The sequence below is a fragment of the Cryptomeria japonica genome, chromosome 3 (assembly GCF_030272615.1).
Source record: "Cryptomeria japonica chromosome 3, Sugi_1.0, whole genome shotgun sequence".
NCBI classification, from domain to species: Eukaryota; Viridiplantae; Streptophyta; class Pinopsida; order Cupressales; family Cupressaceae; genus Cryptomeria; species Cryptomeria japonica.
The window spans coordinates 548,275,369-548,419,547 of NC_081407.1; the positions used below are offsets into that span (position 1 = coordinate 548,275,369).

The window sequence follows — 144,179 nt, forward strand, 5'->3', positions numbered from 1 at the left end:
TTCCTCATTCATAGCATTAATCCAATCATCATCCTTCAATGCCTCTCTTACTGTTTTAGGCTCTATAGTGGAAATCAGACAGAAGTTTTCTCTGATTTTCCTTCTTGTTTGTACACCAACATTTTTATCTCCTATAATTTGTTCTTCTGAATGATTCAATCTAACATATCATGGTATTACCGGTTCCGGTGTTGTTGTTTTTGCTTCATGTTCTTCAAATTCTTCATCGCTCTCTTCATTTACCGATTGAGCACCTATTTCTGCATTGTTCTGCTCATCATTCTTTTGTACCTTTGGTTCAATAAACACAAGTTTATCTTCATCTTTCTCAGGTTCAAATCTGCTGGTCTCATCAGATTTCTCAGAGAGTTCATCTACCTTCACATTAGCACTCTCAATGATCTTTTTTGCTCTCTTGTTATAACATTTGAAAGCCTTACTCTTTGTAGAGTAACCAACAAAAATACCTTCATCACACTTTGCATCAAACTTTCCAGTGTAATCATCATGTTTAATGAAACATCTACTCCCAAATAATTTTAAGTAACTTACAGTAGGAGTCTTGCCATGTTATAATTCATAAGGTGTTTTGTTGTTACCTCTCTTGACAAGTACCTGGTTCAAAGTGTAAACAACAGTGCTAACTGATTCTCTCCAAAACATTTTCGGTACTTCACCTTGAATCAACGTGGTTCTAGCAGCTTCAACAATTGTTCTATTCATCCTCTCTACTATCCCATTCTGTTGTGGAGTTCTAGGAGCTGACATCTGCCTCTTGACTCTCTATTCATCACAGAACTTCACAAATTCATCAGAAGTAAATTCTCCACCCTGGTCAGATCTTAAACATTTCAAATTCTTCCCAGTTCTTTCTCAACTAAAGCTTTGAATGCTCTAAATTTACTGAATGCCTCTTCCTTTTCTCTCATAAAGTTACCCACATCATCATGGAAAAATCATCAGTGAAAATCATCAAATATCTATCACCAAAATAACTCTTAGTCCTCATAGGACCACAAAGATCAGTATGAACCAAATCAAGGATATTTTCTAAAGAGAAAGACTTACTCTTGAAAGATACAGAAGTCATCTTACCCATCTGACAGCCTTTACATAACACATCATCTGGTTTAACAAGCTGGGGCAAACCTCTCACAATACTTGATTTACTAACCTTTATCAAATTGCCAAAATTAACATGACAAAATCTCTTGTGCCATAACCAGTTGTCTTCAATCTTTGCCACCAAACAACTATTCACATTAGTATTCAGATGAAAAAGAATACCTCTTGTTTTCTTTCCAGTAGCAATCAATTCTCCATTATTTCCAAGAATCCTGCATACTCCACTTTTAAATTGTAGAAAATAACCCTTATCATTTAATTGACCAACACTCAAAAGGTTGTGCTTTAATCTATCAACCCAAAAGACATCATCTGCATTGCTTTTTCCATTTAATGAAATAGTTCCTTTACCTTTAACCATGCAGGGTGAGTTGTTACCAAATCTTACTATACCTCCATCAAATTCTTCAAGGGATAAGAGCTTGTTTCTATCACCGGTCATGTGGTGTGAGCAACCATTATCTATTATCCATTCATCATTGTTATCCATGTGAGACACCAATGCCTTTTCATCAGTCGGATCTTCCTTCACAGCAACAAACAATATCTCCTCATTATCATCATCTTTTGATTCTTCATCAATTACTCCTTCATCAACTACAACATACCAATGTTTCTATCCTTTTCCTTTGAACTTTTTGAACTTCTCTTTCTTATCAGTGTTAGGACAGTTAGTGGCTATGTGTCCAATTTTATTTCAAGAGAAACACTTCAAGGGTAATTTACCTTTATACTTATCGATGCCTCTAGGAAATATTTTAGCCAATAGTGCCTCAAGTTCCATCAAATGATCTTCATTATCATCCTCACCTCTGATACCGCCATGACTAGACATGCAGTCATGATCATGACAAATATCTTTTCCTTTCCTAACAGATGTACCGGTAACAGAAGCTTTAAAAGCATATTCAAATGGTTTTGAAACACTATATATATTATCAAAGTTGTTTAACTCAAACGCGGTCAACTTTCCAATAAGAGAATCAACAGTGACTTTATCTTTAGAGATAGATCTCAGTTCTTGAATTGCAGAAACTCTAATACCATTCTATGGTAGGAGAGTTCTAAGCATTTTACTAACAACAATATCATCATCAATCTTACCTCCAACGCTCTTAATACCACCTAAAATTTCATTAATCCTTTGACCATATTGTGCAATGTTCTCACCATCAACCATTTTCATGTCATGAAATTTGCCTCTTAAACTTTCTTCTTTTTCTCTTTGAACATGTTCATCTCCTCCATAAATCAATTCTAATTTCTCCCATACCTCAAATGCAGTTTCTAATCCACGAAGATCTATATACTCAAAATCAGATAAAGTACTTACAATTGCTTCCAAGGCTTGAATGTTTTCTTTTTGTTCTTTAATCTCATCCGGTGTCACACTAATACATTTGGACTAGATTTCTGACTGAGTTTTTTGACGGAGAAGGTATATTGTGGCCAAATTCGATTTTTTTTCAAAAAATGCCCGAATTCATTGTAATTCCGATGACAATTTGCCATTTGGTTTCAATGAAGAAGGCATTAGCAATGGTAATTTTTTTTTTTTTTTAAAGTGCTCGAGTTCATCGTAATTCTGACGACAACGGCCATTACTTAAAAGTGCTCGAGTTCAGTTTTTCATAGGTTGCCTCATGCTCTAAGAAATCAGGATCTGGCTTGAAAACATCCAAACCAGCTTCTTGATCAAGTTCATCTTCTAGGAAAACTTCATGTGTTCAATGATCTTCTTGCTCTACAAGGTCCAATTCTGGATGCACAGTTGGATGACCCTTGAACTTAGCTTTGTGAATTGCAAAAAGGCCTTCAATTAAAAACTGTACTCATTTGTCAATTTCCCCCTCATGGAGAATACCTCTAAATCTTTCAAAAATCCCATAGAGACCTTTGGGTGAAAGGTCTTGAAACAAAGAACCACATTCTTTCATGAACCCAACAGCAACCTCTACACTGTCATCTATGGAGTTCTCTAGTAAAAGGGTGAGAAGTTCCAAGGCAATGATCTCATGTGCAACTTGTTGATTCACTAAATGAGCTATGAATTTGGTTGTTGCTATCAACATATGCTTATCATTGCGTTTGTATGCCCTCTTAAGCTGCAAAATAATTCTTCGCAAAAGCATATTGCCAACTTCAGGAAATTTTGTATTTATCACAGCAACCAATGCAGCAAAAACATCTGTAAATCCAGGGGATGCCATTTGGGATTTCATACAAGACCTACAAAATAGACCCCTCCCACGGATGAGATTCTCTGCAAACAACTCTGGAATGATGTTCTTGATGTTAGATGCATTTACCTTGTTTACTAACCCATTGATACTCTTCAGAAGGGCATCCCATGTCATGCGCTGGTATTCCACACTGCTCTTGTCTTCCACATCTTTCATCATTTGAGCCAGCTTAAATGGGGGAATGTAAACACCCCCACTTCTTCCAACACCCTTCTCATCTCCTCTTACAGCACCTTCACCATTCCCATTCTGAGATGGAGCAGACACAACACCAGAAGTTTTCACTTCCACTGCCTCTCTGTCCCTCTTATTTCCAAAAGCCCCTTTACCACTTAATTCGTGCTTATTTCTATACATAAACCCATCAGGAAGCATGAGTTTTTGCATATAATCTCGCCCAATTATTTTACAATTATTTTTCATCAAGATTCCCTCAAGAGCTGGTAGATCCTGCTTCCATACTTTAATTATGTTTTCTCAAAGGACAATCCTAAAAATCCATGCATTGCAAACAACTTTTTACACCTTTGTTGGTTGTGGTGGCGTCATGGAGAATTTACATCAATAAATGAAGAACATGCCAATGCTTTTAATGCAGCAGTAGAAGTCTATCTCTTATTCAATATCTCTAATGATGGTTCTTCTAGGTCCTCCTATTCAATATCTCTTGTGAAACCCCTAGACCAAGTGAGTGTTCATAGACCTTATGTAGGGTCCTCTAGCCTAGAGTTAGGAGTTCGAAGCCTACATACATTGATTTGGCCGTGTAGCCATCAATGAGTGCTCACCCAATAGGACAAGTCTTAAGACTGACAATTTTGGAAGTGTGGCATTGTTGAGAGCCAACACTTATGTGTGAACCTCGTCTTCACATATTATGATTAGTTTCCATATTGATACTTGACCCTATCCTCATAGTGTTGTCTCAATTCATATTAGTGTGTTTTTTCAAAGAAACGTGATGTGAGAAGTTTGATGCAAAGGCAAGGGTAGAACTCAGTATTTAGGACAGAAACCACATTGATTAGGCAAGTCAGATAAGGTATCTCCAATGTTTAGGATACTGAATTCACATTACACACTCATGGATTACCCCCAATTACACATCAGTCAACTTAATATCTTATACAAGGATTGCATACCACAAAGCCATTAGATATGTTTTGAGATGAAAAAGAAGAGTTAGATGGTTTTGGTTCAATGATGATAATTTCTATTTTCAAGTAATTTGATTCGGTATATTATACTGAAACGTGATTTCATAACTAACATTTCAACTTCTATATAACTAGTTCTATAGCCCAATTTTCTTGCCTGTCAAGAAAGACCATGTCTGACAATATCAACAAACAACAAAATAAGGAGACAATTGCTAGATTATGGTCTAACTTGAAAAGAAAAGGTGATGGAAAATGTTATTGTCTGTTCAAAATTTGTAAGGGGTTAAAGACTAGAAGACTTCTAATCAAAACAACGAAGAAACATTGTAGGTTGCATGGTCACATTGAAGGTGGACATGATTATCATCCATTGGTAAGTTTTTCATTATATCATTTTAACAATTTATATACATAATAAATCACGTGATGATGAGATCATGATCACAGTTCATTTATGTTTATCAATTTTATATAGGTCGAGCACCCCAGAGCACATGATATGGATCAACACAACCCTAAGAATATGGTTTTTGAAGTGGACGAACATGGAGGTGTTAATATCGAAGCTGAAGATAATGATCCCATGGAAGATGATGATCATGAGCCAGAAAACACAATTGAAGATGATGGTACAAATACATTGATCCATGACTCATTTAGTACTCGTGCAACTAATCATGATGATGAAGATGACCTTGATGTTGTTCATGATGTCCCTCTACTTGAGAAGGCATCTAAAGCCCTTTACGAAGGCTCGCAGGCAACTCTTCTCTTCATTGTATTGTTATTGGTGAACTTGAAGGTTATGAAGGTTTTATCCAACATAACAATGTCACGTATGTTAAGGTATGTCATATATGTCATAATAAACTGTGAATCATGTTGTACCATTAATATTCTTTATATTTACAAATTATATTTTTTTGTTGTAGATTGATAGGTGAGTTTTTGTTACCATCATCAAATATTCTACCTCGCTCATATCGAGAATTATCCACCGTTATGAAAGATATTGGAATGGAGTATCAAGCAATAGATGTTTGTCCCAATGATCATATTATATATCACAAACAACATGAATTTTGAACTAAATTCATGTCATATCAGTAGATATTGAACAGATCAAATAACAAAAAGGGTTCCTCGCAAGGTTCTTTGTTATATTCCCATTATTCCACGTATGCAACGATTATTCAAGTGCACTAGCTTGGCACAATTTATGGATTACCATGCACGCAATAGAAGTCGGGATGACATTATCCGAATGCCTGCGGATGGTTCAGCATTTATGGACATAGAGGAAAAGTGGCCACACTTTAAAGAAGAACCTTGTAATCTCAGGCTTTCATTGGCAGCAGACGGTGTCAATCCATTTGGAGATATGAGATCTATTTACTCACTGTGGCCTATTTTTGTTATCAACAATAACATTCCTCCCTGAATGTCAATAAAGAGGGAGCACATAATGTTGGCAATGATTGTTCCAGGTATTTTATCATTTAAATATAGTCGTCTAAATTTAATTATAAATATTGCAGTAAAATGGTCATAATAATTATGTAATATTTTTGTTCATTCGATTAGGTAAGTACCAAGTTAAAGATATGAATGTATATATCGAGCCTCTTATCGATGAGTTGTTGGAGTTATGGAATGGTGTCACTATGTATGACGTCTCTAGACCAATAGGACAAAGACAATTTCAATTCCATGCGATGCTTCTATGGACAATACACGATGCCCCGCGGCTAACACATTTTTGTGGTATGTTATAGTGTTTAAGTTGTGAATGAACATTATAATTCAAAAAATTATCATATTTAATCCAATTATACATTATCTTGTAGGTCTTCAAACAAAGGGAAAATTTGCATGTCCTGTTTGTGGTCCAAAGATGAAATCTCGTCATTCAAAAAGTTTAGGAAAGTAGGTGTTTGATGAGTATAGGCACTTTCTCCACAAAAATCATAAGTATTGAAATACTGAAAAACATCTTTTCAATGGGAAAGAAGAGAATACATCAAAGCCACGAAGAATGACACCTCACCTGTGGAAGTTGGAATATAATAGAATTAATCATCAAGGTAATGTCATTCCATCTATTGGTTTGTCATAAAACATCTTTTCTATTTTGTTTTATTTACTAATGATGTGATTGATGATCATGAAGGTCGTGAAGACATAAATGACCACCTTCCTAAGGGACTAAATAGTTATCCCCGACAATTTAGTAGGTTTCCCTACTACGAGCAGTTACAAATTGTTCATTTGTTTGATAGTATGCATATTGGAAAGAATATAACAGAGACAGTATGGAAAGTATTGGATGGAAGGCATGACAAAGAAAAAATTGTCAAAATATGTAGTGACATTCAGGATTCCAATCATGCAATGATAAATTTCATTCAATCAAATAGCCATGGAGACCAGATTAATATAAGTGAGCTTCCTTGGTTATTAACGGACCAGCAAAGCAATGCTATAAAAGAAGTCATACGAAAAATTCGATTTCCCACAGGATTTGCTGCAAACATAAACAATCTCATATCAAAGAAAAGTGAATTTGGGCCAGGGATGAAAACGCATGATTGGCATACCTTCATTAAGGTAATTCATGTTCTTGTGTTTTTAGTATGTATTTAAGTATTGTGTGTACGTGTACTTTTCTTTGTATTATGGTACAAAAAAATGAAAAGATAATTTTATAATTGTTGCAATACGTTCTACCTCTATCTCTCCCATACGACTTCAACAATAATGTCAAGCAAGTCATATATGATCTTAGAAAATACATGAGGTAAGTAGTGATGTTTGTTCAGTTCGTTGTATAGATATTATATTTGCGATTTGTTTTACTTGTTATGTAATATATTTTTTTGCGTCTTGAATACCTTGTAGGTGGTTGTCATGTAAAGAAATCCATAAAAATGACATAAAATATTGGAAGAGAAAAATTCCTCATTTAATGTGTGAAATGCAAAAGTGTCTACCTCCAGCTTTTTTCAATGCACAAGAACACTACCTCATACACCAAGTTGAGGAGACTGAATTGTGTGGACCTGTACACACTAGGTCAATGTGGATGGTTGAGAGGCACTTGAAATTTTTGAAGGATTTGGTTTGACAAAGAGCACATCCTGAGGGTTCTATGGTGGAGGGATATATGGTATACCAAGCTATGGTGTACATTTCTGAATATCTTCCTAAGTTTGCATCAAAGATCCACGTGGATCGCATTTGGGATCCCAACACCATTAACAAATTTGAAGGGGAGTACTTGACGAGGAAAGGTAGATTGAGGAAAGTGAGAGGTAATTATAAGATGTTATTGTAGTTAATTAATTCTTAATCTTCAAAATAAATTGATTGTAAGACGTCTATTTATTTTTTGTATAGTTGGTCGAGAGTGGGATGCACTACATTTGTATATGGCAAACAATCTTGATTGGATGACGGTATGGATTGAACGTTGTCAACATTCTGGATGCACGCTAACATGGGAAGGTGTGGCTTCATTGGTTAAAGAAGCACATCATAATGGAGATTCCAATGTTACACAAAGGGAAATTGATTTAGTATATGGTTTAAGAGATAAACAGGTACATATAACTTTATTAATCACCCATATGTTTATCAACTCACAATGCAATAAATTTTACATGTTTGACATATCGCAGGTCAAACACCACAATGCTATGTGTTGCAATGGTCATAAATTTCACGTAAAAAAGTTGGATAACATGAAGAAAACTTGTGATTCTGGCATCACTGCAGTCTTTGAGGTTACAAATATTTCATCGAGAAATGACATACATCCTCAACAGTCTCAAAATCAATACTATGGCATTTTGGATGATATACTTGAGTGTGACTTTAATTCCTTCAAATTAGTTTTGTTCGTCGTCAAATGGTACAGGCTACAATTGAATAAAAATGATCCTGATAGAACTGTTATTGAACATGATAATGGTTTTATAATGCTAAATACAAAGTCATTTGAACTAGTTGGGGATGAACCCTATGTTCTTCCAAGCCAATGTGAGCAAGTATTTTACTCAGAGGTTCCACATAAACCGGGTTGGTCATTTGTTGTTAGACGTGATCAAAGAGGAAGGCCGATAAAGTATAATGTGATGGAAGAAGAAGATACCGAAGAAGTAGAAGATGAAGTGGATGATGATCACGATCGATAGTTTCTCAATGATGATGAAGAAGAACAAGAAGAAGAAGAAGAAGAAGAAGAAGATGATGAAGATGATGATGATGATGATGATGGTGATGGTGATGGTGATGGTGATGGTGGTGGTGGTGGTGGTGGTGATGGTGATGGTGATGGTGATGATGATGATGACGATGATGATGATGATGTTGGCGATGATGACCTTGATGTTCATGATGATGAAGAATGAAATGTATGAGGTATGCGTTTAGTATATTATCTATTTAATATTGACTTGTCGATAGAATTTTTTTTACATAATTAATTCATTATGTTTTGAATTCTAATGCCATTACATAATTAATTCATGATGCACTTTTTAATATGGAGATGGAGATAGGGAGAGTGACTATTTATGTGACATTTTTTAAACTGTGTTTATTTATGGAAATTGGATTGTTTATTAGCTATGTGATGGATGTTGATTTAAAATACATATGTGATGGATCACATGTTTATGATGATGCATGTGACATTTTTTGAACTTTGTGTTTATTTATAGAACGTGGATTGTTTATTACCTATGTGATGGATGGTGATTTATGATACATGTGTGATGGATTACATGTTTATGATGACACATGATATGTGATGCTAATTGTGATGCTCAATTACATATATGATGACACATCATGTGATGCTTCTGATGCTTATGATACATATGTATTTATTGTTTATCAACTTACAAATGTAGTAATGCTTATGATGCTCAATTGATGGTGTTGATTTAAGGTATAGTCCCTATGTGATGTTGTCACCCTTGGTGGGAACAGGTCGTTGACTACAGACATCGTCAACCATTTAGTTGAGGATCCTACATAGTCTACATAAAGTAAAGGTAAGGAATTAAAAAATTTACAATGATTTTGATGACAACATCTTTTTATTATTTAATACTCTTTTTGTCTACAAAGTTCATGTTGTTCATGTTGGGTACTATGTAATTTTTAGCTAACATAAGATAATTGAATTACATTGTACGAGACCCTGAACCCCTTTGACGAGGATCCTGCACAATCTCGTGGATGGATAGGTATAACTAGTCAATACACCCTATAGAAACCGTTTTTTTTTTTTAAATTACTTGGAAAACAAACTTCCTCAGTTTTTCAAACCTCGACATTAGCAGCAAATCTAATACAGTTATCAACACTTGAGGCCCTGGTTGGACTTATTCCAATTTTCATCCCAAAATCAACTTTAGGGTTGACTTCTTCATCAACATTACCCTCATTTGCAAAATTTCTCTCTCATTACCAATTAACTCTCTCATTTCATGGAGTGCAGGTACCCCCAAATAGGTATTTTTCAGATCTGTCTTTGTCGAGTGAGGAAAATGCAGGAATAGAAAAATGAAAGTGACACATGTAGTAGGTCTACAATAGGGAGATCAACAAGAGGTCAAAAGATTAGAAGAAAATTCAATAAACGCATGAAATTTTTCCTTGCTCGAGGGGGGTCATGTTCTTATGATGATGAGACCAAAGGCAACATTGAGGTGCCACTGAGGTACAGACATCTACTGAAACAATGGGTGCCCAAGGAACTTCCTCCAATAAACACCGATTTTTGTGTTAACGATAGGATATATCGCATAGCACCTTTGTCGTTACATGGCTTAGGCTTATATTCCATGGACGGCATAAAGGTCTGTTACAATAGAGTTGTTGAATTGATGGAGTTTGTTGGACCTTGTTACAATTACAATAATTGGATGCAGATTGTTAAATATAAAAAAAGTATGTCTAGGTATGCACTGTCAGCAAATTATATACAACAGAAAGATAATGATCAAAGTAAACGAGTGGTTGTATACATTGATGGTCAGCCAAAAGCAATAGGGAATATTGCAGGTTTTATAAATAGTACGCAACCTGGGTCAACTAATAAACAACCCAATTGCATATTTGAGGCATGCGAGGGAAATCGTGTATTTGTATGTGCGATAAAATCAATAAGTGCAGGCGAAGAGCTTCTAATCGATTACAGTTTGAATCGTATAGATACAAAAAAAGTTAATATCATGGGGGTGGTACGTACTATATACCATTTAAATTAACCAACCTCCAATTAATGAATCCAATATACCATTTTATTATGAAGTTTTTTTGCTAAGTCTATTGGTTTAATTTCACTAACGTTTTTTATATTTTTTCTTTGTCACAGGGCGACATGGATCCATCACATATCACAAATAGGGATGTAGCTTGCGACACTTCTACCGAGCAGGTAAACCTCATTGTAATTGTACAAATTAGATAGAAGCAAACTGTTACATTATTATGTTCTTTTTTTTAGTGATTTATACTAATTTTCTAATTGTTAATGATATTCTTGACACAGACGAATGTTCGGGGAAAGGGAAAAGGAGTTGCAGTACCTGGGCACCTTTCTATGGATTTGGAATCATTAGGGTTAAGCGATGATGACCCTGAAGATTCCACACACCTTATGAAATTCTTTAAAATGCCTCTTAAAAAAATTAGAAAAGAGATTGTTGCTTTGGCAGTCGTGCATCCTACTACTGATGAGATACGAGAGAGGGTGGAATTATTGATTCGGACAGCAGAAAACTTGCAAGTAAGAAGTAATGAAAGCTTTAATTATAACAAAAGTTCAATAATGGTTTATATTTTATTCTCTTTTATGTCATTAACTAAAATATGTACGTATTGTTTTTACAGCAATTTATCTGCCCTCATGAAAGTTGTTCCCACGATCAGGGTGTTGCAGGATCTTCAGATGATGACGATTTTCTTGTATTATCGCTTGCTTGTCTTATCACTCTGAATGCCCAAAACACATCATACTTGATACTGTCAATTTTCAAAATAAAGGTTCATCCTTGTTTACAATTCTTGCACTTTTCATATATTTAATGTTTGATATATTTAATGTATTATTCTTTAGGTGTTGTCAATGTTACTGTGCAAATGTCGTTGCCGCCTCATCAAAGGTTACCCTCACCTGTATTGCCGACTGCAATGTCGGCAACACGTAGCATGCAAACATCCTCTAGTGCACATCATATTGGCCCGCCCACTATTGGTAGATCCCTCTTTTGCTCTATCTTCTGTCATGTGTTTATTTCCCTTCAAGCATTCTTTCTTGAATTCTAATGTCATTTCATAGTGGATTCATTTTTTGCAGGAGGAGATGCACATGAGGATGCGCCAAAGGCGACTACTACTGATAACATACCATCATTTCCTAGATCTTCTCGTATTGCTAGTACGAGAACGTTGCAAGCCACATTGGTGGTGAGCGACGAAGAAATGATTCCCTTAAAAATATAAAAGGTTCTAGGTACTTTAAAATTATTATTATATATACTCTAATTGTAATTTACTTTATGATCACTTGTTTTGGACTAATGATCCCATAAATTTTTTGCAGGCAATGATATTTTTTATAAACATCTTAGTGACATTGCATTGCAGATATTTGGGCCCACCATACGTAAAAGGTGGTACATCATATGTGAACTAACCCTAATCCACTATTTTGATTTCATATCATTGCTAGAATAGTTTTCCTTTGATCCATTTCTTGAAGTGTAATAAATGTAGCTTCAGTTCATTTTTTAATCTAATAGGTTTTTTTTCACTTTAAAAGGTGGAATGACCAAGAAAAAAGGTTAAAAGATGAATTGACAAACCAAATGGTTGAGTGGTTTGGAAATGACACCTTTGACAAAACCAAGCTCCTTGAAAAAGTTGGCACATATCTAAAGTATGTGAGGGACCAATACAGGACCCATTTGGAGAGGAACCTAAAGTACGAGCATCCCCCCATGATTCCAGAGAGGGAGTAGAAAGACCCGATTTTGGATGCCAAGGAGAGAATTGAAAGGAAAAAAGGAGATACACCACTAGACGCCAAAAGAAGGTATGGGATACTATTAAGAATGTAATTATGTACTAATTAATTACTCTTTTATTTATATAATCTAACATATTTCAAACTTTTTATAGACTGAGTGACACGTCAAAGGCAACCAAGGTAAGGCAAGAAAAGAACAGGCAACACAAACTTGGCTCTGGTGGTTACATGAAACTTGCTGCACGAATTGTAAGTATCTCATGTAAACAAAATATTGCATCAAAATATTAATAAATTGCAAACTTTTTTTTTTTTAATCAAACAATGCAAGCAAAATTCACGGTATCAAGCAAAAATGCAGGGCTTTGAATTCAATAGAGCGCCCACAGAAGATAAAAAGAGAATTGCCTACCAACAAGGCTATTCAACCGTGGTTGATCGGCTACGAGAATTGGGTGGGCATACACAACATTCGAGTGCATCTGTCACACAGGTAAATATGCTAAATGGAAGTTGTTTCAAATTGAAAACTTTACCAATAATCTAATTGATGTTGAGTTCCAACATAAAGTGACTATATTTGTTTTAAATAAGCAAGCAATTATAACAATGTGCATGTCATTGGAATGCAGCCTGCTAATTGTGAAACACCACCTGCACATGAAGGTCTGGATGTGCATCCCAGTAGTGGAGGTATTCATTTGCTATTCAAATTTATTTATTTAGCTATTAATACAATTAAACATCTTAATTTCTAATTAGAGTAGTAATTAATGTAGCCTTTTTTGTTAATATTTTAGAGCATGTAGTCAGTGGTGAGCAAGTGGAGCATAATCTGGGTACACAACATCAAGAACGTGATGTTCCCCACTCAGGTAAAGAGGACCATTGTTATTTCTTTAAACAAATATAATTGCAATTGGTGTTCAGCATTAATGTAACCTTTAGTATTTCAACTCCAGATGATCTAGAGGGTGTTCAGCATATTGAGGTTGAGGCTACACAAAATGATGTGGCCCCATCAGGTAAAGAGCACAACAATTATGCTCTCGAAATTAATGAAATACTTGTAACAATAATATTTATTTTTTTTGAATTTAACCCATTTCTTTGTTATTGCAGAGGACCCCCCTTCACTTCAGTGTCCTCGTCCTCAGTATAGGACTAGGCATACATCGAGATCACGAGCAGTTGGCAGAACATCTACAGAGGGGAGAAATGATGAAGAAACCGATGTTCCACTTAGTCTTTTCATAGCTTCAAAGAAAAAACAAAGAAAGAAATGATTGTAATCTAACTTATTTGATAATGACTGATTTTTATGTGTTAGTGAATGTAATTATGTGCTAATTAATGGTTATGGATGATATGTGTTAATTAATATTGATGAATGTTGTGTGTTAATTAATGTTAATTAATGTCATGTGTTAATTAACGTTATGTGATATTAATGAATGAATGCTATATTTTATTAATGGTAGAAAGAATGAATGAATGAATGTTATAAGATGTTAATGGGGAATTTAGAGTGATGTTAGGGGGGGGAGGGGCCAAATGAGCTTCCACCTTCATGTGGTTGGCCCTATTAAGTAGAGAATATTAAACTATTCTCGAAACCAAGCGAAGCTCAACAAGATAACACACTTTTCAATATTTCATTATGTTGCACAATTAATCTTATTGATTAATGTATATTGAATCTTAATTGCAGGGTCCAACAGAGCCAACACGAACAACAACACCACAAGTTGTTGGGTATAATGAACTCCCATATTGTCTTGTTTGTACAAGAACAATATGAGTTGCTTCTAGTGTTGATATCCAAGGCGGGACTACAAAAATTATGAATATGCCTCATCCTTGTAAGTTTTTTTATTACTTGTCATTTTATTTAGCATTTTGTTACTTCATGAATGAGATGTTTTCAGATGTCTATTCCATGAATACCTCTCTATTGTATGCTTCATGATCTCGCTTCTGATTCAACTCTTTATATGTCCTAAAATTGTATGAGCCTAATAGCTTATACTCTTGTTGATAGTTTGGTGGCTCTGAACAATGGCTCCTTCAAAGAAGCATGATCCTTGTAATTTTGGCCTTCCATGATGTGAAAAAGAGGTTATATTATGAATAATGGTCCAGATGATTAGAATATTTCTTATTATGTTGAGTATGAGTAAATTTGGGCTTCCTTGGCTATGGTCACTATTTTGTACTAACTATTGTCATTTAGTGTGATTTGAGAATGGACTTCAAGTAATCATGAGGGTGGAAACAATATTTAAGTGTAAGGGGGTATGCAGCCTTGACCAAGGGATAAACAAGCAAAGAGGTATGTTGAGTGCATATATACATTTTATGTTGCCATGATATAAGTAAGATATCAAACATGTAACTTAGATTGATTTTCAATTTCATTCATAAATATTAGATCTTCCTTGCAATTTCATTCTTTGTATCTCTATCAATCATGTTGCTAAATGAAAATCCTAAACCTCTCTCATTGATGCATGGACATATAGAACGTTGTTGTTTCTACACAAAGGATTGTAGGAATTGCTTTCAAAAACTATCAAAAAAAATTTAAACCTTAATAGTCCAAGAATCCCTAAATTCATTGGTGAGAGACCTTCTCAAGTGAAAAATTATAGTGAAGGTTGTGTAACATTATTTTGAGAATGTATGGCAATGCATGAAGGTTGTATAATAGTGTTGAGAGAATTGACAGATGATTAACAACAATGATTGTGACAGCCAAGTCACTTAGGACAATCGGCAAGATATGATTTGTTTCCACTTATTAGGGCCTCCAAACCCCTTAAAAAGTTTCCAAGGATCACTACAACCCTATCTCAAATGTCCACCATATAATAAGATTATTCATTTCATCATACTCCCAAAAAGCCAGTGTTCACTAGGACAGCCACACACTATCTAGGGACAGTCATAAATTTCTTGATGATTTGCCCTACCCAAGGGCCACAATAGCTTGTAAAGGGTCTGCACTAACCCTCTACACCCCTCACTACCTTCCTCCAAACACCAAGGGGGTCTATCTTGCACTTACAACTTCAAATCTGCCCTCGATGCTACACTAGGTCTGATACATGACCAATATCATACCAGCAGTCACCATTTGCACGTGCCAATGAATCTTGGAGACCTACAAAGCATGAAAACATGAAAGATAATACCAATATACATGTTCTTTTTCTTTGGAGAATATGAAGTGTTGGTAATCACAATGTACACATATTGGTTTTAGTAGTAAATCCATAGAAGTAACCTTTCAAAGTAGTGTAGTTTCATTGTAGTCTAGTATGGCAATGTGAAAATCACAACCTGTATGTTTCCTACAAAACCTCAAAAGCATAAGTTATTACGTTCAAATATTTGAAAGTTGAAAAACCAGAAAGTGAAAAATTATGTAATAATTGTGCAGTTCTATGAATTTGTATTTCAAGCTTGGGGAAGCATGTTGAAGTTACTTTCAGATACTACACATGTATTCTTTATTGTATGCCTTTACTATGATACCACAGTTGCTTCCTTACTTGAACAAAAGTTTGTTTATTCTTAAGGAAATGAATATGAACTGTATGAGAGGGCATCTATTGTTTTCTTTACTATATTTCTAAGAAATATTTTTACTAGTGTTTGTATGCTACTATTGCTTTGGAGGGGTCCTCATTGTATAGGTTCATTTGGAACTAGATTAGATTTCTTTGGTCTTTTTGTAATATTCAGATTTTGGGTGAGTATATACTATATAGACAGTGTATTAAGAGTTAGAGACCATTTCATTCTTATATGCTTTTAAACAAGTTTTATGGGGGTTGAAGAGTTAGAGAGGAAGAGGCACATTTAGGTGTTATAATTGTAATGAACCAGGGCACCTATCATTCAAATGTCCTAAATGGAGTGAAGATAAGAATGATAGGAGGGTAAACTTGACACAAGAAGACACAAAAGGAGAAGAACAAGAACCTATCTTGGCATTTCCAAAGGAAGGAGAGTTATTACTCATGGGGAAAGTACAACCATCATAGCAAGAGAGGATCTTCAGGACAAATTGTCTCATCCATGGCAAGGTATGCAATTTGATTGTTGATTCAAGGGCTTGTCATGATTTGGTTGCTTATGAAGTAGTCAAAAACTTGAATTTACAAACCCTTGCACATCCTAAGCCATATTTTGCTACATGGGTTAGTGAAGGTCAGAATATGTTGGTAAAGGATCAAGTAGTCATAAATTTCTCCATTAGTAAGTATGTTGATAGCATTTTATGTGATGTCATGGATATGAGTTGTGTTCATTTAATTTAAGTATGTTGATAGCAAGAGATCACCGTAAATTTGTCAACCTTTCCTTCATTTAAACCAAGTAAACCTTTATGTATATGTATATGCATATGCATATGCATATATGCAATGGATATGGATATGCAAATGCATATATGCATATATATATATATATATATATATATATGATCTTTTATGAATATAGAAAGCTTACTATTATATATACTAATTCAATAATCCAACAATTTTATTTTGAGAAGTAATTCATTCCTTTAAATATTATTAACAACCAAAGGGTTGTAGTTCAATCAATCAATCATAATTGGTGTAGGTGATGGTGTGTTTCTTAATTATACCATCCATAAAAGGCTTATACTATTATATATATAAAAAATCAGTAATTCAACAATTCTATTTTGAAAAGTACTCCCTTAATTTAAAAATTATTAACAATCAAATGGTTGTACTTAAATCAGTTGAGCATAATTGGTGAGGGTGATGATATGTTTCTTGATTATACCATCCACAAAATGCTCAAAATTAAATGAAAATCTTTTACTCAAATACATCATCAATGGAAAGCTGCAAAATGCCATTTTCATACATAAACAAGACATACTCAATTGGGCACAATCACTAAGAGAACGGTAAAAAATGTGTTTGAGATCATTGTCCTAATTGTGGTGTGGTTGCCAAGAGATCACCATAAATTTGTCAACCTTTCCTTCATTTAAACCAAGTAAACCTTTATGTATATGCATATGCATATGCATATGTATATGTATATGTATATTTATATGCATATGTATATAGTTTTGTGTATTCATTAAATATCATTGTCCTAATTGTGGTGTGGTCACCAAGAGATCACCATAAATTTGTCAACCTTTCCTTTTATTTAAACCAAGTAAACCTTTATGTATATGCATATGCATATGTATATGTATATGATCTTTTATGAATATAGAAAGCTTACTATTATATATACTAATGAATACACAAAACTATATACATATGCATATGTATGCATACCCATATGCATATACATAAAGGTTTACTTGGCTTAAATGAAGGAAAGGTTGACAAATTTACGATGATCTCTTGGTGACCACACCACAATTAGGACAATGATCTTTAATGAATACACAAAACTATATACATATGCATATAAATATACATATACATATACATATGCATATGTATGCATATCCATATGCATATGCATATACACAAAGTTTACTTGGTTTAAATGAAGGAAAGGTTGACAAATTTACGGTGATCTCTTGGTGACTACACCACAATTAGGACAATGATCTCAAACACACTTTTTACCGTTCTCTTGGTGATTGTGCCCAATTGTGTATGTCTTGCTTATGTATGAAAATGGCATTTTGTAGCTTTCCATCGACGATGTATTTGAGATGTCTTTCATTTAGATATGGCATGAGCTTAGTCCTAGAGTGAGACTAGGGAGTTGGACCATCTCAACCATGGTGAGCCTGATCATATTAGCTGTGTGCCTGATCATATTAGCTTGAAACCAGTGCGCCTCATATTAGCCTCAAACCTATGCCCCCTACTGGTAGGTGGTGGGGATAGAATGTCATTCGCTATACATATCAATGATTGGATAATAATTTTTTTTTTTGATAAAAATATTATCGTCGTCGGAATTACGACAACTACCAAGCTTTCCACTGACGATGAAATCGTCGGACATACAGCTTTCTCGTCGGTGAAAAGGTTCTGGAGTCGTCGCACTTCTAACTCGAACTACACAAACATCTGACGAGGATGTTGTACGTGCGACAGCACTTTGTTGTCAGACGGTCATCGATGCCTTTTAATGGACCGACGACACAAGCGTCGGACAAATAGCATCACCGTCAGTGCGAAGTTCCAAATTGTCGTTGACTTTCCAACGAAATCTAAAACAGCATTCGACAAGGATGTTGCATGTCCGACAACTTTTTTGACCGGAAGAGCGATCATGCCCACCGTCGGCAAAGTCCATGGGATTGTCGTATTTCCGATGGTGAGGGGCATCGTCGTTAAATCCAACGATGAGTTTTTGACGGCTACTTTTGTCGGCACTCCGACAAAAATTAGTCTCAATTCCGACAATCAGCCGTCGGAAATTAGCTCCGAATGTACTAGTATCAAGGGGCTGGTAGTAAGAGCAACATACTTGGTTAACACATGATTCCAATATTGAGCACCCAATCCTTTAATGTATATCTTCATCTGGTATTTCCATATCCAGTAGTTTTCCTTGGTAAACTTGGGACCCTCCTTCTTCATCATCTTTCTTCAAGATCTTTCCCTCAAGTTGTTAAGGTTTTTGCACACAGAGGACCAATGCTCTGATAACAATTGATAATCTTAGAGGATCTGATTAATACTGAGAGAGGGGATGAATCAGTATTAAGAATAATTTCAAACTTAAAACTTGAACTTATAAAACTTCTTCAAATCAAACATAAACTAGTGATAAACTCTTTACCATTACCGATAATCACTGATAACCAACTATTAAACCGACTTATCTAAACAGCTCATTAAGTGTTCATCAATATGCATAAAATGAAAGTAAACATAACAGCACATAAAAGCATTCACCATATGAACACCATGTTTTTCACGTGGAAACCCAAATAGGGAAAAACCATGGTGGGAATTGGTACCCACAAAAATTGTGCACTCTTTCGGAATGCGCCCTATTAGGAGCCTAGCCTGGTTAGAAGCTTACAATGATGCCCTATTAGGAGCAGACCTTGTTAGGAGTCACTCGGTTAAGGGATTTAGATGATGAGCCATGTTAGGAGCTTTGCCCTGTTAGGATCAACCTTGCAAGAGGATTTAACACTCTGATATAGAGCTACCCAGTTAAGGGATTTACAATGTAAGGTTTGTTAGGACCTACCTAGTTAAGGGATTTTGACTGTTGCAATTGTTAGAGAACAACAGTGAATGATCTGGGTACAACACTTAACTTCTTACTTGATCAGATCCAATTAAGCTCCAAATCTACTACTCTCTGGCAGATCTCATACTCTGGTTTGGCTTCACACTTTTCTCAAAACCACCGACACAACAAACATCAATGGTACCAACATAAATAACCTTTTCAACTTAGTCGGTTATAAAACCCTAAGACTTACAACATAGATCATCACAAATCTTTTACAGCTCATTACAGATCATCATTGATCATCATATGGATCATTACAATCAATTACAATCGTTGAATGATCATCGCATCTCGATCTGATACAAAGTCAAACCCTTAGAACACTTCGCTAAGCACTTTGCATATTCCCAAGAAATTTGCTCTACAAATGTGCCAAAACATCTTTCAAACACTTCACGTAGTTAGTACCACATCATCACCAACATTTTAACTTGATGTAGATCACCGCCAAACCAAAAGTCATTACCATTTAAGAGAATTATTTACCAATCCTTAAACCCTAGCAAAAATACAACAGAAAACATAAACATAATTTCTGATAACCAAAACATGATGCGGTTCTGATCAAACACATATTACAATGATAAAAGTTCACATTCCAAACCGCAACACTTCAATCATCACCAATCACCAGATCATATCAAAACATTCCCCGTTTACCGGTTAAGTTCCTAATTCCAGTTCACTGTCTATAATACTAGTAAGGCATTCTCGGTGGACCAGAAAGACTTAGATGACAAAATACATCATAGTAAACATCAGGTGCCATCAATGACAACACAAATAGCTGATCAAGGTCATCCGATCATGCAATCTCAATCTCTTCATCACAATGTCATCACAAACAGTCTTTTACTAATTCAGTCACCATTCTTGATCTGCAACAGTTATGCCAATCATGCCAACAACAATAGCACATAGGCGTTATAGTCGTAATCTAGCATTAGAGTCTCAACTTGGCACTGGAGTCTTCTAGAGATGTTGCAGTCCTGACAGGGTGATGTAGTCCTTACAAAACATCGATATCCAAACAAGTGAGAAAACCCAATCAAGGTTAGGGTCCCTAGGACATTCCAAACACCCCAAAATAACACAAGATGACTCTTGATAAAAATTGAACCTTGAAATGATGAAAATGTCATAAGGATAAGTTGAGAATTTTATCTCTCAATTACACAACACCCCTATCTTGCAAATATGATGTTGATGATTACGATTGGTTGTCATTGATGTATTTGATGTTCTTGGTGTTGGTAATCCGGAAGATGTGTTTCAGCATGGATTACTTGAGTTGATGGTGATCCGGAAATTTTTGTCTATAGGATATTGTGTTGATCAATTGCATTCACTACATCTTGATTCCTTTCTTATTTTTGATGTATTGGGCAATGATTTTTGGGTCTAGATTAAGTCTAGATTTTGAGGATTTGCAATGGCTATGGTATAGTGTGAGTCATGATTTGAATCCGAATTTTGTAATGGTTGTAACGTGTTGATCTTACCGTTGATGTGCATTGTGGTATGGTCTACTTCTCATTCCTTCCCACCACTAGAATGTTTAGTGTTGACCTATTTTAGACCTTTGTCTTGGTCGACTTGGAAGATTATGTTTCTCGGAAGATAGTATTTATATGAGGATGATCTGATTGTGTTAGTATGGAAAAAGTGCAACATTGTTATTGAAGATATGTAAGATTGAGAAGGAAGGATTTGAGTATTGATGTTGTGTGAAGTGTGTTGGTGTTGAGGCACCGGATTCAATCCGATTTTTGCAATATGTATTTCAGGGGTGGATTACCTTTCTTTCTTTCTTTCTTCGACAGTGAGCCTTTTTCTAAGCAGTGAGCATTCCGGCAATGAGCCACCCTTTGGAAAAATCACCTTAACCGATGTTTTATATTGAGAACTAATATTCTTTGTGGTTTTTCCCTTCTTGGGTTTTCCACGTCATATTTGGTGTTCATTATGTGATCCGTTGTATGTTTATTGTTTCATGCTATGTATGTCTTAATTAAGTTTATTGGTTACTCCAGATGTGCAAAGGGATAGAAGAAATTGATTTAAGTTATCAACTTATTCACCCCCCTCCCCCTCTCAATTGCCTAGATATTCAACACCCTATCATGTGAAGGATGAGGTAGGGAGGTGTATCAAGACCTTCCCAATGCTCCTACATGCTACGCTAAGAAAAAAGACTCAAGGGAAAGAAGATACAACACCTTATAAATTTCACAAGACTTTAAAAGAGGGTCTTAGATGGCCCAAAATGATCCAACACTCTAGGAACAAGCATGTAGAGACAAGACAAATGCATGAAAGTATCACAACAGTGCCCAAGGCTCAACCGAGACACATTACATTCATTTTAAACCCAAAGGAAACTTTCCTACATTCATTTCACCTCAAGAAAATTTTAGCATGAAAATACATCATAATGCATTTGTGTCCGACTACTATCCTGGGTCATGTAACTAAGTCTAAAAACACTACCCACTTTTTATTTCCATTTACAGTCCATCTCAAAGAGAGGTCTAATAAATCATATTTCAATTAAATCACAATGGAACTCAAATGTCAGCAAATTACACAATTTGCATTGAATGAAAACTAAGAGCATACGAATTACCATGAAGAGTATGGTCCAATGGCCAATCATGATCCTCGATCCTCCTATCCTTAATCATGGTTACTATACCACCCAACCATGTGAAACCATAAAGGTCCACTACCTCATGCTAGTAGATGTCACAAGGCCCAATCACACACATGCAAAACACATAGAGATGGGGGTAGGCACTCATGTAAGACAGAGATTACACAACATCTAATTATGAAACATAAATCGCTTCACAACACAAGAGAAAGATATAGTATTTCTCTAACATCCATTGAACTAACTTTGGGAGAGGGAATAGGTAGGGTCATCACAATGGTCTCAAATACCCACCAAGTGAAGTATCACAGTACCTCTCACAAGGGGATAAATAATCCAATGAGCCATACAAGGTCTTCCACTAACCACATAAGAGGTGAGACAGCATAATCCTCTAGAAAAGTTCAACGAAAAAGGCCAACTCATGAATTCATCACATTTTCAATTTTGTACAAGGCATGGAAAAAAATGCACAAAGAATCTTATGACAAATTTACAACATCATTCCAATGGATTTGATTCAACATTTCATGGAGTGTACCTTTGATCCACATTCCAAAACATACAATTTCATACCAAACATTCAAATTATTCACTTTTCCAAATGAATTAAAAATCAGAAATTTATCAAAACCACTATTAAAATAGCTTGAAAATTTACCCAAAATTAAATTTCTAAATTTTGAAAAACAAAAGATACCCTTTGTTTCCAAAAGTGCCCAACACCCTTTGTAACATTAAAATGGTGATTGAGAAAAATTTATCAAAAAATTTACATAATTATATAAACACACTGAAAATTTTTGAAATCAAATGTACTAGGAGATTATAACTTTCCCTTGATCCTATTCCAACCTTTTAAAATGAAAAACAATGATCAGGAAAGAAGAAAGTAGAAACTTACCTCGTTTTTAGCCAAAAAATTGAAATGAAGAGTACTTCAAACACACCTCACAAATGCATGAATCCACAGCCAAGCATGTTCCCCTACCAATTCCTATCCAAATTCTTCAAAGCCCATCGAATTTCCCCTTCATTTGCTCCCACAATCAACAAAACAAGAATTCTTCACAAAGAGGGTTTTCACACCCAATTTTCTTCTCCAAAAACAAATTATTCAAATGAAAAGCCCTTTTTTCTATGTAGCCCTTTTCCAATTTCCAAATAAGATAACATAACTTCAATTTCTATTTCATTTATATTCCAATTAGCCCTAATTTAGCCAAACCCAAATAAAAAATTGAAATATATACATAAGTGATATTCAACATTTAAGTAACGATTTAACTCTGTACAAGCACAATATGAAATAATTAAATACATATTGATTAAATCAATTATAAACAAGCATTCTCGACCCAAGGTCTTTTCAAAATTAAAATAACTTTTCATTTATCCTCATTTCACTCAAACCTTAAATTCAATTTATTTTTTAATAGTGCCTAGTAACTTTTTAACGTGACTAGTGGCATTGGCACGACACAGCCTCTGGCCCCAACTGAAACACTTTTGACCTGGTGCTATGAACCAGTAAGGTCACATATAGGAGACCTCATCCCCATTTACCAAAGTTGAGGCTCAAACCCACAAGCACATTGGATCAGCAAAGGTATAAGCCTACAATCACAATGGTCCAGCAGGGGTTTGAACCTTGGTGGCCACAACTGTTGGCAATATGGAGGAATCGGTTATGTGTTGCATTGATGTTTTGTCATTGATGTCAACACTAGTTGTTATGGTTGGTTACCGACAGATAGGTTGTGGTTACCGGTAGAAGATCTTGTGTTACCAGTAAGGGTTTAAGGTTTTACCGGCAGAGCTTTCACAGAGAAAATTTGACAGAATGCAAATGGTGTTGGTGCGGCTTCTAGATGGAATTCAGGATGCAGAAGGTGATCCTTGATCGTGCCTCAACTGATTGGAGATACCGCTTTGGTGTGGTGGACCCAGATTAGGTCTGGTGCCTATCTAGGTTATGGACAGGTATCATGTTAATGTGTTCTCTACACATTATCGGGATGTTTTATGGATTGGTTAATATTGTTTTGGTCTTAAGCCGACATGGCATATCATTTTAATATGGATGTATGTAATGATCTTATTGTAATATCTTTTTAGGTGGCTGACCTAATTGATTTAGGCCTTAGGGTTTGTATAAATTGATGTAAGATCTCATTTAGATCGTGTGTCGTGGTCGTGGAATGATATATCATATGCGAAGGAGATTTGGTCGATCATAGGTGATCAAATTGGTTTTAAGTAAGAGGTCAATGGCCTTTGGTATTGATCTTAACCGGGACTGTAATCAGGCATGGTAGATGTTATCTCTGGCAATTCATTCTTCTGGATTGTTGTCCAATTATCTTGAGGTGGTTATAACCTCTCTGTAGTCAATGAGACTCCTTTATAATGAGCAATACGCTCTAGGCAGTGTGCCTTCCTGCATGTGCAGGTCCCTATTGTATCACATACTTTCTGTAGAAGTATCATCTGACTGTGGGTAGGCTTCCCACCGTGGTTTTTCCCTTTACCGGGTTTTCCACATACAAATCATGGTGTTATGTGGTATGGTTGCATTGTGTTAATTCTTTGTTTCATTCTTAAGTTTTATTGCTTACTGGTATTTGTTTATGTTATTCCAGTATTCAATATTTATGTGCTCCGATTAAAGGTTATAAAGTGGTTTGACAAATATAATTTGTTGACAACTGATTCACCCCCTCCCCCCCTCTCAATTGTCCACCGGTTATCCTAACAACAACAACACCACCACTTAACCAACACACCATGGGAATAACCCATGGAGATTCAAAATTTAACCATCTTAATCATGCATTTACTAGACGTTCACATACGGTTATTTAAATTTAATAAACGTCATGGAAACCCGTTTCCCCATCCCTCTATCCTAGAAACTCGGGGCAACATAGCATATAACTTGAATATCCTTTCTTTGTTGTGACTATCTTAGAAGAAAGTATGGCCTCAAGTGCACTTATATGGAAACATCCAAGACTTAACTACATCTTAATAGATGATCTTTTAATGTCCATGATTGATGACATGTCCTAAAATATTGAGGTAACACTACATATGGAAGACATGTGTTCCTTTGAAATGTCAATTGTGATAGAAATTGTGCTAAGACATTGTGCCTTCTAATCAATCTCATTGGGCCATGTGGGGGATTTGATGTGGTTTGTGCAATGATAGATTTCTTCATGTGACATTCAGCATCACTGTGAGAGCTTGTATGATGGTGATAGTACCATTTATCAACCTTGTTCTTGTGCCTAAAAATCTTCTATCTGAGCTTCACTTTGGCTTTAATCTTGAATGCATTGTGTAATGCTTAACCCAAAGTTTTCAAAGTTGGAAATTGCATCTTTGTGTGAATTGAAGGTGATAACCCCATATGCACAAAGTAGTTACGGAACTCATTGGTATGGTATTCAATTGATTGATCTTTACACTCATGCAACTACTGGAATTTCGTATACTTGTCCGCATAGTGTCTAAGAGGTAGTTAACAAAGCACTAACAAAGGAATCTCATGAAAGAATCAAATCGTGATCCCTCTTATATCGTACTAAAGTGTATGCCATTAATGGGACATTGCAATGGACATCTTCAACATTGCAAAAGAAATCTCCACATTTATTAATATTAAGTGATTGACAAAGAAACATGCTTCTAATTGTTAAACCCAATTGTCCAACATTTTATCAATCATAACCTTGAATATTGGTATGTCTAGATAGACTTGTACATTGAAGGAATTTTTGGGTTGAGTGAGAACAAGCAGTTTAGTGCATTATGGCAGCAATCCAAGTTGACAGAGAGTTTGTAGAATTGCTGCAAGAGCTGCTAGGACTCTATTACCAAGTTGTCATTGATCACTCTTTGAACATTTGGAGACACTTGTATTTTTTTTTTTTTACATCGGTCATTTTGCTCCTATTGTGACATTGTGTTGTAATTCAAAAGATGAACTAAATAGACCACCTTCCTTTTATTGGTGTGGATGCATTTGTATTGGCATGTGAGAAACAAAGCTCTATACCAATGACCTATATCCCAAGTGGTGTGGGGGACAAACCTAACTTGAGAAAGATGAGTTTATAGATTATACAAAGGTAAACAAGATGATAGAAACCAAAATGCAATTGAATTATGCAAGTGGAATAAAATATGTATGATACAGTTCTAATTACGATCAGAAACTAATAGGATACAAAGGATGTACAAATAACATGGCTAGTAATGAAGATTCCCATGACCAAAACAGTGTAAACAGGTTAGACTGATTTACCTGCAACTACACAACATTCATCATCGTCCCTTAGTGTGAAGGATCACATGAATAAAAAGAATACATTATAGTCACAAAATGAAAAGTGGGAATTCTAATAGCCTGACCTAAACCATTGACCTTGCAATTGCCCTATCGGTTAATGTACCTTAACAGTTGGCATTTTGTTCCCTGGCCAAAGTTGTCCATGTGTATAGATTCAAAGTCACCAGGTGTGCACAAAGACATTCAATGAACAATGCGCAGAGTTATCAGTGATGGCATGCATCGTCACCATGTATCATCTACAAGGTGCATGTACTATAGTGGAAAGCAGAAAAGTGTCGACTATCAAGGCACATGCAATGTTTCCAGAGACTTGTGTGGGTATGCTCAAATTAATGTGTAAGCACATTATGTGGGTGCATGTGTGGGTGTGTGGGTGTGCACGTGCATGTGAGGCAGGCACATGTGTGCACATGAGGCAGAAATGTGAGTGCATGTGCAGTGAATACACACACAGCACTCGCAAGTGTGTATGTGAGCATGCATGTCATGCAATAAGTGTGTATATGCATATATATACACACATCAGTACAACCTTCTTCCTAACACTGCAGTTACACCTCTCAGCCCAATTCTCAACATAATTTTCTTTAATTTATATTCATGTTTGCCAAAACGCAATCTCTTTTAAGCAAAGTACCTGTAACTGTCAATTATAGTGTTCTAATGCCAAAAGGCAATTCCTATTTAAAAAGTAATAAACCCTTAGAAAACCATTCTGCAAATGATATTTTCCATATATCTTGGTGTTTCTTAAATAAACCATAGATGAAAGTGCTTCTCAAAAACTTCTGCTCAACCTCTTGACCAAAAGCTCCAGTTTTTTGAAAAAGAAGAATGGTTTACATATTCTTCCGTAAGCGTGTAAAGGCGTGTAACATCAGTATGTGGTCAAACCAGAAGATTTGCTGCACAAAAAATTGTGCAACAATGTGTGTTGATTTTGTTTAGGTTCAAAGGAGAAATTCAAGAGGGCAAGATACCCTCCACTGTCAAAAAAACAGATTATGCTGAATAGCATAGAATTACTCAATTCTTGTGACTTCTGGCTAATGCACCAGTACAGAAGAAACCGAGTCCCTGGTTCTTTTAACGAGAAAGGATCCTTGTATCATCTGATTACATCTGAAAAACAATAAAAGTACAATTCCAAAGTCCAACAAAAAGGAAACAAGTTGGAGATCAAGGAGATCAAAGACAAGATTACAAAATATGAACCTTCACCCATAAGATAAACTCTATTTAGAAAAGATGGCACATACTTTACGACTACAACAACAAATCCAAGGACAGGCCTACACCCATTCTTAAATATTTTTTATTTTCAACCACACCCAAGTAGGCTGCTCATTCCCCTTTCTGTCACTCTTTCTGGATTGAAAACAAAATTCTTGCGGCTGTCTCTGGTGCAGCCACAGGATTACATGGCACAACTTTAAAAACATGGCTCCCATGCTCTTTTCCAGAAACAGGCTCCCTACCTCCTAATGAAGGAAGCAAAGGAAATAGTGCTAATGTGTCTTTTTCCAGAGTCATTTTGCATTGATATGCTAACTTCTTTGTGCAATTTTCCTCTTCACAGTGTGCCTTTGATACTTTTTCAGATGGATCATTAGCAACTCCCTGTAGCTTACCTTCTTCGCCTCTCAAACAATTAGTTCCAATAAAATCATTATGTTCTGACAATTGCCCGCAATTCTCATTAACCTGGTCAGGATATATCTCTCTTACTCTATCTGGCATATTTGAAAAATTCTGAGGTGTATACAATCCACTTTGGATCCGATCATAGTGAGAGCGAGGACTATTAACGCCTGTAAAAGACTGATTTGTTAAAGTACTTTCCAATTGTTCATTTGAAAATGCTCCCGAACATGGAGTAGGAATTCCAGAAGAAGCAGGCTTTGATGTGATTAGTCCAGCCTCTTCCCCAGCTTTTCCATTTTGTGCAAAAACAGATGGAGCCACAGAAGCATGTGTCTCATGCATGGGATCAACCACTGAAAAGGGAAGACTGCAACAATTTGAAAGAAAATTTTGGGAAGCCACTGGCAATGAAAAGACAGGAGATCCCCAGTGCATGTTAGATGCTGGAAATCCATATCTTAAATCACTCTGAGCTCCTTGATTGGCTCCAACAAAAGAAGGAAAACTCAATGATCCAGGTGAACTGAAAGTTGAGCCAGTAAAGGCTGCAGGAGGAAAAGCTCCGGCAAATGGATTGTACATAAATACTCCTGGAGGTGAGGGCATAGGAACAGTCCACTGACCAAGTCCAAATCCTGGGTGAGGAAACCCCCAAGTATTCATTCCGCCAGGAAACGGTACTGAAATTGATGGAAAACATTGAGCATATATATTACCATTTTCCCCACAGTTCATAATCTTACCAGGTCCCTGGTTGTACAAGCCTTGGTAACAGACAGCTTCAGAATTTGCCAACCAACCAGCCCCAAGCTCAGTTGGATTTGCATTAACCCGCTCATTAGTTTGTGTTCCACCATTCATCTTTTTTACTCTTTCCCATTCTACAACATTGTCTGATGACATATTTGCATTGTCTGTTTTCACAGATGGAGCATCAGATGACTCATCATAATTGAGCAATATCGGAGATGTGGCCATCAATTTTTGAACCTGCTAACAAATATTTTAAATTATAAACCTGAACCATCTAAAATAAAATCGGTTAATAAATAATAATGCCAGGAAGCAGGTCAATCAGCTTGAGTTCAGTTTACCTTGATCAGCCTATGTAACTCAAATACTTGAACAGAAAAGATACGCTGCTGCCTGCAATCAATAGCTAAATGTTTACTAATGGGAAAGCTAATCTATATAAAAAGCAGAGTAAAATAAATGTGCACTCATTTTCAACAAGGTTAGATAAATATAACCTCCCTTTTAAACTAGAACATCTTACCAGGTTCATTTAAAAGCACTCCCGCATTAACTAAAAATTGGCTAGATATAAGGTTGACCTACAGTCAAGGAATTTTAGAGCTTATAAACTTTTATACGTACCTTATACTAATTCAATTCATCTCCACATTAAAAACACGTAACCAAAATCGAATTATGGGTTCATTTTGTAATAATACGTCAGGAGAGATAATGTTATTCTGTGTCATCTGTTGTTATATTACTCTTTTATGGTAATTAGGAGCATCATTTAGCCCATAAATTATATGTGCACATGTCCTCCGAGTTATGGGTTGCCTTATTATGATGTGGTGAATTTCATCTTGGGTCACTCTTTTCACTAGTGCACCTATTTTTTACCATTACACCACAACCCTATGGACTCTATGGCTTCATACTAATTTTGATCTTCAATTTTATTTTTTCTATCCATTTAGTCATAAATTCAATTATTTACTGCTGAGTTTTCTAGACATGCATCTGGATTCTAATATTCTCGTTGTTGTTTGATAACATATATAATTTTGTTGCACGACTTCATTGTCTTCCACTGTTTTGTACATTTTTTACAGTTCTTGTTTCTTCTTTTGCAAACACTTCAACTAGAACAAAGTCTACAATTCCTGACAATATAACACAGCAAAACCATTCCAATACAGTACTCTTTGAAATCACATTTTCCAAGCGTAATTTTCTATCACATTGTTTGTAACAACACCCTGGAATGATCTTTACCCATGGTAAATTCAAGAAAGTAAATGTTTCAGTATAAACAAGTATTAAATTATTGTATCCTTCTGTACTTCAAGAGGCGATTTAGAATTCTGTATTTTCCTTTACAAATTTGCATTTTTTCTTTTGTATTAGGACACATATTGAATGCAAGTAGACACATAAGCTGCTCTATGTTACTGCAAGTTCAGAATAACGTAGTTACCTGTTCCTGGAAATGCATTATGGTCAACTTTATGTGTGTAATAAATTGATAAATTAATTCTTTTACTTTGCACCTGTAAACAAATATTTCATCATTTTGTTTTCTCATCAATGATATCCTCACGAAGGGTAAATCATAACCAGATTAGCTGCTGAAGGAGCCTATATATAACAAAGGCCCCAAATTTTATATATTCCTGATACTGCAAATTAGAAAATTTGAATTCTATCTTTAACTCTGAATTCTTTAAATTAGCTTAGATTTTTTTAAACTAGGATAAATATGCTGCAATGCATATAATACACACATATGCTGCCCTAGATCACAGCAAATTGTAAGTAACATGATTACCTTCTCCCAAAAATGTATTCCAGCCAAACATGTGCATTTACTTTACCTACTCCCAAAAATACATTACAGTCAAACCTATGTATGTATCATATTAATTGAATGACTCTTCTACATTGCATAGTTAGTAGAAGTTTAATCATGATTGCCCTCCTCTACAGACTACAATATCCTTGTGAAATCATAACTCGTAACCAGAATAGTGGCTCATTCATTGAAGGTAACTCAGAACATATTCTTGATTAGATGGTCTACGAATCATGGCATAAGCTTCAATTTAGACAAATGAAAAGTCTGCCTATTTTCCATCTAAATTATCAATAATCACATTTTTTTATAAGCATTCATTCCAGTTACACGTATCAGTGTCAAACACATTTATATTTGAAGAGACAACAACTATAAATAGTACTGCATGCTCCTTCTAGACATGGGGAAAAATGCTTTAACAATATCCTAGGCGTCCCTCATGTTAAGAGACCCTTCTATGTGCAAGGCACGAAAACGGAAACAAACATTTTACAAAAATGACAAGGTATATAATTTTAATGTCCATTATCCCCTTGGATGTACAGGTATTTTAATGTATGGCAATGGTGTAAGCATGCTAAATACATAACTCATAATGATGCTAAACTATAAATACAAAAGTCAAATAATTTTTGCTCCTATAAATATTTGTCTCCTAAGCAAGTTTCGTTGAGAGAGCACTGACAAAAATTGAAAGTCAGATGCTAGCTGTTTTTGGGATAAAACACCAGCATATGCTGGGGAATGACTAGTTGATATCAAAACAAGAAAGAATTGACTGAATATAGTTCAAATATCGTCATGCAGTCAACTAGCTAAGTAAACAATATCATAACAAGCAACTTAAGCACAGGATGAGACTCCCCAATTAACAAGAACTGGTCTGCATCCAGAAAGAAGCATAGATGGATGATTAAAAATATAAATTGACAGAGACACACAAATAGAACATCGTGAATCAAATAGACTAGTAATCAGTAATAGATTGTTCACTTTAAATTGGCACCCGACATTGGACAATCAATGATCCATATGAAAGTTCAAAATATGAGATTCTATGTACTAATTGTTTAGCGCATGCCAGTCCCAATTGGCACATCTCAAGCTAGACCTGAGAAGTCAAGGGTCAGTAGCTCTACCGACAGCATATTCTGCCAGCAGCATTTCTGCTCCACCTGCTATATCAGGCTTGCAGCAACAGCCTCAGCACCCACCTCCATTGCTAGGACCAATTCAGTGTATACACACCTTCAGTGCCACCAAATGTGGCACCCATCTGCAGGCCCAGCACTATGTTGAAGGTACAAAGTTACAAACCCAGTGCCAACAGATTGAATATTATGCCAAGCCTTCCAATAACCAGCTGAAAATGAATTGTTTTCATTTTCCCTTGGATTCAATTCAATTCCTAGTCAACAGAACCAAAAAAACTCAACTTACTTTTCCCTGATCTAGTGAAAACTTGGGGAGTCTAAATTTCTAATAATTAAATTTGAATCTTTGTTACTGAGAGTATGATACTGATGAATAATGATGAACAATAAATACCCTAACTAGTACTGAGAGGGGGGGGGTGAATCAGTACAGACAAAAACTTCTCAACAACTTATCAAGTTAAAACAATGATAACCGGTTGTCTTCATCACTGAACTTAACCATGGCAATACCGGTTAAACACAGTAAGACTTCAAACATCTAAACCAGTAAAACTAAATACTTCAAATATCATTCAACACTTGATAACTACTTCACCAATATACATATGCATGTGTTGTATCAGTAGTACCATAACTATTAGCTCTGCATGCATAATCACCTAAACAAAGAATACTCAATCATCACATGAAAAATGCACAACTCATAACACAGATTTTTCACGTGGAAACCCAAATGGGAAAAACCACGGTGGGGATGAATACCCACAAGCTTGTTTTGAACTCTTTTTTAAGTCCGCTCTGTTAGGAGCCTAGTCCGGTTAAAGACTTTACAATAAGGTTTTGTTAGGAACCGATCCTGTTTAAGATCACCCGGTTAAGGGATGGCTATATACCCTGTTAAAGGTTGAAACCCTCTTAAAGGTTACCTCGCTAGAGGATTTAAAGAACTCAATGAACTTGAGTCACCTAGTTAGAGGATTTACAACAAGCCTGTTAAAGCTACCCGGTCAAGGGATTTTCCTTCTGTTGAAATGGTTAGAAGTCAACAGGTAAAGCTTTGATCTGATAACAACACTACTTGCTAAGGCAAATCCTTTTCAGCTCCTCTTCTCTGCAATCACACTCTGCAGGTTTCACACTCTGGTTTGGCAAGTATCTCAACATGCAGACACAAACACAACATTTGCCAACAACAACAATATCAAAACTCATCGACCTTATAGACAAAAATTAGGTCGGTAACATAAACCCTAAACCCTGAGTATTTTAGGTTTACAATTTCAAGAGGTCCAAATCTGATCGTCCAAACACATTACATAGAATGAAACGATCTAAACAGATCTCAAGTCACTCTACATCGTCCGATCTTCACTGCATCTGGAAAACGGTAACCCATCACGCGCTCTTCATACACCGCTCAGAAAATCGCGCATTCCCGAGGTAGGCATTCAATGCATTCGATCTCCACGTGCCAAATCCTCAAGGAAATCCTTCACGTGCACACAACTGACGTGGCATCCTGATCCTTATCCTTAACGTTCACAAAACACCATCGGTTGCACCACACAGGCCATACCGGAAACCCTAAAACTGAACAAAGACTACCAACCGGTAATTACACTTAGTGAACCCCGACACTGGTCCACTCCATCCTGGTTGACCAAAACCGCTTCCAATCTTCATACCGGTGTATCTGCTTGAGCACTTATTGACATCAATGACAACATACTTTGTCACCGCTTCATCATATGCCAATAGATACTTCATCATTAATCAATGATATTATGATAGTGATAAAATTAGTTGTCTAAGTTCTCGATTCTCGTCTCTATTGTGACGTTTTCACACATCGCCCCATTGCAAATGGGGACCCCCACTATTTTCTGCTTTCTAGGTTAGTTGTAGTGTCTTTAGCTATAAGCCTTTTGCTTTAAGGAAAAGCAGTGTCTTAGATCGCCAGGAAGTAAGTCATGACTGTCTCTTTACTTGGAATTGAGGTCAACTAACTCTCGAAGCTTAGGAGATGAACAATTCAGGATGATCATTTCATTTGATCATCAATGTCATATGCCTCCAAAATCAGAGATAAAATTGAGTCTACGTGTGGAGGATTGTCAAGGGAAGTTCAAGGATGTTTGGGATGAGGATAGTCACAGTATAGGCAATCAGGATGAGGGTATGTTGGTCAAAAAGGGCACTAAGATTGATGAAGTGTCTCTATCAATGAAATTGCATAAGTGAGGTCACAGTCAGTGACCCCCTAAAAGTCCAACCTACTTCATCCCATAGTCAGTGACCCCCTATAAGTCCGACCTCATTCAGTCAGTGTGGTGTCCAAAGTCCGATCTCTTCCTTGCTCAATCAGTGACCCCTTGAAAGTCCGATCTATGATGACAAGCCTTTTTGCTTAGCAAGATAGACATTTCTAAGGGTGAATGCTTGATGTTTGACGAGAATGAGGTAATTGAGCAAGTAAGGCTAACATCTTTTAGTCACTGTCAGTGAGGGGTGAAAACCCCGACCTCTCTCAGTCAGTGCTACCTCAAAAGTCCGAAATTCCTTGGATGACTATCAATGCATGCTAAAAACTCCGCCCAAGGTTAGATGAAAGTGTCTAAGGCAATGATTATGTCAAAGATGAAGGAAAGATGAGTTTAATGTGTTAAGTGAGATAAATTCAATGAAAAAGAGAGATCAAGATGGATCACTAAAGAAGTTTCAAGGCATGAACATAATGGAGGCTAGAAGCTTTACCAAGGGCTGAACCACTTCCTGTCAATGCCTTGTGAAAAGTCCGAACTATTACAGTCAATGCCCCCTTGGGTCTCTGACCTGCTTGACACCTTAGTCAGTGCCCTATTGAAACCCCAAACTTTCTCAGTCAATGCCCTACTAAAAGTCCGAACTTCTTGAAGTTACTTCTAAATCCATGGCTAAGACCAAAACAGTAAAAAATCAGAAATCAAGCCAAACCTATAAGCAAACGGATCAGACATGTATTAGGCCTGAAAACATTACAAAATCAGACTCAAAATCAGATGTTTCCAGGTCAGAAAATTCATTTCCAGATTTAAGAAGGGTAGTGGGAGGCTTGATTTGTGAATTGATAGTAGTACTTTCTACAATGCTTTGATCCAAATTATGTTTGTTTGCGGGTTTGATGCAAGTGGGATGAACATACAAAGGAATGTCAGAAAGTCAAGACTTTAGGGCGTGGAAGGAAGATCGCACTTACATGCAAGAGGGCGAATCAAGGCATTGATGACGAGCAAATAACAAGGGCAACACAAGGATAGGATCATCATCACAGGCTATAAGGCAAGAATGGAGATCATCGATATCAAGGAGAGAACAAGAGAGCTCTAGGCTTGGAATGAAGGATTTCCACCGCATGAAGAGGATAATATTATACTAGGAAGAAAAAATTCACACTCTTGAATTTCCTCCGAAAATCCAAGAATCAATGCTAGTACATCAAGAGATTTTCCAATGCAAGAAGAAGAAGAGGATGCAAAGGTGATCAAGACAGGAGATAGTTTCATAAGAGTTAATCAAGTTAGAAGATGATGCAATTTGGGAATACCTCCTACCTTCATGTCATTCATGATTGAGCTTGGAAATGTTGAGTATCAAGAGATATGCCTCAGTCACCTACAACTTGCAATGAGTTACGAGGAGCAAGTAGCTGAGCTAGTGCCCAGTCATTATTTGAAGACAAGGCATCCAAGTTCAATGCACCTGACTCATCCAACGAGGCAGGTAACTACCACATGTGGGCACAAAATTCAAGATACCTACCCTCATCATCTATTGGTGAATAATTCAATGAAGAACATGTGTCCCACTCAATGTAATTTTATCATTGGTCAAGCATTAAATGCTTTGGAATGGGTGTAACAAACCCTAATTAGGGTTTCTATCTTGTAATCTTGGCCATTGATTGTGAATCAATCTGAGCCATTCATTGTGAATCAATATGAGCCATTCATTGTAATGAGAGCACTATATAAGGCTCTACTTCATTTGTATAGGTTAATAGTTCAAGAATAGTTGATAGTTAGTAGAAAGTAGCTGATAGTTATAGTAGAGTAGGAGAAAAGGAGATTGTTGTCAAGACATTGTTTCAAGAAGCATGTTAATTTCATTGAAAATATGGTGAACTTCATATGTTTATTCAACAATTTGCATGTTTTCTATTTCTCATTTATTTTCATGTTGGTTAGATGGATGGAAGTTCTTATGGATGATTAATGGTGGAATTCTTATGTTCATACTACTAGTATTTCACTGATTGTGAAGTATCTTGCATAGTCAACTAAACTCATTTATCCAAGCTTAACTTTAATTGCTACTTCATTGATATGCATCTTCTTGATGGTGTCTATGCCTGTGGTAGTGATTTGAACATCACATGCTTACCTTAGGAGATCGCACTAAACTTTGTGAAGTTGTTGCTTTGCATTGGAAAACAAAGTCTAGTTGAATCCCACTAAGTCGTTCATAGTTTCCTACATTCTTAGGATTAGACTAACTTTTTCAACCCTCAATCCTTTTATCCTTTTTTTTAGTCAAGTAAAACTTCACGTTCCAGCAGCATTCAAGATTCAACGTAAGTCCCCCTTGTGATTCCAGCAATATTGCATCATACATGCTAAGTCTATCCAAGAGCATGTCAAGACCTAACATTCAGAACCTTGGAGTCACCTCTTATGATCACAAAGTTTAGCATAAGAGGAGATTTTGTTTAAGAGAGGATAGCATACTTAGTATTTTATTTTGTGTTGCATAGTGCATAAAAACACATCAACAAAATTGGTGCTAGAAGGAGGGCCCGAATGTGAATAGTTGAACACCAAATCATATGAATTCATATTTGCGAGGAGTAATCTTAAGGCCTTTTTTTTCACCCTCTTTCGCGCATCAACAAAATTGATGCTAGAAGGAGCCATGATCATGACAGATGCCTGAACAGCTAAACTCCAAATTTTATCAATTTATATTTGCAAAAGTTATCTCAAGCCTTTATACCCTCCTCCACGCTCAACAAAATTGGCGCTAGAAGGAGGGCATGATAGTGAATATATGAATGAAACAGTTGATGTCAAAGCTTATCAAGTCAATTTTGAAGCAATCACCAACAGAATTTGCAAAAGAAAGGAAGTAGTTCGTGCAGTTGAAACCAGTTGAGATTTCAAGCTAAACTTGAGATTTGCTAGATCTCTCTTATTCAAAAATCCAAAAAAAAGAAGTGAAAAACCAAAAAATTCAAGAAAGAAAAGATTCTCAATGGAGCGGCAGCGTCGCCAAGATGATCAACAGGTTGATGTTCTTCAACTTTGGTGGAATGTGCAGCTTCATCCACGCCATTTGTCCGATTTTGCATCATTTGGGCAATGTAGAATCCATGAAACAAATGAACACGATGAAATGCATTGCTTAACATTCCTATCAAGGATGGAATTGGTAGTATAGGGAAAGATCTTTTGGGTTGTCCCCAAGCCAGAGGTGGAATCATGCAATTTCAGTGTCCCAAAGAGCAATGACCCTCTTTCACGATTCATAGGGATGATTGAAAATCAGCTTGTTCTAAAAGGTGAACTGTGCTTAGAACGCATATTGCTACCATCATGGTGTAGGATTCACAATGCACCCCTCTCTGAATTCACTTGCTCATGGTGCAAAGATATTATCAAGAAAGCCAGATGCCAGTTCAGATTGCCAATCCTATCCTAGGACGAGTGTATTATGAATAGGGCTTGGAGTGCATGTCGTGCAGCTAACGAATATAGAAGAAAACAAGAACAAGACATTGCTACATCATCCAACAGTAAAGGAAGCCAATTGCGAGTCAATGACACAAGTCCACCAAAAAATCGATGTATTGTAATGGATAGCTTTCCATTGCTTGCACCTAAAGAGGAGTATGCTACAACTTCATCCCAAGAGGAAGAATCACAAGAAGATAATGCAATTGAGCTTGAAAATCAATCTGCCAATCTGGAAAACAAATTTGCATGCCTTGCACCCAAACAAGAGTACGTTGGAATGCAAGTTGAGGAAACAATTGAGAATGTTCAGGCTGGTGGGATAGTGGTTGATGATGATCAAGGCGTTAATCCTACAATCGAAGAGGAAGGTGATTCACATCAATGGCAAGACAAGAAATTCTTTGATGAATTTTCATTCATGGTACAAAAGGGGATCTTAGAGAATGAATTGCAAGAAGTTTCAAGTAGCAGCCTTGAAGGAGAAGATAATCATATGGAGATGTTGAATGGAGAACTACAAGTTATCATGAGTGAGCCCAAGTATGACGAACAATTTGAGGGGGCGCTGAAAGACATCATCACCATCACGCTATTCGAGGGGACATTGAAAGATCTAATGGAAGAAGCACAAGAAGAGTCAATGCCAACATTGTTCCAAGACGAGCGAGTTGTTGCAAGAGGCATGATTCATCATCAACTTTGACCTCTCAAAGCATTGTTGAATGAACTACAAGAAGATAGTACGAATGAGCCAAGTAATGAAGATGTCCCAGTTGAGGGCAACCATGTATCCAAGGAAGTTAAGGAAACAATTGAAGATGTTCAAGCGACCAAGATGCTAGTAGGTAACAAGCAAATAGCTAGAGTAGAGTAGGAGAAAAGGGAGATTGTTGTCAACACATTGTTGCAAGAAGCATGTAAATTTCATTGAAGATATGATGAACTTCATATGTTGATTCAGCAATTTGCATGGTCTCTACTCATTTAATTTCATGTTGTTTAGATGAATGGAAGAACTTTGTGTATGATCAATGGTAAAATTCGTATATCCATAATACTAGCATTTTGTTGATTGTAAAGTGTCATGTGTAGTCGATTGGACCTCTTATTTGAGTTTAACTTCAATTACTATTTCTTCATTGATATGCATCGTCTTGATGGTGTCTATGTAGTTGGTAGTGATTTGAACATCTCATGCTTACCTTAGAAGATCACACTGGCTTTGTGGAGATGTTGATTGCATATCAAAGCTTAGCTTAGTTGAGTTTCACCAAAGATTGTCCATCACTCTTACATTACTAGGATTAGAGTAGCTTCCTAAACCCTATCCTTTTAATCTTTTTCAAATCAAGTAATTTCCACCTTCCAGCAATAATCAAACATTCAAGATTCAACGTAAGTCCCCTTGTCATTCCAGCAATATCACATCCCACACTAAGTCTATCCAAGAGCATTTCAAGACCTGACATTCGAAACCTTGGAGTCATCCCATTTGATCACATAGTTTAGCACTTGAGAGGATTTTGTTCAAGAGAAGATAGAATAGTTAGTATTTTATTTTGTGTTGCATAGTGCATAAAAAACACATCAACAAAACTGGCGCTAGAAAGAGGGCTTGAACCTTGGATACTTGTGAAGATCATCAAGAGATTGAGAGTGTGAATGTAGTAGAAGGCATAGGTGACTTGGAGGATCATCATGATCTACTATCACTTGATGCTTCACCATTTCAAGAACAAGGAACTGAGCATTTACCACCTATTCAAGAGGAAATTGTCCTTGATGAGCATTCAGTCCTGCTACAAGAAGAAGAGTCAAAGGAAGAAATTTCAAGCATCCTTGAAGATGAACAAATGGAACTAGAAAGCGAAGAGCACTTTGGGGTAGTGCTACCATCAATGTCAACATTTGAGCAACCACTAGAGGAAATTTTTGAAATTAATCACTTAAGGAGACTCTCATTTTTGAAGATATGTTTATGGACTTTCACAAGGATGCTTGGTTTATGCAAGATATTGAACCTGTTGTCACCATGGAAGCAAAGAATGTTGAGCTATTCGAAGGGGCGCTAAGTTTATTTCAAGAAGAACCAGCAAATGAGAATTTGCATGTCAGAGATGCACGTGGAAGAATACATCACCAATGGGGACCTCCTGAGGCAACTAATGATCTCTCTTCCTACAATGCACTGGTGAAGAGCATGCAATAGCTTTTATTGGAGCACGAACAGTGTTAGGTTCTCTTTCCTTGATCTTAGTTTTGAAAGTTATTATGATTTTGATTATGAGGGTTTTGGGAAAACAACTTGCATTTGGATAGATCATGGTCCCAATGAGTTGCCTCAATAGCTTATCTTACATGAGGTGTTGATTGAATATGAAAGTTGCCTTGTGAGAGCTTGCTTCTCCGTTTTCGAGGATGAGTTTGCACGTCTCCGAACTATCACTTTTACCATGCTCCTATTGCATATTCTGAGAAATCGTGCGAATTCATGCATATATGTCGCTTCTTGGAGTCGTGTCATGTCTAGGAGTCTTGTATATAGTGTTAGAGTAGGTTTCCTTTCGCGTGCTTTAGTTTAGATGTTTTGTTGAGCCAGCTTGTTAGTTTGCCTTGAGTCATTTGGTTCAAGATTATTAAGCGGCTCAAGTAGTTTCGTTTTCTTTCTTTAGCTTAGTTTGCTTTTAGTTTCGATTTTCTTTGGTTAGTATAGTGTTGAATGTTGCTTAGTTTAGGTTTCTAAGTGGAAGCCTCCGTTTGTGAAAAGGTGTGTGTTGTTTTCGGCATACGCTAGCACAATTTGGATTTTATGTTTAGTACATTTCTTAGATATCTACTTATGAAGTGCTTTTGAATTCGAGGTTATTCCTCTCTAACTTTATCATTTGGTTAGGACTTATACTTGACTTGGAAGGAAATCACTTATCATGTCTTGCAACTGACATCTCTCGATTACTATATTTTGCACACTTATGAGTTGCTCTAAGTCATTGTGGTTTCTTAGGTGAAGTCGTGGCTAGTGAAAAATCTCAAATCTTGCTTCAGTGCCACTCTAATTCTCAAACCCAAGTGAGCTCCATTGCTTATGAGCCAAAGTGTGGAAAATATGTGAAAAGAAAGCAGTATTAAAAGAAAGAGAAAGTCAAGAAAAATAAAGAAGAAAAAAGATGGAAATGAAAAGAAATGAAATATCAAAGTATTAGGCTTTAAGAATATGCGAATCGAGGCTATGGACGCCCGGCTGGCAATGGAGCAATATTCGTGAGATTATAGCAATAACCTCATCAGGGCCATGGACGCTCGCCAACAACGAGACTCTATCTAGGATGCTTATGAAGTTTGGACAAACTAAGTAGCTAGTCACGATGGATTCTAAGAGTTACTATGTTCTTGGGAGTCGGAATGAATACATTTGCACACATGGGTAATCAAAAACTAAGTGCCTTGATCTGGTTCGAGATTCTTCTTCCTTTTTAAGTATGTTTCCTAGTCTCTTGATAGGTTGGGTTGAACTTTTCGGAGGTTCTAAGTATGGATTGGGTCTTTATCTTTGAAATGTTCAAGAACATTTATTTGAGGTGGTGCTAGATGTTGTGACGTTTCAACACATCGCCCCATTGCAAATGGGGACCCCCACTTTTTTCTACTTTCTATGTTAGTTGTAGTGTCTTTAGCTATTAGCCGTTTTCCTGAAGAACTGCGGTGTCTTAGGTCACCAGGAAGTAAGTCATGACTATCTCTTTAAGTGAAATTGAGTTCAGTTAACTCTCGAGGCTTAGGAGGTGAGCGATTTGGGATGATCATTTCATTTGATCATCAATGTCATATGCCTCCAAAATCAGAAATAAAATTGAGCCTAAGTGTGGATGACTGTCAAGGAAAGTTCAAGGATGCTTGGGATGAGGATAGTCATAGTATAGGCAATCAGGATGAGGGTGTGTTGGTGGCAAAGGGCCCTAAGATTAATGAAGTGTCTTTATCAGTGAAATTGCATAAGTGAGGTCACAGTCAGTGACCCCCTAAAAGTCCGACCAACTTCATCCCACAGTCAGTGAACCCCTAAAAGTCCGACCTCATTCAGTCAGTGGGGTGTCCAAAGTCCGATCTCTTCCTTGCTCAGTCAATGACCCCTTGAAAGACCAATCTATGATGAGAAGCCTTTTTGCTTAGCAAGATAGACATTTCTAAGGGTGAATGCTTGATGTTTGATGAGAATGAGGTAATTGAGCAAGTAAGGCTAACATCTTTTAGTCACTGTCAATGAGGGGTGAAAACCCCGACCTCTCTCAGTCAGTGCTACCTCAAAAGTCGGAAATTCCTTGGCTGATTGTCAGTGCATGCTAAAAACTCTGCCCAAGGTTAGATGAAAGTGTCTAAGGCAATGATTATGTCAAAGATGAAGGAAAGATGAGTTTAATGTGTTAAGTGAGATGAATTCAATGAAAAAGAGAGATCAAGATGGATCACTAAAGAAGTTCTAAGGCATGAACATAATGGAGGCTAGAAGCTTTACCAAGGGTTGAACCACTTCCTGTCAATGCCTTGTGAAAAGTCCAAACTATCACAGTCAATGCCCCCTTGGATCTCCAACCTACTTGACACCAAGTCTGAACTTCTTCAAGTTACTTCTAAATCCATGGCCAGGAGCAAAATAGTGAAAAATCAGACTTGTAAAATCAAGCCAAACCTATAAAAGCAACCGAATCAAACGTGTATTAGGCCTGAAAACGTTACAAAATCAGACTCAAAATCAGATGTTTCCAGGGTCAGAAAATTCATTTCCAGATTTAAGAAAGGTAGTGGGAGGCTTGATTTGTGAATTGATAGTAATACTTTCTATAATGTTTTGATCCAAAAAATGTTTGTTTCTAGGTTTGATGGAAGTGGGATGAACAGACAAAGGAATGTGAGAAAGTCAAGACTTCAAGGCGTGGAAGGCATAGATGACGAGCAAGTAACAAGGGCAAAAGGATAGGATCATCATCACAAGCTATAAGGCAAGAATAGAGATCATTGACATCAAGGAGAGAACAAGAGAACTCTAGGCTTGGAATGAAGGACTTCCACCGCATGAAGAGGATAATAGAAGATCAAGTGCTAAAGGAAGAAAATTTTCACAATCTTGAATTTCCTCTAAAAATCCAAGAATCCATGCCCCACTACATCAAGAGATTTTGTGATGCATGAAGAAGAAGAGGATGCAAAGGTGATCAACACAGGAGATAGTTTCAAAAGAGTTAATCAAAGTTAGAAGATGATGCAATTTGAGAATATCCCCTACATTCATCTCATTCATGATTGAGCTTGGAAATGTTGAGTATCAAGAGATATGCCTCAATCACCTACAACTTGTGATGAGTTACGAGGAGCAAGTAGCTGAGGTGGCGTCCAATCATAACCTATCCAATCACATCATTCAAAGACAAGGCGTCCAAGTTCAATGCACCTGACTCATCCAGCGAGGCGAGTAACTACCACATGTGGGCACAAAATTTGAGATACCTACCCTCATCATCTATTGGTGAATAAATCAATGAAGGACATGTGTCCCACTCAATGTAATTTTATCATTGGTCAAGCATTAAATGCTTTGTAATGGGTGTAACAAACCCTAATTAGGGTTTCTATCTTGTAATCTTGGCCATTGATTGTGAATCAATCTGAGCCATTCATTGTAATGAGAGCACTATATAAGGCTCTACTTCTTCATATGTAAAGGTTAATAGTTCAAGAATAGTTGATAGTAGAAAGTAGCATATAGAGTAGAGTAGGAGGAAAGGAGATTGTTGTCAAGATATTGTTGCAAGAAGCATGTTAATTTCATTGAAGATATGGTGAACTTCATATGTTGATTTAACAATTTGCATGGTCTCTACTTCTCATTTATTTTCATGTTGGTTAGATGGATGGAAGTTCTTATAGATGATTAATAGTAGAATTCTTATGTTCAAACTACTAGTATTTCGCTGATTGTGAATTATCTTACGTAGTCAACTGAAATCACTTGTCCAAGCTTAGCTTCAATTGTGACTTCTTCATTGATATGCATCATCTTGATGGTGTCTATGTCCGTGGTAGTGATTTGAACATCATATGCTTACCTTAGGAGATCACACTAAACTTTGTGAAGTTGTTGCTTTGCATGGCAAAGCAAAGTCTAGTTTAATTCCACTAAGTCATTTATAGTTTCCTACATTCTTAGGATTAGATTAACTTTCTCAACCCTCAATCCTTTTTTTTTAAGTCAAGTAAAAGTTCACGTTGCAGCAGCATTCAAGATTCAATGTAAGTCCCCTTTGTGACTCTAGCAATATCACATCATACACACTGAGTCTATCCAAGAGCACGTCAAGACCTAACGTTTGGAACCTTGGAGTCACCTCCTATGATCACGAAATTTAGCATAAGAGGAGATTTTGTTCAAGAGGATAGAATACTTCATATTTTATTTTGTATTACATAGTACATAAAAAACACATCAACGGTCTCCACTTCCAAACCCCCTCATTGTAATCAAATTTCTTATATGAGAAGAGATCCCAATAACTAGTGGGGGTTTGGGAATAGAGACTCAAACGGGTTTGAGGGGCAACGATGGCAAGCTACACAAGGTTAATATTAGATGTGAGAAAAACCCAACGATTGAGGGGGTGCAGGGTGATGGGTCCATGGGCCAGAAGTGGAGGTTCAAGGACTATACCCTTGAAAAAAAAAATTATTGACGTGTCTAGGTCTTTTTTACTAATGCAGGTAAGATTTTGCCACGGACTTGCCAAGTATCTAACAAAAACTCGGCAACTTTTTGCCAAATGCTGGCAAGTATCTTAGTGAGTAAATGGCACTATTACTCGCCAAGGGTTTAACTTAGTGAGTATGTGTTGATGTGTTTTTTATGCACATGCGAACACAGAATAAAATACCTAAAGGTACCTTATCCTCTCTTGAATAAAGTCTCCAAATGCTGAAGATGTCGCGAAAAGGATCAATCGGGATGACTTCAAGGTTCTTTGTATGTAGGATCTCTACGTGTGGATAAGCACCAGTGGTATGATGTGATTTGCTGGAATCACAAGGGGGACTTACACTTGATGACTAAACGTCTGATTTGCTTTGAATGTTGCTGGAACACAGGATTTTACTGGCTTAGACTTTGAAAAAAAAAGGAAAAAGGACGAAGGCGAGGAAAGGATCTAATTCTGATACTAAGGAATGTAAGAGCAATGAATGATTTTTGATGAAATTCTAACTAAGTCTTGTTTTGACATCTTTGGACCATCTCCACAAGGTTAGTGCGATCTTCGAAGGAAAGCTTTATGATGTTCAGATCATCACTACAGGCATAGACACCATCAGGCTGATGCATATCAATGAAGAAGCAACAATTGAAGTTAAGCTTAAGCTGAATGATTCCAGTTGACTACACAAGGCAAGTCTGCAATCAACAAACTGCTAGTAGTATGGATATACGAATTTCACCATCAATCAAACACATTTCTCCCACTCATCTAATAACATGAAATCAAATATGAGAAGTATAGAGACCATGCAAATTGTTGAATCGACCCATAAATTTCACCATTTCTTCAATGAAGTTTTACAAGTCTTTTACAACAACATCTTGGCAACAATCTTTGCCTTCTCTTTCTATTCTACTCTAATTGCTATTCTATCAACTGACTATCCACTATTAGCTAACTATTCACCTTCTAACTACTCTCTATTCACTAACTCTTTCCTATTAGCCTTTACAAAATGAAGAGTCGGGGCTTATATAGTGCCCTTCATACAATTCAATGCCTAAGATCAATTTGAGATCAATGGCCAAGATTCTACAATGAAAACCCTAATTAGGGTTTGTTACAACAAACTCAATTCTGAACAATGAAATAATTGTATTAATTGGACACATGTCTTCTCTGGAATATTCGACCAATGGATAGCTGGGGTAGGTACATCAAAGTTTGTGCCACCTTTAATGAGCCAGGTACATTGAATCTGGACATGCTGAGGTGGACCAATCTAAATGGAGGAGTGATGACTAGGATGCCACCTTGTCAGATACTTGCAACTTGGTAGATATCCAATTCGATGATGCTGAGAAGCTAGCTTCAATTAATTCATCTGAAACTATCTGCTTCCTCAACGAACCCTTGTTCTGACTTCTTTTGTCTTTGATGTGCAGGATGATGATGTACCTCGCCTTGGAATGTTGGATTGGAAGAGGTTATTCCTGATGATGCTTGACCGAAGAAGGCCGTCCTTGTCAATGCTAGACTGGAGGAGGTCACCCTTATCCTTGCTTGATCTTCTTGGAGGAGACCATCCTTGATCTAGCTTGATTTTCTTTGATGAGAGTCTACCAAGTAATAGATCTTCCGACTCCGGGGCCGCCATTTGATGCCTACACAAAAGATTAAAATTAGTCTTTGAGCATCAAACCTTAAAGAATAGAATTCAAGACCTTTCAAGGGTATAACTTAAGATATTAATTTGAAAAAGACATGATAAATCTAGAATTCTAATTTTTCAAATTAATGGCAATGAAATCAAAATAAATCTTGAATAAGAACTTCAAAATGATTCTTCATACCTTCCCCTTTGAAAGCCTAACTATAAAACCTTGGAAAATGATGAAAGAAGACCGGATTTTGCTGGACAAGGGTTGAATTATGGTCTTCCCTTTGGATGAATTACGCCTCCATTAGCCTCCAAAAGAGCTTCTCCTTCTTTAGCCTCCAACACTTAGCAAAATTTCGCCTCCACTCTGCTGGATTTCGCTCCTCAAATTGCTCCTCAATTTCGCACTTAGAAGGATGAATGAATGATTTGAAACTTGAAGCAATACTCCCCCATTATATAGAGCGCTCACCCTACTCAACCACGAGGCCGACCTAGTTTTTTAATAATAAAATCCCACCTAAAAGGAGGCCGACTTGCTTGTAAAAGCAAATAAATGCTCTTGAGCGCTCACCTTTTATTTTTTTAATTTTAAAAATTAATTTTAGTGCCTCCAAGGTAAATTTTATTATTATTTCAAGGCCTAAAAATTAATTTATTAATTTGCCAATGCCTTAATTAATGCGCATTTAATTCAACCTCCCAAATGTCTTGAATTTAGCAAATTTGGCGAAATTTGGGAATATCAAGGTTTGTTTGAGGCTTAGTGAAGTTTCTTCAAGATTTCGCCCTGGACCCTCTGGAAGGGCAAAGAGCGATTTTCAATTTTAGGCCAAAATTTCACCTTAGTTTGATCATTAAACTCCTTCAAGGCGATCTCCAAGGTTCATTCTCCTCCATCACTGGGCTAGCTCATCAAAAATTTGAAGGAAACATTGCATTTTTGGGAATTTCGCTCTGGACCCTTTGGAAGGGTCAGGAGCGAAATTCTCTCCTGAGCTCAAAATTCTCATTTTTCAAAGTTCACACCCCCTTCAAGGCATCCCAAATAGGCCTTTTCACTGTAGTCCAGGCTTAGTCTCATTCAAAACTTGGAGAAAAAGGTGGATTTAGGATTTTTCGCCCTAGACCCTCTGGAAGGGTCAGGAGCGATTTTTCCTCCTTGGGCTTACTCTTTCATCATATCAACTTCAATCCACTTTACAAAGCTAGGAAATAGTCCTCTTCATTCACCCAATCCAAGCTTGGTTCGTTTCTGCAAGGCAAAATAGGGGATTTTCAAATTTTCGCCCTAGACCCTCTGGAAGGGTCAGGAGCGATTTTTAGGTTTTAGGCTAATTTTCCAATCCTTTCATCCTCAAATCACTTCCATGGCATAAAACATCTTGCCTTACTCCCCTTCAAGTCATAAAAACCAAAATCTCATCTTGAATTGCAAGGAAAATAGGAGGATTTGGAAATTGCGCCCTCGACCCTCTAGGAAGGGTCAAGAGCGAATTTCCCTTTGGGCATCAAAATTTGCATCTTTAGCAATCCAACCCAACTTCAAGGCAATTCAAATGTCATTTTACACCCATGCCTAAGCTTGGCCTTGCTCAAATTTTGGAGGAAAAGATAGGTTTTAGGATTTTCACCCTGGACCCTCTGGAAGGGTCAGGAGCGATTTTCAAGTTTTGAGCATGTTCCTCTATCCTTTCAACTTCAATTCACCTTCAAGGCTAAAAACACACTTCTCCTTGCATGTTCAACCCAAGTTTCACTTGATTTCGCCAGGGAAAATAGGTGTTTGAAGAATTTTCGCCCTGGACCCTCTGGAAGGGTCAGGAGTGAAATTTCTCATTTGGGCTCAATTCCTTCTATTTTCACCTTGTCCCATACTTGCCTTAGCAAAACTTGATAGCAAAGAGTGATTTTGAGAAAATTCGCTCTGGACCCTTTGGAAGGGTCAGGAGCGAAATTTTCATTCTTGACCAAAAATCATCATTTTTCCAACTTGAAACTTCTTTGCAAGGTGGGTGATGTCCAAGGAAGGCTAAAAATGTGGTTAGAAGGAATTTCGCTCTGGACCCTCTAGAAGGGTCAGAAGCGAAATTGCCTTTCCTAGACAAAACTCCTTCATTCCTTCATCTCCAAACAGGCTTAGGGGCTTCCTCATGTTCATTTCACCTTTCATCACGCTTTTGATACTCCAATTCGCCCAAACTGAGCAAGAAATGTCCCCTATAGGGATTTTCGCCCTGGACCCTCTGGAAGGGTCAGTAGCGAATTTCCCTTTGTCCAAAATTCATCTTGTATGCTTCCAAGTCTTTGAATGATGTCCAATCTTCACTCCAAGAGACCCTGCATATCACAATTTAGCCAAAGTCAGTGAAAAATAAGCTCAAATAAGATTTTCACTCTGGACCCTCTGGAAGGGTCAGGAGCGAAATCTTCATTCTAGGCTAAATTGCTCAATTTTTTAGTTTCAAACCATTTCACAGGGCAAGGTTAGATCATTTTCAAGGCCAGGAATAAGGTTTCAAGCTCAAACAATATGGCAAATGAAGTTTATGATGAATTTCGCTCTGGACCCTCTGGAAGGGTCAGGAGCGAAATTCCTAAATCTTGGCCAAAATTCCTCATTTACTCATTTTTCATCCAAACAAGTGTTTTGCCCTCAAAGATGCCTGGGAACGAGTTGGTTCTAAGTTTGGGCCAAACTAGAATGTCTTATGGAGATTTTCGCTTTGGACCCTTTGAAGGGTCAAGAGCGAAATTCGCCTTGGACCCTCTGGAAGGGTCAGGAGCAAAATTTGACATTTTAGACTCTCCGTCAGGATAATTTTATGGAATATAACATTTAAGTATAAGTGATACTTTAAGTTATATTCCATATATACTTTCAAGATGTTTGAGAGTGGTTTCAGACCTCCAGGAGCTATATTGCAAAATCTAGTTTTTGGAGGATTTTCAGTTTTCCAGACAGTCAAATTTCAATATCAGGACATTCCAGACTCGGCCAAATTTCAGGATCAGGACATCAAACTTAGCCAAATTTCAGGATCAGGACATCACTCAAGCAGGACCTGCTATCCAAGTGATCCCCTTGGCGACACTCAAAATGCAAAGGCTAATAGACAAAACCCTAAAAGACCTAGAAAACAAACCCTAGAAAGCAAAAAAGCAGGGGTCCCCATTTGCAATGGGGCAATGTGTGAATACGTCACAACAGTATGCCAAACCCTTAACCATGTCATGAAATCCCCCACCACCCTACAATGTCTTTGACTACAATTGAAATTGGTGAGTAAATGGCACTATTACTCGCCAAGGGTTTGACTCAATGAGTATGCCAAACTCTTAACCATTTCATGAAATCCCCCACCACCCTGCAATGTCTATAACGACAATTAAAATCAGAGCTTCCTACTCCACTTTGATCCACTTAGGGTTTGAAAGATGAAGCATGGATCTTGTTATAAAATGGACACTTCATCTCAGCTTTCCTTTGCTCCTCAATGTAAGGAGATTAGGCCCTAAGAAAGCAAGAGCCCCCCATTTAGATCTTCAGTTGCCTAATCTTGACTAGAGTTACTAGATGGCATCCATACGCTTAGTTTGATCCATAGAACTTTCCTCAAAATAAAACGAAGGAAATTTCTCCTAAGTTGAAGATACATTTACAACCTTTTGTTCTCTTCTAGGTGAATAAAATCACACACCATATGACACATCAAAGAAGATCACACCTTCAAGGTTACCAAACTTCTATATGAGGCAAAAATTCTGTTGTTTTTGACCCTTAAAAATCATAACCATATACAAGGCATAATCCATAGTAAAATGGGAACCACTCATAAACAACTTCTTGTCACCAACAAAATCATAATTTGCATCCACAATGATCTATCTAGAACAGGTTTACTAACATCATGCTCCAACAGTGAGTCAGAGAGGCCAAACACACATCTTTTCCCAAAATAATGCCTATTTTAAAAAAAACATATCAATCCAAATTATCCTGAGGCAGGCCATCAAGCCTTACCCAAATAAGGGACTTCAGTGGTGTTAAAATTAGAACTAGAAAGCTAAACAACTCAGATATCTAAAACTAGAAAACTTAAGAGAACAAGATACACAAATATTTATCCTGAGAAAACCCTCCACCTGAGGGTGAAAAACCCAGCCACACAAAAAATCAGATTTTATTGAATGCTCAAATTTGAGTACAGAATTCTCACGCTTAACAAGCAATTATCTAACAATGATTGATAACACTTAAAACTTAGAAAACCGAAGACTTATTAAACTGCTCACAAATAAGATTGCTGAAGATGATATCAAACCAAATCTTTAATTGAGACTTAATGCAATTCCTAGAATACGATCCGCAATCATCAATAGAATACAACAGAATAGCTCAAGACGATGCAAGGTCACGGCAAGTATATATCGACCCACGAAAATCTCCAACTTTATGGCAGATGATCACCAAATACATAAATATATTGAATGCCTTCAACTTCCCACACCCACAGCACAAGGCTAACACTTGAATAGAAGAAACACGACCCAATATAACTCATAGCGGAAGTAGACGGAAGGCCAAGCGCTAAAAGATAGACGGCAGTTACAACATTGACACCAAGCGCTAAAACTGAGCTACTCAACAAATGCAATACAGGTAGGAGAGACATGATTGCCAACACACAAGAGACTCTCACAAAGCCGCTAGCCACACATACATGAGCGGTGGCAGTTATCATAAAGAACGATAACCTTTCAACATACTTTGCAATGATGAAATAAATCACAATGAACGTAGAGCTCAAAATTGTTGAGCAAAATAGACGAACTGAGCGGATGCGACAAGATGAAGAATCATCAGTGAAAAGATTTTCACAATCATCAAAGGAAATGTAGTCTCCTGAAGCTACAACATTAACACTCCCTCTTAGCAAAGGAGATATCATTTACTTATCTACAGGTCATGGAGTATCTCAACATGACAAACACAATGGCTACACTCATATGTGTAAATAGCAAAAATTAATCACAGATTCTCTCAACGTGATAGCATCATGGATTCTCTCAACATGATGTTCACCATGGCTACTCCCATGAGTGAAATAAACATGAGCTCTCATCATGGAGTCACTCAATGTGATGTTGTCATGGAGTCTCTCAACATGGCATTCACTATGGCTACTCCCATAAGTGAAAGAACAACAAGGGCTTTCACCTCAAATTTCTTCGTCATACAAAAAAATGCATTACAAGGGCTTTCACCTCAAATTTCTCCATCACAGAGAAAAATGCATTACAACATAAAATGAGAATCACCAAAGCTAAAACTCTCTCAACAAGAGCATCATTCTCCACAATGCCAAGCTTATCTCTAAAATACGAAAACTTCACTCTAGGAAGTGGCTTGGTGAGAATGTCAGTTGTTTGCTCATCTGTGCAAATGTACTTGAGCTCAATTGCTTTCCTTTGAACCATATCTCTTAAATAATGATACTTGATCTCCACATGCTTGGATCTATCATGAAAAACAGGATCAATTGAAAGCTTTACACAACTTTGGTTGTCACAAAGAATCACAGTTGGTTCCAAAGGCTGCCCAAACAGTCCTGCAAGAAGTTTTTGAAGCCACACTGCTTCTCGTGCTGCTATACAAGCTGCAACATATTTAGTTTTTGTTATACTTTGAGCCACACATGATTGCTTCCTGCTGCACCAAGAAATCATGGCTGAACTAAGCTGAAACAACAACCGGAAGTGCTCTTCTTGTCAAGCACACACCCTGCCCAATCTGAATCAAAAAAACCTTGCAAGTTCAGACCTTCACAAGAAGTATATTTCAGACCATATCCCACTGTACCACGCACATATCTCAATATATGCTTAGCTGCAACAAGGTGAATATGTCTAGGCTCACACATGAATTGACTAAGAGTGTTAACAACATAACATATATCAAGTCGTGTATTGACTAAATACATCAAAGATCCAATCAATTGCCTATACATAGTAGGATCTACTAAATCTGAACTAGCTGCATCCTCATGTAACTTTTTCAGATTTGCTTCCATAGGAGTTAACATAGATTTGCAATCTAACATACCTTCCTTTTGAGAAAACCCTCCAGCTACGAATCTAGCTTTATATTTTTCAACACTTCCATCAAAAGCATGTTTAATTTTGAACAGCCACTTAGAAGAAACAACAGATTTACTTTTAGGCCTAGGAACAATATCCCAAACGTCATTCTTGATGATAGATTGATATTCTTCCAACATTGCATCTCTCCATACTTGCTATTTTGAAGCCACTTCAAAACTTGAAGGCTCGGATTCAATAATATGACTCATTAAAGCAACATATCCTGCAAACTTATGAGGTCTCTTACTTTCTCTGAAAGTACCACGAGGGGCTGAATACTTTTCAACCTCTTGCATAGTATGCCTAGCCCACAAAGGTCTCTTCTTGACACATGGAACATTACTTGGTTCAGCAGAGATATCTACAAGATCAACAGGATCAAAAGGTTCTTCTAAATCATGAGTCTCCCTTTGAATCTCAGAAGAGGAATCAGGGGCAGCAATATCCAAATCTTGAGAAATCTCATGATCTTCTCTATCAATTTCCATAGAAGACCCTTTAGATCTTTTGCAAGGTACATCTTCTTCAACTGAAACATCCCTGCTGATTTAAATTTTCTTTTGACCCGGAATGTAGATTCTGTAAGCTTTTGAAGATTCACTGTAACCAACAAAAATTCCCTTCTTGCCTGAAGGTTCTAGCTTAGACCTCTTATCTTTAGGTACATGAATGTAAACTGGACATCCAAAAATTCTGAGATGACCAACTTTTGGTTTAAAAACTGAGAATGCTTCTTCAGGAGTCATATTGTCTAAAATTTGATGTGAACTACGATTTTAAATATACACAGTTGTCCTGCAAGCTTCTGCCCAAAGAAAGATTTGAAGACTTTGATCATGGATCATGGCTTTCGCTACCTCAAAAATAGACTTGTTCTTTCTTTCAGCAATTCCATTTTGTTAAGGATTATAAGGGACACAAAACTCCCTCTTAATTTTGGCTTCAATACAGAAATTTTGAAACAAACCAGAAGTATATTCACCCCCATTGTCAAATCTTAAAACTTTGATCCTCTTATCAAACAAATTCTCTACTAGAGCTTTGAGCTCTTTAAATCTAGATAGCACTTCATCAGATTCTTTAGATCTCAAAAAGTAAATCCATGACTTACGAGAGAAATCATCAATGAAAGTAACATAGTACCAAAAACCACTTAAAGAAGCAACAGACATAGGACCACACAAGTCAGAATGAGTCAGCTCTAGAATTAGCTCTAGAATTTGCTCTAGGATTTCTTTTGCTCTACTTTCACTAGAGTGAAAAGGACTTTTAATATTCTTACCTAGAGCACATCCTTTGCAAACACCATCATGATCTTGATTGAGCTTAGGAAGACCAATGACCATCTTCTCCATGGAGGAAAGAAATCTGAAATTTAGATGAGCAAATCTTTTATGCCACAGCTCATTAGAAGACATAGAATCATGTGCTAAGGCTTGAATAGGGTGAGCTGGAAGTTTATATAGGCTATCATGACGAGCACCAATTTCACGAGCTATCTTGATGCTAGTGTTCTTCTTCCATGCAAGAACTTTGCCTTCAACAAATGCAACTTGATATCCTTTATCTTCCAATGCTGAAATAGAAATCAGATTTCTCTTGATTCTAGGAACAAATAGCACATCACTCAGATGAAGAGGAATTCCTGAATCTAAATGAAAGGATGTGGTTCCAACTCCTTTTACAGAATAACAAGCATCATTACCAATGATAACATGCAAATGAGAATTTTTTTCAATCAGATTAGATAGATGTTCACGATATCTAGTAATATGGCGAGAAGCTCCACTGTCAATCAGCTAAGTATTACTATCAAAGGGAACATTACTTGAAAGAGCAGAAATAAATAAGAAACCCTCTGAATTTTCGCTTGATTCTCTATGAGAAGAAGCATTTTCAACATTTGTGGCAGCAACTTGATGCTTGGGCCTCGAAGGACATTCTCTAGCAAAGTGACCAAATTTGTCAAATCTGAAACACTGAACACTTGAGAGATCCTTCCTCTTCTTAGGTTCATGAGCTGAATCAGAATTCTATCTCTGTTCCTTTTAAAATTTCTTTTCCTTCCCTTTCTTTTAGAAGTATGAGCAACAAGAACATGATCTTCTTCATGGTGAGATTTTCTCTCAATACCTCTTGCCTACAATCTGCATTTCTCTTGAATACAATCAGCTCTCAATTGATCAAACTTGGGTAGTTCATTTCTTCCACTAATGCCTTGAATGAAAGATTACCAAGAGTGAGGAAGGCCATTCATGGCTAGCATAACTAGGTCTTTATCCTCAATAGAATCTCCAATAGCATTGAGTTGATCCTTCAATTCTGTAATCTTCATAAAGAAGGAAACAACAGATTCACCTCTAGCCATTTTAATATGAAGGAGTTGACGTCTCAAGGCTAGAGCTCTACTAGCACTGTTGAATTCATACAAGCTTTGGAGGCACTCGAACATCTCTTTGGCTAAACCCAACTTGGATATAACAGGTACCAGATGATCCTTCACAGAATCAATTAGTATCTTTATTGCCATGAAATTATTCTTTCTCCATTGAACTTTCTCAGAGTCATCCGACGGTTCATCTACAACAAACTTCACAAAGTTGAGAAGATCATTCTCTTCAAGCACAATACGGACTCTGAATTTCCATGAGGTATAATTAGCTGCACCATCCAACTTGTCTTCAACTTTGAGGCCATTCACCATTCCTGAAAACTTTAAATAAACTACCTAAGCTTAAGCAAAGAATATTTCAAAGCTAAGCAATTTGGTTCTAGATCTTTTCTTAAGACCCGCTCTGATACCATGTTAAAATTAGAATTAGAAAGCTAAACAACTCAGATATCTGAAACTAGAAAACTTAAGAGAACAAGATACACAAATATTTATCCTGGGAAAACCCTCCACCTGAGGGTGAAAAACCCAACCACACAAAAAATCAGATTTTATTGAATGCTCAAATTTGAGTACAAAATTCTCACGCTTAACAAGCAATCATCTAATAATGATTGATAACACTTAAAACTTAGAAAATTGAAGACTTCTTAAAACTGCTCACAAATAAGATTGTTGAAGATGATGTCAAACCAAATCTTTACACACAAATGATCATCACTGAATATAAATAATTATAACCCTTTTACTAAGACTTCATGCAATTCCCAGGATACAATCCGCAATCATTAATAGAATACAACAAAATAGCTCAGGACGATGCAAGGTCACAGTAGTATATATCGACCCACAAAATCTCCAACTCCACGGCGGATGATCACCAAATACATAAATATATCGAATGCCTTCAACTTCCCACACCCACGGCACAAGGCTAACACTTGAATAGAAGAAACACGACCCGACATAACTCGTAGCAGAGGTAGACGGAAGGCAAAGCGCTAAAAGATACACGGCAGTTACAACACTAACACCAAGTGCTAAAACTGAGCTGCTCAACGGATGCAATACAAGTAGGAGAGACACGACTGCCAGCACACAAGAGACTCTCACGAAGCCGCTAGCCATGCATACATGAGTGGTGGCAGTTATCATAAAGAACGATAACCTTTCAACATACTTTGCAGTGATGAAATAAATCACAATGAACGTAGAACTCAAAATCGTTGAGCAAAATAGACGAACTAAGAGGATGCGACAAGATGAAGAATCATCAACAAAAAGATTTTCACAATCATCACAGGAAATGTAGTCTCTTGAAGCTACAACATTAACAAGTGGAATGTTGTAAGAGTAGTAATCAATCCCTCACCCTCAGACCTCATAAACAACTCAGCTTTCTTATAAAACGATGGTCCACTTCAAAAACTTGGCTTTGATCTACTCCAAAATATATTGCCAAAACAGACACCACACCCCTCATCTAAAGTAGATCTCAACATCTCTATATTTCAATTCCTTGCCACCCAACAGTAAATGCAAACAGCATCCTCTCTAGAATGCAATCTAGAAATCAACAGATCAAAGCTCTCTTAGAAAGTTCATCTCGTTCCTTACTCTCTTTACAAAGCCAAATGGTTGGAGCCTCCTCAGAAATTTATACACAACCTTCTCTCATTTGAAAAGAACTATATGGAGCTGATTCTTATGTGATTAAGAATTTCCAGGGTCTCATTACTTAGCTAAGGATCAGACACAAGGGGAGTCCCTATGAATTGCATATATGATTAACAAAGAAGAAAAGAGGCCCTCCCTGCTAGTTCAACAACAAAAGCACAACGAAAAATAAATAAAACAGTGGCGACTCAGTTCCTAGCATAAGGCTCTCTATTCAAGTCCATATGCCCTCTATCCCATATGCTATTTATTATTATGATAAGGAAGAAATCAAAACTTATATGCAGATAAATCATAAGAGCTTTGCAAATGTCCTAGAAAAAATTCCATCCTTAAAGAGAAAAAATTATAAAATATTGATTATGATGAAGTTTATACGAGACAAAAATCAAACTGAAATTAAAAAGCTGCTAACTCAGTACATGATTGCTAGTTATTTATGTCATTGGTCAATGTAGATCATTTCCTTTCAAGAATTTTCTCCCTAAAAGCTTGAATGCAGACTGGAATATATGAATATTTATTTGCTTGTATAGGTTGCTTTGATTTCAAAATCATCAAAGTAGCAGATACAGTTCATAGTGAAACATGATACGGTATTGTTGTGACGTATTCACACATCGCCCCATTGCAAATGGGGACCCCTACTTTTTTTGCTTTCTGGGGTTTGTTTCTAGGTCTTTTAGGGTTTTGTCTATTAGCCTTTGCATGTTGAGTGTTACCAGAGGGATCACTAAGATAGCAGGCTCTGTTTTAACTAAAGGTGAGTCAATGGATGCTCCGGGTTAGGGTCATCTTTGAAAGTCTTCCTTAGGACAAAGTTTTGCTCTTGTTGCTAATTGTGTCTTGTTTGAGTTTGAGGAGGTCAATGAAACTTGGTGAGTGAATATCCTCTTTGAAGGTCTGAGTTAGGTCAAGTTGGTGAGTGATGAAGTCTGGAATGTCATCCTGATCTCCAAATGTCCTGGAATTTGGCCAAGTCTGGAATGTCACCTGATCCTGAAATTTGACTAAGTCTGGAAAATTGAAGAATCCTCCAAAAACTAGATTTTGCATTATAACTCCTGGAGGTCCGAAACCACTCTCAAACATCTTGACAGTATATATGGAATATAACTTAAAGTAAATGTTATATTCCATTTATGAATCCTAACGGAGAGACCAAAATGTCAAATTTCGCTCCTGACCCTTCCAAAGGGTCCAAAGCGAATTCCAATTTCGCTCCTGACCCTTCCAAAGGGTCCAGAGCGAATTCCTCTATAGGACATTCTACTTTGATCCAAACTTAGAACTAACTCATTCCTGGGCATTATTGAGGGCAAAACACTTATTTGGAGTGAAGAAATATGAAAATGAAGTAAAGATTTGAGCATAAGGAGGAATTCCGTTCCTGACCCTTCCAAAGGGTCCAGAGCGAAATTCATATGAGACCCTTTTTTCTTCACAAAACCTTGAAGTGAATGCTAACTTGGACTGGAGGATGATCAGGAGAGGCCAAATAAGTTATATCCAAGCCAAAGAAGGGAGGAAAAAGGTGGAAATGAGCCTAAAATGAGAATTTTGCTCTTGACCCTTCCAAAGGGTCCAGAGCGAAATTCACTTTTCCTCTATTTTGCTCTTTGATGTGGCCAAGTTTTTGAATTTTTGAGGCATGGTTGAGGAGGCTTTGATGCATATTTGCCTTTGAGAAGAGGTTTGAGGCGATGAAGTGGTAGAAATCAACCCAAAAGGAGAATTTCGTTCCTGACCCTTCCAAAGGGTCCAGAGCGAAATTCCCTATAGGTCCTGTCCTTGGCCTAGGTCTAGAGCGAAATCCTCAGTTTGACCCCCTATCTTGCCTAAAATGATGAAAACGACCTTGTCTTGAGCTAGTTTGATGGTGGATTCACTTAAATGTGGAGAAAGGAGCTTGAATTTGATCAAGTTTGAAGGAGAATTGGATGAAGGAAGTGGAAAACCAACCAAGAATGTGGATTTCGCTCTTGACCCTTCTAAAGGGTCCAGAGCGAAAATCCCCATAGACCTCATTTTCTTCCTTGTTTTGGCCAAGTTCTTAGTTTCTAAGGCATGCTGGAAGGTGGATTGACATGCTTTTGCCTTAGGGAGTGACTCAAAGTGAAAATGTGAAGGATTTTAGCCTAAAATAGAAATTTCGCTCCTAACCCTTCCAAAGGGTCCAGAGCGAAATTCTTGAAAACTCCTATTTTCATCTTGGATGAGGTCAAGACATGGATTCTTATGGCATGGATGCAAGTGGAGTGGTGTATTTTTGCCTTGCAAGGAAGATTGGAGTTGAAAAGATGAAGAGTCAAGCCTAGAGGGTGGATTTCACTCCTGACCCTTCCAGAGGGTCCAGAGCGAAATTCCCCAAAACCTCCCTTTTTTCTCAATTTTGTGCCAAGCCAAGTGTGGGTTATTAGGATTGGAGATGTCCTTAAGCATGGCTTTGAGTTGCTACTGATCACCAAATGTGAAGGATGGCCTAGAAGGAGAATTTCGCTCCTGACCCTTCCAAAGGGTCCAGAGCGAAATTCTTAAGAGCACCTATTTCCCTTTCAAAACAAGTCAAGTTCTTGGTTTTTATGGCCTGGATAGGAATAGATTGATATGTCCTTGCCCTTTTGAGGTGAATTGAAGTGGAAAAATGATGAAATAAGCTCAAGAAGGTGAATTTTGCTCTTGACCCTTACAAACAGTCCAGAGCGAAATTCCTAAAATCCACCTTTTCCTTTCATTTTTGTGTCAAGCTAAGTGTGGATCAAGGTAGATTGAGCTTGGAAGGACCCCTAGGCATGCCTTGGAATGGATTGTGGCCACCAGTGGCCAAGATTTTGAGCTAGGACAAGGATTTCGCTCCTGACCATGATTTTTAGTGAAATTCTCCTTTCTAGCCATTTTGAGGGTCAAGCAAGTGTTGCATGTATGGGAGAGAGATCCAAAGATGAGAGTCCAAGTATAGAGAGTGAAAAGGATAGACCTTGGTGACAAGCAAGTCAAGAATTTCGCTCCTAACCCTTCCAAAGGGTCCAGAGCGAAATTCTCAATTTCACCTAATTTGCTCATGATGAAGGTCAAGAGATGGATTCCCAGGTCTTGGTGGAGAGAAGACTAGTGTATGCTTGCCTTGGAAGGCATTTTGGAGTAGAGAAATGATAGAATTTGTCCTAGAATGTGAATTTCGCTCTGGACCCTTCCAATTTCGCATCAAGCCTAGTGTTGATTGAGATTAAAGGCATCCTTAGACATGCATTTGAGCAAGTTGTGGCCACAAAATGTGAAGATTTTGTCCTAAAATGCAAATTTCGCTCCTGACCCTTCCAAAGGGTCCAGAGCAAAATTCTTATAGGGCCTATCCCTGGGGAGGATCTTGAGCGAATTTCATTCTAATGCCTTTTTGTTGATGTGTAATGTCCCCACTCTAGCAGATTGACCAAGTATATGTGCGTTAGCCTAGCTCTACATGGTCCCGAGGGCTAACGAAGGGTTTAAAGGGACCCTGGAGTGTTTTGGCCTAGTCATTTCCAGTTTGGGCCAAAACAAAGTTGATTTACTTAGTTTCAGGCATACTTACTATTTTTAGTAAGTCAGCAGGACACAACGGGGGCTAGTTTTGGTGATTGGATTTGATACTCCTTAGCGAGAGATTTCCGACGAGCTATCACTCACGCTATTCGGAGTCCGATTGCTAATATATTTTAATGCCTGAAGTTTTATTAAAGTAACATTTAATTTAATTGTAAAATATTAAAGTGTTACTTTAATATTTATTTTATGGAGATATGTGTAAATCAAAGGGGCAACCAAGGGAGACATAAGTGAATATTTTAATATGTTTTATATTGAACATGTTTTATCCCACATTGCTTGAGTGAGTTGGGTCGCCCCTTGGAGAAAGAATAAAAGGGAGCTTTTGTGGCTTCATTGGGAGGGTGGAATATGAGAAGAATTTGGTGTGTGAGTTGCAGATCCGTTCTTGGCATTAGAGGACGTCTATCCTCTCTTGTGACATTCTAGACGTCATTCCCTTGGGGTTTGGCCTTTGGAATCCTTTGCTATCAGCTTCATTTACAAGCAGATTGGGTGCTTTTCTAGCTACAAGCAGCAGCAGCATTTGGTTGCATTTCCAGCTACAGGCCGCGACACTATTCACGCGGGTACTATTCACACGACACTATTCACACGGGTACTATTCATGCGGCACTATTCCCGTGGGTACTATTCACCTGGCACTATTCACGCGGCACTATTCACCTGGCACTATTCATGTTACTGTAGCAGCAGAATTAGAAACTTTGGTTGGAACATTATGTCAAAATGCTGGAGTATTTAGTGAATTGAAAATAACCTGCTATGTATTTGATTTTTGTTAATTCTGGAAATAATATTATAACAGCAGTAGTTCAATTTCCAGCTTACCTATTATTGTAAATTCTTTTTAGTTCATGTTATGTGGTTTCATACCTGTGCAAAGACTTAAAAACAAAAAAAAAACATTGAAACATTAAACGGAGGAATAAGGAGTTGGCTGCAAACTGTTTGACTAAATTCCTATCAGCAGTGGGGTTAGTTTTTGGGCATTCTAGGGTGCCCACTACAGTGGTATCAAAGCAAAAGATTCTGCCATCTTGTGGGAAACTTTCACCAAAACATATTGCAGAAATAAAATAGGTCCAGAATGTATGATTGAGCATGCGACAGGGGCATTATAATTTTCGCAATACCAGGGCCAGACAAAATAAAAATCCAGATAGTCAGAGTGAGCAGTCTAGTTCATCCGTGCAGGTGGACATAGAATCCAGTCATACAGACATAGAGGAAATATTCTTCGATCGGGACAGCAGTATGGGTGACCGAGATGAGAGGAATATCGTTCCAGATCAGGGGGAGGTAATGTTCAGACAGTTGCTGGGTACGTTAGAGCAAGGGCAGCGTATGCAGCAGGAGCAGAATAGGCGAATGGACATGATGTTGCAGCTTATGGCTAGACAGATGGGCGTTAATATTAATCCAGGTGAGGCCAACAATGGAAACAATAACAATGGGGGAAACGATAACAATAGGGGCAATGATAATAATGGAGGCCGAGGCAACAACAATGGCCCTGAGAATAACATTAATGGTAATAATGGACATGGCAACAATGGAATTGAGGCGGTTAACTTTAGACACATTGCACACCCAGCTCGAACAGCGAGCTCGAGACCTCTTCTACCCACCTTTCCACCTAGGGATCCGATTCAACCAGTGAACGAACCGCAGATTACTGAGTTACAGGGTCAGTTCAGGAGGGACTAGGAGGCCAGTGGACCCGAGTTTCAGGCAGATATTTCCCTCAGAGATTATATGGACTTGAGGATGAGACATATGCCTAGAGCAGGAGGGAGGAATCAGAATTTTGAGCTGAGGAAGAAAGTTGGAAAACTTTCCTTGCCTTATTATGATGCTTCAGGGAAGATGACTGCACGAGCTTGGGTGCAGAAGGTAGATACATACTTGCAGCTAAATCCTATGCATGAGGATGAGGCTATCAAGTATGCGGCTATGCATTTGGACGGCGTTGCGCATGAATGGTGGCATCATGGCATGGTGACTCTGGGGCATAATCAGATTACATCCTATGAGGAATTCACAGAAAGATTGATTGAGAGATTTGACACTAGGGATCCCGAGTTACATTTCAAGGAGCTAGCACAGTTAAAACAGTCAGGGTCAGTGGATGCTTACATCGCCGAGTTTCAGCGTTTGTTTGTACTTGTTACTGATATCTCTCCTAGGAGATTGGTGGTGTTATTTTGTGATGGGCTTGCTGATCCATTACGTGGTTGGGTGAAGGGACATGATCCACTCACCTTAGCAAAAGCAACTAAAAAGGCACGAGATTTAGCCCCTTCGGTATACAAAGGAAAATACCATTCAACAAATTCTTCCTACCGCAAGGACAAAGACAAAAACCATTTCAGAAAGAGTATAACAAACCCAAAGAAGGATCAAAAGGACTAGACAATGAAACCTTGAATGAACTTCGAAAGAAGAAACTGTGCTTCCAGTGTAGAGAGCCTTGGGACTTATCTCATAAATGCCCTCTCAAGGCTAAGGCAAATCAAATGGAGTATTTTTCAGCAGAGGAGTCAGAGTCAGAGGGGGAGGATCAGCACTCCGATTCAGATGAGGGTAACATGATAGAGGAGAGCAGCATTCCTAAGGATGATAGATCGTTGGCACGCTTGACAGGGGCCCAAAAGGCAATCACATTTAAGGTCAGGGGTACTATCCAGGGGCAGAAAGTGATATCTCTCATTGACACTGGGGCTACACATAACTTTATAGATACACAGTTGGTAGCCAGGAGAGGTTTACAGACAGAGGAGCATGATGGTTTTAGGGTCATGGTGGCTAATGGCCAAAAGCTATTATGTACTCAGAAGGTTTCAAATCTTCACATTAGATTTGGAGATGGCTATGAGTTGGAGGATGATTTCTACGTTGTGGACATGGGAGATTACGACGTCATCCTCGGTATGACATGGATGGCATCGCTGGTTGAGTTCACTTTCAACCTAGCGAAGTTGGAAATGAGGTTTCAACATGAGGGTAGGACTGTTGTTCTCAGGGGACTTTCAGATGGGAGTTGCAGGGTAGTCTCTTTGAAGAGAATGGAGAGACTTTTTCGACATAATGACATAGAGTGGGCAACAGAGTGCTTAGTTATGCCAACTTCACCGGAGCCTCGGGTGAAGAGTCATCCATCAGATATACAGGAGATTCTTGACAGGCATGCCAAGGTATTCAGTGATATTCGTCACGGGGTTCCTCCTGACAGGGGTGCAGAGCATGTTATTGAGCTCGAGGAGGGAGCCAAACCAGTGATGATCACTCCCTATCGTCATCCTAAGAAACATAAAGATGAGATAGAGAAGGCAATTAAGGAGTTGTTGGAAATGTGGGGCACATCAGGCCTAGCAAAAGCCCCTTTGCTTCAGCTGTAGTTTTGGTAAAGAAGAAGGATGGGACAATGCGCATGTGCATCGATTACAGGGCACTGAATAAGAAAACAATTAAAAACAGGTATCCCATTCCTAGGATTGATGAGTTGATTGATGAGTTGCATGGGGCATGCTTCTTCACCAAAATTGATTTGCGATCCGGATACCATCAGATCAGGATGAGAGCAGAGGACATTGAGAAAACAGCCTTCCGATGTCACTATGGCCACTTTGAGTTTATGGTTATGCCATTTGGACTAACCAATGCACCCGCTACATTTCAGAGTTGTATGAACCAGGTATTCAGGGAGCAGTTGAGGAGATTTGTCTTGATCTTCTTTGATGACATCTTGGTCTTTAGTAAGACCTGGGAGGAACATTCACAGCATTTGGAGGAGGTATTATCTATCCTAGAGAGAGAGTCTTTATATGCCAAGGAGTCTAAGTGTGAGTTTGGTATGACAGAATTACTATACCTTGGGCATGTTATTAGTGCAGATGGAGTTCGAGTAGACCTTGAAAAGATTAGAGCTATAGTAGATTGGCCTACTCCCACGAACCTCACACAACTTAAGGGGTTCTTTGGTTTATGCGGGTTTTACAGGAGGTTTGTTAAGGGGTTTTCACAGACTGCAGCACCTTTGACAGACCTCACTAAAAAGGGAGCCTTCGTATGGACAGAAGCAGCGCAGCGATGTTTTGACCACTTCAAACAAGTGATGTCATCTTGTCCGGTTTTAGCTCTACCAGATTTCACGAAGCCATTTGAACTTCAGTGTGATGCTTCAGGTGATGGGATAAGGGCAGTATTGATGCAGGAGAAACATCCCATTGCATTCGAGAGTAGGAAGCTCCGAGGTGTTGAGAGGAGCTATTCTATCTATGACAGGGAGATGTTGGCCATAATGCATGCATTGGCCAAATTCCGATCATACTTAGTAGGCCGACGGTTTCTGATCAAAACTGATCACAATAGCATAAAATATTTCATGAGCCAGCGTGATCTTAATGACCGACAACAGAAATGGGTTACTAAATTGCAGGCTTATGACTTTGACATAGAGTTTGTCAAAGGTAAGAAAAACGTGGTGGTTGATGCCTTATCTTGGAGACCTCACTTATGTGCTCTGGCAGAGATTTCAAGAGATTGGAGAGATCAGATTATAGCAGAGTATGTCGGAGATGCTTGGGCTTCTGGATTGATTTCAGGTACTATATAGGATGATCGCTATGAGGTGATAGATGGATTGATCAGAGTTCAGGACAGGGTTTATTTGATTCCGTCATCACATTTGAGAGAGGTGATACTAAAGGCATTTCATGATGCACCCACAGCTGGGCATCCGGGGATCTTCAAGACCTACAGGCAGATCCGAGAGAGGTTCTCATGGAGAGGGCTCAAGGATGATGTTCAGAGGTATGTCAGGGAGTGTGCGGTTTGTCAACAGAATAAGGGAGAGCACACATTTCCTGCAGGTTTATTACAGCGCTTGCCCATTCCTGATAGGAAATGGGAAAGTATTTCGATGGACTTCATCACTGGGTTACCACGAGTGCAGGGAAGGGATTGCATCTATGTGGTGGTGGACCGCTTGACGAAGTTTGCTCACTTCTTTGCTATTCCGTCCATTTACACAGCAGCACAGGTGGCAGATCTTTTCTTTAGAGAGATATTCAGGTTACATGGGTTGCCCAGATTCATTGTCAGTGATCGAGATAGTAAGTTTATGAGTGTTTTTTGGCAGGAGCTGTTTAGGTTGTGTGGTACAGATCTTACACCTAGCACTAGTTATCATCCGCAGACAGATGGGCAAACAGAGATTGTGAATAAATGGGTGGAGGGATATTTGAGGAACTATGTAACTGCACAACAAAAAGCTTGGGTCAGATGGTTGCATATGGGAGAGTATTGTTATAACACCACTTATCATATGTCCATCAGGATGACTCCTTTCATGGCACTCTATGGTTATGATGCACCTAGCTTCATGGATTTAGTTTTGGGGGACAGCAGAGTGCCCAAAGCCAAAAACTTATTGCAGGATAGTCAGGACATCCTGAAAGTGCTCAAGGAGAATATACAGCAGGCCCAGAATCAACAGAAATTGTACACTGATCAGCACCGAATAGAGCGCAGTTTCGAGGTAGGGGATATGGTTTACTTGAGGCTACAACCATATAGACAGTCATCACTCAAGAAGAGCGGAGCTGAAAAGTTGAAGCCTAGATTTTATGGTCCCTATAGGGTGATTCGCAGAGTGGGCGAAGTCGCCTATGAGCTTGAGCTTCCAGAGGGCAGTCGGGTGCACAATGTATTTCATGTGTCTAGGCTTAAGAAAGCTATTGGTCAGAGTGTAGTACCTTCTGCAGATTTACCTCCTTTGGATGAGGAGGGGAAGCTCGTGTTAGTACCTGAGGCTATTCTGGACACCAGAGAGAGGAAACTCAGAAACAGGATAGTGAAGGAGTATTTGGTCAGATGGAGAGACCTGCCGGAGGAAGATGCTACATGGGAGAATGAGCAGGTGATACAGCAGGCTGGACTGAGATTGCTTGAGGACAAGCAATTTCAAGGGGGGCGGACTGTAATGTCCCCACTCTAGCAGATTGACCAAGTATATGTGCGTTAGCCTAGCTCTACATGGTCCCGAGGGCTAACGAAGGGTTTAAAGGGACCCTGGAGTGTTTTGGCCTAGTCATTTTCAGTTTGGGCCAAAACGAAGTTGATTTACTTAGTTTCAGGCATACTTACTATTTTTAGTAAGTCAGCCGGACACAACGGGGGCTAGTTTTGGTGATTGGATTTGATACTCCTTGGCGAGAGCTTTCCGACGAGCTATCACTCACGCTATTCGGAGTCCGATTGCTAATATATTTTAATGCCTGAAGTTTTATTAAAGTAACATTTAATTTAATTGTAAAATATTAAAGTGTTACTTTAATATTTATTTTATGGAGATATGTGTAAATCAAAGGGGCAACCAAGGGAGACATAAGTGAACATTTTAATATGTTTTATATTGAACATGTTTTATCCCACATTGCTTGAGTGAGTTGGGTCGCCCCTTGGAGAAAGAATAAAAGGGAGCTTTTGTGGCTTCATTGGGAGGGTGGAATATGAGAAGAATTTGGTGTGTGAGTTGCAGATCCATTCTTGGCATTAGAGGACGTCTATCCTCTCTTGTGACATTCTAGACGTCATTCCCTTGGGGTTTGGCCTTTGGAATCCTTTGCTATCAGCTTCATTTACAGGCAGATTGGGTGTTTTTCTAGCTACAAGCAGCAGCATTATTTGGTTGCATTTCCAGCTACAGGCCGCGACACTATTCACGCGGGTACTATTCACGTGACACTATTCACGCGACACTATTCACATGGGTACTATTCACGCGGCACTATTCCCGCGGGTACTATTCACCTGGCACTATTCACGCGGCACTATTCACCTGGCACTATTCATGTTACTGTAGCAGCAGAATTAGAAACTTTGGTTGGAACATTATGTCAAAATGCTGGAGTATTTAGTGAGTTGAAAATAACCTGCTATGTATTTGATTTTTGTTAATTCTGGAAATAATATTATAACAGCAGTAGTTCAATTTCCAGCTTACCTATTATTGTAAATTCTTTTTAGTTCATGTTATGTGGTTTCATACCTGTGCAAAGACTTAAAAACAAAAAAAAAACATTGAAACATTAAACGGAGGAATAAGGAGTTGGCTGCAAACTGTTTGACTAAATTCCTATCAGCAGTGGGGTTAGTTTTTGGGCATTCTAGGGTGCCCACTACATGATGATTTAAGGTAAGAAATGCTATGATCGGGATAAATATATCATGTGTCCTTAATCATCTTTTGGTTTGTTTTGCAGATGGAGGAGGATCAGACCAAGACAAGGACGACCTGTTCTAGTCCATCATCATCAAGGACATTCCAAAGGCATAAAGGTGGACTACATGTGTTCTAGGAGTTGCCATCTACCTCCAAAACCTTCACTTCGCCACGCTAAGGAACCACAAGATGACAAAGAAAGGCTTCGCCAGCACTTCAAGGCAAGGTATGCTACCGGAGAAGGAAGACTTGACGATAAGAAAGCCTCATCAAGCACTTGGGAGTAAAAGAGGTACATCATTCATCAAATTGAGATAGAAAAGAGATCAACCAAGACACAGACGTCAGACAAGGTGGCATCCCAATCACTGCTCCTCCAATCGGATTGGTCCACCTCAGCATGTCCAGATTCAATGTACCTGACTCATTGGAGGCAGGACAAACTTCGATGTACCTACCCCTTCTTCCTATTGGTCCTCACTCCGGGAATGTAATTTTCTAATTGGCTAAGGAAGTTTGTTGTAACAAACCCTAATTAGGGTTTCTATCTTGTAACCCTAGCCATTGATTCGAAGTCAATCAGAGTCGTTGTTGGTAAAGGGTTCTCTATATAAAGCCCTGGCTCCTCATTTGTTAAGGTTAATAGTGAATAGTCGGAGAGTAGGAAATAGTTAGAGTAGAGTAGAAAGAGAAGGCAAAGATTGTTGCCAAGATATTGTTGCAAAAGACTTGTAAACTTCATTGAAGAAATGGTGAATTCTATGGGTCGATTCAACAATTTCCATGGTCTCTATACTTCTCAAATTTGATTTCATGTTATTAGGTGAATGGAAGAAATTTGTATGATCAACGGTGAAATTCGTATATCCATACCACTAGTGGTTTGTTGATTGCAGCCTTGCCTTGCATAGTCAACTAGAATCATTCAGCTTAAGCTTAACTTCAATTATCGCTTCTTCATTGATATGCATCAACCTGACGGTGTCCATGCTTGTAGCAGTGATCTAAACATCATAAAGTTTTCCTCAGAAGATCGCACTAATCTTGTGGAGATGATCCTAGGATGTCAAAGCAAGACTTAGTTAGAATTTCATCAAAGGTCGTTCATTGCTCTTACGTTCTTAGTGTTAGAAATAGATCCCGTTCCAACCCTTATCCTTTTTCCTTTTTTTCAAAATCAAGGGCCAGTGAAATTCCACGTTCCAGTAATATCCAAAGCGAATCAGAAGTTCAGGTTGTCAAAAATAAGTCCCCTTGTGATTCCAGCAAAATCACATTGTACCACAAAGAGCTTATCCGCACGTAGAGAACCTACATATCAAAACCTTGGAGTTACTCCGCCTGATCCTTCGGCGAGATCTTCAGCAGTCGAGAAACTTTGTTCAAGAGAGGATAAGGTACCTTTAGGTATTTTATTCTGTGTTTGGTCGTGTACAAAAGACACATCAACAAATGTCCTACAAAAAATTCCATCCTTAAAGAGAAAAAATTATAAAATATTGATTATGATGAAGTTTATACAAGACAAAAATCAAACTGAAATTAAAAAGCTGCTAACTCAGTACATGATTGCTAGTTATTTATGTCATTGGTCAATGTAGATCATTTACTTTCAAGAATTTTCTCCCTAAAAGCTTGAATGCAGACTGGAATATATGAATATTTATTTGCTTGTATAGGTTGCTTTGATTTTAAAATCATCAAAGTAACAGATACAGTTCATAGTGAAACATGATACGGTATCCAGGCAGATTTAAACATCATTAACAAAAGCAATTAACAAAACATGTTCCAGTGTGAAAAGATTCTAAACTAAATAGCACATATTCCATAACATGTGCCCATCATAACATTCAATGCTATTCTGTATATGTGAAAAATGAAAAACAAATTCTCTCACCTTAAAATGGCTTTGCGTGCTTTCCAAAAATGTTGTTTTCCAATATTCTCTATAACAACATCTGGGGTTATATTGGAAATAGAAACAGAATCAAGCATAGAGGAATCAGAATCATCCTCAAAACGGTTTTCTTGCATTGGTTGAGATGCCACAGATATTTCAGCAGCATTTTCATCACTAGAGCACTCAGCACCACCGGTGCTTTCACAGCTATTCCTCAATGATGAAACCTGGTCATACTCATCTCTCTCTCTCAATCCATCTGTGTTGTCTTCTCCCTTATCATTAATATCAGCAACTTGAACCGACTCTTCTCTATGAATATTATTATTGGCAAGCAATAAACCTTCCGATGTTGAATTTGAACTCAAGCCTACCCACTGGACAGAATCAACATTATCTCCTGTGCCAATCAAATGGTTTTTCCTGGTTGTGTTCTGACCTGATGTCAGAACTGGGGCAGCACTTGATGAGTTTCCCAACAGTTGATGAGAAACACTACAGTCAATATCGGAATTAAGAGAGACTGAACAATTTATTTGCTGCTCTAGATGATCTTTAATCTCAGAGCAATCTTTTGAATCAGCCTGAATGCCCTTTTTCCAATAATCTGAATCAGAACTAGTGGGTATTGTTGCCTCACATTGAAAGGTGTTTGATGAAGAAGTGGAAGGTCTATTTGCATTTGAAGTAAAGTTTTCTACCGTCTGAAACTTATCTATGATGCATGGCCCTGTTGTGCTAATGTTGCTAATCCTTGAGTTAGAGCATTGAGGTACCTTGAAGTCATCTTCATCTCTGACTTTCTTTCCTGGCAGATTCCTCTGATTCTTGCTTTTATCTGAACCATAAGATGAGCCCATTGTCATAGAACTAACGATAGTTGGAACCCTAAGAAACTGTTTATTTCCTTCTCCTGCAGCACTGTCATGTGTAACAACTGAAGCTGATTGGTCATACACTTGATAACACACATCTGAACCTGAAGCATCTGGCATTGGAGTGAAATTGACTGGGCAAAATGAATATCTTCCTTCAAAACTAGAACCCTGCATCTGTGCATAAATCCTGTCAACTTCACCGAGCAACTTTTTTACAAGTCGGAAAAGAACACACCTATCCATTATAAAGCATGCACTTTAGATCGCTGTATCTATTAAAACCTTCTTACAAGCACTCCCTTACAAATTCTCTTGATTCACTAAGACAAAACAAAACTTTCTTAGCACACAAATTTTCTGACATCTCGAGCTTAAATTTGAAGATAATTTATAAAACAAGAATAGAGTGATATGATATCAAGACATTGTTGGTGACCAGTAACTTGCATATACATTTAATACCTTCTGTGGTGAAAAATTCAAACAATATTAGCTGGAAAGTAGTTTCTGAGCTTTATAAACTTGAAAACACTGATGATAAAAAAAGGTAGTTGCAGAATACAAAAGCGATCCAGTATAAAATAAGCATGTGTGTAATAAAGAGTATGCATACAATATAGTTTTTATGGTTAAAGCCTGTGTATGAACTTAAAGTACAAAGCTGAGTTCTATACCATTTCTAAATATAATTTGCTTCAGGAATAGTCATTTCTGTTTTCTATTAATCAATGGATAATACATTTGCACTGCTTATATTTTATCTATGTAGGTTTTATTAAAAGAATACAATCAGCCAATATATAAATAATGAAAGAACTAAAGTTGAACATTAGCTATAAATAGGCATTTATGTATTTAAGTAAGCTTCGTTCAGTGAATGTCCATGTTTATGGAAACTGTCTTGGTCAGCTACCATGACCATGCTGCTTGAAGACTTTTCTTGGCCTGGGTTAGCACCAATACCTCCTCAATCTGGAATTGACATTCCAGCACTGCTACAGCTCTATTTCTTTTCCATTATCAACCAAGTCTATTGTTCATTGCAATTCAACTTTAGCACCAATACCTCCTCAATCTGGAATTGACATTCCAGCACTGCTACAGTTCTATTTCTTTTGCATTATTAACCAATTCTATTGTTCATTGCAATTCAACTTTATCCAGTCTTTAAAAAATTAAAGAAAAACAATTATTTGTAATGTTAGTAAATTCAGTTCTTTTGTTTCAACTTTCTTAAGTTCAGATAAAAAAATTTCCTTTAATGCAAACTAGGGATTCTTCTCTAAGATTTATTAACAATATAACAAATTTACGGTTGAACTAGTAATGGTAGTATCAAAGCCACCAGTTTCTTAACCTTGTAAGCAATTATCAATGGTGGCTTTTGTGTGTCAAAGCACTTTGTTGTAAGCCAAAGCTTTCATGTCATATTCTCTAAGGCATTGCCTTTAAGTTTCAAACAATGGTACACACTCCCATTTTCCAAGAAACAACAAACCTTGATTGTGTGCCTGCTATTGATTTTATTCAATCTAATGGCTGGCAAGCCCAAAACATAGTGTGCTTTGCACGAAACTTCAAAAATGAAGCACTGCAGCCGAGGAGTCTGTTGATGTGTTTTTGTGACACTATGCAACGCAGAATAAAATACCAAGTATTTTACCCTCTCTTGAAAAAAATCTTCTTGGATGCTAAATTATGTGACCAACTGAGACGACTCCAAGGTTTCTATTATTAGGTCTTGGCATGTGGGTAACTCAATGGCTTGATGTGATATTACTGGAATCACAAGGGGACTTGCGTTGAACATGAATGATGTTGGAACATGAAGACTTTCTCAACTTGGAAAACAAATAGCAAAAGGAATTAAAGGTTGAGAAATTAATCTAATTCTAAGATCAATGATAACAACGGATGATGTTTGGATGGACACATTCCTTAAACTAAGCTTTGCTTTGCCATACTAGGAACAACTTCACAAAACTAGTGCAATCTTCTAAGAATGATAAGGGTTTTCATACCATGAACATCCACTCAAATACCTAGATATGGCATAACTTGAACATATATCCACAATTGAACTTAGCACAATAACAAGGTTCAGGCTAACTTTGCATTGTAGCTTACAATCAGCAAACTACAGAAACTATGAACCAAGGAATTATCAACATCCACACACTTCTCCATCATAATCAATGAACTTCAACTAAAACTAGAGAAGTAACAAGAAACCATAAAACATGTAGACATTACAAGTAGAAATCCACCATGCTTCAATGAAGATCATGTATTAACATCAAGTCTTGGCAACAATTCCTCCTTTCCTCCTCCTACTCTACTCTACTTGCTACCTAATTGAAATCTATGAACTATTGATCCACTACTCACTATTAATCATTACAATGAGAGATTTGAGTCTTATATAGAGGTTGATTTACAATGAATGGCTCAAATTGATTCTCAAATCAATGGCCAAGATTACAAGATAAAACCCTAATTAGGGTTTTTTACAACAAACTCTACTCTCGCCAATGAAAAAATTGCAATATGATGGACACATGTCCCTCTTTGAATGTGAACCCATGAAATATGAGGCTAGGTATCTCTAAGTTTGTGTATCCATAGGGTGAGTCAGGTACATTGCTTTTGGACATCTTGACCAAAAACTACATATTTTTATGTCATTGGTTACCCTAGCAAGGGTTTGTGACTGATTTTACAGAATTTATGATTACTTGCTCAAAACAAAGTGAAAATGAATAAAACCAAAGCCAAAACTTCAAGGACTCATTGCTCTTTCAAGTCAATACGTTTCAGATGTCCACAATAAGGATTTCACAGTGAAAAATGCTTGGTATCAGACTGTTACGCCCAGAAAACAAGAAAAGTGCAGGGTAAATAGAAATTTTATTGCTTATGCCTCAATACATGATCCAACCAGCACTTGGCCATGGAAATGAAGATATTTAAAGGCTTTTCCAGCCCTCCAGCGTTCATAACCACCCTTTTAACACCAACTACCAACAAACCACTTCCTAATGCACTTTTTTTTTACAACAAATTTTGCATTGACAACATTGTCAATTTTGACAATTTTTGTGCAACTTGACTATAAACCCAAAATGAGACCTATATGACTTCAAAGCATCATGAATACATCCGATTAGGCCCAAATAGCCTTCATACATGATAAAATACCTCATTTGATGCCTTGGACACACTTCAGCCCTATAAGGACAATTTTGACACTATGAGACAAGTAGGACCACATATTGAACTTAAACATTACAAATTGATCTTCAAGGACCTTATTACATGAGAATGGTCATTCATGACCTTATTACATCTTGACATGCCTTTGAAACTTAAAATGACTCAACATGGCCAAAAAGAAGCATATGGCCATCTAAGTGCTCTTGCACCATACACCCCCCCGAGAGGAAAACGCATGTCCCATGAGTACCATCCAACGCCATGCTGTTGTTGAACTCCTTGGACACCTGCAACAAATATAAACCAGAATACAAAGACATATCAGATATTATGGGGTTAAAAACCATTGCCATCCTTGGTTCACACCTAGAGGTGTCATTTGGTGCTTGCACTTGCACTCTTTCCATTGCATTTTCAGTCCTTCCCCTCTGAACCAGACCTGTTGTACCTAGAATCTCTGTTTGTTGACTGATTCTGTCCTCCACAAATGGACACATGACTGTCCCAATCAACACTCCATCAAGCAACCCGGTTGTCTTAGTGTTTTCAAGCCTTGAAATGGCTTCAACTTCATCACACCTTACAGGTTCCTTCTTGCCAAACATCACAATCTTGGTTTTACCTTTCACCTTCTCATCTTCCTGCAAAGAAGTTAGTCTAAATGCTTTTCCATCCTTCTTGATAAGTCAGGTGTTTTCTCTACCATCATACATTGTCCTTCTATCAAATTGTCAGGGTCTTCCCAATAGCAAATGGCAACAATCCATTGGCAAAACATCACATAGGACCCTATCTTTGTACTCACCAATCTGAAACTCAACAAATGCTTGCTCATTCACCAACAATGACTGACGATCATTTACCCAAGAGACTTGATAAGGTGTTTCATGAGGTATTCTATCTAGATTCAACTTATCTACCATCTCCCTAGACACCATGTTATCTTGTGAACCTGAATCAATGACAACTGTACACACTTTACCTCTACATTTGCATGTAGTTCTGAATAAGCTCCTCCTTTGACTTATGTCTTGCTCTTTAGGTGAATGCAACAAAGTTCTTATCATCAAAGCTTCTCCAACTTCTGAGAAAACATTAACAAGACCAGGAGAGGCTACACTTTCTTCTCCATCTCCTTGTACTACCTGAGCCCCTCTTTCATTTCTTCTTTCACCACCACTTGATGTGGATCCTTTCCTTTCAGGACACTTAAATGTTGGGTGTCCAATCTCTTGGCAATTGTAGCATCTACCTGTAAAGGAACTTGAGTTCCTTCCTCCTCCAAATCTGCCTCTTGTGCCCCTAAAGCCACCTCTTGCATCAGCACTTTGCTCCTTACCCTTGCTTCTTCTTGGTCCTCATATGGCTGCTTGCTTGTAGAAAAGGATCCCCTTCCTCTTGTATTGCTGCCTCTTCCTCTATTAGACTTATCTTGCCTTCTTTTTATCTTCTCCTCCACCCTGATAGCCAATTGAAAACATTCTTCCACAGTTTTTGGGTTAGCAACAACCAATTCATCTTGTATGTTAAACCTAAGGCCACCAAGGTATCTAGCCACTTTTTGAACTTCATCTTCACTCTTCCTACCCTTATGCTTAACTTATAAAACTCATCAGTATATGTCTTCACATCTTAGATCCTTTTGCTTTAAACTTTGCAACTTCTTGAACAATTCAACTTCATAATCTCTAGGAAGAAACTTACCTTTGAGTTTGGCAATCATCCTGTCCCAAGACATTATCTTGTCTTTTCCCTTCTTTCTCCTTTCAGCTTGTTCATAGTTCCACCATAGAAGTGCATGCCCTTTCAATTTGGTCTTTGCCACCTTAACCTTCTGATCATCAGGTACATCTTCACTTTTGAAGTAGGTATCCATGGCTGCAATCCAATCTAGTAGTTCTTCCTCATTCAGATTCCCACCATACATAGATAAATCAACCCTTACCTTATATTGGTCACCTTTCACTGCCTTTAACAATCTGAGTGTCCGCTGCTCTTCAGGATCTATCTTCTCTTCCTCTTCGGATTCCTGGAACTCTTCTTGTTCCTCCTCTTCATCACTCACAACTCCCAAATCAACATTTCTTCTCTAATTGGACTCCAAGGCTTCAAGCCTTTCCAACACAGCATTGTAGGACTCTTGCAACCTGGTATTCTTCTCTCTCAAATCTTGCAACTCCCTGGCAATACCAACATTCTTGGGAGGCATCTTGTCTTCAACCTCTTACTCACTCTTCTCTCAAATTCCAATTATCTCCTTCAAGGATCTACTTCATTGCTCTGATACCACTTTGATGCAGAGCATCCAACAAACACAAACTAAGGGAGATCTTTCTCCCAACTCACCTACTGAAATAGGTGACAACTCTTTTCAAATTCTCAAGAACCCTCACAAGGCTAATAGGTGCTCAATAGGCTTCAACAACCCAAAAGTGAATCCATGCTTCCCTGTTAAATTTGGTGATCAGATTATATAGATTAAAATTCACACTAGACTGTAATGAACAATTCGAACTGCAGTAGGATTGAGGACTATTGTATAATTATTTCTTCTTAATCGATCTTACTTCTATATCAATTAATGTCCTTTGATAATAAGAACATACTGTTGGAGAATGAACTCGATCTTGCTATAGAAGAACACGAACTGTTGCTTATTGGACTACTGCAGGATAAGATATATTCGATCTGCTTAATGTATGAATGTATTCGATCTGCTTGTGACTTCTAATTAGATCCCTTAGAAGAGTGAAGGAACGGATCTATATACCCATTCAAGGGTGGCGCCAAGCAACACGACTTATATACATGTCGGTTCATCTTTAATCAACACGTCTTCTCAAGGGATTAACCAATCTTAACTAACATGTCTCCCAAGGTGGTAGTTATAATTAGTTAATATACATTTGCAACCAGTTTTCATAAAGTCGCTAAACTAAGAACATAAGAAATCGCCAAGAACATGAGATTTAAATCGGAGAACATAAATGTCTAAGGCCAATAGGCCACTAGGCATTTATGTCAGTCTGAAGGATCCGACAAACGCTACATACATCAACACTCCCTCTTAGCTAGGGAGGAATCCTTCTAGATGTCTGCAAGACACATCACCTCATCGTGATGTTGATCACAATGGCTACACCCATATGTGGAAGGGAAAGATATCACCTCTTTGTGATATCAACCATCATGGCTTATCCATAGATATCACCTCACGTGATATCCACCATCATGGCTTATATATAGATATCTCCTCACGTGATATCCACCAATATGGCTTATCCATAGATATCACCTCACGTGATATCCACCATTATGGTTTATCCATAGATATCACCTCACGTGATATCCACCATTATGGAATATCCCTAGATATCACCTCATGTGATATCCACCATTATAATTTATCCATAGATATCACCTCACGTGATATCAACCATTATGGCATATCCATATATATCACCTCACGTGATATCCACCATTATGGTTAATCCATAGATATCACCTCACATGATATCAACCATTATTGTGAGATTGTCACCTCACAATAATGGTTAGATGTACAAGTGTTCATCATTGTGAAATCATCACCTCGCAATGATATTCACCATGGGTCATCCAAAGAGTAAACACACAAGTACTAGAAAATCATCACGGACTCTCTCACGTGATGTTGTCATGGCATCACACACATGACATCCACCATGAACCATATCAGAGGGTGTAAATAAGGGCTTTCACCTTAAGTCTCTCTCAAAGAGAAATGCATTAACAAGAGTTTACACTTTAAACATCTTTTGAAGATAAGAATACATTAGCATATATATAAACAAATCAATGAAGCTGAGACTCAATCTCAACTAGGGCTTCATTCTCCACCATACCAAGCTTACCTTGAAAGTACACAAACTTTATTCTGGAGAGAGGCTTGGTGAGAATGTCTGTCGTTTTCTCATCAGTACTAATGTATCTCAACTGAATAGCATTCCTTTCCACCATGTCTCTAACATAGTGATACTTGATCTCCACATGCCATAGTGATACTGATCACTAGAGAAACCATCTTGACATGGTCCACTCCCTCTGAACCAATATGACTAAGATCCTCGGATATCAATCGAAGCACATCCTCTTACTTTCTCCCTCTATCACGGAAGCATCCCCTGCTCACATGGTCCCAATCATGGAAGATATCTTACTTCAGGAGACTCACATCATCTAGTATGATCCTCATATGGCTGGAAGTGCTAGATCCAAAGCCACCATGGATCTACTGTTATAAGATCGAGCCCTAGGCAAGAATATGACCATCCTGAGATTTAGAACAAAATCTCCTTGCAGTTCGCTCCCTCTCACTGGAAGAGCCTTCTTATCTCAATGGCTTTCACAAGTGAACTGTTGCACTTCTGCGGGTAAATATTTGTTTTATTAAAAATTTGGAAATGCAAAATCTCAGAATCTCCACTAAAGTCCTCTGCATATTCTTCCTGAATTTCAATCTCTTCATCACAAATAGAACTTCAAAACTCTATAACCTGAAAAGCAATAGGTTGTGATTCTAAAGATGTCCTATATGTAAGGGACAAGTTTCTCATAGTAAATTGAAGAAATTTTAAAAAAACACGATATCCAAATGCAGCTTGTCATAAGCTGACATCTGCTAACAATGTTTCACAAATAACATGCATAATGTAATTGCATGAATAATAACTACATATGAAATTCATGAACATTATTCAACCATAAAACTTATCTCTTTCAAATCAGAATATGAATCCATCTGAATCCTTTTGTGGAAGAGTCTCACCAACATCCGCAATGGAAGCTTGAGGCATAGTCCTGGTTGGACATTTCATTGCGTAGTGACCATATTTGTCAGAACTAAAGCATTGGAATTCTGAAATATCCTTCCTTCTTTTGAAGTGTCCTTTCTTACCTTTCTTCTTTGAGGAGTGAGAGGCAAGAACATAAATATCTTCATTTGTAGAACTTTGACCAATGCCTCTTGTGACCAATCTTGACTCTTCTTGAATGCAGTCTATCTTCAATCGATCAAACTTAGGAAGTTTTGATCTTGCGCTTATCCCTTGAATAAATGACTCCCAAGATGAAGGGAGACCACTGAGTGCCAACAAGGTTAACTATTTGCCCTCTATAGTGTGTCCAATGGTAAATCCTCATGAAGTATGAGGTGATGGATTCTTCTTTCGTCATTTTCATGTGGTGAAGTTGTTGCTTTAATGCAAGGGCTCGGCTTGTGTTGTTGATCTCATACATTTCCTCTAATGCTTTGAACAAGGCATATGTCATCTCCAACTTGGAAATAATTGGCACAATGTTATCTTTCACAGAGTCAACCAACATCTTAATTGCTTTGTGGTTCTTCCTCTTCCATTGAAGCTTCTCATCCTCTTTGGTTGGTTCTGGTATGGCTTTCTTCACGAATTCGTCTAATTCGTTTTCACCCAAGGCAAGCATAATTATGAACTTCCGAGATACAAAGTTTGATGCTCCCTCAAGTCTGTCTTCAACTCTAATTCCATTCACCATCTTGACGTTTGATAGGAGTAGTTGACCTTGAAGACAATAGCGGAAGATGACCTTGCTTCTATAAATCTGAGGTTAAATTTGGTGACCAGATTATATAAATAAAAATTCACACTAGACTATAATGAACAATTCAAACTGCAGTAGGATTGAGGACTGTTGTATAATTTTTTCTTCTTAATTGATCTTACTTCTATAGCAATTAATGTCCTTTGATAACGAGAACACGCTGCTAGAGAATGAACTCGATCTTGCTATAGAAGAACACGAACCGTTGCTTATTGGACTGTTGTAGGATAAGATATATTCGATCTGCTTGTGACTTCTAATTCGATCCCTTAGAAGAGTGAAGGAATGGGTCTATATACCCATTCAAGGGCGGCGCCAAGCAAAACGACTTCTATACAAGTCGGTTCATCTTTAATCAACACGTCTTCTCAAGGGATTAACCAATGTTAACTAACATGTCTCCCAAGGTGGTAGTTATAATTAGTTAATATACATTTGCAGCCGGTTTTCATAAAATCGCTAAACTAAGAACATAAGAAATCGCCAAGAACATGAGATTTAAATCGGAGAACATAAATGTCTAAGGCCAATAGGCCACTAGGCATTTATGTTGGTCTGAAGGATCCGACAGACGCTACATACATCAACATTCCCAACCCTTGTCCAACCATTGGAATCCATTAGATTAGGTTCAACAAACTTGTTCAAAGGTCAAATTGAGTCTCCCAACAATTAGACCTCACCAAACTCTTTAACCCCACTCACACAAACCCAACTCCTATTAGGACTCCAACTTGTCCCTAGGTAGAACTCACAATGCCAAGGGAATACTCACCAACCCAAGGGATTTCATGATACCCTTTAAGAGACTCCTCAACAGAGGCAAAGCACTACTCTTGACCCACCCATCCACCCTAATGGCCATATAAAGAACTTGCTGCTATATCACTGGTTCACTGTGGCGGCCACAACCTTGTTTAGAACAGTCATTAAAATCTGAGCCATCTCCCCTCTCTAGGGCTTGCTATCACCTTCAAAGGTCACTAAGGACTCCCACACACCTTTCTCAATGGTCTTCCACTCACCAAACTCATTCATCTCATCACATTCACAAAATCTCAGTCTACTAGGTCTTTAAGACAGCAATATACCCAGTTTTAGGACAGTCATAAAAATGGTGAGTATTTTGACCAATCAAGGGCCACAAATACTTGTTTAGGGTCTGCACTAACCCCTCACACCTTCCCAAGCCTTCACCCAGCTTCTGGGAGCCCAATCTTGCACTCTCACCACCCAAACACCATCAACTCACTGTCATTTCCAGACTGAGACACAAAAACTCAGATTTGTGTCACCTTTTAGCATGTGCCAACCTCTTCATGGGACCCTGCAAAGAAGGAAATATGAAAATAGACATTTACAAGGGTCATCCCATCCATTTCAATGAGTATTTGATGATGGGATGACCAAAAACTACATATTTTTATGTCAATGGTTACCCTAGCAAGGGTTTGTGACTGATTTTACAAAATTTATGATAACTTGCTCAAAACAAAGTGAAAATGAATAAAACCAAATCCAAAATTTCAAGGACTCATTGCTCTTTCAAGTACAATACATTTCAGATGTCCACAATAAGGATTTCACAGTGAAAAACTCTTGGTATCAGACTGCTACGCCCAGAAAACAAGAAAAGTTCAGGGTAAACTTTGAAATTTTATTGCTTATGCCTCAATGCATGATCCAACCAGCACTTGGCCGTGGAAATGAAGATATTGAAAGGCTTTTCCAGCCCTCCAACGTTCATAACCACCCTTTGAACACCAACTACCAACAAACCACTTCCTAATGCATTTTTTTTACAACAAATTTTGCATTGACAACATTGTCAATTTTGACAATTTTTGTGCAACTTGACTATAAACCCAAAATGAGACCTATATGACTTCAAAGCATCATGAAACATCCAATTAGGCCCAAATAGCTACGAAACCCGGGGACGCGTCCCCTACCTGAAAACCCCCGTCCCAGTCCCGGGGACGTTTCGGGGACTTGGGGACGGCCAGGGGACGTCCCCCCCCTCCCCAAATTGCCAGAATTTTGAGGGGACGTCCCCGAAACGGGGACCCGGCTTCCCTAGCTGTGGGGGACGTCCGTACGTCCCGGGGACGGTTGGGGACGAATTGGGGACGTCCCAGCCGTCCCGGGGACGGCTAGACGTCCCCCACATCTAGGGCTAGGAAAAAATATTAAAATAAAAAAAGTCGTATTTTCATTTTTTTTTAATGATGTTTTTTGCGTAATTGAGGGAGTGAAATATCTCATGAAGGGTTTTTTGCCAATAGAAAAATAACACCCGACGCCTAAATAAAATAATAAAAGTATTTTTGGCCTCGCGGGGCGCTGCCCCTCGACCCCGCCCTGTATCGCGACAGGGAGCGCGCAAGGGGCGCTGCCCCCAAACCCCCGTCGAAAAATATTGGGGGAAACTGCGCTGATGGAAGTAGTGAAAATTTAACCTCCGAGTCTGACTAGGCTCCATTATGTATGTTATTTCTTTAATATCTATTATGATATGCATATTGACAATGTGAATGAGTTGAAATTCTGAATTATGAGTGCATATTGAGTATTGAGTCTATTGATAATGTTGTATGTGCGATGTTTGCATTCTAAAATGTTTTCATAGTATCATACACATGCTATATCCATGTTTTCATATGAATATAATGTATAGATGCATGCTTTATCCATGTTTTCATATGAACATTTAGAATTTTCCTATATATTTTAAATTTTCCCTATATTTTATATAGCCGTCCCCTCCCGTCCCCAAATTTGGCAAAAAAATTTGTCGTCCCGGAAACTCGTCCCCCCGTCCCGGAAACTTGGGGTAACGTAGCCAAATAGTCTTCATACATGATAAAATACCTCATTTGATTCCTTGGACACACTTCAGCCCTATAAGGACAATTTTGACAATATGAGACAAGTAGGACCACATATTGAACTTAGATATTACAAATTGGTCTTCAAGGACCTTATTACATGAGAATGCTCATTCATGACCTTATTACATCTTGACATGCCTTTGAAACTTAAAATGACTCAACATGGCCAAAAAGAAGCATATGGCCATCTAGGTGCTCCTACACCATACCGGCAATGTTTATTGGATTTCCAGAGGAAAAATTCAAGATTGTAAAACATCTTCACATCTTGTATGTTATCTCTCCTTTATGCCTTCAAGTCTTGACTTCCTCATGTCGCCATGATGTGATGAAAGCTTTGTATTGATCTTCTCAAGTTGCAATGCTAGCCTTGAATGTCCTTTGTTGCTTTGCCTCTGAATCTTATGATACCTGCATCTCTCATGATGTGTTAAGAACTTTGAATGTGCTAGTCCTTGATGTGTGAATCTTCCATAACGTTGAAGTACTTGATGCTGGCCTCCTTGGTATCCTTGTGCTTTCTGATGAAGTTTTCCTTCTGAAGTTGCAATGTTTCCATTAAGTGCTTGTAGACTGCTCCTTCACCTTCTCCCCTAGCCACCTGCAAAACGAAAAAGAAAGTATCAAACACATGATAGAATACTAATTTCACCTATCTTTGATCTCTATGTGCTCCGATTTTTTTCTTTTCAGATTGGGTTACGTGATACCTTAGGTCTGATTAAGATCTGATTTCCATATTTCATATGTTGCACGTTCTGATCACACACCTCTTGAGTTTTGGTTTCATATTAGACCGATCCCTCATTTTCCTCTTTGAGCGGATATTACACATAGGGATACACATTTTGGGAGTGCATAGTGCATGTGAAGGTGCACAAATCTGAGCGCATAATTTAGGTGGTCTTGCACAGTGCACAAGACTGGGTGCACAGTGCATGTATACATGCACCATGCGCCAGGGTTTATACTTGGTGAAATCTTGAAATGCTATGTTCAAACCTCTTGCTCCTGATCTTTGTTGCTAGGAGATGGGAGAGCGCATAGTGTATGTCCATATGCACTAAATTGATCACAAATTTCCTGCCTTTTGTCTTTGGGTGCATTATGCACATATGCTTGCACAAGTGGACCACATTGTGCACATGCTTCTGCACTATGCGGTAGGGTCGATACTTAGCTAAATTTTTTGAATTTTGCCATTGAGCTCGAAGCTTTGATCAAACTCGCTACTCTCTGCTTCACAATCATGGTGTCATACCTGTCATTGAGTGCATTTTGAATCATTTGAATGAAACTTTGAGGTATATACTTTGAGCGCACCCTACAATCACCCATGCACAACATGAGGCGCATAGTGCAAGTGTAATTGCACTATGCATCCAAGCATATACTTAGCCAAATTTTGAAAAATGTCATCGAACTTCATACTCCTTTGGTCAGATTTGTCACTTGAGCCAGCTTGGGAGGATTAAACTTCACAAACTTTTGATCAATCTTGTTGTCTTGGGGTGTGCTAGAACCTATAGTCATTCGGTAGTTTGAACAATCATTCTCTCCTTGAGTGCGTGGTGCATATAGGTATACACAAGATTGGGCGCGTAGTGCAAGCAAGCATGCACAATGCGCTAGCTATCCTTACTCAGGCTAAATTCTTGAAAATTGTGCTCCAATTGCATGATCTCTTGGTCCAGTTTGTTGCCTGCTACGTCATGGTCTTCAATCCATTTGTAGTTGAGTGTATTGTTAAATTGGTTGAAGTGCTTTGATGTTAAGAATCATTGAGTGTACCCTTCACTTAGTGATGCACAACATAGAGCGCATATTGCAAGCGTATCTGCACAATGTGCCCAAGCTTATACTTGGGCAAATTCGCCCTCACCATTCTAAACTTCAATCATTCAATCAAACTAGACATGCCAATCTCATCAAAGATCCATTCATTATGGGTTGTGCGCATCTAGGGTCTAGTGATCTTGGGCACATAATGCATAGTCAGGTGCACAAACCCTACTGGCTCACCAAGATAAACTCCTAACAATTAGACAAATTTCACCCCTCTAGGGTTCCCTTCACTTAGTGATGCACAACATAGGGCGCATAGTACAAGTGTATCTGCACAATGTGCCCAAGCTTATACTTGGGCAAATTCGCCCTCACCATTCCAAACTTCAATCATTCAATCAAACTAGACATGCCAATCTCATCAAAGATCCATTCATTCTGAATTGTGTGCATCTAGGGTCTAGTGATCTTGGGCGCATAATGCATAGTCAGGTGCACAAACCCTACTGGCTCACCAAGATAAACTCCTAACAATTAGACAAATTTCACCCCTCTAGGGTGCATGCTTGCTTGCACTATGCGCCCAATCCTGCTTGGAATTGTACATCACCAATGGCGACCTCCCAAAGCAGCTAATGATCTCTCTTCTTTTGATGTGGTGGTGGATGGCACGTGAGGATCTCCATTTGAACACAAGTCACGCTAGGTTGTCTCTTTCCTTAATCCTAGTTTTGAAAGTTTTTATGATTTTGATTATGGGGATTTGGGGAAAATAGCATGCATTTGGATTGACCATGGACCTAATGAATTGCCTCAATTGATTATTTTATGCAAAGTTTTGCTTGAGTATGAGAGTTGCATTGTGAGAACCTGTCTCTCTGAGTTTAAAGATGTGTTTGCAAAACTTCAAACCATAATTGTTGCCATGCTCATGTCACGCAATTTGAGAAATCGTGTAAAGTCATGTACATATGTCACTCTTTTGAATCGTGTCCGTTCTAGGAGTCTTGTATATAGTTAAGAATAGGTTTCTTTTCATGTGTTTTAGTTTAGTTGTTTTGTTGAGCCTTGTTCTTAGTTTGCCTTGAGTCATTTGACTCAAGATTCTTTGGTGGCTCAAGTAGTTTGTTTTCTTAGTTTGCTTTGGTTAGTTGCTGCTTAGTTTAGGTGTCCTAAGTGGGAGACTTCATTTGTGAGAAAGGCAATTTCGTCATTTTCTCACCCACTAGCACATTCTGGATCTTATGTTCGTCCATTTCCTAGATATCTACTTATGAAGTGCTTCGGAATCCGAGGTTATTCCTCTCCATTTTTATCATTTGGTTAGGACTTGTAATTGACTTGGAAGGAAATCACCTATTGCATCTTGATACCAATATCTTTTGATTACTATATTTTTACACATTAAATTGCTCTAAGTCATTGTGTTTTCTTAGGTGAAGTCGTGGCTAGTGAAAAATCTAAAATCCTACTTCAGCGCCATTGTAATTCTCAAACCAATGTGAGCTTCATTGCTTACGAGACAGTGTGGAAAATATATCAAAAGAAAAAAAAAGCAAAAGAAAAATCAAAAGGAGGAAAAATGAATGAAAAGGAAATATCAAAATACTTGGCTTTGGGAGTGCGGACATTTCTACAGGTGCTAAAAGAAAAAATACCGGAAGTAGACTACAGCGATAACCTCGTCGGGCATATGGATGCTCGTTGGCAACGAGACTCTATCTAGGATGCTTTTGGAGTATGGATAACTCACGTAGCTAGTCACGGTGGATTCTAAGGGTTACAACGTTCTTGTGAGTTGTAATGAATACATTTCCACACACCTAGGTAGTCAAAGACTAAGTACCTCGTTCCAATTTGGGATTCTTTTTCCCTTTTGAGTATTTTTCCTAGTCATTTGATAGGTTGGGTTGAATTGTCCGAGGATTCTAGGTTTGGATTGAATCTTTATCTTTGAAATGTTCAGGAACATTTATTCGAGGTGGTGCTAGATGTTGTGATGTTTTCATACATTGCCCCATTGCAAATGGGGACCCCCACTCTTTGCTTTTTAGGTAGGTGTCTTGCTTAGATTTTCTTGGTTTAGCAGTAGTTTCTTAGTCTTTAACCTTTTAGTGAGAGGAGGTTGGTTCGGTCAGGTCAAGATTCCAAATGTTGCCAATAATGCAAAAGATGAGGAAAGTTGCTAAGTTGTCAATGTTGCTAAAGTTGTCATCGTCGTCATAGGCATAACATTTGTTGATTGGAATAGGTGTACAAGCTAGGAGGGGTAAGTTTGCTTGTAGTTCCGTCAAGAACTGCAAGCCCCTCACCTTGAGTTCGATCCATTTTGTAGTTGAGTGTATTTTTGAATTGGTTGAAGTGCTTTGATGTTCAGAATCATTGAGTGCACCCTTCACTTAGTGATGCACAACATAGGGCGCATAGTGCAGGTGTATCTGCAAAATGTGCCCAAGCTTATACTTGGGCAAATTCGCCCTCACCATTCCAAACTTCAATCATTCAATCAAACTAGACATGCCAATCTCATCAAAGATCCATTCATTCTAGGTAGTGTGCATCTAGGGTCTAGTGATCTTTGATGAGATTGGCATGTCTAGTTTGATTGAATGATTGAAGTTTGGAATGGTGAGGGCGAATTTGCCCAAGTATAAGCTTGGGCACATTGTGCAAATACATATGTACATGACTTTACATGATTCCTCAAATTGTGTGACATGAGCATGGCAACAATTATGGTTTGAAGTTTTGCAAACACATTTTTAAACTCGGAGAGGCAGGTTCTCACAATGCAACTCTCATACTCAAGCAAAACTTTGCGCAAAATAATCAATTGAGGCAATTCATTAGGTCCATGGTCAATCCAAATACAAGCTATTTTCCCAAAATCCTCAATAATCAAAATCATAAAAACCTTCAAAACTAGGATTAAGGAAAGAGACAACCTAGCGTGACTTGTGTTCAAATGGAGATCCTCACGTGCCATCCACCACCACATCATAAGAAGAGAGATCATTAGCTGCTTCAGGAGGTCGCCATTGGTGATGTACAATTCCATGGGCATCTACAACATGTTGATTCTCATTTGCAAGTTCCTCTTGAAATAAACTTAGCACCCCTTCAAATAGCTCAACACTCTTTGCTTTTGCAATAACAACTTGTTCATCCTTGCATAAACCACACATCCCTATGATACTCCATAAGCATATCTTTGAAAATGAGAGTCTCCTTGATAAGCTGATCTCCAAAGATTTCTTCTAGTGGTTGCTCAAATGCTGACATTGATGGTAGCACCACCTCAAAGTGCCCTTCGCTCCCTAGCTCCATTTGTTCATCTTCAAGGATGGTTAAAAGTTGCTCCTTTGTGACAACTTGAAATTCTTCATTTCACTCTTCTTGTTGTATAACTAAATGTTCATTTGAATCCTCATCAAGGGTTACTTCTTGGAGTGTATGGGAAATACTTCTCTATTCTTGAAATGATAAAGCACTAAGTGATAGTGAATCATGATGATCCTCCAAGCCACTCATGCTTTCTACCATGTTTTCCCTCTCAATCTCTTGATGACCTTCACAAGTGTCCATGGTTTGTACCTTTGTCATTTTATAAAATCCTTGCTCCATTAGTGAGAACCGATCAGAGATATGTTCCATGGACCAGCACTGCCCCAATTGATCAAGGATAGAGCCAATGGAAGCATGAAGTGTTAAGTGTTTTCTGTCGGGAGGCGAGGTTCCAAGCCTTTTCCTTCCTTTGAACCTAGAATCTCGGGCCCCGGGATTCTAAGCCTTTTCCTTCCTTTGAACCCGAAATCCCGGAATCGCGGGGTTCCAAGCCTTTTCCTTCCTTTGAACCCGAAATCCCGGGGTTCCAAGTGTAACATGCTGAAAGGAATATAACATCAACTTTGCAACTTTAAAACATAAAGGAGACATTTTTATTTTTTTTGAAATGAACAAATATATGAAATTAAACTAGCTCTTAACTGAAATTTGCATCACAATGATCCACCATAACCATGAACAGAAGATATGAAAGCAACTAAAACATTTCATTTAAAATGAAAGAGAGAGGGTTTAGAAAGTACATTTTTTCTGATGCTAACATTCTGAACTTTTGAAACTTTATCATCAAACCAATGAGGAGGGAAAGTATCATTAGGGTGCTTTTCCGCCCAACCACGGACTTACTAGTCCCCTGTGCCATATCCGACTGGATTGGCCCAACCCTTCACAAGGAGGTAATAGGAAGTGGAACTCATGCCATTTGAGACTCGGTGTTTAGGACCTACACAAACTAGTCGGTCATACACTGGGTAACTCCCAACTAGTATGACACTCCTGACTATAAGTGTATATGGTTCTAGTGATCTGACGGTAGCTTGCTTTATGCAACACCACCTTGGCCAAGGTTTAAACACTGCAAGCACGATTAAACGTGCTATCAATGATCACCACCCTTCTCGGCATAGGTCTAGGGTCAACTAGGTTAACCAACAAAGGGTCATAATTGACCTCACTTAGAAACCATTGACCACACAATTGTTTACATTCTTTTTGTTATCAGCAATAATTCTTTTAAGAAGTTACCGTTTTATTTTTCTCATTTAAGATTCCAGAAGATTTGTAATAATACAACTAATTCCCTGGATTGGGAAAGTAAGGGGCATAAGAGCCGTCAGTTGTCCATTCAACCCTTAAGTTTGGAATGTACCCCACGCCTGACATGTCTCTGTTGTCATGGCAATTTTGAGGGTATTCTCTCTAATGGAGATGCTATCTGCATCATGGTACAGTTGTGCTCCTCTACCCACTACCTTCCTAGGCTAGGGTTTTAGTTTTAACATAATCTAGGGATGGTAAATCTCAAATAGATAGGCCATCCTTACTGTTGTTATGGTCTTTCAGACTTAAGCAAATTCTGAGACAGCTCAATAAAGAGGTAAAAATTCTTCTAATTTCAAGTCTATAGGATATGCACCCTCTCTAATCTGAGGGGTATCTTTCTGCATAACTTAACAGTTACACTCTACTTTCTTCCAAGCTTTATATCACACCTGTATATATATGTGTGTGTGTGATGATGTTTTACAGAAGATACAAAGGTTTACCTCTGCTGTTATATCTCCAATCTTGGTTAATTCTGAGTCAGCCCAAATTGAGAAGGTAAATTCTTCATACTACATATCTAGGGTATGCAAACCTTCCAACAGAATGGTATATTTCTGCTTCTCCTTACTGGTTATATTTTTTTTAAGTTGCTGCAGCTAGCATGCATCTTTCTAATAGCAGAAATTTAGTAGAACAGAAGTATATTTCCTTCTAAATTGTAGAATATTCAAACCCTATTCAGCATTCATGAGAAATAACATTATGCTGGTTGATAGCAGAAATTTCGCAGGACAGAATGAATATTTTGTTTTCTTTCATCTATTAAACCCTCAACACACAGCTAGGGTGTGGAGAAAATTAAAAAAACGATAAATATTTGGTCTTCCTTCTTAAACATATCTTTCTAATTCCTCAAAGTCAGAAGGAAAAAGTAATTTTGACCACTCACATAGTGCACAGCCATGCTGTATATACACAGCTATGTTGTGTATACACAGCCATGGCTGTGTTACCATTAAGGGTTAATATAATTTATTTTTTTGTCTACAAGAAAGAATAACCCGGCAATTCCCATATTCTTATGCATTTACCTTTCACTTATCCCATTCTCATTCCAAATTCAGTAGAAAAGAAAGAATGTATGAACAAAACTCCACTAAAGTTGTATAAATTACATGACCTGGTTATTTTGAGAGAGAAGAGACTGGAAGTCGTTTCCCAGCACTGTTCTTCACAGCAAACCCTTTGTTTCCTTGAATTAGTAGAGCAAAAAAATGTATTTTCCAGCATTCCGGAAGAACCAGAAAAATATCTCTCGTTTTTACTTCCTAGCCCCTATCTCCTTCATGGTAAAGATTCTCCTCTTTTTGGCCTTAAAATTCATGCCAAAAATGTGCATGATTCCCTCCAGCAAGGCAAAATAATCACGCCAAAAACCTTCCTCCATTCCTTCTTCATGAAGCTAAGAGTCACGCTAAAGAGGCTTCCCTACTCAGCTCTTCCAGAAGGTTCGATAATTTACATTTTATTTTTGTTTTCATTCTCTTCAAATGAATTTTTAAATTCATCGAATAAAATAAAGAAGCCAAGGTTCATCATGCCCGATAATATACATATTAAGGCCATGAAATAAGAAGTGATTTATGAATTGCGCTAAGAATGGGGTGGGGTATTTGTTTAATATCCTTATTTTGTGCCACTTATACCTCTAGTGGCTTAAGAATGATTTTTAAAAATTAAATAAAATAACAAGGCACCCTATCTTTGTAGAGGATGAGCTCATCAACCACTTTGAACCTATCATCTTTCAACTTCCCCTGCAAAATGTCAGTAGCAACTGTATTCTTAGAATATTCAGCCATTATGGTAGCCTTCCAATCAGCAGATATATCAGTTAAAGAGCAAAAATAGGGTTTCCTAGAGAGTGCATCAACCATAACATTGTTCTTTCCCTTCAAATGTCAAAATCATATGCTTGGTTTACTTACACATTTTTGTTGTCTATCATTCACATCCTTCTGATTGAGGCAGAGATTCAAGCTATTATGATCCATTTTGACCACGAACTTCGCACAAACCAAGTATTGCCGGAATTTGGTTAGTATGCATGATGGCCAACATCTCCTTGACATAAATAAAAAAGTTCATGCATGATGGCCAACATCTCCTTGACATAAATAAAAAAGTTCCTCTCCGTCTCTTTGAGCTTCCTTCTCTCAAATGCTATGGGGTGTCTATTTTGCATCAAGACTACCCCAATGCCCTATCTTGAAGCATCACATTCCAAAACAAAAGGGAGTGAGAAATCCACAATAGCCAAAATAGGGCACGTACTCATTACCTCCTTAAGTTTATCAAAAGCTTGTTGTGTTGCTAGACTCCAAGAGAATGCCCCCTTCTTCATCAAATTGGTCACCCTTTCACAAACCTCCTATAGTAGCTACCAAGTCCCACAAATCCTCTCAATTGTGTTAGATTCCTACGTCTAGGCCAATCCTATATTGCCTTGATTTTTCCCTCGTCCACACTAACCCCTTGGGCACTAATCTTGAATCCCAAATATAAAATCTCAGGCAAACCAAACTCACATTTGGATGCCTTGGCATACAATGAACGATGCTCAAGTATGCCAAGCACTTCATTTGTATGCTTCAAATGATATCCTCCAATGCCTTATTGTAAATCAAAATGACACAAAAGAAAACCAATATAAATATCCTCAATTGTAGAATAAATACCTAATTCATGCATGACTGGAAAGTTGCAGGTGCTTTCGTCAATCCAAATGGCATGACCAAGAACTCATAATGCCCATAGTGACATCTAAAAGTTGTTTTGTGCACATCTTCATCTCTAACCCTTATCTAATGGTACCCCGATTGTATCATTGCCTTTTTGTTAAGGGCTCTATAATCAATGCACATCCTCATAGTCCCATTTTTTTTAACCAATACTATAGATAAAGCAAATGGGTTGGAACTAGGCCTTGTGTCCCATATCTAATAGCTCCTTAATCGCCTTTTCAATCTCCTCCTTATATCTCCTAGGATGACAATATGGAGTAGTGATGATTAGTTTTGCTCCCTCCTCAAGCTCAATCATATGCTGGAAACCTCTATCCGGTGGTAGACGAAGAGGAATGTCACCGAAAACCTTACTACGTTTGTCCAAGATGGATTTAATATCAACATAGTAGATCTCCCATCCTTGGATGGACTTGTATCTGTAATCAAGTACCTAGCTACCCACACCACCTGATCTCTACGAAAAGTTGTCTCCATCCTTGGCTAAAACCATAATGGTCCCCCAATAGAAAGGCCATGAAGAACTACCTCCTTCCCATTAGATTTGAAATTCAACTCCATAGTTTGGTAACTCTATGTATATTCACCAAGCAAGTGCAGCCATTGGATGCCTAAGATCAACTCTATATCACCAATGCTAATCACATAGAAATCATCTTGTATCCCGCAAAATTCAACTCCATTTGTCGAATCCTTTGACTATAGGGAAGAGTACACCCATTTGCCCTTGTAACATTAAACCCTTCGAAGTCTTTTGTCTTCAATCCCATTTTAGTCACTCGCCCTTCATCAATAAAATTGTGGGTGGCTCCACTATCAATAAGAATTGTCACCCTCTGTCCTAGCAAAAACCCTCTAACATGGAAAGCATGATATCTAGGTGCCCTTGATAGTGCTGCAAGTGTACCTCTTGGATGCTCTCCTCCTTGGTCCTCATGCTCAACCTCATCCACAGCTATCTCAAGCTCGGGCTCATCATCCTCTATATCTTCATCAAAGAGCACCTCTATAGTGTATTTGCTCCTTTCCCAAACACCTATGTCTTGGTTGCCATGACTCTTTGCCTGTGAAACATAGCTTTTTCCTTCAGAGCTCATCCTTAGATACCTCAATTTGGTTTGGCTTGGGGGCTAATGACTTAGGTGGAGACATGCTCTTTTGAGGAAGCCTCTTTGGCACAATAGGAGGTGCCTTGTTGGAATAGAATTTGTCCTTAGCCACTGAATCCTCCAAGTTTAGAGCTCTCTTGATAGCTTCTTCCAATGAACTCTTATCAAATGCCCGTATTAATCCTTTGAGGGGTTCAAATAGGCCTTCTATGAAAAGGACTATGAGCCTCTTTTTTGTCACGTTTGGACCATCGCTGAAAGCCTCTCAAATTCTGCTACATAGTTTTCCATTGTGCCCTCTTGATTTAGCTGTGCTAGTTCTTTGAAATGTATCTCTAGATCTTTTCTATCAAACCTCTTTGTCAATCATTGGCTGAAATCTTCTAAGGCAGTGATTGAATCATGCTCTTGGGTCATCGTACCATGACACCACCATTTGTGAGAAACTCCCTGACCATTTGTGAGCAACTCCCTTGAGATGCAAGGTGGCAAATTTGATAGCCTCCTCTTCAAAGATCGGATTCAGAGAGATGTGTCCAATTTTTGCAACCAAGATCTTGCTGAACAGCTACTGTATCCATCAAAGGTGAGAATTGTGACCTTTCCCAAGCGGTGTTGAATGTCCTTCTGGGGCTGCTCATCATACCTTCTCCTGCTATGCCCATTCCTTGTTTTCATATCATAGTATTTTGTAAACAACATGTTTCTTCATATGGCAGTGCTTAGGGAAATGTATTCATGATGAAGTCTTGTCATTTCATCTCCCTGATTGGGTTGCTCTTCTTCAGGGTGCTGTCCATTCCTTTTCCAGAAATTTGGCTCTAAAGGTTCTTGGATTTGGGTTAACAGAGACCCTATCACTGCCAAAGCTGCTCCCTTTGATACCATTTTGAATAGGTCTACCAGTACTCAATTGTTGATTCAATCCTCTTAAAAGTTGGACCATCTCAACCATAGTGTCCCTCATATTAGCCTAAAACTCCTTGCTCTCCCTAATGAATTCCCGAGAGCTGTCTTCATCTCTATCACCCATGGCTGCCTCTTTCTTCTTTCCCCTTTACTAATACCTCAACTCTCTGTCACTAACTCTCATGAATCTGCATACACACAGACTAGCAAGATGCTACGCTCTGGTACAAAAGTAATAGCCTAGGGTTTTCCAACAATTGTCAGATCTGATTAAATGAATCTAAAATTAAATTATGCACACCACTAACAAAGATTTAACACTGATTGGCTGCCACTTCAACTTCACAAAGAACAGCAATGAGAAAACACAGATCAAAGAACCCTCTTTTTATTTGCAAACATGATGTAGATAATTGTTGAAGTTAGACAATGTCCAAATATGAGTATACATAATTCATTGAAGGAAACAACACTATAATGAGGGTGTAATACCGCTTGATCTGGGAGGAACTGTCTCTCTTGAGATGTAACGATCTATGGGAGAAGATCTAGGTACTCCAATTGCAACACCCAAATGCTATGAATCGCCTCTACCATAGTCTATAGAGAACGAAGGGAGGTGTGAAACCCTCAATATATTGCCCTTAGATCATAGCTTGCTTGGTGCAATAACCCTCTAGGTGGTCTACACTCAGATTTGTGTACCAATGTCTCTTCAAGCTTTGATCAAGTATTAGATGCTAGCATTATGTAATGGATCTCCCTCTTAACTCGATGTGGTGCCCAGAATGTCAGTCCCTTATGTAATGTCCCCACTTCTCTAGTTGCTATTCAGATGCATAGATTTGCCTATCAACCATCTCCGCAGGCAAATTCACAGTGTAGGGGATGATTGGTTAGCCAAAGGGGACCAATACTTAGTCAAATTTTGCTTTGGTGAGCTATTTATAATAAAACTTTATAATATTGTGTTATAAAGTTACCTTTTCTAAATTTAGAAAAAGTTAATAAAAAAGTTATTTTATGTTGGAATAAGTAACTTTATATTAAAAATTACCTTGCACACTTCCCTAGGAGGTTTTTAATAGCTTAAAAGGTGGTTATTATTTCATGATGAGACCCCCCCTCAAGTTGGCACCACATTAAGGGAGAAAATGATTCCAAGGAACCTTTAAAAGATGCCAAAAGGAGTTCGATTTAAGGTTGAGGAGATAAAAGAGACTTGTACGTATCATTGGCATTATTGGAGATTGTTATTTTTGAGAGTTATTTGCATTTGTAGGTCTGCAACGCTTCTTGCAGGGACTGAATTGAATTTGAAAACGAGAACCTTCAGATTTTGGGTGAGAGGACGAAATCCCCCTCATCATTGAGCTATCGATTTTGCCTGGAATGTTCATAATTTGCCAATAAGGGCCAAAAATCAGAGTTTATAGCAGCTACAGTAGGGTTACAGTCTGATTATCAGATCTGAGCAGGTATTTGGAGTTATTTCAGAGCTTTTGTGGCAATTTGGGGTCAGCTATTCTCTCCCTAGCTGAATCGTACCATTTGGAGTTGCCTAGATTTTCAATAAAATAAATTAAGGGGTTTTGCATCAGTATTTTTATACAAATTTCATTGTTAGCAGCAAATAAGAAGGAATCCATTGATTATTTGGTGAATTTGGCTCATACTGGAGCTACAGGAGCAAATTAGTGGGTGGAAGGCACACCAAATTGGGGTTTCTCCTGGGGAAAGTTCAGGAAGTGCATTGGAATAAGGATTTCTTCACTAAATTGTTTTAGATAATTATCCAGTAGGTGAATAAAGCTCATTGGAGTCATTAGTTGCAGCTGGGGGTGCTTCATTCACTATTTCCACCTATTCAGGCCAATAAATCACCTTCATTTCCCAGAGCTGGACTCCTGGTAGGCCATTATTGGCTTGGGTTGTTGAAAATAATCATTTATATTCATTTGTTCTTTGCTGATAAATAAAATCAGAGGTCTGAAATTCATTTTCAGTCTATTATTTATGTGTTGTTATTGTTATTCATTTCTGCATTGTCAAATCCCAAAGCATAAATTTCAAAAAACTCAAAAAAAACATAAAATTCCTTCAAAACCTCTAGGCATTAATACGTTAGTCAAAGATTAATATTGAAACAGAGAAATCAGAATTGAGCCATCTCATAGTCGACATCTTTCACCTTCAAAACAATACTCTAGGTGACTAGATTCGCCCTCAAACAATCATGAGAATTCGTCTAGATTGCTTGTTGAATACTCCAACAGTGGTCATAAGTAATAGGTTTGTTCCTCTAGATCCAATGCTCTAGGAATGCTGTTCATAATCAGATCTGCACAAGAAAAGAAATGATAACTCAAGAAATAGAATGCAGAAAATAAGAAAAGATTTGGAGGGGTTACGTTTACATCCAACCTCTCCTCACTCAACTAGGTTTTCATCCTATAAGCACCTGAACAGGAAATTTTTGCCAACTTCACGCTTTATTTTGCCCAGTCAGCAACCTCCCATATATAACTACCTATTTAGAGTTGGTGCCAAAAAACAAGTAACCTAGGTCGGCCAGAAAAACAATATATTATTTTTAAATTAATACTATTTCAACTCGGTGCCAAAAAACAAGGTTTAGGTCGGTCCAAACTGAACACATTAGTTAGTGTTTATAAACATTGTTATGTATTTATTTTTTTGTAGGTCGGCCTCAAGGAATTGGGATCATGACATGGAAAAACAATCAATGTTGTGTTGAGTCACGTGGGTAGACTAATCACTCGCTTTAGTAAGAAGTTGAAGAAGGCTAGGCAGAAGTACTCTATCTACAACCAAGAATTTTATGCCATAATATAAGCTTTGCATAGGTGGAGGCAAGACTTGCTCCCAAAGGAGTTTGTGTTATACACAAACCATCAAGTGCAGAAGTTCATTACAATTCAAGCAAAGCTCAACCTGTAATGTCCCTTCCCTGGAATCGCCCAGAAAATAACAGTCCTATCTAAGTATAAGGAAATTTCATTTTAACATTACCGACATATATAACCAGCAACACTAATTATTATTTAGATAAGCTAGTATAATAACATCTACATTCATAGGTAATAACATTGAATAATAACTTTTCAGAATAACATATAAATGAATACCTGTCTTGTGCTCTAAATAGAGTGTAATGGGTTTAGGAATACCTGCAGATCCGTAGTAGAGTCCTGCAAACAGGTTAGGAGAAATGAAATCTATGTACAAAGTTGCATGAATGATTATAACAGGTTCTACTATATGTGCTAAGATATCAGTTTGTTAAAGATGTATTCATGTATTGAACATAGGGTAGTTTGAACAAGTGTGGTGCCCAAGAGACTCCCCCAACTAGGTTCAAGGGCAGTCAAAACCCCCTTGACCCCACGTGACCCATGCCATCGATGAGGTGGCCTACCTACTGGGTATCCTATCACCGTTCTCCTCCACTTGTCATACCTATCCTATGTTCCACATCTACTTCTTCATCCAATATGACAGAGGGAGGGGGGTTAGTCATAGTAAGGTGCCCAGGAAGCCTATACTTCACAGGCCCAAGGGCAGCACCCTTGTACCCCCTTGGCCTCATGGGACTCCCCAGTCTTAAACCATGAGACGGCGTGCCTATGAGATCACCCCAACACCATTATCCTAACTGTAATTCCTCCCCCTTCCATCATACAAGCAACACTCAGAATATGTGATTCATTAGATGGATAATGATATAGTGAATTTGTAGAGTATTAATCAGTATAAATATGCAGAATGTCTACATAATAATCAGAAAACATATACATGCTGTATGCAGAGACATTATCATAAATATTGCCTCAGGATTCTATGCGTATGTCAACAGGGATGCATACCGATTGTTCTTATTTACTTAACTTTGGAAGTGCTTAGTATATTATCTCGTTATTCTGATCTGAAAGTGTTATCTTTTTCTGTTATTGTTGGGCAGATGGATTCTTCAGATCTTTGATCTGATTGTTCTTCCTTAAGGCAGCAATACCATTGATTACAATCATTATCGGTTGCTCATAATAAAACGTGAAATCATTATCGGTTGCTCATAATAAAACGTGAATATATTCAAAACTCCTCTAACCAAAATATTGGGGGGGGGGGGGGGGGGATACAACAGTATGAACATTATAAGGTTTCGTATTAAGCATACATATTAAGCGCATTCCTATGCACACCACCAAGAACAAAGATGTTACTGCCTGTAACTTAATAACAGTTCTGATCTGAACTGATCGATGGGGATGTTACTGGATGTTTTGATTCCTTTTCTTTATATCTTTCAATGTGAGGGAGAGGTCACACCTCTTCATCATGTATGCCCTTTGGCAAGAGACACACCCTTTCACCATTAGCACTCTTTGAAAGAGTGCAACTCTTCATTATTTCTGCCCTTTGAAAGGTACACAACCTTTCACAATCAGATCTGCACTTCTTATTTAAGTCAGTTCTGCACTTCTGATTCCCCCAAATTATCCCCTCTCAAATGAGGCTCTCTTCTCCCTTTTATACCTCATATTTGGGAGAGTCACAACTTATCATTTCATGCCTTTTGTCCATTCATTAACTTAATTACATTTTTAATTATGTTTAATTATATTCTTTTATATTTTTATTTTTATTTTATTTTTGTTCTTTTAAATTTTAATTTTATTATTAATATTTACCATTAAATTCTATTTCAAAGTGGGGACATTACACAACCAAAGGCGCATGAGGTGGTTAGAACATCTACAAAGTTACTCGTGTTGAATAACCACATAGGTAAAACCAAAAAGGTTGCAAACACCTTAAGAAAGAGGTGTACATTATTGTCTAAAATGATGATTAAACTAGTGGACATGGAGGTAATGAAGGATTTGTATGCCAAAGGTCTAGATTTTCCAAATGCATAGCATGCATGCGTGAAGCTATAAGCTAGAAACAAAGTCTCATAAAAAGAGTACTTTATAAAAGAGGGATACCTATTCAAGACACAATAGTTGTGCATCCCATGAAATTCAAGGAGGATGAACCTCATTAGAGATTTACATAGTGGTGGCCTCTAAGGACACTTTGGGCTAGTCAAGACATAAGTTGTGTTGGAGGAGAGGTATCACTAGCTAAGTTTAGGCAAAGATGTGAGAAGGTTCATGGAGCATTGCCAAACATATTAAGTTGCAAGGGAAGTAGCATAGAACAATGGGCTATTCAAGCCATTGCACACACCAAACAAACCTTGGGAGAAATTGTCCATGAATTTTGCCATTGGTGTTACATCCCTCTTTTCAATAAAGGTTGCTAAATGATAATGCAATTGTGTTCATTATATCATTACTTGCATATTTGGATGTGTAATCTTAAATTGAGTTATACTATGAATTTGAAATGATCGACTCTAACAATTTTATTTATATAATTGTGAATATTATGAAGGTAAGAATGGTCTAACCATTTTTATGTTACCAAGTGGATGCAGGATTAACAACCCCTTCAAAGGGAGGGAGAGTATCATCAAGGAGGGGTGTGTAGACAACAGATTGATCAAACTTGCCATCGAACCATGAAACTGGTGTCAAGTCGTTAAGAAGTTAGTTGTCACCTTAGCAGTTAGGGTGGTTGGCTCACCTTGTCAATTAGTTGGTAGTTGGTCTTTTTAACGTCTTTGATAGATGTGTGTGTGTTATTGATCTTTGGTTTAATAATTTAATAAAGATATAAAATGGATCATAATTATTTAAAAGGAAAAAAATCTCATTTATTAATATATAGATGCATGCTCAATAATGAGTACATATAGCATATTATATGTATATGTGCATCCAATTATGGAAGATGTACGAATATACATGCGTACACACATATAGGAATTGGTACGATATATGACCCGTAATGAGGGTACATTCATTTACTAAATGAGGGAGATAATAATAATAATGTCTTAATAATGAATTATTTGTATATCCAGCTAAGCAGGCCGATGCCTTGCTTTGGTTCTATTCTTTAGAGAGGGGTGCTTTCACCCCATCACCACCTCATGAGTAAGTGGCTTCTTGCCTCTACCATTTTTAAGCGGATGTAACATACTCTTCTTGGGGGGGCAATAACCATTTGCATCAGCTGCCCTTTTAAGGAGCTCATTATTCAAAAAGAGAACTCTTATCTCATGATTCTTTCTGAAAGAAAATAAAATATTAGAGCGGAAGATACCCACACTCACTCTGCAATCGTTTTCATAGAATTCAATCATAATCATCAAGAAGAAAAAGGAAATTTAAATATTGTTTGGATCTGCTATCATCGTGATCTTGTGTTGCAATTTGCGAGAGCCTTATTTCCCTACTACGCCATTATCAGGCATGTTCACATCTCTTTTTTGTTTAGAATGCAGACTTTTCTTATACTTTTAATGATCATAAAATTGGAAATCATTATGAAAGAAGGAATCGAATTAGACTTTAACCTTGTTTAGTTTAACAGTGTATTCACTGTCGAACGTAGCTAATGGTTAGCTATAAAAAGAGTGCATATGAATCAGACTACTTGCATACCTGAGCCATGGTATGTTGAGTAGTATATCTGAGAATGTAATCAGTAAAATAATGTAAGATCATCTGTACTTTTAAGCTATAAACAACTATGCATGCATCAGAAAATTCAGAACTTATCTTCAGCTGATTCAGTTCTGGGTCTTTTATATCAGTGTAGCTGAAATACATATTTCTTATCATCATGCATTAGATCGCTAGATAATAGAGCTAAGTATCTGAAATACTCTCAGCATGCATTTACTCATTGTAGTAGCGAACATGATAACATAAATATAACAGTCCATTAATACTATGCAGTCAGAATCCAGGTGATGGGTCACCGCATTTAAGCGTACATCCATAATATGAATTCGTTATAATGTCTGCAAGTAGGAATTTCAGAAGCAAGGTAAGAATTTGATCATCCATAACATGAAAAGAGACATAAGCCTAAGGGTTAACTTCAGTCTGGGTATATTATTTAAATGTTGGTCCGGACATGGAACCCTCTTAATCAATGCTCAACATTATGTTCTAGCTGTAGAGAGACTAAATTGAAGATTTATCTAATCTGTTAATTTATCATTCTTGGATGAATATATCATTTAAAAGTTTACTAAATTATTAAAGAGCTAATTTGCAGTCAAGCCTTAGAAGCATGAATCTGTTTTACTTATGTAGTCAGAACTAAAGTTACTTCATCCAGTGGATAGTAGAGACTGTTGAGGTCAAGGGGCAGTAAGCAGATGGCTTGTTGTAAAATGTGTAAAACAATCAGTTAATTAATCAGAATGATATTTGAACTGTAATTATCTGTTGAAATTAATTTGTTTTCTCTGTTCAACTAAACAAGAAATATAAGTAAAAGTTGTATGAAAACCATTTTGTAAGTTGAGTCTGATGAGTCAGTAGTTACGGCATTTGGCCGGACTGATTAAGTCATGATCTCATGAAGGTCATTGTAGACCATTAAAATCAGTTGAAATGAGCCAATTTATGTAACTAAATGGTTAAGAGAACCAATGCGTTAGCTGAACCTAAATGTTATGTATCCAATGAGTATAAGCAAGTTGAGCAAGGGTGGTGAATACTGATAGCGCATTAAATGTGCTTGCAAATTGAAAACATGGCCAAGGTGGTGCTGCTTAATGCATGCAACCATCAGTTTGCATGAGCCAAATACACCTACTAGTCAAATGGTCATACTAGTTAAGGGGTACCTATAGTGTGTGACCGACTAAATTCTTGTGCAACTAGATCCAATCCTTAGTCTGCACCCTCATTAAGGGTCGGGCTACTTCCAGTTGGAACGGGCGCGGGAGACTACCAAGTTTGTGGTTGTAATGTCCCCTAATGGGACCCTCTTATATTCTGACCTAGAATCACAATTTTAGTGCATAATAATACAAATGAGGGACACTATTGTCAACTAATGCTTAACTGGAACCTGCACAACAGGTTAGTCAACATTTCCATTATGTTACGATAGATCATTTATTCAACATTCTTTATATATTGCCCAGTTTATATGAAGGATTCAATAACCCTTTCTCTCCCTACACCTATCCCCATTATGGAGCTCAAGGAGAATCACACAAGGCGCCTCGAGTCTATCCCTTTCCAACAAGCCCAAGAGCACCAAGGACCTCATCAACTTGGCCTCTTGGCCCACACTCGGGGTTGGCGTACCTGCTGGAGCCTAGTGCTCTTGCTTCCTTGTATTCTCCCTCCATAATTGGATTGTGAGATTGAAAGGTATTACAGACTCCATCATATAATTTACTTAATCGTCATATGAACAGTTAGTGATAGAAAGGCATTATTACATTGTCATACATATTGCAGTCTATATTATTGTTACTATTAAATTCTGCATAAGAACATTATCAGGCGTCATATATTAAGCATACAAATTAAGCACATCCCCATGCATACTACCAAGAACAAGGATGTTACTGCCTGTAACTTAATAACAGTTCTGATCTGATCTGATCGATGGTGATGTCACTAGAAGCATTTGATTCATTTCCTTTATATTTCTCAATGTGAGGGAGAGGTCACACCTCTTCATCATGTATGCCCTTTGGCAAGAGACACACCCTTTCACCATTAGCACCCTTTGAAAGAGTGCAACTCTTTATTATTTCTGCCCTTTGAAAGGGACACAACCTTTCACAATCAGATCTGCATTTCTTATTTAAATCAAACCTGCACTTCTGATTCCCAAATTATCCCATTCTCAAATGAGATTCTCTTCTCCCTTTTATATCCCATGTTTGAGGGAGTCACAACTTTTCCTTCCATGCCTTTTGACCATTCATTCTTTTTTATTTTAATATTATTATTATTTATTATTAAATTCTATATCAAAGTGGGGACATTACAGTGGTTGGGTGGAAATGCCCTTGATGATGTTCTCCATCTTCCAGACTATGCTTAGGCTTGATACAGAAGATCTCCAGTTGGAAAGCTTATTGATTGTAATCTCTAAACTGTTATCTCTTTCTTGAAATGGAAGTTAACATATTAAATATGCTCTTTCATATCGAAAAGCAAATGATATTTGTATCTTTTATTGTTTATTAAAGGATTAACTACCTTTCAGATAAATTAGTTAGATTTTCATTCTATGTTGAATATCAGTTAGTTGGTTAGTCAGTTAACTTTCATTTTCAGCTGAAGTAGTTAAAAAATTTGAAGCTCAAGTTTTGTTTTGTTTTTACTAAGGAAATAAATCATTTCTTTAAAGTTTAGAATTAGAGGTTGTTACATATGTATCAAAGCTACCAGGTTCGACACTGAACCTCGGGCTCGCCACCAGAAATCATCAAGTAGTTAAAGTTGTTGAAGCTCAAGTTTGTTTTTTATATGGAAATAAATCATTTCCTTAAAGTTTAGAATTAGAGGTTGTTACAATTGGATTGTTGTGCATGCAAACAGGTAATGATTCTATCTCCATAGTGGTAGACAGATTTTCTACAATGGCGTATTTCATTCCTTAAAAATCAAATGACATGTATAGGATACCGGATTTATTCTTCAAGGAGATAGTGGGGTTGCATGGGTTACCACAAAGCATTACATCCAACAAAAATATGAAGTTCCTTAGCCGTTTATGGCACACTCTATGGAGGAAATTCAGCATGGATCTCAATTAAAGTTCTCCATAGAATTTGTAGACAAACAAACAAAAAGAGATTGTCAGTCAAAATCTTGGCAATTTACTCAAAAGTTTGGTAGGAGAGAATCCAACATTGTGGGTCTTTGTGTTGACACAATTGGATTTTGCATACTACTCAAGGAATAAATAATCAAGGAAGACACCATTTCAAGTGGTGTATGGGGCATCCACACAAGGTGTCACAAGTCTTTTGAGGGTGGAGGTTGATAGATGTATAAGCACAGAGATGAAGGACTTTGAACAACACATGAACGAGGTTCATACCCTGGTCAAGAAGCAACTAGAAGAAAGAAACTGTAAGCATAAATAGCATGTAGATAAGTGTCGAAGGGAGAAGACTTACTCTAGGTGAGTTAAAAATGGCACATATGAGGTTGCAACAATTCCCTAGAGAAACCTACAACAAGTTAAAGGACGATAGGTCCAAACTCCATACCACACAGTGCATAGATTTTTTTGAGAATTCATATGGTATTGAGCTATTGAAAGAGTTAGATATCTCACCAATGTTAAATGTATCTAAATTGTATTTCTACCATGCACATGAGAAATAGATGATGTGCGACTAAAGGAAATAACAATTTGGAGAAGGGAGATATTGGAAAAACGGCCTCACATCCTTATCTACATAATATCCGTTTGAAAGGGTGCAGAGGGTTGCTAGTCTGAAGATCCGTTTGAACTGAAGAATGGATGCAAAGGAAATTCTGATGTCAAATAACCGGTATCCTATAAGTTTTTTCGAGGAACGGGTGTATAACTTTGGACTGTAATAGTGGACTTTTCTATTTTGTGACTTGCCGAGAGGATGAAAGAATATTGTAGTTATTTGATGCCTTTAAGAACTTAGAATCTGTGAACTTTAGCACCAATGTGAAAAGGTGAGAAGAAGGAGGAAAAGAGATACCTAATTTGAGACAATTGTGCTGTAAATATTTCGTTCAATATTTTAGAGATAAGAACAGTTATGGAAATACTACTTTTTCAAAGTCCATATTGATGTATTTGTAATGACTCTTGGATAAAACGGTGTAGAGATTTTTAAATCAAGATTTCGGATCAGACTGTGAATCTCACATCAGGATATATAGGCTGAAGATTGTGTACAATTTCTACACAATTTTATCAAAAGAATCGTTACAAATACAATAATTTGTACTGTTTGGAAGGAAGCAGAGCATATGAAAAAGAAGACCTGGGTAGCAGAGGGCGTCAATGGTTGCTGAAAGCGGCGAGACGGGACTGAAAGTTGTTCGTACAAAGCCATTTTGTTACGCGGAGGAGCTCTGGGCCCACCTTTCTTCTCTCCTGCTGAATTTATATGAAGCCGGGGAAATAGGGGCTCTTTCTCTGCAGGAACAAAACAACCCTTCCTCCCATCTCTGCTATTTTTCTCAGCCATCCTTCTCAATTCAATTCAGTGGGTAACATGGATAGGCGTCGACTGTTTAGAATCACATATGAAAAAGAGGACAGGATAACTATGGTCATTGGTACTCGCACTGAAAAAGCTGCAAAAAGAGCACGGTTGGATCTGGCTCGTCTTATCGTTACCTGACAAATTTAGGAGAAACAAAACCTGGGTTGCACCACCTAGGATTAAACTTCCACTCTGGCCTTGTGTTACGAGTTACGGCATGGAAAAGTACTTGGTATCCCCTATTTCAACAGCTGTACTCCTCGCACTCCACCGCTGTAGCTATTTTGGCTCCAAAACGGCATGCCTCTACATGATGCCGAAGCATACCATTTAAGTATGACAAGTCCATGAGACCAACGTTCTTGGGACTCACAGATGACATGGAAGTATTTGTGGCGGCGATGATGTGGATGATGTTGTCGATTTGCGTTTGATGGAAAAGCTTGTTCGCGGTTAACATTTTTCCGGTCGATGTCACGGTGATGCGACAATTATATTGAGCGAGGCGGTTAACATTTTGGCGGCCACGTGGTTAACATTTTTGGTAACCGGCTTTTTTGCATCCACAAGGTGACTAACATCGGTGGTCACATGTTATGGGCACAGTTTTCAATAATAAAAAAAAATTAAATTTTAAATGAAAACTCGATTTCGTGAAATTTTTGGATATATTTCATACGAGAGTTGCATGCAGAACTCTTAACGCAATGGAGGGGAAAATATTCGAAGAAATCCATGTTGATCGTGGCATCACAATATCCCTAAAGCGAAGGAGTTGTGCTTCCATTGGAGTTATAGGTATGCATTGTCAAAATATCTGTGGCTTCGAAGGGGAGGACAAAAGCCAACTGCATGCATAATGCGAGTTGTATGGGTATATTGTTAGGACACGTCTATTCTGGCTCCAAAACTGACATATCGTACCAATGACATGCATCGACATACATGTCTGAGACATGCATACCATGCAATTTGTTGCAATGGTCGGACCCATAGTATGTGACATGGAGTTGTCGTGGACTCGTCGATTTCAATCATCGGGCCCCACGCGAAATTACGTGGACATGCTGAAGGACAGCAACGGCTCGCGTAGTGGTTAGCAGCAGTATTTTGTTCATAACATGCACATTAAAAGCCAAAAAAAAAAAAAAAATCGTTGGCGACTGAAGAAACCATGTTCGGACGGCATACCGACGAGAAAAAGAGGTTGTGGACTTCAAAAAAAAAATCGTAGACGATTTAAGAAACCGCGTTCAGACGGCATACCAGCGGGAAAAAGAGGGCACCGCTTTCAAAAAATGTACCTCGTCAGAAAACGTGGCGCCATTTTCTGCCTAACGTGGAAAAAAGAAAACTAATGAGCAATTAAAACATTATTGTTGAAGGGCAGATTGCGTCTATTCTAACTCATTGTTGAAGGGCTCTTGTTGAAGCAGGCTGCATTGTTGAAGGGTGTTTGATTGTTGAAGCAGACTGCATTATTGAAGGGCGTCTGATTGTTGAGGGCGGATTTTTAGGACTGCAATTTTCTATGTCGTAGTGGGTGTGAGGTATGTTGAAATCCGCCTCGATAACTCGTCTTTTTCCTGTTTGTGTTTAGTTTTGTTTAAAATGATGGACGCGTCTATTTTGGGTTTGCATTGTTTGTTTTCGTTTCTTGTTTTCCTTTATATGTAGTCCAAAAATTTGTCTGTTTTGGAGGCAGAATAGATGCCTACCGTCACGCTAGGGTTAGAGATCGCGCAAGACGCATGTATGTTGGCTCCAAAAAGCCTTACATCGTGACTCCCGACTAACAAGCCATGGTAGTCCGATAGTGGATTGGCCCTTTTGAACGGCCTTTTGAACCGTAGGTTTTTGCTTTTTGCATTATGCGTCATAATAGACGCAGCCGTTGATTGGTCCGTTTTGCGGCCGCGGCTAAGCTAGGTCATCTGTGAACCTGCAAAGGCGCATAACACGTCATTTTTGTCCAATTCATCGTTTCGCGAGGCCACAGAAAAAGGCAGACATGCAGTCTGTGAATCAGCGAAGGCGCATAACATGCCATGATAGTTTAATTCCATGATAGGTTTTCACGTTAGGGTTAGCCGTGTTAGGGTTAGAAGTCGCGTTAGGGTTAGAAGTCGGGTTAGGGTTAGTCGCGTTAGGGTTAGAAGTGGTGTTAGGTTTTCGATTGGTCTCGTCTGGCTCCAAAACGGCAGTACAGATTGTCTAACACGCGTGTTAGGGGACCGGTCAAAGATATTCTCGCTCCAAAACGGACGCGTCTGTTCTGGCTCCAAAACGGCAGAATGGATTGACTAACATGCGTGTTAGTCGTGTGTTTTCCATTGTCTATTTTACAATAAATGGTTGCGATTGACTAACACATTGTTATCACGTTGTACGAAAGGTTCGTTTGGAACCAGAATAGCTGTCGTGGTAGCTGCGTCTATTTTGGCTCCAAAACGGACCTTTCGTACAACATGTTAGCGACAGGTTAGTCAATCGCAGCCGTTAATTGCAAAATCGACTATGTAAATCATGCGACTAACACGCGTGTTAGTCAATCTGTACTACAGTTTTGGAACAGTCATGCGGGAAATTGTGAAAGCGCATAACGCATCTTGTTAGTCAATATCGGAATGAAACTTTCTATTAGTTGTGTGCGTCATATGAATCCAAGGTCTTCGTAGGATAGCATGGATATGTGTAAGTGTACAAAAACGTCCACAAACTATGGTGCAAAATACAAGTACTTAGATTCTAGAATAACATGGAACTTGTGGTAGATGAATTTAGTTATTAGAAAGCACTAAAAAATTAAAGCATAGGTTGATAAAAATTCAAATAATTTATAAACATCGTTGTTAGTCTGACAGATTCGCATGTCCGTTTTGAAATCATAGGTATCTCGAATTCAAATATGGAGGCCAACTTTTCTTTAGAGACAAGCAAAACACAGGTCGCATTTTGGGGAGGAATAAGCGATGATAGGATGATGAACCTGTTCATCTATAAAGACAACACATTCCTTTCCGCAATGAAGTTAATCCTTGGACCTAAGTATCTAGACGATGGACGGAAGTACAGAACGAATTTGGACATAGTGTCTCTGTTTATGGCATGGTGTCTAGAGCTCTGACCTGTTGTGAAAGTCAAAGAAATCATGAACAGGTGTGTCAAGAAGGAATGGCTAGGGGGAATGGAAGGTTTATTAGGTTTGGCACAAGACATGGACGGCTTTGATAGTGTGGACGGAGCGTGGATTCACGTGAGTGAATTCACTCCTCCCTTGCGAGCGTTCTTGCTCTGGAGTGCCACATTTGATAAAGAGGCGAGAAGAAGTGTAGCACAAGCTGGAATGCATGCTATTGTGCAATACCTTGAGACGGTCCATGTCTAGAAAGTGTGTGTGGAGATGGCAAAATGGGGACCTTGGTCAGAATATAGAGCACTTATGCAACGAATGGTTCCTGCACGCACAAAACAACGGGGTCAACCTTGTGGAAGAGGAACAACTAAGCAGGGTCGTGTGTTGCAGTTTGGTGAAGGCTTCAGCAGGGAGACAAAAATGAACTAAGCGAGGAACATGGAAGTGATTGATGTGGAAGAGGGCACGGTGACTATTCACGTGGAGTAGCGAGATGGATCATACAACCTTTTTTGAAGCAAGGACTGTGTTTTTTTAAAATGTTTTTCAATGTGTTATGTATGGACCGTTATGTATACCGGCTTCGATAATCTAGTCGGCTAGCTGTGGAGGTTTTTCTTATAGAATGCAAACACTTTCAGAATTAATATAAAATATAGCTTCGCCGGACAAAAATAAAAATTGTTAACAACAACTAATACTCTTATCTTCCCTGTTTTGAAATTGTTCTTAGCATTTCATTATATATGGTGAAAAAACATATGTTTTTTATTGTATGTGCATGAAATTGTTCTATAACATCAAATTCAAGCATTTCAATAGATATGACTACAAATAAAATTAAATTCATGTAGCACAATTGAGTTTCTATTCTGGCTCGATAAGAAATTGGAGGATTTCAATATATATGGTGAAAAAAAAAAAATTGTCTTTTGACTCTATGTGCATAAAATTGTTCTCTATCTCATATTCTATATTCTATATTCTGGATGTCAATTCCAATGTTGCTATATACAATTCCCAAGATGGGATATCACTCCTAGAGTTGGCTTGAGTTAGAAGTGTTGAATGGTTAGCTACAACAAGCTCACATCTAGAGGGAGCAACTCAAACACTAATGATGTTGTTGCTGGTCCATTTACTTGTGTTATGATTGTTCTTTATGTGTGTTGATGATTGGATGATCTATTATCTTTGTTGACTTCTACATCTGATGATTTCCCTTACTGTGTCCTCTAGAGTATAAAGACTACAATAAGATTTATTGAGGTCAAGACTTCAAAATGTAATTTCCCCATTCCACTCGCTAAAAATTCCAAAATAAGGATCCATACTTAAGGTTGAAATGACACTGATCACTTCCTTTCTTAGTTTTGAAACCACATAGTGGTTAGTTGCAGAAATAACCCATTTGTCATCCCCCATAATTCTCACCACATTATATAAGAATATGCCATGGATGTGAGTCAGTTGTAGATGAATATTCCCATTGATTTCCTTTATTGCATTCCCTTCCTCACCTATGTCAAACTTGAAGATCAATCAAAGCTAGATCTCTACATTAGGAATTGATTTTAACCACATCTTTGTTTTCCAACTAATTGTTATTGGAGAAGCCACTACTTTGATTGCAAACTATGAATCCAAATAAATGTCAATCAAGCTCAACCTTTTATGCATCCACTCCCAACATTCCTATGATAATGCAATGGGGAATTGTAATAATAAATTATCCAACATTTCTTTGTGGAGTTCAGAAAAAGGGCATTGGAAAGGCCCAATGAACCCTATTTTGATTGGTTTATCCCCAATCAATATCTTGTTGTGTAGTACTGAACATGTGAATGCTCTAGCTTTTGGGAGGACATCAAAGTTCCAACATAGATCAAAGGACCAGTGTTGCAATTTCGGGAGAAGATGAACACTTTTCACTTTGTTGAGAGTAACAAGTGTTGACAATGATGCTCATATCATCGTTCTTATCGGCATCCTCTAATTTTGAGTCCCCCATTTCTTCATGTTCAACATTCTTTCCCTTTGTTTCATAGGGTATCCATACGAGCTAGCAGCATATTGGGACCTATCACTGTATGCTACCCAGATCCCGCTGTATACCTTTGCTTGGTTCCATTTACAAATCTATCTCTAGATCCAGTCATTGATCCAGTGAAAGATCCATACCCAAAAGGAAGGGCAAGGAAATGGACATGGGTATAGGCATTTTACTTAGTGGACTAAGCTTAAGTGGATTCATAGATTATGTAGATTAAGCCAAATGACATTCAAAAAGGTATGGGAGTCTAATTCTTGCTTCCTTGTGTTGTCCTTAGGTGCTTCTTGAGTCAGGGATTGATAAGGGTCTTGTCAACATGTATCTTTGGGGATCCATTGTGTCATGGTCCTGTGAGGTCATCGAGTGCAAGAGCCTTCATTGTGAGAATGACATTTGCATTTCAAGCAAAAGATTTTGGGATCTCTCTCTTAATCCCATGTAACGAACTTCTATTTGTTGTAATTTGAGTCAAAATTTCCACGGTTGCTATCAATTTGGATTCATGCATAAATTAGGGTTGCACATATCAATCTCCAAGGTTTTTTTGAGCACAACCCCATTTTTTGTTAAGCACTCGTTTGACTGGTACTCCAATGGAAGGTTGTATAACTTAAACCATGTTAGTTCCTCTACAAATTAAGTCCTTCTAGGATAAAAATTTGAGCATTTCATTATATATGGTGAAAAAACATATGTTTTTTATTGTATGTGCATGAAATTGTTCTATAACATCAATTTTAAACATTTCAATATATATGACTACAAATAAAATTAAATTCTTGTAGCACATTTGAGTTTCTATTCTTGCTTGGCAAGAAATGGGAGGATTTCAATATATGTGGTGAAAAAAAAAATATTGTTTTTTGATTCTCTGTGCATGAAATTGTTCTATAACTAATATGAGCATTTCAATATATATATGACGTTATCAGTGTTGGAATATTGTTTATTAATTCCTCCCATTTGCATAGTTTTATGCTTTTAGTTTTTCAGCTTTATTTGGGATGATTATGCATAAAAGTTGTTTTAGTTTTTTAGTTTTAGTTATTTGCTTTATTTCTAATTGTTAAAAATTCTCATACCTGTTGTGACGTTTTCACACATCGCCCCATTGCAAATGGGGACACTTGCTTTTTTGCTTTTTAGGGTTTGTTCTTTAGGTTTTTTTAGGGTTTTGTCGGTTGGCCTTTGCATTTTGAGTATCGCCCAGGAGATCAATAGGATAGCAAGTCCGTCTTGAGTGATGTCTTGATCCGAAATTTGGCTAAGTCTGGAAACTGAAAAACCTCAAAAAACTAGATTTTGCAATATAACTCCTGGAGGTCTGAAACCACTCTCAAACGTCCTGAAAGTATATATGGAATATAACTTAAAGTATAAGAAAGAATGTCACTTATACTTAAATGTTATATTCCATAAAAATTATCCTGATAGAGAGTGCGAAAAGTCAAATTTCGCTCATGTCCTTCACTGAGGATCCAGAGCGAATTTCGCTCCTGTCCCTCTCCAAGGGACCAGAGCGAAAATACTTATTTGAGCTATTCCTGACCATGTTTGGACGAATTGAGACATCAAAGGCATGGTGAAGGACGAAATGAGCATGATAGAGCATCTAGACTTGATAAAAAACAATGAAATGATGAAGTTTTTGCCTAGAGGGTCAAATTCGCTCCTGTCCCTCACTGAAGGACCAGAGCGAAATTCTTCATAAGGTACGATCTGGGCAAAGATCAAGCAAGTTTTATGTTTGAAGGCAAGAAAGGAGATGAATTGAACCCATTGAAGACAAATTGAAGATTATCAAACGTCAACAAGGGACCCAAATGCCCAAGTTCGCTCCTATCCCTCAGGAAGGGACCAGAGCGATTTTTGTTTTAGATGATTTTCTTGACCAGTTTGGATGGATCCCAAGGCATGGATGAATGGAATGGAACATTGCGAATCCGTTGAATATAATTTTTGAAGGATATGAAGTGAAATGAAGCCCACAAGAACAAAATCGCTCCTGTCCCTCTCCAAGGGACCAGGGCGATATGATGATTATATTGCTATTCTTCCAAGTTCAAGCCACTCCAAAATGAAGAACAAGGAGGCAAGGACGTCTTAAGACATCTCAATCAAACATGAAGTATCCAAAGTTGCCAATATTGAAGGAACCGCACTTAGACACCTAGTTCGCTCCTGTCCCTCAGGAAGGGACCAGAGCGATATTTCCATAAAGGCATAAAATTTGAAAGTTTATCAAGCATCAAGTGATCAAGAACGATCAAGGAACTTTATTTTGCACGATGATAGCAATTGCAAGTTGAACAAGGCAAAGACGAGCTCAAAATGTTGAAATTCGCTCCTGTCCCTTAGGAAGGGACCAGAGCGATATTGATTATATTGGCCAAATCTCTCAAAAGTTACGTAAGGTCAAGGTTTTGCAAGGTCGTAAAGGGTCCAAGACATGATTAGAAGGTGATATACAAAGACTTCAAACGTTAAACAATCATCAAATTGAACAAAGAAGCAAAATCGCTCCTGTTCCTCTCCAAGGGACCAGGGCGATTTGTATGGGATTCTTCATTTTCCTTCAAATTCATGCCAAGTCAGGGTTTTTTTTGGGATCACACAAGGTATAAGGTGTCTTTTGAGGATGATATGCAAGAGTTTTGAACGTCAAAATGTTATCAATCAAGTTAAGGAACTCATATCGCTCCTGTCCTTTGGACAAGGACCAAAGCGATTTTTACAAAAACACTCATGCTCCTTCAAAATCAAGACAATGCAAGGATTGGCGAAGTAAAGGACGTCCTTTGGAAGGCAATGAACGAAGAACGAAGATCAAATGTTTACAAATTTGAGCTAGGACATGAGGATCGCTCCTGTCCCTCTCCAAGGGACCAGGGCGATATTTACTAAAACACATGATATCCTTTAAAGATCACGTTAAAGCAAGGTTGCACAAGGTTTTAAATATCATTTGAAGATAATACAAAGGTGGTGAACGTTAAAATATTATTAATCCAAGTTTGAAATGGAAATAACATGAAGATCGCTCCTGTCCCTCTCCAAGGGACCAAGGCGATAATGGTTATAAAGGCATTTGTTCACACAAGCAAGACGTTCTAGCTCGAAGGACCTAACGAAAATAGCAAATCCAACGTGGAGATGGAGACCTTGGATGTAAAAATTGCAAGAATCATGACCAAAGTAATGGATCGCTCCTGTCCCTCTCCAAGGGACCAGGGCGATGAGGTACGTATACTTCATTTTCAAAATAATTTGGCGCTCAAGCAAGCATATTTTTAAATTTATTTTAAATGCTAAGATCGATAAGTTTGAAAATCCTATTAAATTAGCATTTAAATATTGCGCTTAACATTTATTAATTATTTTGCCTTTAAAAAATCGAATTTGATAATTTAAAAACAAAGGCATTTGATTAATAATTAATTATTAAATTATTAAAAATCAAAGGGAGCGCTTAAATATGGAGGTCGGCCTTTATTACTTATTAAAAATCATTTAAATTGCCTTATTTTTACACAAGTCGGCCTTGGGGGTGAATGGTGAGGTGAGCGCTATAAAGGGAGAGTGAAAATCATTATTTTCACATTATCATTTATCAATTCTTACTTGCGATCTTGAAGGAGAAAGTGCGAATTGTGTTTAGAGAAGTGCGAATTTCATTCCAAGCAAGGTGGTGCGAATATATATCCAAAGGTGGCGTAGATATTATCCAAGGAGATACGAACTTAAAGTTTAAATTGTGCGAACTTGTCAAGCATTGGAGATCACGTCAAGGACATATCAAAGGTGGCGAAGTCCTAATTTGAACAAGAGATCACGTTGAAGCCATCTAATATCAATTTTGCCTAGGTGAATTTTCTTCATTTTGCATTCTAGAGTTAGCTCTCAAGAGAGGTATGGCGATATGGATTTATTGTTTTGATTTTGAACGTTGATCGTCATAGCTTAAATTTTGAATTTTGAATTTTGAATTTCAATAAGCTCAATCGTTTTTTAGGAAATAATAACTCAAGGATTTATTATGAAGTTTCCTAAATTTAATCTCTAATCTAGTTATTCATTGCAAAATCATGTTTCTAATTTTGAAATGTTGTGTAGGCATCAAATGGAGATCTCATCAAGGAAAATCAAGCCGGATCAAGGACGGTCTTCGCCGGGACGATCAAGCCAGGACAGGGGCGACCTCTCTCAATCCAGCGTTCCAAGGCGAGGTACATCATCATCCTGCACATCAAGGACAAAAGGAGTTAGGACAAGAGTTAATTAAAGATAGCCTCTCAACGACATCAAATTGAATATCTAGCAAGCTACAAGTGTCAAATGAGGTGGCGTCCTAGTCATCATTTCTCCGATCAGTGAGGTCCACCTCAGCATGTCCAGATTCAATGTACTTAACTCATGGAAGGTGGCACAAACTCCGATGTACCTACCTCGGCTATCCATTGGTCGATTTTTCTAGAGGGGACATGTGTCCAAGCAATACAATTTTGTCATTGGTCAAGCATTAAATGTTATGTAATGGTTGTAACAAACCCTAATTAGGGTTTTCATTGTTGAATCTTGGCCATTGATCTTGAATTGATCTAAGCCATCAAATTGTATTGTGGGCACTATATAAGCCCAGACATTTCATTTGTAAAGGCTAATTAGCAATTAGAGAGTAGTTAGAAGGTGATTAGCTAGTTGATAGAATAGCAATTAGAGTAGAATAGGAGGACAAGGCAAGAAATTGTTGCCATTGATTGTAAACAAACTCCATTTTCATTGAAGTAATGGTGAAATATGTCATTTTCTTGCAATTTGCATGGTTTCTTGTTGAGTCTTCAATCTTAGATGGTAGATGATTAGATGAATGGAGGAAATGTGATTGATTGATGGTGGAATTCGTATATCCATACTACTAGCAGTTTGTTGATTGCAAACTTGCCTTGTGTAGTCAACTGGAATCGTTCAGCTTAAGCTCAATTTCAAATTGTCGCCTCTTCATTGATATGCATCAACTTGGATGGTATCTATGCCTGCGGTGATGATTTGAACATCATAAAGCTTCCCTAGAAGATCGCACTAGCCTTGTGTAGATGTTCCATTGATGTCAAAACAAGATCTAGTTAGAGTTTCATCAAAAATCAAATCATTACTCCTACATTCTTAGTATTAGGATTAGATCTTCTCTTCGCCCTTATCCTTTTTTCCATTTTTCAATTATAAGTTAGTAAGAGCCTGTGTCCAGCAAAGCAGATCGGAAGTTCAATCATCACATGTAAGTCCCCTTGTGATCCCAGCAAATCACATCATACCACTGGAGCTTGTCCACACGTAGAGACCCTACATGCAAGAACCTTGGAGTCTACCTAACTAATCCTTTACGCGAATCTTCAGCAGTTAGAGACTATTTTCTCAAGAGAGGATAAGATACCCTTAGGTATTTTATTCTGTGTTAGGCTGTGTACAAAATACACGTCAACAATACCCTACTACATGTGAGTGGTCGTTGTGAGATTCTGCAAGAAGCGAGAACCGAGCCAAGATCTGATGTCGGTCGTAGATCACATGCAACTCCTCATGCAACAGAGGATCAAAGATCAAAATAGCTAAATGAAGATAATTTCGATATGAGAGAAAAATAGAGACAAAGAAGAGAATTTGGAGAAGACTCTCACTGAGCTATCACTTCACCTGCTTGACTAGTGAAGGTGAGAGTATAGTGCTTATTATATAGAAAAATATAAGCATATACATCCAAGGGGTGCATTAACTCCTATTCCCCATAAAAAGTGGGAGGTTTTACCTTCTTGGTAAATGTCAAAACATGTGGCATAACCTCCTTACATGAAGACAAAAAAGGAGTTGAGAAAGTTGGCACATAAGGCCAAAAGAGGGTGTGAAACCCAACTACCCCATAACCCACTTAGGAAATGACAAAATAGTGGTTATGAGAGGTGGCACAACAAGCCAAAAGAGGGTGTGTAACTCAACTACCCATGTGAGGTGGAGAGTTACACATGTAGCTGAAGTATTTCGCCACGTGTCCTCATATAAACCACTCCTATTAACCTAAGCAAGCTTAAATAATATATGTGTAGGAAAAAATAAATATCCCCTAACATAAGGAAAATAAAAAACCTACACTAACAGTCGTCAAAATAAATAGTAATCCATTTTACTCATTGATGCATCATAAACCTCACCATAAGATGTCATCAAGCCTACTTTCTCTTTCCTATGAGTTCCACAAGTGTAATAATTGTATTCATATTTTCATTGCCTATTTTGAAAAAGATGATACATAACTTGTTTTTAACTTCCTTTTATAACCTCCCTTATTTAATGCCATTGCAACATCTCATATAATTTCAGAGAATAATAATAAACAATATCTTGTAGCTCCTCATGGGTGTCCAACTTACCTATTTCAAGAACTTTGGAGATTCAACTTTATACATTAGGATTGTAATTAAATAATAGAGTATCTAAACAAAAATTTAGAGATAGACTCATTTAATAGCATTTGGAAACCTTGGTAAGTAGTTTCCTAACACCTCACTTGAGGTATGACCAATCTCTTTAGCATGGTCTTAATTTCCCCCTCTCTTCCATTTGGTGGAACAAGCTATTTTAGTATAATGAACACCCTTTACTCTTCATCAACAAGTTTAAAGGAAATAGGTTTCTTAGGAAAGACATCTATATGTTAAAGAATTGAGGGACCTCCCAAGCTCCAACAAACATCGTGAACCCACCTCAAACATGAATTTGTCCATAAGGCATTTGATAAACAAGCTTCCCATGATATTCAAGATCTAGTTCCTTCTTCTGTCATACCCAAATTATCCTCCTATCAATATATTTTTGAAAGACGAGATGTTGTCCAATACTTGTAGTTTCCTCTTATTGCCCATTAAATCCGTTTACTACCTTATACTCCCTTATTTCAAAATTCCAAAAAAGACTAAATGACAAGTGGAATTATAAAGTACCCTACATTATGTGGATGGATATCAATAATGAACTCTAGAAATCAAAGGTTTATTGGCATTCCTTACTCACATATACATGATTACTCTATGCCAAACTTCTCAATGGTTGATGTATAAGATTCATTCAACCCACCAATCTTGTTCATTTTGTAGCAAGAAAGATTCTTCTAAGAATGTGTTTGATACTTTTCCCATACCTCTCATGTTAGGAACTCCACCAGATAATCTTTCCCCGCATTTTCTATCAAAATGGTAATGTGGAAATTTTTACTTTTTGTTTCATTGTGTTCTTTAATGTGGTATCCAAAATGCATAGGCAAGTGTTTATCAAGATTATTTAGAGGTCTCTATGCATAGTTCTATTCTCTTAATATTTATATCCTCATTGTTAAATTTTGACATCTCTAATACCATTTCGAATTTTGTAACACAAACCTACAAGATCAAACAAAAAACTAGAACACCTTCCACAAATGGGAGTAGCAAGAAAAATATACCATATTCCTCAAAAGCAAAGACTACAGAAAGAATGATACAATGCATAAAGACTTGCTTTGTAGAAAGCAAGAGATGCCCTAATCCTAAAATTAGGAGAACTAAAGTAAAGCATGAAGGATTTAAGCAACTGACAGTTGGTGTCACAATTGATGAATTGTGCACCTGACAGGGGATTCTATGCATATGATAAAGTTGCACAGTTGACTAATTTAGATCATCTGACAAGGTTGTGATTAAGTTTGTAATATGTTTAGCTATTGATACAATGGTTGGCTTGATTGTAGGATGACCTAGATACGATGATGTCGTGGGAGAGGCATCCTCTAACCCAGAGTATGCAGCCCCTGTTGATGGATATTGACCATTTGACACTAGGCTCAATAGGAATATGTCATGTGGTTTTCATGCCTAGAATTTGGGCTAATCTCATACTATTGATTGTCTTAGTTGAGAGATGGCACAACAAGAATAGCTCATTTCACCTATAGATAGGTGAGATGTAGGTGACACCAGAGAATGTCTAGAGGATTCTATGGATCCCCATCTATGGATAGTAGGCCATGTATGACACATTCAGAGATAATAAGGGTTTGTGATGAGTTTTTGTGGATGAGAACTTGGATTCTTATGACATGGAGTTTAGTTGGAGGCTACTGGTATCCATATATGCACTGCTACTATCAATGTTAGCAAGCGTGATCGAGGGATTGATATGTCCTAATAGAAGGTCACATTATTTATCTACTGGCTTTGGGCACACTCAAGAGCACATGGTTATGGATGGGACTCAGTTTGCTTGTGGACCATGTCTATTAGCTAATTTATACAAGGATATGCATGTCTTTGTGTATCACAGTGGTCCAAGCTTGTCAATAGGGATGACCCTACTTCATATTTATGCTTGGGATAGCATCCCAGTCACATGACTTGTGTGCATGAGATTTAGAGGCACATGACAACCATACGTCTATTTGTATTCAAGTATCATGACCTAGCTCAAGTTAGGTAAGTTGGAGTATTGGTGATGGGTGTTAGATGACTTGAACATAGGGGTGACAATCAATTTTGTGGCCTAATTGTAGCCCATAAACTACTACAATTGATAGGACTAGAGGAGCCTATCCTTAGGCTTAAGGAGGATGAGAATCCATCACCTAGGAGATGGCCTGGGAGGTTGGTGGGATGGAGGGGATGATTGTTAGGGAGGAGGAGAAGATGCGGGACGGGGAGGAGGAGCCATATAGGTAGCACAATTGTAGACACGAAAAGTGCCACTAACTCAACCACAATCGTGCCCATAGGTGAGGCCTCATATGTAACCACATGTATAGGGTCAAGATGACCAGGACACTTGGATAGCAGTCTGACATGCACATTCCACAGCGTTAAAAGGACAACTAGATGCCTAGGATGCTCATATTGCTACACTACATGCATCATATATTGGCAATTTGGTTATGGAACGTCTTCAATCTTGTTCTAACATCATTGAATCAATATAACATGGTTTGACTATAACTGGGACAAGATGTGGATTCTCAGATCAATTGAAATGTGTTTAACACACCATAAGACTGAGAGGGGGGGTGAATCAGTCCATGTACCTTACAAATACTTTACTTTTGAATTTTTAACTTCAAACTATAGTTAACTTATTACAACAATTGTAAAACATGAAAGCACAGAGTACAACAAGAACATGACACAAAGTACAAAGGTCTATACAAGCTATCAAAAGGAACACATCTTCTTGTTAGTTTAAAACGAGCAGAGAAGAACAAAAGATAAACACAAAATATCAGAAAAGAAAATTAGAGAACAAGAACGCGAGACAAATTTATAGTGGTTCGGAAAATTTGCCTACATCCACCCTCAAAGTATGGATCTATCATATATTAAACAAATATCGAATAAACGCAGTACATAGACTGCACACATATTTATAAATTCATATTCAAGTATTTTGACATCAACCACTATCTCAAAACACTATCACACTGAAGATATCATAACTGTGGTTGTTTATTGTTGATAATGTCTCTATCTTTGTCTGATATGTACAGGACCAAGATGGGAAAACACCGAAAATAGAAGGACATTATGGTATTGGAAGTTCAAGATGCTGGTGAAGGTTTGCATCATTTCTCTTCAAGGGATATTCAATGGACGCCAATTTGTGTTGAAAATGATTCAATGACATACCTTTGTGCAACAATTCCACTCCAAAGATTGGATGCATTCATCAGAGGGGAATCGTTGCATGAAGGTGTTGAAACCAAATTTCTCTGAAAGCGGCAGAGTGAGCACGATAGTGTTGTGCATAACACGCATACAACAAAGATGTACAGCCGGTTAGTACACACATTATTTCCTATTCTTTGTCTACATTTAATGACATTACGACTCTTGTTGATAATATGGTAGTTGTTTTTGAAGGTATTGGTGTTCATATGGACCATAAGACAATAGGAAAAAGTCGTTGAATAAGAAGCACGCACGGACATATCACAAAAAAAGAGGCTGTAAATGCCACTTCATTGTTAAGGTGTTATATGGTAGGCCAGATGTGGCCATCTTGATATTGAAGCAACTGTTGCATGTAGACAAGAATGGTGAAGCTTGTCATGGCGTGGATGATACCAGCAATGAGCTGCGCTCTCAATTTGCACCAAACCTTTCAAATGAATGCAAAGCATATATAGAGAGGTTGTTGCTGATGGATGTCAGCGTTGATGCTATTATGGGTAGACATCTCGATGATCTTGTTTTTCATGACATGTTGAAGAAGAGAGATTCATTCGTCACACTCAAGGATGTTATCAATGCGGTAAAGAGGTTCCATTCTATTTGGTCATGAAAGCATGTGCATGATGCCACTAGCATCTTAGAATGGAAAAAACAAGATGAGGCTAATTTCTTTTTTGTTTCAGTAGCCAGAAGGTGCCGACAAACCTTTCATTATGGGAATACAAACTTCTTGGATGCTTGGCATGATGGTTTGATTCTCGCATGACTCAATCATCTCAATGGATTCGACATTTGCAACAAACAAATACGGGGTAAGTCTCTTCAAACTTAACCTATTTTCAAGCAGCCCATTTGATTTGTGGATGCTCATGATCTTCCTGTTTGTTGTTTAAAACAGTATCAATTGTATTCATGTCTCGTTTTCAACGAGCAACAATCGGGGGTGCCTGTTGCATGGGTTGTGACATCAAGGAACAAGATTGAGGATATTTAGGTGTGGTTGATGGAGTTGCGGAGATGAGAAAAGGAAAAGAGGCCTGATTGGAGGATCAATGCATTTATCATGGATGATGCGAGTGTAGAGATTCATGCGACAGAGTAAGTGCAAGAGCGAAATGTTTGTCTACATGAAATCAAACATTATGAACACGGGTCTACGTTTTATTTGAAATGAGTGGGCTCAATTAAACATTTTGTTCGTAACATGAGTGTTTTTGAATGTCGTGTCATACTTTGTATTCGACACGTGCATCGAGCATGGTTGAAGAATATGTACAAGTATGCAAGGAATGAAAGAGAAATGGACATTTTTCACCATCTAGGGGCGATAATGATGACAATGCATGAAAGGGAAGAGAGCACTGTGTAGGAGCTGCACACTTTCTTTGCTGAATTTAGTGATCAGGAACATTTTCTAGAGTACTTCTACAACACATGGTGTCAAGGAGAAGGCCGTATCGATGAGTTGGACATTACCTTCGATTTGGCTTTATGACTTGTTACCCGTTTTAGTTGTCGTTTGGTAGTTGACATCATACTGCTATTTTTAATTTCTTTTTTCCTTTTTTTTTTGGCTAGCTATGTGGGCGAAAAACTTCAAGAATTTCGTTGATGCTAACCAGGACACAAATAATGCCATCGAATCATACCATGGAAAATTGAAGTCGCTACACCTACGAGATGATAAAAAGACATGCTCGAGGAGGATGGACAATCTGTATTTTATACTTGTGTATAAAGTGGAACCATTCTACCAACATAATTGAGAATTGTAGCATTTTGGATTTATCAAAAACTACAAGTTGACACATTTGCAAACTAGTATGGAGAGGGCAAAGGTAATTCCTAATGTCGATTGTGTTCCAGATGACACTACTCCTAGTTGGTACTGGGTGAAAAGTCAGTCCTCATGCAACTGGTATGTGGTTAGGAAATTTAGGGATCACTTCTACATCTGTGAATGTCCGTGGAGTTTGCAAGGAAACATGTGCAAGCATGCGTTGAAGGTTGTTGCAATGATGAACAATTCATTCGATGATTCACGTGTTTCGGGTAAGTGGATGCTCGTGAATGTTGATCTTTGCTAACTTCAAAGATGTGTAGTTCACTCTAAGATTTTGTTTCATACAGATCCTATTCCTATGTCGACTCCAACATCTGCTAATACTAATGAAAACCCAACACCTGAACACGTCGTTGATAGCATTTCAAATGCAGATACAAATTTAGAGGATGTGGACACTGTAATGTGGAACGAAGCAAGCAAAAAGTTAAACATGTTGTTGCAAACATTGCCAGGTTCAAGCAATAAACTAATGGCATTTGTAGGTTGTTTGGATAGGTTCATGGATTATCTTCATAATGTCGGTGCCATGTCATTTGATTTTAGTCCCTCTAGCGATCTAGCCAATACAACCACCGAACGTATGCAGCCTTGGTTAAGTGCAAGTTGGGTTTGTCGTCGCAATCGGTGACAACATAGGCAGAATACTACAACGGAGATTTGTCATGATGTTCAACAGCCTGTCACCTTTGAGTTCCCCTTTGAGACTTCTAGGAGGAGAAAGGGAAAGAGGCAATTAGACCAAGCACCAAAACCGCATGTCCTTGCCACTGCATCGGTTGTGTCTAATATAGGTTGGTACTCTAGTGTCACCTGTAAGTGGTTTCTAAACATGTGAATGCTGCATGTGTTTATTTAGTCGTCATGTCTTGTAGTCAATGAAAGTGATCCACACTTATGTGTGATAGTGTTTGACTCCCCCTCAACACCTGGTCATAGGAGTCATTGTCGGTGATTGGCTTTTGATGGTCTTTTAGGTGGACATGGATCACATAATGATCCTCACTATTACAAATTTTGGTATCATTTGTTTAGATTAAGCTTTATGTTTGTAAGTATGTCATATATGTGCTTCATGTTTAGCCATTCTTCATTCAACCTGTTGTGTAATGTGGAACAACTTTGTTTATTGTAATTGCGTTGTAATGTTTACTATTACTGTCCCTAACCATCTTTTATAATTTATCTTTGTAAGCAGGTCCCTTTTTGTCATTGTTTTCATTCCTCAATGGATTTTACATACATGTCAGGTGACAGGCGCAAGTTTTATGCAACTTAATTTTTAGTATTATGCTTTTATGTCTTCAATTTATTGAATGATCTAGTTAAATAATTAATACTCTTATGGTATGATTATGTCTTACATTTTTTTAGTGCTTAACACTCTTACGTCTTACATTTATTGAATGTTATAGTTATATTACTAACACTCTTATCGTATGTATCTACAGACTGCTATAGAGGTTGGCAGAGAATGATGAGGAGTCTACGTTACTTCAGCACCTCCCAGATATCCTTATTGTGGATATTATCTGAATGATAACTCCTAGACAAACCGGTGACTGGACCATTCACATTGGAAGACATTATACCAACGATAATATGTACATTGTGCACAAAGAAGAGGTGATGTTGTTCACTCGAACGTTGATTCCAGGGACAGTCACTTTGTATAGGCAACTATGGCTAGTGTATTTCGCCCTTACGTACTGGCCAGTGACTCTCCCTCGGTTTCACATAATGTGTGCTGACAAACCCCATTGGAGACATGGACGGGCCCTAGTGCCACGCTCCGATGAGAGTATCGAGGATGTCACGACATTGTTTCCATGGAACCTCCTTATCATGGACTACACCCGCTTTTTCACTGGCTATGATAGTCCTTGGCCAACACCGATGTTTGTCAGGATACAGAGTAGATTCCCAACGTAAAGGAGGTCCTCTCACTAAAATTGTATAACTGTTTTTGTATGACTGCTCTTTTTACATAACCGATCTTCGTACGTCGTTTGTCTCGATTATGTTTATGATTTAGGCATTTATATGTTTGTGTCAGTTATGTTTACAATTTATATGTTTGTCTCTATACACTTTATATGTCTACAAACCAATACACTTTATATGTTAATTTAAATCTAATAAATATAATCCTTTCTGTAAACATGTCATATCATTAAGTCTACTCTAAAAGGAATAGTATCGATTTCTATAATAATGCAATTTTGATATGCAATGAAATTAAGATGTGAGATATGGAATGCAGATGTGTAAATTGTGAAGACTTGGATTGAAGACAATTTTCTCTCCTTCATGATGATGCAAGTATGTCAATGATTCGTTTAAGATAGATCAACAAGATTAATTAAGGAGATTAGGTTTTAGAAATGCATTATTGTTACAATATAAACAATCCATTACATATCATCAAAGGGAATGGGGCAAGATAATTGAAGAGAGCACTAGACTCTGTGTATAACACTAGCATATAGTATAAAATAATTTCATAAGTGATCAACAAGGAAACTTAAAAATGAACATAATTTACATATAGTAGAAATTATCGACAAAGTTCCCAAACATGCTATTTAGAAGAAGCTGGCCACGCAGTCCATGAAATTGTGAAAGCGCAAAACATGCTATGTTAGTCACTTTCGTCATTTTGCGAGGCTAAAGGAAATGCTCGACACGCAGTCCGCGAAACAGCGAAGGTGCATAACATGCCATGCTAGTCTAATTTGCCATTTTGCGAGATGAAACAAAATGTCGGCCAGGCAATCCACGAAACAACGAAGGTGCACAACACACCACGTTAGTTTAATTAGTCTTTTCGCGAGACGAAACAAAATGTCGACTAGGCAATCTGTGAAACAATGAAGACACATAACACGCCATGTTAGTCTAATTTGTCATTTCGTGAGATGAAACAAAATGCCCTCCACGTAGTCCGCGAAACAACAAAGGTGCATAACACGCCATGTTAGTCCAATTCATCGTTTTGTAGGGAAAAAGGAAATGGTGGCCACGCCGTCTGCGAATTAGCGAAATCGACTAACTCGCCATGTTAGTCCAATTCGCCATTTCGTGGGGCAAAAGGAAATGGCGGCCACATAATCCGCGAATCAGTGAATTAGACTAACATGCCATATTAGTCGATTTCATCGTTTCGTGAGCAAAAAGGAAATGGCGGCCACACAGTCTGTGAATCAGCGAATTAGATGAACATGCCATGTTAATTGATTTCATAGTTTCATGGGCCAAAAGGAAATGGCGGCCAGGCAGTCCGCGAATCAACGAATTGGAATAACATGGCATGTTAGTCACTTTCACCATTTTGTGAGGCCTAAGAAAAAGGCAGCCACACAGCTTGCGAATCAGCGAAGGCGCTTAACACACCATGTTAGTCACTTTTGCCATTTTCACGAGGCCATAGAAAAAGACGACCACGCAGCCTGCGAATTAGCGAAGCAGCATAAGACGCCATGTTATTCGCTTTCGTTGTTTCGCGAGTCCAAAGAAAATGTCGGCCACGCAGTTCGCGAAACAGTGAAGGCGCATAATATGCCATGCTAGTCTAATTCACCATTTCGCGAGGCCAAAGAAAAAGGCAGACATGCAATCCGTGAATCAGCGAAGGCACATAACATGCTATGTTAGACGCTTTCGCCGTTTGTGAGGCCAAAAAAAAGGTGGACACACAGTCCGCGAATCAACGAAGGTGCATAACACGCCATGTTAGACGCTTTCATTGTTTCATGAGGTCAAAGAAAAAGGCGGACATGCAGTCTGCGAATCAATGAAGGTGCATAACATGCCATGTTAGACACTTTCGTCATTTTGCGAGGCCAAAGAAAATGTCGACTATGCAGTCCGTGAATCAGCGAAGGTGCATAACACGCTATGTTAGATGCTTTCATCATTTCGTGAGCCCAAAGAAAAAGGCGGACACGCAGTCTACGAATCAACGAAGGCGCATAACACACTATGTTAGATGCTTTCGTCATTTCGCGAGGCCAAAGAAAATGTCGGCCAAGCAATCCGCGAATCAGCGAAGACACATAACACGCCATGTTATAGTCGACACAGACCTTTTGTAAGTGATTGACAACGCAAGTTAAAAATTTTGTAAGTGATCGACAATGCAACTTAAAAATTTCACAAGTGATCGACAATGCAACTTAAAAATTTCATAAGTGATAACCCTATTTTTAGCTCTAAATTCTCATTCGACGACGAAAATTCGCAAGTTAGGGTCAGCGGCAGAATTTAGGGACAAAATTGGGTGGAAACTTGCAAGTAAGTATACAGTCTCTCCCTCAACTTGATATCTGTAGACGCGTGCTTGCAAGTAAGAAGTACAGAGAAAAAATGCCTAAATGAAAAGGGGAAACCGAGGACGGAGAAAGTCCAAAACGGGAGGTCAGCCCAGATAAAAAACCTAGGATGGTAAACCCGACCAAGAGGCCTATGCAAAAGTCACTGTTAGATGCATTGCCCGGTTCTACAGATAAATCAACTAAGTGTGTTTTTAAAGACACTTTAGAGGGTTGCAAAGATGCTTTAATCCCAGTTTCCGGAAAAGACCTGTTTTGATTTTTTTATAAAAATAAAAATGAGAAAATTCCAATATCAAACGCTTGGACATACAATGTAGCCAAATTAATCGTGCCAAATGTGTTTATACACCATGAGTTGATTCAGGTATTGGCTGACAATTATGACCCTGCCACTAATGTTGTGAGGATGCCGAGTGGGAAACCTTTGGTGGTAATTACTAGGTCTACAATTATTGATTGTTTCACATTGAACAAAGAAGCCCTCACTAAGGTAGACTGAGAACAATTTATAATGGACTATGACAGGTTTTCGAGGACATACAGGAAAGATGAGCTCCCATATCATAGGAGAAGGGATTTCAAGAACCAACGGTTGATGGTTACAGGGAGCAAGTCATTTCCCATCGATGATTTCCTTAGGTATTTCCAGAAAACCTACTTTGCCTTAAGTCAGATGCTGGGGGAGGATGCCAGTGAGTTTTATGTACATGGCTATGAGAATTCAAAACTTGGATGTCAATGTGGAGTTTGATTTTGCTTCAAAAATTGAAAGGAGAATACGAGGGCAGTTGGTGGCGTGGAAGGAGATGAAGAACAATGATTTCCATCACTATTCCTTATTATGTCATCTTATCTTGTTTCAAAAAGGGCAGGCATTTGCAGAAAGATTAAAATTAGGAATAGTGGATGAAAATGGATATAGGCTCCTAGTTCAACTTGGTGTTACCTATGGGATAAGAGATGCAGGGATTCAGATTACAAGGTCTTTCGCAACTCCTTTGTTTGCAGTATTCTTGTTGTTTTCCACAGAGTGGTTGATAGATTGTCTCCTGGAACAAGGAAAGTATTGAGACCTTTGGCCTATGACCCTAAGAAGGTTCACACTCACAATTTTGCAAATTGGTTTTACATGGGCAAATATACTATTATTAGGGTCTATGGTTGTCCCCAGACTCCCCATTTGCTGCCCATGTTTGTACTGGACATGCTTGCATTTTTGGAATTTATATGTTAGATGTTATGGTTGGAAAGAGAGCTGATTGTTCCAAGGAGGAAAGGGTCATTTATGCCTCATCATGTGACATTTGGTGGATTCTCAATTGGATCCAACATGCTCAAAAAGTTAAAAAGTTACTTAAACATCAATTTCAAGTTGAAACATGGTAAGGAAAGAATATAAGATCCTGAAAACCACATCGGTTGTGTTATTAAGTTAGTTTCACATGAGTTACTGATAGAAGAAGACCTGATAAGAAATATCACATCAAATGGAGAAATTACGGATAGAAGGAATAAATGGGAAATCATAGCAAGAGTTGAAGAGGAAAAGAAACAAAAGGATCCATCTTTCCCTGGGTTCTATGCTGGTGTGACTGATGGGTTGGAGAGAATAGAATTGTGTTTCAAATTTTTTGAAAAGATATGTGGCAAATCATCAGGTGTGGAAGCCCCACCACAAAAGGCTAAGGGTCCACCAAAGAAATCCATAGGGGTTGTGATTCAAGAGGTAACAGATAACAAATGCATGAGAGAAGTGCATGAAGAGCAAGACAATACACTTGAAGTTGTTGCTGCATTGAAGGCCCCAGGGACAGAGGAGTCATCTGATCAATCAAATATGGTTCCACCCAGGTACTAGGAATAGGTACATGGCTATGAGGCCCAAGTAATAAATGAGGCAAATCTTGTCAATACTAGCGATGAAAGAGTGGCCATGTCAATGAGGTTCCTTGATGATGACAATTTCATCCATAGTCAGGAATTTAAAGATTTTTGGTTAAAGACAAAAATGAAGGAATTTGAAGAGAGGAAACAAGTGAACCTCAGGGGAGTAGAGGAAATGAAACATGAAGAGGTGATTGCTCAAACTTTCAAAGAAATCAGATTGGATGAAACAAACTTGACCCTTGCAGAAGCAAGAGAAATGGTTTTAAACAGTAGCATGCTCATAATTCCAGGAATGACCATGAAACAAATGCTCTTGTTTGATCAGGTCAGACAACATGATGATCCCATGCTAATTGTTGAATTTGATTCAGATGAAGGGGTGAGTGGAACAGGGTATAATCCCAAAATGAAAATATTAGCCTTAAGGGCGAGCTCAAAAAGTACTCGTAAGCCGAAGTTGGTTGATTTGGTAAAGGAAACTCAGGGGGCAACACTTTTCAAATCCATAAAAGAAACATCTCCATTAGAGGCTGCTACAATGACCATGCACTCTGTAGTGTTTACGAGGGATGCAGTATAGCAAATGGAAGGAAAGTTACATGAACTAGAGGCCGGGCAAAAGGATATGAATGATGTAATAAACATGTTATATATTGAGAATGCTACGTTGAGAGGAAAGCTGGAAGGTCATCTTAACAATCAAAATAAGGCAATCGTTCTGCATACGTATTCCCCTTCAAAGAAAATTGATAAAACAGGTGACAACAAAGAGTGGACTGAAGAAAAGAAGAAATATGAGAAAGAGAAAGAGGATATGAGGGCGGCCAATGAGGAGATCCTGCAAAAAAGGCACAAGAAACTCTATGAGTTTTTGAACAAATTCTCCTACACAGGGTCAACTTTATGGTTGAGAAATTGGAAGAGATATATGGGAGTTATCAGACTTTGTTGAAGATGTTAGAAGTGTTCAAAGAGAATAGGCCCAAATTGGAAAACCTGCCAAACAGGTGGCAACCTGCATGTGTGACATTGGAAATGCTACGCAAGGTGACTCAGAGAAACCTTGATGTTGAACAAAAAATAAAAGAAACTTGGCAAATGGTACAAACAATAGAAAGTGGACTCAATGATGTCAGAACTATGGAGAAAAAGGTGAGAGTGAAAATTGATTATTTCCACACATTTCAGCATTGGACTATCCCTCGTATCACGGACAATGACAAGCATATCCGGGACTTCGATGATTGGAAGAGCGATTTCACCCAAATTGTAGAAAAGATCAATGCACATTTGAAGGAGGAAGGAGATATCAAAGTTGAGAGCTTTCATGTGTTTCAAGACGGGATTATAAATGTGGATTTTGGCGACGCCAGGTTTGTTGCAGAGGTGAGGAATTTAACAAACAAGAAGTGGAAAGATCATTTGATGAACATGCCCATCATTCTGAACTTTCAGTGGCCTAGTGATTATGAAGTTTACCAAAGGAAAGTGACTCATCTGAATGTGCTTGCAAACTGATAACAGAGATTGCCAGGTGCGGAATCCGAGAGTTACAATCATCTTCAAATTTTCATCTCTCATTTCTCTCATTTCTCCATTATGTCAATTAGTTATGAAGAGGTGTCTTGTAAGGGTTGGAAGCTCGTTGCTTCTCCCTATTTTGTATAAAAGGGAGAAACAAAGACCAATAGAAAACATAGTAGATCTTCTGAGAATACCGTAACAATATGTTGTACCTCATTTCACTGGCGAAATCAATAGAAGAATCTGAAAACTTATCTGGTCATTTGAAGCGCTAGTTTCAATTTCAATTTGTTTGTTTCAAGAATACAAGTATAACTACCCTGCGTGTTATACTTCATCTTATTCGTGTGGTAAAACTTAAATAGTTAAATACTCATTGATCTATATTTAATATTTACTTTGGTATGACTTTATAGCACACATCTTTGTCTTCCTGACTAACATACTTTGTATTTCCTTGATTGAAATTTTTTGTGATCCTGTCTAATATGTATTGTCCCTACTCTTCTCTAAACCTAACACATAACCCTCTTCTCTAACCCTATCACAAAGGGTTTTAAGATAGTTAATTCACATCCAAGACAACATTAATTCAATCTGACACACATCCCAATCAAGTTTTATGTTCATTTCATCGAATTACTCATTGAAAATGCACATGGAAGCACTGCCAATGTGACTTAGGTCTCATGATGCTCACCCTAACCATCGGCTGCTCTCTGATTTAGTGCCACCTAATGATGAATATTTTATCAATTATATTAAGGTACACTCCCTATAACATCACATAATATACTCGATTCTAGTGAAATCAAGTGAAGTAAGTTTAGGACACATTCCCAACATATATATGAAAGCAAAGACATTTGAGAAAGCTGCATATAACTAATCTTCATAGGCAAAACATGTATAACCCTATAACCAACTGAAGAGGCACATATCACCTTGTTTAACCATTCATCATACAAGACGTGTAGAAAAGCCACATATAACCATTTAGAAAGCATGAAAAAGTGTACAAGAAACCACTCATTAACCATTGAAGTTGTTTAAGTGAAGTCAATCATATTTATTGAAAATAACCATTCATGAAGCATACAAAGTGTTTTCTTAAATGAAAGAATTGGATAAAATACCAATATGTCTGATTACAAACAATCTGCACCACTGCTGACGTTTTATTCAACATGGGTCAGTAATATGCATCTAAAAAACTTTTGTAATAGTACAAACCTCTTATGGAGGCAGAGGTTGAGTATTTAAATCACTTTTGCTTCCCCCAGTGGTCGGAGTAAGGGGAGGCACATCCTTCCCATAATCTTCATCGGTTACGAAGGCAGAAACCTCCTCGTACCTTCGTTTCCAGTACTGAGCGCGTTGCGCACAAACATCTAGCATGCCCTGCATCTGCTCACTTATGATTTTGCTGCTTTTAGCACACGCCTCACACACTACCTCCTATCTCTCATTCACCATCTGTAGTCTACGCACTTCCAGCTCAAGGTCTGTATTCTTATCATCAAATTCCATGACCTTGTTATTGAGTTCTATGCATTTCTCATTGAGTTCCATGCATTTCTGAGTTCCATGCATTTCTTATTGAGTTCAGTGCATCTCCTTTTCACTTCAGTGAATCTCCATTCAAGATCCGAAACAATCCCCTTCAGCCTTTCATTTTCAGTGTGGGCCATTTCGACCTTCTGTGTTAGCAATTCTACACGCATGGCATCAAACTTCATTTTGTCCATCCCATCATTCTAGTTTGCAAAGGGTGGTGGTGGTTGTCTTTTAGACTTCCCTAAACCATCGTTGGAGGTGAGAACATCGGGCATCCCATTCACCTGTGAATTCATAGCAGGTGTTTTGTTCTCCATAATAGATCTTTCAACGCCCTTTCTTTTTCCTGTCCCTGCTCTTCCCATTGCCATCCCTGCAAACAATGCCAAAAAGAAGTATCAGTACACAGATAGGCAAGGCAACATGAAAAATGCAGGAAACAATAGTTTATGCCAACACGAAATGAATAGGTATCTGTTGTATTTTTGCATGAATAACATTATGTAGAAAATAAAAGTTAACGCGTTCAACAAAGTTAACATATTCACTAAACTGGGCACTTGGGTGGCAGGTTACCTGCCAATTGGGAATCCATGTTTTGGGAAGATAACTCCATCACTCACCAGTCGTTGTCTTGCATCCAACTTATTACACATCTGCCATGAAACTATAACACAAGTCTGTTTTTTTTTAATTGATTTTTTTTGTTATTTTTTGTTGTTAATTCATTTCAGATTCAGTGTTAAAAATAAACAATAACAATGGTATATTGAAATTTCATAAGCTACAATGGAAAGAGAACATGATTCACAATTTCAATCAAACATTCCTCTTCATCTGTATATGTAAAAGAGTTGCAAGAAACCTATTGCTACGCAATAACAAAACCTATGCATATGCAATAAGTAAGAGACCTTGAACAAAAATTGAACAATAAATGACTATCATCGACTTTATTCTACCATCCACTATCATTATTAAAAATATTGTGCACCATAGACAGGTTTCTGAAGTTATTAAAGGGTAGTTCATGGTGTAGGATCACCATTAAACAATCCAATAAATCAAGCCTTTACAGTTATGTTGCTTAAAATAGCATGAAAGGTTGAAAATAAAGTACAACTCATTTAAAATGAAAACAATAATTGAGAGGGTTTAAACTATGGTAAGGTAAAAGCCATCTCAATATAACATCTCCAAATCCCATCTGAATAGTCTATCAAGACTGATGTCCACAGTATCTTGTTGTAAATATTAGGAAAGAGGAATGAAAATGCAGATCAAAAAATATTATCGCCTCCGCTGTTTGGATTGCGCAATGGAGTTGACAGCACCGTAATATGCTTTACGCTTCTTCTCATGCTTATGCAACCTAGAAGGGGTGATGCCAAGTGATCGTAGCCTTTGACTTACCCGTTTCATCACAGGGCCACGTTTAACATCCTCTTTTTGTGGCTCAACACTTTCGCCAACTTTATCCTGCCACATACAAACGACATCATATGAGTGCTGCCTATTTCATTCCATTGGAATAAGATAAATGATGGAATGAGAAGACAAAGGAAGGGATCTTGTCATATTTGAAACTTACCATGGGTGGGGAACAAACCAGGTCTTCAATAGGCCACACCACCCACAAATTTACTAAATCCGACAAGACATCGACACCTGGGCAAGGCAGCTGGGCATCAAAGACTTTCACGATGTGAATTTTAGCACAATCTCATGGGACTGGAATATTATGACACATTACACCCTTCCCCAAGCCATCAACAATGCCTTCCCCAACCACTACCCCATCCGCTAGTAGCTGGACTTCAACTCCAATAGCAAAAATGTGAGCATCTTCATTGTCGCACTCTTCTTTGTCTTCCACGGTTGCCTGCATCGGTAACAAGTGGACGTAGTCGCTTAAGTAGAATTCTTTATAGCTGACCATCAAACATAGGCAAATCAATTCATGACAATGTAATACAATAGTACCAAAATAGCTATCTCTCCCAGCCCGTTGCCCCCATCACAGTCACGGTCTGCATTTGTACATCCATCATCATTTCCCCCAGACTCTTTCTCAATGCTTTCTTCTATTGGATTATGCTGCAAAATGTGACACATTGTATAGGAGTGTAAGTACACATTAAACCCATATGCCTATGAACACTACTAGACCAAGGTCAATGAATTTTACACGACTAAGGCAATAACAGGAACACAAATAACAGACACAAACCACAACAACATAAAAAATACTCTACAGTATAACACTGCCTCTCACCGCCTGTTATGCAAAATAAGAGCCCAATGCCTGTTCATCTCTGCTCTTATCCTCCAATGTCTTCACCAATTCACTAGACTCCTTTGCAATCTTCTTTCCACTACATGCACTCAAATTTCCATTCAACGTCTCCTTTATCTTCTCGCTCCAAACAAATTTCTGAAGTTTCTCGTCCAATACCGCGACCGACTACATACAAAAAAGAGTTACTCTATAGTATAACACACCATGTGATGATATAACACTACATGTCATGCACAATGACACCGGATTACCTATTCATCTTTGCACCTATCCTCCACCTTTGACCCGGTTCAAGAGACTGCTCTGCAATCATCTCACCACTGCATGCACTCGGGTTCTCAATCATTGTCTCCTTCACCTTCTTCCTCCTAACAGACTTCCAAGATTTTGGACTTGGTTTTTGGGGAATGTTCAACCCAAAAATAAGAATCATAACTCTAGTTGAAGTCTCAACCCGAAGTTTGGACATTCACTTGGTAAAGCCACTATTTCTATAGCTAGTGTTCATTTGATTGTCAACCCAGGGACGTAATACTTGAAATGGGTCTGCACTATATATGCACTAAGTTCCTGCAACAACTACTCTGCATTACTGCAACAACTAACATTATGTGGAAAAGATAAGCAAGAATTGAAATGAAAGGCTATAGGAAAACTTCTGCATTAACATAAATTCATTCAAGCAATACTGGCTAAGTTCAATGCTGATAAACAAAAATCTATTTTGGTTTGGCTGCAGGAACAGTCAGTGGATCTGTTTCCAGTGGCTGCAGAAATAGTCAATGCAAGAACGTCTACTGCAGCTAAGGAAAGAAAACTAATCTTAACAAATGCATAGGAACACTCACCAAGTGGGCCCCCTTGGGTGAGTGATTCCAGGCTTCCCAAAAACAACTCTAAGTGCTCAGAATAACATATTTTTTATTCATCATTCTTTGGAAGTCATTACATGATTCAACATGAAAAGAAACTCAAAAATACTTGTGAAAATCCTCTGCTCTGCTTTCTCCCTTTTTCTATCTAACCTTTGAGAAGAGATGAAGAGCTTATTTTAAAAGAAATCATCTACTTTAGAGAACACACATCATGCCAAAGAGAAGAGGCGGATAACTAATCGAGAAAGGAGATAGCTGGAGTTAAGCTACAAAAAATGCGGATCTAAACTAAACCATAGTCATAACATACTGTGGTGGTATTTATAACACCAATGTCCACATGAGTTAGACATCAGTAGTATCGTGTGATTGCTTCTCCTATGTTGTTCCTTACGCTTTTCAACATTTATGTTGTTCGATCTTTCAGTCATCTTCTAGAACATCTCTTCTTGCAATTGGCGTGATAGGCAAGCTTCCACCACAACATCATTTATTCCCTACACTATTAAAGAAATAACATACAAGAACATACATACGTATTTTAATAGGAATGACAACAGGAATGAATCACATGGCTGCAAGAATAAACTAGCAAAGACAAAACATGTTTTAATAGGTTCAGGCTAACATATGAAATACATATAGTAAACTTTTGATACATCATTACTACTATGTAAATCAAAATATGACAAAAGCTCAAGAGTTCTAAGGATAAAACTATGCCAGTGTCTCAACTCATCATGCCCCCCAACTTTAAGATCTTGCTAATCCTCCAGCAAGAGGAAAATTCCTGATTCTTGCACTAACTCTTAGGTCACCAATGGGTCCTTGACTTGTTCCTCCTGAAGCTAAATTCTAGTAAAATCCTTTCATCTTTTCCAACTTGGACCATCTAGCTTCTTCTGTCACTACTTCATAGGGCTTATTTGTAGTTTTACATCCCAATAGTGGCCACATAAGAATAGGAGGTTGAAAGATCAAAGGTACCCAGTTATTAGTTTTGTCTCTGCCCAGTTGTATATATTTAGGGGCTCTTTGCATAGCTGCCTGGAAATTTGGCAGTGAATGAGGTTCTCCCTGCTTCAATTCTTCTAGCAAGTTATTTCAGGGCTGAGTTAAACCATCAATTGCACCTGCACTTTCATTTTGAACTAAATGCTCATATGCTTGGTATATTTCTTCCCTCATTGACAACACTAGATTCCTAACATCTTGTCTTACCAGTAACTTCTTCCATTCATAATAAAGAACTCTTGGCTCTTTTGCTTCCTTCCTCAATGGCAATGGACAATCAAATTCAAAATCCTTGTATGCTCTAGCTTGTGCCCCCATGCTGATCTCATTTTGAATCCATGACATTAAAGCTTTTATATGGATATCACCAATATATAACAAAGGATTCCACTCACTATTTGAAGCTACAACATAGTTATGTAGATAAAATTCACATAACAAATATTTCATAGCTGTTGGAGAAGTCTGGTAAGCATCATAGAATTCCTCAGGGATTTCTAAAGAGGGGCTAAGGTCCCTGACAATGCGGTTCAATTTTAAATTTAAATACCACTCCCTTAAATGCAGAGCATAAACCCTTGGTGGTGCCCTACATTGCATCAATTCAGGGACCATACTAGTGATTGTATCAACTTTAGCCTCTAATTCTTCAATTTTGTTATCCCTCTTTTCAATTTCTCTTTGTTGTTTGTCAATAACCCCTTGCAATCTAGCCCTCTCTATTTCCCATTGTCTATAAAATGTTAATGAAATAGATAAACTGCTTAGGGATGACAAAGGTCTAATAGGTGTTACCTTAGGCCGTAGAATCTCTTCAACAGGTTCTTCAAGCTGCTTTGCCACATATGTAAGATTTGAGAGTCTATCAACAACATCTTCCTTATGATTTTCAACATCTGTAGGGCTCCCTTCTTCTGATGTTTCCACTAAAATAACCTCTGTCGGATCACCTGCTGGACGGGCCTTCTGGGTTTTACTCCGAGTCCATCTCACATAAACCTTTGGAGTGGCTGCAGGAATGGTTTCTACCTATGGATTTGTTGCAGGAGTATTTCTTTTAGACCTACACCTCTTCGCTGCTAGAGAAACTTGAGTTGTCTGTGGCTGAACCATAGGTTCTTCATCTGCATCAATTATTTCTATTTCCTTCCCTTTTCTTTTAGAAGATGGTGAATCTCTTTGAAGAGAAGTGGAGGGCTACTCCACATTTGTCTCAACCATCTCTTCCTCCATAGTAGCCACAGTTCCTTCAGTGCCAAGCAATTCATTCTTAGCAGAAACTATAGGAGAAGAGGGTTCTTCAATATTTTCTTTTTTAACTACTGGATCATCTGCAACAGGAGCATCTTCAACCCTAAACTGCAATATGTCTTCAAATACCCCCCATTCCATCTGTGAAACATCTCTAAGAGAACGTTCTACAAGCAATTTAATTAAACCATGATGGCTGGCATAATGATTTTTGTTCTTTCGTGTTTCTTTGGCACTTATGGAAATGAGGTGGTATAGAAATTTAGGGACATTCACTCTCCGACCATGCCGTAAATGACTAAGCAATTTGAAATGGGGTGAATGTAAATTTGAATACCTCCATTCGCAAGTAATGTATTTCATTACATATAAAGCCACTTGGGGCCACTCTGCTGATAGGGAAACCCTCCTGGTTCCTTGCTTGTCCACTATTAGAGGTCAATCCATGGGAAGTGTAAATTCTGCTCTGGCACTTATGGCATCTTTTGATTCTAGAAACAATTCTCCTTCCTGCGGCAACCCTGTAACTTCAACTATCCGCTGCTCCGTAGCAATGACCCTTAATCCTTTAACAGTAGCTTCTCCTTCATTAAATGAATGCATAAACTCCACGACAATTTATTCATTATAATCCCTGATTTTTCAGAAAGTAAACAATCCAACCATGTTGCCTAAAATAATGCTCACAAAGAGAATCCTGTAGCAACGCATCATGGACTGTCGGTTCATGGCGGATTGGATCTCCACCCATTTCTTACTCTATTAATGTAGAAAACTCTGCAGCTGAGAAACGGAGAACCAAAATATTCTTTGAGACTGAAAACTGAAACTTCCTTACATATCTCCAAATTTGGCAGCAGAGTTTATTACTTTCTTATGCCAAAGAATATCTTGTTAAAGAAATGATGGCAAGTAATCAAATCAAGATACCACAAATGACGAGTAATTACTAATTTTGGAAATCAAACCATAAAACAACCCTCCCAACTTACTTTGGCACACATCCACACAGGTGGAAAGGATGTAGGGAAGTGTACACAGATTTAGGAAAGGCAATAATCATAATGAAATCATAAATGCGTAATTAAAATAAAATACAATATGTACATACCTGCAGTCATACGAGAAGAAAGGCGAAATGAAATGAAATGACAGACAAGAAAATGAGATGGGATGACGTGGATGGAAATTTTATTTTTGGAGAAGAATATTTTCATAAGACATGGAAATATTTTTGTGAAATGACGCGAGGAGAATTATGAAGTGGCAAGCATGTTCACTGCAGTGGTTGTAGGACCCTTACCTCCATTACTTTGTTCAATTGTTGAAGGAACTTGATCAGTGGTTGTAGGAACTTGATCAGTGGATGCAGGAACTTGTGTTTGATCCTTTGTAGCAAATTGTTGCAGGAACTCATCTTTGCTAGCCGACTTATGATAAAGACGCAATCGGTGACCATTTACCAAAAGATTAAACCGAATTGGGTCAATTATGGTCAAACGAACAACTCCATTGTTGAAAACTTCCTCTATCTCATATGGACCTAACCATCTGGTTTGCAACTTTCCCATAGTATCTTTATATTTGGAGTCATACAATATTGCCCAATCACCGGCTTTGAACTTTTTCTCTTTGATGTATTTATCATGCCACTTTGCTCTCTGATTTTGTATAAGTTTTGTCTATTGGACAACCATTTTTCTTCATTCATCCAAAGCATTCAATTGTTGAATACGTTCCTTTTGTGCTTCAGAAAGTGTCATATTTAATTGCAAAGTTGTCCTTAGAGTTTTATGCTCAAACTCAATAGGCATCATTGTTGTTTTCCCATACACCATCTCAAAATGTGTAAAACCAATTGGTGTTTTCCAAGTTGTTTTGTATTCCCAAATTGCTTCAGAAAGCCTATGAGACTAATCTTTTTTATGAACAGTTACTGTCTTGGTAAGAATAGCCTCAAGCTCCCTATTTGTAACCTCTACCTGTCCATTAGCTTTTGGATGATATGGGGTAGATTTTTTGTGCCTTATATTGTATTCATTGACCAAGGTTGCAATCAATGTTGAAGTAAATTGTGGGCCTTGGTCTGATACAATTTCCCTTGGTACTCCATATCTTGTAAATATCTCCTCATACAAAAACTCAGCCACCTTATTATCTCTTGCATGTGTCATGGCATGAGCTTCCGCCCATTTGGTTACATAATCTGTACATACTAAAATATAGGATTTACCATTAGAAGGTGGATCAATTGGGCCAACAAAATCTAATCACCATTTATCAAACAATGCAACCAATATTTGTGGATACAATGGCATCTCATCAGATTAAGTAGGTATCCCCATGCACTGGCATCTATCGCATTTTCTTGTATACTGTGTTGCATCCTTATATAATGAGGGCCAATAATATCCTGTATTCAGTATTTTGAGTGCTTTTCTTTTAGCAGCAAAATGTCCTCCACATGGCTCATCATGACATGCATGCAAGATATCATATGTTTCATCTTCTCTTACACATCTTCTCATGACTTGGTCAAGTCCAATATAAAACAAACAATCAACAATCCATGAGAAGTTAAATCTTTTCTCTACTAACAACCTTCTTTCCTTAGGAGAGAAATGAAGTGGCATTTTAGCAGCAGCTAAATAGTTGGCAATATCAACATACCAGGGAGTGTGGGCTTGTATAAGGAATAGATGTTCATCCAGAAAAGCATCATCTATGGCTGTAGAATCTTCCTGTAACTGAAGTCTGGAAAGACAATCTGCAACCACATTGGACTTTCCTGGTTTATCAACAATCGTGATATCAAATTCTTGCATCAACAATAACAAGCGAGCTAATCTACCAGTAATTGAAGGCTTATTCATGAGATATATGATTGTAGTATGATCAATATGCACAAATATGGGATACACTGTGATATAGTGCCTAAATTTGTTGAGTGCATATATAATTGCTAACATTTCCTTTTTAGTGACTGTGTAATTTAACTCAGGCCCCTGCAAGTTCTTGCTAATATAATATATTGCACTTTCCAAATTATCAATATTCTCTCCCAATACTACTCCTATTGCATAATCAGGTGCATCTGTATGAATTTGAAATGGTAAAGACCAATTCAGACCTTTAAGAACTGGTTCTTGGGTCAAAGCATGCTTAAGCTTCAAGAAAGCTTCATTGCATGAAGAAGTCCATCTAAATTCCATATCCTTGGTAAGTAGAGAATATAAGGGACTTGTAATTTTGCTAAAATCTTTGATAAGTATTCTATAGTATCCAGCATAACCAAGGAAACTTATTACATCTTTTTGCTTCACCGGTGCATTAATATTCTGAATGACTTCAATTTTTGCTGGGTCAACCTATATTCCTTTTATAGAGATATGATGACCAAGGACTATTCCTTCCTGCATCATGATGAAGCACTTCTCACTGTTTAATGACAAACTGTAGTCTTCACACCATTGCAAAACTTTGTTCAGGTTCCCCAATGCTTCTTCAAATTCAGAATCATAAGTTGTAAAATCATCCATATAGATTTCCATGATGTCTTGAGAAATATCTAAAAAGATACTGATCACTGCTCTTTGAAAAGTGGCTAGATCATTACACAATCCAAAAGGAAGAACATAATATGCATATGTACCCCAAGGAGAAGTAAATGTTGTCTTTTCTTGGTCCTCCGGGGCTATCTGAATCTGATTGTAACCACTGAATCCATCAAGAAATGAAAAATATTTCTTCCCAACCAAAGAGTCTAATACCTGATCCACAAATGGCAATGGAAAATAATATTTTCTTGTTTCTAAGTTCAAAGATCTATATTCAACACATACCCTCCATTTTCCTCCTTTCTTAGGAACTATTACCAAAGGTGATACCCATTGGCTATCAGAGATAGGATAGATAAACCCAGCCTTTAACAACTTCTGCAATTCCTCTTTAACTGTTTCTTTTAATGCAGGATTGATTCTTCTTTGAGGTTGTTTGAGTGGGCAACATTCTTCTTTTATATAGATACGGTGGGTGCAAACTATTGGATCTATTCTATGCATGTCCTTGTAATCCCATGCAAAGGCATTTTTATGGCATTTAAGCAAGTCCACGAGTGCTACCTTTTGAGTATCTGAAAGATCACTATTGATATTCAAACATTTATGAAAATCAACTTTTATTTTGATAGTAAGATCAATCTGGGATATATCAGAAAAATGGGAAATACAGACTTCCTACGGCAACAGAGTATGCAATATATCAATGGTTGCAGGAAAGTCTAAATCTGCAATATTTGGTACCAACTCCTGCAATTGTTGTTCTTGTGTCAACTCATTTGTCAGAATTTTATAAAGGATTGAGTCTTCATCATGTAATTGCATGAATGACCCTCGATTAATCATCATAAGGTGATTAATAGAGTCAACTCCCTCAGATTCTTCTCCCAAAGTAGGTCAAACAACTTGTTGTTGATCAAACTGGGGTTGTGCAAGAGAATACAAAGCTAATGTTTTGGTAGAGTTCCCATCTGAAATAGTCATATCCCCTGATCTACATCCAATATATGCATCAGCCGTGGCAAGCCAAGGTCTGCCTAAAATCATCGGATATCCCCCAGTGTTGCCTTTGGAGACAGAATCATAAAGTCTGTAGTGTATTCCCAAGAATCCAAAATAACAACCACATCTTCAATCATACCATCAGGTCGCATTGTAGAGCTATCAGCAAGCTGTAGAACTGTGGGTGTAGGCCTTAGACTATTGATTTCAAGTTGCAACATTACTTCTCTTGTCATCACACTAATGGCTGCACCTAAATCAACTAAAACATTCCTTATCTGGCTGTCATTAATGACTATACTCACTACAGGACTACTAGGATCATAATATTTAGGAATTGAAACCTTTCCTAACATAATATCTGCCAGTTGACCCATCACATGCACTGTTTGTGGATCCTTCTTCTTCCTGCCGGGTTTTTTTAGACATGCTTCTCTAAGTGCCTTACTGTATATAGGAACATCTTTTATTGCTTGCAACAATGTAATTTTAACACATACATGTTTCAGTTGATCGATGATATCAAAACCTTGCTCCTGTTTTGTAAGAACTTCCTTTTCTTGCAATCTCTGGGGAAATGGTGGTAATCTCTACTTCTGAGGTATTGTGTTTGTTGGATTATAGATTTCTTGTTCTTCTTGTACCTCAGTGATAACTGGAGGAGATGGATTAGGCAGAGTTATCCCAGATCAGAGGTGAATATCACTTATAGATAGAGAATAGGTTGGGTATTGATTAGGGTCAGCTGAATAAACTTGTTGTTGTTGCTGAGATTTAATATTAGGATTTGGTATTGGCTAAGTGGGCAACTACGTTGGTTTAGGTGGGACAACAGTGGCTGCAGGGGGAGGCATTATTGCAGGCAGTTGTGGCTGCTGAGTAGGCTGTTGATAACCAAAAGATTGGGTAGTCCATGGTTGACTCCCCCTCCATTGAGGAGTAGGTTGTCAATTCCCTTGAAACTAGTTTCCTTGGCCCTGAGGTGGATACCAATTCCCATGTGGTTGCTGCCACTGTGGTATTTGATTAGCAAAATTCTACCCTTGGCCTTGAGAACCATACCAGTTTGGATAATCACCAAAATTTTGAGCATATGGTGATTGCCATTGATTATTTGGTACATAAGAATTTCCACTATAATCAGAAAAAGAAAGTGGATCTAGAGGCATACCTTGTCTTTGGAAATTTGGCCTTCTTTGAACAACGTAGAAAACTTGCTCATCCTCACCATGTATTGGCTTGAAGTCAGGAACCTCAAGATTTGCAACCATTTTACATTTGCAGTCCTTTTTCCGTTGTCTACAATGAGGGCAGAATTCTGCAAGAAATGCATCAACTTCTTCATGCTTCTTCTTAGCTGAGAGTGTATCCAACTGAGTAGCCATATTGTTTATGATGTCTTCCTTAAAGTCCTTCAACAAATGGCTAAGTTCCATTCTAGAAACTCCAGTACCAGATGTTGATGAAGGTACTCCCGACTTGAAACACCTATTCTTTTTAGAAGCATATCTGGAATACTTCTTACAAATTTGTCCTATTTCATTCCATGTGGACTAGGTAATGTCACCTCCTCCCATAAGATCCAAAGAATTAGCACATTCATCACTGAATCCCCTAAAAAATATCAACTTGAGGGAATCTTCATTTAGAGTAATATGCTTGGACTTTTTGACACTAAACATAAACCTTTCCAGATAATCTTCAAGACTCTGATCTTCTCTCTGTGTCATTCTAAAGATATCATCCCCATGACGATCAATGTCTCTACAATAATCTTTATACTTGGCAAGAAACAATCGTTTCATCTCATCCTATGTACTGATTGTGCTACTACCCAAGCTCATAAACCATCTTAAAGATGATTCCTTCAAAGTGGCAGAAAATATTTTGAGTCTATGGGCATCTGTAGTATAATCAAAACTCCTACAAAGAACATCTAACTCAAACAGAAATATGTCTGGATCCCCTGTCACTAATCCATAGAATTTAGGGAGGGAAGAAGCTGGAATGTTCTTGAGATTAGCATTATCATGCTGATCAGATATGGGGATCTCAAACATTGGGTCCAAAGGTGGTGATGGTGGTGGATTATTTCCACCAGGAGGTGGGTTTCCTTGCATTGGACTTGTGGGGGGAGTTACTATATGAAATTCTTCTTCTGGGGCTCCAAATAGGAACTGAAGACTGCCTTCTGGAAATTCAAATTCAGGGTAGTTCAAATTCTCAGGGGTTTGATAAAGTTTAGCAAAAGGATTTATATCTGGGGAGTTAATTTATGCATGATTAGGATGTCTGGGCAGGAATCTACCTAGAACATCTCTTCTTCGCGTATGCATGCAGATTCATGAAATTTTTTCGAACAATCAGGAATGCCAGAAAAACAATTAACTGAAAACTGAAAAGACAATAACCATAACAGGTTCTTAGTTTGACACCATCCCTGACAACGACACCAAAAATGTTCAACCCAACAATAAGAATAATAACTCTAGTTGAAGTCTCAACTTGAAGTTTGGATATTCACTTGGTAAAGACACTATTTCTATAGCTAGTGTTCATTTGATTGTCAACCTAGGGACGTAATACTTGAAATGGGTTTGCACTATATATGCACTAAGTTCCTGCAAGAGCTACTCTGCATTACTGCAACAACTAACATTATGTAGAAAAGATAAGCAAGAATTGAAACTATTGAAAGGCTACATGAAAACTTTTGCATTAACATAAATTCATTCAAGCAATACTGGCTAAGTTCAATGCTGATAAACAAAAATTACTCTATTTTGGTTTGGCTGTAGGAACAGTTAGTGGATTTGTTTCCAGTGGCTGCAGGAACAATCAATGCAAGAATGTCTACTGCAGCTAAGGAAAGAAAACTAATATTAACAAATGCATAGGAACACTCACCAACTGGCCCCCCTTGGGTGAGTGATTCCAGGATTCCCCAAAACAACTCTAAGTGCTCAGAATAACATATTTTTCATTCATCATTCTTTGGAAGTCATTACATGATTCAACATGAAAAGAAACTCAAAAATTCTTGTGAAAATCCTTTGCTTTCTCCCTTTTTCTATCTAACCTGTGAGAAGAGATGAAGAGCTTATTTTAAAAGAAATCATCTACTTTAGACAACATAGATCACACCAAAGAGAAGAGGCGGATAACTAATAGAGAAAGGAGATAGTTGCAGTTAAGCTACAGAAAATGCAGATCTAAACCGAACCACAGTCATAACATACTATGGCGGTATTTACAACACCAATGTCCACTTGAGTTAGACATCAGTAATATCGCGTGATTGCTTCTCCTATGTCATTCCTTACGCTTTTTAGAATTTTTGTTGTTCGATCTTTCAGTCATCTTCTAGAATATCTCTTCCTGTAACTGGCGTGATAGGCGAGCTTCCACCACAACATCATTTATTCCCTACACTTCAAAAGAAATAACATACAAGAACATACATACATATTTAATTTAATCAGGACATCTATTAATTTCACACATGATATTGCCCTAAACAATCCACATGGCAACATGAATGAATCACATGGCTGCAGGAATAAACTGGCAAAGACAAAACATGTTTTAATAGGTTCATCCTAACATATAAAATACATATAGTAAAATTTTGATACATCATTACTACTATGTAAATCAAAATATGACAAAAGCTCAAGAGTTCTAAGGATAAAAATATGCCAATGTCTTAACTCATCAGGGAACACTACACGCGGTGTCATCAAGCAATTGCATTTATTGTTCTTTGCTCCTATCGTCCATCATCTGGCCCAATTCAGGAG

The 144,179-nt window shown here is 37.9% G+C and overlaps 1 protein-coding gene across 3 annotated transcripts; it reads right to left on the reverse strand.

Moving 5' to 3' along the window:
* Positions 1-27,740: 27,740 nt before the first annotated feature.
* On the reverse strand, positions 27,741-104,659 carry LOC131077430 (protein EARLY FLOWERING 3). Of its 3 annotated transcripts, none has more exons than XM_058014925.2 (4): positions 104,086-104,659; positions 69,337-70,385; positions 29,593-29,644; positions 27,741-29,488 (listed from the first exon to the last, which is right to left on the reverse strand). In XM_058014925.2, the coding sequence occupies exons 1-4, from the start codon at positions 104,290-104,292 to the stop codon at positions 28,214-28,216; spliced, it is 2,583 nt and encodes an 860-aa protein (XP_057870908.1). In that variant the 5' UTR covers positions 104,293-104,659; the 3' UTR covers positions 27,741-28,213. The 3 variants fall into 3 exon arrangements, with proteins under 3 accessions (XP_057870908.1, XP_057870907.1, XP_057870909.1); XM_058014924.2 differs by having other exon boundaries at positions 69,337-70,391; positions 104,086-104,658; XM_058014926.2 differs by having other exon boundaries at positions 69,337-70,404; positions 104,086-104,225.
* Positions 104,660-144,179: the final 39,520 nt, after the last annotated feature.

Bases quoted from the DNA above. Each gene is read 5' to 3' on its own strand.
- LOC131077430 (XM_058014924.2), bottom strand. From the start codon at position 104,292: ATGGCTGAGAAAAATAGCAGAGATGGGAGGAAGGGTTGTTTTGTTCCT. The intron at 70,392-104,085 runs GTCTTCTTTTTC...ATTTATGCACAG, and splicing joins TGACGCCCTCTGCTACCCAG to ATGCAGGGTTCTAGTTTTGA. The intron at 29,645-69,336 runs GTGAGAGAATTT...TATTGATTGCAG, and splicing joins GCACGCAAAGCCATTTTAAG to GCAGCAGCGTATCTTTTCTG.